Here is a 142,437-nt window from a genome sequence, read left to right on the forward strand (position 1 = left end):
GGGAAACCTGTTCTTTGGCTTCCCCATAATTACAGCGGCAGGTCCGCAGTGAAAAGATCAAGGGGGAGTGGGGGAAGCGTTAATTATGAACTTGTGACCGCGAACAGTTGGTGCATGTTGTAAGAGCTCTGGGCTCTCACACAAATGAGTTTACAAGCATGCACGCCCAAACTCCTCCAGGCGCACCAGTGCAATCAGACTTATAAATGCACAACTGGCATGCAGACACACAAATGCACAGCAGTTCACTCTTTGTGTTCTTCCCCGCCCCGCCCCGCCCCGCCCCCCAGGGGTCGGCAACGTGCCTGTACACGGACACAAGTGTCCGTCGTAAAAATGTCGAGGTCCGTGGCGTGGGGGGCGCTCACCTCGGATGGCTCGGCTCCCCCCGCAAGAGCTCCCCATCCCTGCTGTTGCTGGCGGAGGGGAGGCACGGCCAGGCACTCTGCAGGCACGCTGCCTCCGTCTGCTGCAGGTGCCACCCCCGCAGCTCCCATTGGCTGCGGTTCCCGGACCCGGCCAATGGGCTGGCAGCTGCGGAGTCAGCTCTCCGGGAAGTGGGACAGCGGCAGCATGCAGCCTGGCCGCACCTCGCCTCCGCCAGCATCGGCAGGGACGGGGAGCCGCCCGAGGTGCTAGGAGAAGGTGAAGAAGAAAGAGGTTCTTTCTAGCTGTTGGCATGGCAGGTCTCTGGAATGAAATGGGTCGCTACACAATTATCCACTTTTACCCACTGTCCCATGTTGGCAAGCTGTGTAGAACAAGGCCATCTCAGCGGGAGCACCAGGAGGCACTGAACCTGATGGGAGCCTAATCCCAGACACACAGGGTTAGAACCCCCATGGCCTCATCCCTTCAGGGTAGTAACCATGCTGCTCATCTCCTGCATCTGATCAGTGGGCAGGCCAGGACGCTGCCTCCTCCTCAGCCCCTTGTGTGCCCAAGGAGGCCCAGTGAGGCCCAGCAAGGCCCCGCTGTCAGCAGAGCATGGGGTGTGGGAAAGTGGAGCAGGAACTGCATTGTGGTCGGATGGTCTTGGTGAAGGTGCTTGGTGGTCCCTGAGAGACCAGGTTTCTGTTCTTGGCTCTGCCTCTGCCACTGATTTCCTGTGTGACCTTGGGCAAGGCCTCAGTTTCCCAGCTGTCCCACAGGGATAATAATAACCCATTGTGCAGGAATGAGGGCCATAAAGAAATATTTGGAAAGAGAAGGAAAGTCTGATGCTGAAAAGAGATTCGAAAGGTGAGGAAGAAGAATTTCTAGTCCCCTCCTCCCCCGACCCACCGCTGATCATCCATGCAGGGCCCAGGTGCAGCCTGGCCCATAGTTTTTATTAGTGAACTGCTACTGGTGTACAGATTACAGAACTTTGGTTTTCTGTAGATCCTGTAAAAAGTAGTTATTTTTAACAAGTATTCGGAATTCAAAAGCATTTCCTCCATATTTAAACAGTGTGTAAACAGCTTCTAATAAGTGCAAGCCCAACAAAATGCACCTAGGGTACCTTTTATTTTGTATGATGCTTTGGTACCAACCAAACCCATTGCACAGTTAGAGCAGGCTTTACTCTATCAATCTACCTCCCTACATATCCACACACACGTGGGATCCAGTTCTGAGTGCCAGCAACTTCAATTAAAGTTAGTTAGCCCAGTCCTGAAAGGTCCTGAGTATCTTGAACTCACATGGCAGTCACTGGCTCTTGAGGGCCCTCAGAAGCTCATAGCCGCTGCACAGGACCTTGCAGTATCAGGGCTTCCTTCTCTTTCCAAACTTCTCCCTTGGTACTTCTATGGAACTCAGTAACACAGCATTTGAGTGCAACATAAACAATTAATTTAGCCTCATGCAACCTTTGTGAGGTCTCCCGATGTCTGCCTATGCTAGCTGTGGTGGCGAGGTACATTTAAAACACTAAAGTAAGTTGAATTTATTATTATTCTTGTTATTGTTATTCTTCTTATTATTAGCGAGCTAGCTAGGTTACTTTTAGTGTGGAAAATTACATGCACTATTTTACGGGTTGAATGACTGAATGACACGACCCCCTGCCAATGTCTGTCTCTAAGTCCAGTAATTTTGTCAAGTGTCCGTCGCGCAACATGGTGACCCCTGCCTCCCTCCCCCCAGAGGGGTTTTTCTGTCCCTCTGATGGTGTGCTCAGAAAGGGGATGTCTGTTACAGAGCTTGCCCGGGACTGCATATCCCCCAGCAGTAGGGGGCTGCTTGTTTCTCTTCTGTCTGCCCGTGTGTAGATGTGGAAGGAGATAGTTTTGCGGGGGACTGGATGGTGGCTACTCATTTGAATTTGGCCCAGGTTGGTAGCACATGAGAGTTTTTACCATCTGATGTCTGTTTTTAGGGGCCTGTGTGAAATAAGGTGCTGTTCTCAGTTCCATTCTTAGTGAACTGAGCTGGTCTCTATGGGTATGTCTACATTAGAGCTGGAGGGGTAACTCCCAGCTTGAGCAGACTTAGGATATATCTACTTGAGTTGGAAATTACCTCTCCAGCTCCTACCCTACGTCACAAAGAACATCAGCACAATTGGCACTAACTTCTAGCACCTTTCTTGGCAACCTCAGCAGAGAGGTTACCGAGGGTGAACTAACTCTTACCTTAGATGTTCCTCCAGAGCATGTTTTAGGCAGAGCAAAGCAGGTAAATCCTGACTCTGTCAGTCTCCAGGGCCAGCTTTCACCGCATGAAACACACTCAAATCCCATTAGAAATGGCCAGTTTTATTTTATTTTATTTACTGCCTTGGGAATATGCTGGTTGGAGATCCCTAGCCAGATGGAAGTCTGGATCAAAGTCTGATATTGTCTGTTCAGTTCTTTATTGCTGGATTCTAAGAGCCCTGTTTGGTGCTCAGTATCTCTCAGCTCATCAGCACATGGGGTTGCCAGCCTCAGTATGTAACTATAATGCCATCTTGAATTTCTGGGGGTTAACTTATTATTAAAATGGGGGATAAACTAGTCCCTGACTCGAGCTTCCGGCATGCTAAACTGGGAAATGATGCTGGAGGATAAGATACTGCACATGCTAATGCAAAGCTAAGGCTATTGGGCCCTGATTCTACAAACACTGATCCATGGACTTAACTTGATACGAGTAGTTCCATTGAACTTAATGGGACAACTTGCCCGGTTAAAGTTAGGCACATTGTGATGACTTGTGACACACATGCTGTGCATCACCTTGCTGAATCAAGACCTTGTGTATTATGATGGATTTGAACAATTTGGCTAATCTGCTCACACAGGCTCAGAAATACAGAGAAAGTAGCTGTGGGACCAGAGCTCAAGGAGATGCACTTGACAAATGTTTTTTTAGGAGCCTTAGGACCGGCTGGGCTGGCAGGGAGAAGCTGTGATCAGAGGGAAAATGTTGAAAGTTCCTTCTGCCAGGACAGCAGATTCTCTAAGCAAATGGCCTTGTCCGTATGACACTTCTGTGGCAGGTGAGGAAAGCAGGAGTGATCGGGGAGGTAAGTGCTACAGGCAGACATTCAAACCACGCAGTAGAAGTAGCTCTGAATGGAACTGGCAAGAAGTGATGAAACCTCAAGTTCCAGGAGAGAGGAAACAAGCCACAAATCTTGTTTGTGGGGCCGCTGATCAGATAGGTCTCTCTGTACGTACTGGGTATGGGATCTAATAAAAAGAGCAGGGGACTGAACTAGTTCTATTCCTGGCTCTGTCATTGACTTGCTGTCTGACCTCATAAGTGATCCTTTCCCTGTCGCTCTTTCCCAGCTTCTGGCAGACAAAGGCTAGGGACACCATCCCTGCCCATCCTGGCTAATGGTGGACTTATCCTCCATGAATTTATCTAGTTCTTTTTTGAACCCTATTATAGTCTTGGTCTTCACAACATCATCTGGCAAGGAGTTCCACAGGTTGACTGTTTGTTGTGTGAAGAAATACTTCCTTTTGTTTGTTTTAAACCTGCTGCCTATTAATTTCATTTGGTGACCCTAGTACTTGTGTTATGAGAAAGAGTAAATAATACTCCCTTATTTACTGTCTCCACACCAATCATGATTTTATAGACCTCAACCATATCCCCCCTTAGTCGTCTTTTTTCCAAGCTGAAAAGTCCCAGTCTTATTAATCTCTCCTCATACGGAAGCCGTTCCATACCCCTAATAATTTTTGTTGCCTTTTTTCAAACTTTTCCAATTCCAATGTATCTTTTTTGAGATGGGGCAACTATATCTGCACGCAGTATTCAAGATGTGGGCGTACCATGGATTTATATAGAGGTAATATGATATTTTCTGTTTTATTATCCATCCCTTTCTTAATGATGCCCAACATTCTGTTCGTTGTTTTGACTGCCGCTGCACACTGAGTGAATGTTTTCAGAGAACGATCCACAATGACTCCAAGATCTCTTTCCTGAGTGGGAACAGCTAATTTAGATGTATAGCAGGGATTATGTTTTTTTCCAGTGTGCATGACTTTGCATTTATCAACATTGAATTTCATCTGCCATTTTGTTGCCGACTCACCTAGTTTTGAGGTATCCTTTTGTAACTCTTTGCAGCCTGCGTGGGACTTAACTATCTTGAGTAGTTTTATATCATCTGCAAATTTTGCCACCTCGCTGTTTACCCCTTTTTCCTTTTACCTCAGGCCTCTGTATGCCTCAGTTTCTCCATTTGTAAATTGAGAACAATGGTACTTACCTATTGTACCTCCTAAGGGTATTGTGTGGCTTAGTTCTTTAATGTGTGCAAAGTGCTTTGGGTTGCAGTGACAAAAGGTGCTTAAACAATGCAAATGAATTTCCTTCTTTGACAGGGTTATTGGCCTAGTGGAAGGGGGGAAGCAGTGGATGTGATATATCTCGATTTAGTATAGCTTTGGACACAGTCCCACATGACAGTCTCATAAGCAAACTAGGGAAATGTAGTCTAGATGAAATTACTATAACATGGGCCTGCAACTAATTGAATACCCATTCTTAAAGATAGGTTTCAGAGTAGCAGCCGTGTTAGTCTGTATTCGCAAAAAGAAAAGGAGTACTTGTGGCACCTTAGAGACTAACAAATTTATTTGAGCATAAGCTGAGCTGTAGCTCACGAAAGCTTATGCTCAAATAAATTGGTTAGTCTCTAAGGTGCCACAAGTACTCCTTTTCTTCATACTTAAAGAGTAGTTATCAATGGTTTGCTGTCAAACTGGGAGGGTGTATCTAGTTGGGTCCCGTGGGGGTCAGTCCTGGATCTGGTACTAGTCAATATTTTCAGGACTTATAAACATACTCTCCAGGCCATTATATGAAAATTGTGGCCGTCACCAAGCTAGGAGGGGTTGCAAGCACTTGGAGGACACGATTAAAATTCAAAACGCCCTTGACAAATTAGAGAATTGGTCTGAAATCAACCAGATGAAATTCAACAAAGACAAGTGCAAAGTATTACACTTAGGAAGGAAAAATCAAATGCACAACTACAAACTGGGGAATAACTAGGCTAGATGATACGGCTTGAAAGGATCTAGGCGTTCTAGTGGACCACAAACTGAATATGAGTCGTCACTGTGATGCAATTGTGAAAAAGGCTAATATCATTCTGGGGTCTAATAATAGGAGTGGTGTATGAAAGACACAGGAGGTAACTGTCCCACTCTACTCAGCACTGTTGAGGCCTCAGCTGAAGTATTGTGTCAGTTCTGATGACCCGCACTTTAGGAAAGATGTGGATAAATTTCAGAGTCCAGAGGAAAGCAACAAAAATGACAAGAGGTTTAGAAAACCTGACCTATGAGGAGAGGTTAAAAAACAAGGTCATGTTTAGTCTTGAGAAAAGAAGAGTGAGGGGGGGTCGTGATAACAGCCGTCAAATATGTTAAGGGCTGTTATGAAAAGAATAGTGATCAATTGTTCTCTGTGTTCCCTGAAAGTAGAACAAGAAGCAATGGGCTTAATCTGCAGCAAGGGACATTTAGGTTAAATGTTAGGAAAAACTTTCTCCCTACAAGGGCAGTTAAGCTCTGGAACAGGCTTCCGAGGAAGGTTGTGGAATCCCCGTCATTGGAGGTTTTTAAGAACAGGTTGGACAAACCCCGTCAGGGATGGTCTTGGTTTACATGGTTCTGCCTCAGCGCAGAGCGGGGAAATTGATGACCTCACAAGGTCCCTTCCTGTCCTACATTTCTTTGAAAGTGTTATATTTAATATATTGTTGGATAAGAGATATGCCTTCTTTATGCAGGGTTATGGCATGGACTAAGGGTACATAAAAGGAAAATTCTAGGATACACAATATACCAGTGCAATAGTTTTCTCTCCTTTTCACTGATGACCAGAGCCAAATCTTCTCATGTGCTCTGTCTCTTCCTTGAGTGCTGATAGGTGCACTTCTGGAAAACCATATACAGATGTGAATTCAGAGCCATTTAGCAACAGAGGGCCTCTCTTTTGCAATGTCTCTCTGAAACCTGGTAGCTAATTACATATGACGGTAAATATGTCAGGACCGAGACAGTTACAGACTGACCTAGTGGTCAGAGCAGGAGTGGTCAGGCCTAGTGGTCAGAGCCAGAGTTCACGCCAGGAATCAGAGTCCAAGAACGAGGGATCAAGCAAGAGTCAGGTCAGCTGCAGCAGCCACTCAAGAAGTCACTCAATTGCCCAGACAACTTCCCGTGCGTCCTTCTGGCTTACATAGTATGGTCAGTCCAATCGGTGCAGCTGGTCATCACCCCATCAAGATCCTCGTGGGAGGTGCCTCTGGGCAGGGTCACACTTCTGCTAACCCTTGAGCTGCCCAGTAGCAGCCAGCATGGAGGGCTGAGAACCCCCAGACTTGGGATTGGGGGCCCCTACGCCCTTACAAAAAGCAGTTCACATATTTAATGTGCCAGCTCCTTTCTAGAGTGTTGATTCTGTTGTCATGAGAGCAGGATTGTGTTGTTGTTGAAAGCTGTTGAGAAAGAAAGCAGCTAAAAAGGGCATCTGATTTCTGGACCCCATAAACCAATGTAGCATCATATATCAGCTCAAAGCCCTATCACCCCCCTTTGTCTCAGCATCTCTAGATTTCTATGGCAACAACACTAAAAAAAATATAGGTTGGAAATACCATATGTGGTCCCAACGATCTCTGTTGTTACTAATGGCGTCATATCACTTGTTGCTTATACATGGGCTTGGCAGAGTTCAGTCTTTATTTTTTAATAATTTTGATGCATAATATTGATGTTTATTTTTAAGCATTTTTTTTTTACTTTTTATGGATTTAAATGTTCGCATTTGTGCAACATTATGAGTTTTAAGCATTTTCTTCTGTTATCTATTTCAGTTTTTACAGTTGCAGGAACTTACAGTGGGGGGAGGGAAGGAGAAAATAATTATGCAATGACAATAGTTGTTGAGATTCAAAACATTAAAGCTACCTGAACGGCACCCCTGCCGCAGCTCCCCTAACACCAGCGTGACCACACGGTTTATACACATTGCGGTTGGACTCCAATAAGTTCTCAAGCAGGACTTTTCTTACTGTGCCTATCTGTAAATTTCTACTACTACTGATGGAAATATTTTTTGTCAATTCGCGTGTGTGCGGTGAAATCGATGCTTGTCGACATTTACCAATGAAAATCTAACCCTTCCAAGCCTACTTACACAGCACACAGGCGCTGATGGTTTGTCAGCCAGAGCGCCGCCCCGCCCCCGCGGCCCCATCTTGCTCTCATTGAAATAAACAGAAGTCCAGTGGCACAGAAGTCCAACTTTGACAAATCAGTGCTTTCAAGAACGACAGGCCCCAGGAAATATGGCTGTGATCGTAGTGTTGCCGTTTGGCTCAGACAAGTGAGTAGGCCTGAGGTCCAGTGATGAGGGGGGCCACATCAGATAGATAGAAGTTCTCGGGTAGAGAGTCTCTGACACCCTGCCAAACTAAGCAGTTTGGCCTGTGTCATTCCTGTGGATGTCTGAATGGCACCAGGGGTTAATAACCACCCACCTGAACCACCAATAAGCCTGAGCTGTCGGTAGTTTCTGCAACTGCTGAAAGCTAAGTCAGTGACGTGCCTGTGTACTCTGCCATAGCTAAGATGCTCCACTGGTCACTTCCAGCTCCTTTCCTTTTTTTTCTCATGGCACAAAAGCAGTTGCTGCTTTCAAAACACTCCAGTTGTCAGGAGGCAAAGTGAGGGTTTGAGTCTTCAGAGCCGCTGCAGGAAGTCACGGGCAGGCGCTCAGTGAGGCAGAACATAACATGATTCTGGAAATAGAAACGACAGCAGCCCTTGATCCACTAAGTTTGAGATTTACAGTGCGGACTCCTGCGAACCGATTCTCTCAGTAAAACCTTCACACTCCATCCGCAGGGCTCAACCATGTACAGGGTTATGCAAAATGATTGATTGCATATCTCCTCTATCTGCACCTCTCTGTAACTGCTCTCCCTGTTTCCCCCCACACTTGTCTCATCTCCTCTGTCTGCCGTGCGTGTGTGTGTGAGAGACAGAGAGAGAGCTGCCCATTCCCTTCTAGGTGAAACCTATTCAATCAAAAGTGGCTGCTTCTTGCAATTGCTCAGTTTCCTGTGCTGTTTCCATGGGAGGCAATAAATCAAAACAAATAAAAGCTGAATAACCTCAGCAGGATTCTGCCCCACCCGCCTGCATGGAATTGGCCTGATTTAAAGTCAATGGAAAGTCCCTTGGTTTACATCACCTTTTTGTGCATATTTATACATAACTGAAGCTTCTCCAAGGCCTCAGCTGTGGAGAAGCAGTCATTTGATAGACATAGGCTCTCAGTCATGAAAGGGGGAGATTGGACTCACAACAACAACAACAACAACAACAGTGCTGTAAAATCAATCCAGGAAAGGGCATTTCAGAAAAATCTCTTATGCCTTTGAGATTTTGTTTTAAATCCCAGTCCTGCAAGCTGCCCAGCTGGACTCTCTTATGCCTCTACAGAGCTGTACTGAAGGCAGTGGGGCCTGCATAGGTAGGTCTGCTCAAATGGATCATGTAGGATCGGGGCCTTGGTTTGTTATATTTGTATTGTGGCAGCACCTAGAGACCTCAGATGAGGGTCAAGGCCCCACTGGACTAGGTGCTGTATATAGAATAAAAGGACAATCCCCTCCCCTAAGAGCTTACAATCTATTCAGGGTCAGTGGTGTTTTGTTTTTGCATAAATGTGTTGGACACACGCATTTAGAACCACCCAGAGGCACATTTGAAATAAATCTAAATAATTAAATCAATATTTTAAATATGCAAAATGCACTGCACAATCTAGTAGGTTTTATGAAAAATACACAATGTTGTATAATGCACATTGTTGCTGAATCTTGCCCAGGAAGGGACGTTCTCCCTGAGCTTTCAGCAGAGGATGGGGTAGATGTGCTACCCTGTGTTCCCACTTACTTTAATCCCTGCCCAGAGCTGGCTGCATTTCAGTGACTGTGACGTGATCCTTGCCACATTCACTTGTCATTCTGTAAAGTGCTTGGAGGCTTGTGTATGTGACTATATAAATCAATTTGTTATGATATTAATGCATAAGCAGTTGTAATCCGGTGACAATTGCATAACCATCTTCTTTATGCAGTAACTCAATATAACCACTCCACTTCCTAACATACAGGTCCATGCCTGACTTTCTAATTTGGCATCCGAAATTATTCCCTTTCCTCCACTTAGGAGCTACAGACTCATACTAAGTGTTTCATTTGCATTGCTCAAGCAAATCCATTAGAGGGCTTCAAAACTTACAGCTGAAATAGACATTAACACTTTATGAGAGACAGGTAGGTGAAATAAACTGATAACACAATGATCTCTTTTATATTGTATTTGCTACCATCACTTCATGTCATCTTTAAATTTCATTTTTCTCTAATGGCACCCATTTTCAAGCAGGAATGCTTAGCTATTCGGACCTCAAAGTGATAGACTGTGAGTGACTTTCTTAAGATGTTAACAAAAGTGAGTATCACAATAAGTCAATGCAACAGTGCTCCAGCCCTGAACAGAGCTCAAAGATTTCCACAAACACATGCTGTATGGTGCAAAAGATAACTGAAAAGCCTTATATGGTACAGACCACACAGATTAATATAATACAGTATCTAGATGCTAATAAAATACGGTTTCTTGGCGGTATTAGTGGGAGTCATGAGGCCAGCTGTGAAACTTCATCACTGGGTGAAACTTTCTTGCCCTCCTTGCATAACACTGGTGCAGGCAATTTTAGGGACTGCAAGCCTTGATCTATAGAAATAAGAGACATAACAGCTGTACTTGTCTCTTTTTTTTAAGTATTAAAGCAGCTTAGTTATCAGATCCTCTTTAAGAGGGACAGTAAAAATACAAACAGGCAGACCCTGTTTTTGCTAAGTTCTCATATGGGAAAGATCTGTATCTCCGTTATTGAATGTAGGGACCATAGTGAAAGGACAAGAGGCTGCAGAGGCTGTAAAAGGAGGATTTGACTAAAATAACCACACGGTGCTCATTATCTATGATCTGTTATCTGTCTATGTGTGACTTTTAGGTCCTGATGTACGGAAGTCAATAGGAGCTGTGCACAGCCCTATACAGCACGAGAGCCTCATCCTACAAATATTTATTACCAGTCTTCAGGTGAAATCCTGCTCCACTGAAGTTAATCAGTTTTCCCACTGACTTTAATGGGGCTAGAATTTCACAAATAGGGTCAATTGCAAAACTCACTGAAGCCAATGAAAATGATCCCACTGAGTTCAATGAACTTTGGATCAGGTCGGTAGTGCTTGCCACCATGAATTGACCCAATGAAGTCATTGGGCCTGATTTTGATATCACGCTGGTGTAAATCAGGAGTAACTCCACCAAAGACAATGGATTTATACCAGTGTAAAGTGAAAGCGGTAAAGCTCAGTGGGTCATTCACAATCATCAGCACATCACCTGGTACTAACTGTTTGCAGGTCTGAGCCCTTAGTGGATTTCTGGGAGCAAGGGTTTCATTTCTTATTGTTTCTGCTGTACACACAGCTTAGTAAATTGCTGTGTACTGTCCCTCTCCAACAATGTATAAACCTGGCAGAGAGCGGTGAAAATTTAGAACACCCTTGAATCAAGGGAGCTCTCTGTTTGGTAGAAATTCCAGACCTCTGTGAGCAGTGTTATCAAGCTGAAAAGGAATAAAGAGGTGATGCACAATGTCAGGGTGCATCCGAAAATCAGAGCTGCGTGAGATATTGGGGATGTGTTTAGAATTTGAAAAACTGTAGCCCTTTGGAAAACATTTACATGTCTATATTCAGATATTATGCAGTTGAATGGGTACAAATTCTATAAAGCAAAGGCTCACCTTGTGTTAAAGGGACAAGATCAATTTAACGTTTGCCCACCAAATTTTGATTTTGTACAAACAAGCTTTTAGAAAACCTAAGTCCAGTAGAAATGTTCTTATGAATTAGGGGCAAAATAAAACTCCGAGGAAACTTAAAAAACAAACAAATCCTCAGTCCACTTACAGCCAGGTGGAGACTGGCTCCTTGACTGCCTGTGTATGAGAGCCATGACATTTTCTTGCAGGGTGTCCCTCAGACATGAGATTGCAGATTGAAGGTGCTTGAGTTGACTTGTACAATAGCCCCAACCCCAGACTTCCCCAGGGCTCAGCACAAGAGCAGGAGGCGACTTGCATGGAATCAGTTGCAGAAATTACGTGTAAGCTTGTATTTATTTTATTCACTTGATCTTATTTTTTCCTGAATTCTTTACAGACATTCAGGTGCCAATCGTGCAAACTGTCCTACACAGGCAGATTTCTGTATCCACACAGAGTCCTGCTGTGACTTCATCAGGGCTCTGTGCAGATGTAGAGCCCACTTACAGAGCAACTTGTGCAAGTGCAACTGAAAGGCCTTGTCTCCGCTGGAAAGGGCTTGCGGATATGGCGAATACCAGTATAGACAATAGACGCAGCTTATAGAGGCAAAATAATGTTTTTGCCAGTATAGCTTATGCCAGTTCCCCAAATGAAATAAGCTATAGTGGCAAAAGGCTTTTTTGCCTGTATAACTGTCTACACTTGCGCTTTTGCAAGTATATCAATGGTGTAAAAATCACACCTTTCAGTGACATTACTATTCCAGCAAAAGTTTCTAGTGTAGACCACGCCTTAGTGAATTGTTTTAACCTTTTTCTCCTTTTCTCTTTAAATGCCCCCAAATCTTTGTGTTTGTGTTAGTCAGGGTTTACTTCTGATCCTGCTAACCCTTGGACCATATCTACACTACAGCCTTCTCTCATATAATTACATCGGTCAGCGTGTGAAGAGGTATAGTCCCCAACCAACACACCTGTGACAGCTGACATCTCTAGTGTAGACAAAGTTATACCAGCAAAACTGAGCTTTTAGCAGTATAGCTTGTTTGGCTTGGGGTGGCTGGAATAAGCTACCCTGGTAAAAGCACGCTTTGCCAGTATGAACTGCAACAACTAGGCGCGTTTTGCCCATAAAGCATACTGATATTCCTAGAATGGCAAAGCACTCCAAGGATAGACTTGGCCTTACTCACTTGAGTAGTCCCACTGCAGTCGAGCGTGATTCCCCCCTCACCTTGACTGGGTTTTTAGTGGTGTAACTCCATTGCATTCAAGGGAGTTGCTACAATTTACACCAGTGTGAGATCAGAATAATGCCCGATATGGTCACTTGCATGAGTAAGGATTACTCATGCATTGCAGGAGCAGCTCTATAATGGGTAGTGGGTGTGTACAATGGGAAGAGTTGGTCTCTTTCCATAATAAACATTTGGCAAAGCTTGCTGACTTCTCAATTGTTGTCACTTTGGACTGTGACTACAATCCAACTGCCACCTCTACTGGGCAATCCTCACAGCAGAACTGGGTCAATCCCTCCTGCTAATCCACGTGCAGGAAAGAAAATTCAACTCCTGGTGCCACTTCAACCCATGCAGCAATGTTCTCTCCACTGCAAAGCACTAGAGGATAAAACACTCGTTGAAAATGAAAAACAATCGTTCCTCCGTATCCTCAGTCCCCGGTCTCCAGTGACCACAAAACATAGATGGACACTGGCAGATACAAACCACAGTCTAAACCCAGAGAGCTGCAACTCTGCCACCACTGTGACAGAGACATGGAAGCACAGAGATGCTTTCCCCTCCAGTGTCTGAAAGACGGGGTTTCCTGAGATTTCCTCAAATGATCAGGAGCCCTAAAAGCTGCCTCTTCAAAAAGAGACGAAGAAAACCAGTGCCTGACCCTGGGAGAAAGGAGAGAGGCCGAAGTCAGTATCACACCGCATAGCGGCTTGCCCTGGGATACAGAATGGACCGTGCCGACAAATGGACACAGGGAATCAAACCCGGGACTCAGCATTTGGCGCGCTCTTGGGCAGGTCAGACCCTCCTCCCCGCTGGACACCACGGGGGCCTGCCTTTTCCTTGCCCTTTGGCATCACTTGCCTAGCCTGTGGTGCCGACAAAGTCTCATTCAATATTGCAGGAAGGGAATGCCAACGCTGGGTAGCGCAGGGCCTGGGCCAGGTGAGCTGGATGGTGGGAGAGCCGGGAAAGACCCCCAGAGGATCTTGCCCAATAATATCCTTGGCTGGGAAGTGTCTGTTGGTGCTCGAATGCCAGGGAGGGGAAAAGTAAGTGTGTGTTGGGTAGAAAGGTGAGTGTCACAGAGAGGCAAAAGAGTGGGTGTGTCACGGTGAGCAGGGGGAAAGAGTGAGTGTGTCAGGATGAAGGGGAGGCAAGAGTGAGTGTGTTGGGGTGCGATGAAAGGAAAGAGTGAGTGTCAGAGTGAGTGAGTGTGTCAGGGTGAGCAGGGGAAGAGTGAGTGTGAGCAGGGGAAGAGTGAGTGTGAGCAGGGGAAGAGTGAGTGTGTTAGGGTGAGAGGGAAAGAAAGAGCGTTGGGGTAAGAAGGGGAAGAGTGAATGAGTGTCAGGGTGAGCGGGGGAAGAGTCAGTGAGTGTGTCAAGGAGAAGGAAATAGTGAGTGGGTCAGGGTGAGCAGGAGAGGAGTCAGTGAGTGTGTCAGGGTGAGCATGGGGAAGAATGTGTCAGGCTGAGCCGGAGAAGAGTGAGTGTGTCAGGGGGAAGGAAAGAGTGAGTGGGTCAGGGTGAGCACAGGGAAGAGTGGGTCAGGCTTAGCAGGGGAAGGAAAGAGTGAGTGTGTCCGGCTGAATGGGAGAAAAGTGAGTGAGGAGTGTGTCAGGGGGCAGGAAGAGTCAGTGAGTGTGTCAGGAGGCAGGAAGAGTCAGTATGTCCAGCTGAGTGGGAGAAGAGTGAGTGTGTTGGGGGGAGGCCGAGTCCGTGTGTCAGGGGGAAGAAGAGTGTGTCGGGGGGAGTGTGTCGGGGGGAGGAAGGGGGAAGTGAGTGTGTCAGGGGAGGAAGAGTCCGTGAGTGTGTCGGGGGAGGAAGGGGGGAGTGAGGAAGGGGGGAGTGTGTCAGGGAGAAGAAAGAGTGTGTCGGGGGAAGGAAGGAGTGAGTGTGTCGGGGGGAGGAAGAGTCGGTGAGTGTGTCAGGGGGAGGAAGGGGGGGTGCCAGGGGGGAGGAAGGGGTGAGTGTGTCGGGGGAGGAAGAGTCAGTGCGTGTGTCAGGGGGAGGAAGGGGTGAGTGTGTCGGGGAGGAAGAGTCAGTGAGTGTGTCAGGGGAGGAAGGGGGTGTGTCGGGGGGGAGGAAGGGGGGTGTGTCAGGGGGGAGGAAGGGGTGAGTGTGTCGGGGGGGAGGAAGGGGGGTGTGTCGGGGGGGAGGAAGGGGTGAGTGAGTGTGTCAGGGGGAGGAAGGAGGGTGTGTCAGGGGGAGGAAGGGGGGGTGCCAGGGGGGAGGAAGGGGTGAGTGAGTGTGTCAGGGGGAGGAAGGGGGGGTGCCAGGGGGGAGGAAGGGGGGGTGCCAGGGGGGAGGAAGGGGTGAGTGTGTCAGGGGGAGGAAGGGGGGTGTGTCGGGGGGGAGGAAGGGGGGTGTGTCGGGGGGGAGGAAGGGGTGAGTGAGTGTGTCGGGGGAGGAAGGGGTGAGTGAGTGTGTCGGGGGGAGGAAGGGGGGGTGCCAGGGGGGAGGAAGGGGGGGTGCCAGGGGGGAGGAAGGGGTGAGTGAGTGTGTCAGGGGGAGGAAGGGGGGTGTGTCAGGGGGGAGGAAGGGGGGTGTGTCGGGGGGGAGGAAGGGGTGAGTGAGTGTGTCAGGGGGAGGAAGGGGTGAGTGTGTCAGGGGAGGAAGAGTCAGTGAGTGTGTCGGGGGGAGGAAGGGGTGAGTGTGTCAGGCGGAGGAAGGGGGGGTGTCAGGGGGGAGGAAGGGGGGGTGTCAGGGGGGAGGAAGGGGGGGTGTCAGGGGGGAGGAAGGGGGGGTGCCGGGGGGAGGAAGGGGTGAGTGAGTGTGTCAGGGGGAGGAAGGGGGGTGTGTCGGGGGGAGGAAGGGGGGGTGTCGGGGGGGAGGAAGGGGTGAGTGAGTGTGTCAGGGGGAGGAAGGGGGGGTGTCAGGGGGAGGAAGGGGGGGTGTCGGGGGGGAGGAAGGGGTGAGTGAGTGTGTCAGGGGGAGGAAGGGGGGTGTGTCAGGGGGAGGAAGGGGGGGTGCCAGGGGGGAGGAAGGGGTGAGTGAGTGTGTCGGGGGGGAGGAAGGGGTGAGTGTGTCGGGGGGAGGAAGGGGGGTGCCAGGAGGGAGGAAGGGGTGAGTGAGTGTGTCAGGGGGAGGAAGGGGGGTGTGTCGGGGGGGAGGAAGGGGGGTGTGTCGGGGGGGAGAGGAAGGGGGGTGTGTCGGGGGGGAGGAAGGGGTGAGTGAGTGTGTCAGGGGGAGGAAGGGGGGTGTGTCAGGGGGGAGGAAGGGGTGAGTGTGTCGGGGGGAGGAAGGGGTGAGTGTGTCGGGGGGAGGAAGGAGGGTGTGTCAGGGGGAGGAAGGAGGGGTGCCAGGGGGGAGGAAGGGGTGAGTGAGTGTGTCAGGGGGAGGAAGGGGGGGTGCCAGGGGGGAGGAAGGGGGGGTGCCAGGGGGGAGGAAGGGGTGAGTGTGTCAGGGGGAGGAAGGGGGGTGTGTCGGGGGGGAGGAAGGGGGGGGTGTCGGGGGGGAGGAAGGGGTGAGTGTGTCGGGGGGGAGGAAGGGGTGAGTGAGTGTGTCAGGGGGAGGAAGGGGGGGTGCCAGGGGGGAGGAAGGGGTGAGTGTGTCGGGGGGAGGAAGGGGGGGTGCCAGGGGGGAGGAAGGGGTGAGTGAGTGTGTCAGGGGGAGGAAAGGGGGGTGCCAGGGGGGAGGAAGGGGGATGTGTCGGGGGGAGGAAGGGGGGTGCCAGGGGGAGGAAGGGGTGAGTGTGTCGGGGGGGAGGAAGGGGTGAGTGTGTCGGGGGGGAGGAAGGGGGGGTGTCAGGGGGAGGAAGGGGGGTGCCAGGGGGGAGGAAGGGGGGTGTGTCGGGGGGAGGAAGGGGTGAGTGTGTCGGGGGGAGGAAGGGGGGGTGTCAGGGGGGAGGAAGGGGGGGTGCCAGGGGGGAGGAAGGGGTGAGTGTGTCAGGGGGAGGAAGGGGGGGTGCCAGGGGGGAGGAAGGGGTGAGTGTGTCAGGGGGAGGAAGGGGGGTGCCAGGGGGGAGGAAGGAGGGTGTGTCAGGGGGAGGAAGGGGTGAGTGAGTGTGTCAGGGGGAGGAAGGGGTGAGTGTGTCGGGGGGGAGGAAGGGGTGAGTGAGTGTGTCAGGGGGAGGAAGGGGGGGTGCCAGGGGGGAGGAAGGGGTGAGTGTGTCGGGGGGAGGAAGGGGGGGTGCCAGGGGGGAGGAAGGGGTGAGTGAGTGTGTCAGGGGGAGGAAAGGGGGGTGCCAGGGGGGAGGAAGGGGGATGTGTCGGGGGGAGGAAGGGGGGTGCCAGGGGGAGGAAGGGGTGAGTGTGTCGGGGGGGAGGAAGGGGTGAGTGAGTGTGTCAGGGGGAGGAAGGGGGGGTGCCAGGGGGGAGGAAGGGGTGAGTGTGCCGGGGGAGGAAGGGGGGGTGCCAGGGGGGAGGAAGGGGTGAGTGAGTGTGTCAGGGGGAGGAAAGGGGGGTGCCAGGGGGGAGGAAGGGGGGTGTGTCGGGGGGAGGAAGGGGGGGTGCCAGGGGGAGGAAGGGGTGAGTGTGTCGGGGGGGAGGAAGGGGGGGTGCCAGGGGGGAGGAAGGGGGGAGTGTGTCGGGGGGAGGAAGGGGGGGTGTCAGGGGGGAGGAAGGGGGGGTGCCAGGGGGGAGGAAGGGGTGAGTGTGTCAGGGGGAGGAAGGGGTGAGTGTGTCAGGGGGAGGAAGGGGGGTGCCAGGGGGGAGGAAGGAGGGTGTGTCAGGGGGAGGAAGGGGTGAGTGAGTGTGTCAGGGGGAGGAAGGGGTGAGTGAGTGTGTCGGGGGGGAGGAAGGGGTGAGTGTGTCGGGGGGAGGAAGGGGGGGTGCCAGGGGGGAGGAAGGGGTGAGTGAGTGTGTCAGGGGGAGGAAAGGGGGGTGCCAGGGGGGAGGAAGGGGGGTGTGTCGGGGGGAGGAAGGGGGGGTGCCAGGGGGAGGAAGGGGGGGTGCCAGGGGGAGGAAGGGGTGAGTGTGTCGGGGGGGAGGAAAGGGTGAGTGTGTCGGGGGGAGGAAGGGGGGGTGTCAGGGGGAGGAAGGGGTGAGTGTGTCGGGGGGGAGGAAGGGGGGTGCCAGGGGGGAGGAAGGGGTGAGTGTGTCGGGGGGAGGAAGGGGGGGTGTCAGGGGGAGGAAGGGGTGAGTGAGTGTGTCAGGGGGAGGAAAGGGGGGTGCCAGGGGGGAGGAAGGGGGGTGCCAGGGGGGAGGAAGGGGTGAGTGAGTGTGTCAGGGGGAGGAAGGGGGGGTGCCAGGGGGGAGGAAGGGGTGGGTGAGTGTGTCAGGGGGAGGAAGGGGGGTGCCAGGGGGGAGGAAGGGGTGGGTGAGTGTGTCAGGGGGAGGAAGGGGGGGTGCCAGGGGGGAGGAAGGGGTGAGTGTGTCAGGGGGAGGAAAGGGGGGTGCCAGGGGGAGGAAGGGGTGAGTGTGTCGGGGGGGAGGAAGGGGTGAGTGTGTCGGGGGGGAGGAAGGGGTGGGTGAGTGTGTCAGGGGGAGGAAGGGGGGGTGCCAGGGGGGAGGAAGGGGTGAGTGTGTCAGGGGGAGGAAAGGGAGGTGCCAGGGGGGAGGAAGGGGGGTGTGTCAGGGGGAGGAAGGGGGTGTGTCAGGGGGAGGAAGGGGGGTGTGTCAGGGGGAGGAAGGGGGGGTGCCAGGGGGGAGGAAGGGGGGGTGTGTCAGGGGGGAGGAAGGGGTGGGTGAGTGTGTCAGGGGGAGGAAGGGGGGGTGCCAGGGGGGAGGAAGGGGTGGGTGAGTGTGTCAGGGGGAGGAAGGGGGGTGCCAGGGGGAGGAAGGGGTGAGTGTGTCGGGGGGGAGGAAGGGGGGTGCCAGGGGGGAGGAAGGGGTGAGTGTGTCGGGGGGAGGAAGGGGGGGTGCCAGGGGGGAGGAAGGGGTGAGTGAGTGTGTCAGGGGGAGGAAGGGGGGGTGCCAGGGGGGAGGAAGGGGTGGGTGAGTGTGTCAGGGGGAGGAAGGGGGGGTGCCAGGGGGGAGGAAGGGGTGGGTGAGTGTGTCAGGGGGAGGAAGGGGTGGGTGAGTGTGTCAGGGGGAGGAAGGGGGGGTGTCAGGGGGAGGAAGGGGTGAGTGAGTGTGTCAGGGGAGGAAGGGGGGGTGCCAGGGGGGAGGAAGGGGGGTGTGTCAGGGGGAGGAAGGGGTGGGTGAGTGTGTCAGGGGGAGGAAGGGGGGTGTCAGGGGGAGGAAAGGGGGGTGCCAGGGGGGAGGAAGGGGGGTGTGTCAGGGGGGAGGAAGGGGGGTGTGTCAGGGGGAGGAAAGGGGGGTGCCAGGGGGGAGGAAGGGGGGTGTGTCATGGGGAGGAAGGGGGGTGTGTCAGGGGGAGGAAGGGGGGGTGTCAGGGGGAGGAAGGGGTGAGTGAGTTTGTCAGGGGGAGGAAGGGGGGGTGCCAGGGGGAGGAAGGGGGGTGTCAGGGGGAGGAAAGGGGGGTGCCAGGGGGGAGGAAGGGGTGAGTGAGTGTGTCAGGGGGAGGAAGGGGGGTGTCAGGGGGAGGAAAGGGGGGTGCCAGGGGGGAGGAAGGGGGGGTGTCAGGGGGGAGGAAGGGGTGGGTGAGTGTGTCGGGGGAGGAAGGGGGGGTGTCAGGGGGAGGAAGGGGTGGGTGAGTGTGTCAGGGGGAGGAAGGGGGGGTGTCAGGGGGAGGAAGGGGTGGGTGAGTGTGTCAGGGGGAGGAAGGGGGGTGTGTCAGGGGGAGGAAGGGGTTGGTGAGTGTGTCAGGGGGAGGAAGGGGGGGTGCCAGGGGGAGGAAGGGGTTGGTGAGTGTGCCAGGGGGAGGAAGGGGGGGTGCCAGGGGGAGGAAGGGGTTGGTGAGTGTGCCAGGGGGGAGGAAGGGGGGGTGCCAGGGGGAGGAAGGGGTTGGTGAGTGTGTCAGGGGGAGGAAGGGGGGGTGCCAGGGGGAGGAAGGGGTTGGTGAGTGTGCCAGGGGGGAGGAAGGGGTTGGTGAGTGTGTCAGGGGGAGGAAAGGGGGGTGCCAGGGGGGAGGAAGGGGGGTGCCAGGGGGAGGAAGGGGTGGGTGAGTGTGTCAGGGGGAGGAAGGGGGGGTGCCAGGGGGGAGGAAGGGGTGAGTGTGTCAGGGGGAGGAAAGGGGGGTGCCAGGGGGGAGGAAGGGGGGTGTGTCAGGGGGAGGAAGGGGGTGTGTCAGGGGGAGGAAGGGGGGTGTGTCAGGGGGAGGAAGGGGTGGGTGAGTGTGTCAGGGGGAGGAAGGGGGGGTGCCAGGGGGAGGAAGGGGTGGGTGAGTGTGTCAGGGGGAGGAAGGGGGGTGCCAGGGGGAGGAAGGGGTGGGTGAGTGTGTCAGGGGGAGGAAGGGGGGGTGCCAGGGGGAGGAAGGGGTGGGTGAGTGTGTCAGGGGGAGGAAGGGGGGGTGCCAGGGGGAGGAAGGGGTGGGTGAGTGTGTCAGGGGGAGGAAGGGGGGGTGCCAGGGGGAGGAAGGGGTGAGTGAGTGTGTCAGGGGGAGGAAGGGGGGTGTCAGGGGGAGGAAAGGGGGGTGCCAGGGGGGAGGAAGGGGGGTGTGTCAGGGGGAGGAAGGGGGGTGTCAGGGGGAGGAAAGGGGGGTGCCAGGGGGGAGGAAGGGGGGTGTGTCAGGGGGAGGAAGGGGTGGGTGAGTGTGTCAGGGGGAGGAAGGGGGGTGCCAGGGGGGAGGAAGGGGGGTGTGTCAGGGGGAGGAAGGGGGGTGTCAGGGGGAGGAAAGGGGGGTGCCAGGGGGGAGGAAGGGGGGTGTGTCATGGGGAGGAAGGGGGGTGTGTCAGGGGGAGGAAGGGGTGAGTGAGTGTGTCAGGGGGAGGAAGGGGGGGTGCCAGGGGGAGGAAGGGGGGTGTCAGGGGGAGGAAAGGGGGGTGCCAGGGGGGAGGAAGGGGGGTGTGTCATGGGGAGGAAGGGGGGTGTGTCAGGGGGAGGAAGGGGTGAGTGAGTGTGTCAGGGGGAGGAAGGGGGGTGTCAGGGGGAGGAAAGGGGGGTGCCAGGGGGGAGGAAGGGGGGGTGCCAGGGGGGAGGAAGGAAAGCTCGCGGCGCGGGCCCGGGGGAGCGGAGCCCCGGCCGGCCAGGCGAGGCCGGGCCGGGCCGGGCGGGGCGGGGCGAGGCGAGCCCGGCCGATCCCCTCCCCCGGGCGGGGTGCGCGAACCGCCCCTTAAGGGCGGCGGGGGCCGCCCCTTGGCGGACGGGCCTGAGTTCGGGGCTGACTTCGCCGCGTCCCCGGCCGGCCGCGGAGGCGTAGCCCGGCCTCGAGGGTCCCCGGGCAGCATGGAGCCGAGCTGGCTGCTGGGGGGCGCAGCCCTGCTGCTGCTGCTGCTGCTGCCCGCGCTGCTGGCGCTCAGCCCCGCCGCCCGCTTCCAGCTCAAGATCGGCGTCTACTGCGTCCTGTGCCTGGCGGCCTCGGCGCTGGCCGTCCCGCTCTGCCTGCTGCGGCACGGCGGCCGCACCGTGCGCAACATGAGGCGAGTGCGGCGGGAGCGGGGGGGCCCCGGCCCCGCTCCGCCTCCGGCTGAGCCGGCTTGGGAAGCGCCCCCCGGTGGGGAGCCGGGCGGCCGAGCCCCCCGCGCAGCCTGTGGGGAAACTGGGGGGGGAGCGGGCGAACCTGCTGAGCGAGGGGGGCCTTGGCTGGGCCCTTCGGGTGCTGCTCGCTCGTGTGCCCCCCACCGGGGACCCGCCAGCTCCACTGACCCTGCTCTGGCCCTTGCGTGCCTGGGCTGGGGGGGCGCTCAGCGCTTTAAAGGGGGGCTTGTTTGCCAGCTGGGTGTGACGGGGCGGTCGCTGGGTCCTGGGGCCGCTTGTGAGCACGCCTCTGTGCCGCTCGGCCCTGCCGTTAGCCAGTGTGGAAAGGCTCCGCACCCCGAAACGAGTCTTGTGTTGTAACCCCAGCGTTGTCCTCGTGATAGCCCGGTTGGACTCGCCCTTCCTTCAGTGATGGCCCCATCCAGTAGTCATGGTGCTGCAATCTTTTGCTGTCAACGCAACAGCTAGGTCACAAATACTGTGTTGTGACAGCTCTGAATGACTTGAGTAATAGGAGGCTAAAACAGGTAACTGCTTTCTGTTGGCTTACAGGCCTTGGTAGCAGGCAACACTGGGAGGAGGAAGAGCTAGGATGTTAATGCCCCCCCCCACCCCCCAAAAACAACACACCTCCTTAGAGGCTTACAACCAAAGCACTGACGGCTTTTGTGGTTAGGTACTGTAAGCTATGGAACTGTGGCCCATTTACCACGAGTAGCTTGCCAAGGGATGTCAGGCCACAGGGTGCTGGCTCTCTTCCTTTCCAGTTGTTAACCTGCATTAGAACGTGCGATGGCTAAAAATACATTAAATACTTTCCTAACCTTGTTTGTCCCTGTATCCAGTTGCTGTTGCAGCCCCAAGGATTCATAGATACTAAGGTCAGAAGGGACCATTATGATCATCTAGTCCGACCTCCTGCACGGCGCAGGCCACAGATGTTAAAGCTATTGCAAATTGGCAGAGAGGTGACCTGTGTCCTTATGAAGGAGAGGTCTTCATGAAGTTTCTGTTAAGATGTGATCTGCCCCATAAACATCCTTGGGACTCTTTATTATTAGAATGTCCTCCTTTCTGCTTCTTAGGTGTGTAGTTTTGTTTTGAAGTGGGAGTGTGGATTTTCTATAGCTTTAATGCATTCAGTTGCTAGTTGGAGGACATGTATTAGTTGGACAGAGGTTTTTTAAATACTGTATGACTCAAGCAGTTTTAATCTGTTCAGTTTTTTATCCACCCCATTGCCTAGAGTCAAACACAGCAGGCTGAGGGGGTGATCTGTTAGATTGAGTAACTTGTCACTTACGCAATAATGCACCTGATTACTGAAATCGCCAGAGGAGGATGTGAAAGCTTGGAAGTCACTTAACATAAAAGAAAGGTAGTGAGCTGTGTTCGGGCCTAGGTAACCTGTTCCAGTTGGAGCCCTGATTTGTTTTGCCTCTGCTTAACAATCTGTCCCAACTCACATTTAGCTCAGATACTCCGCTTCCTTCTCCAGACCTGAAGAAGAGCTCTGTGTAACTCAAAAGCTTGTACTTTATTGGACCAACTTCTGTTGGTGGAAAAGATAAGACTTCTGTTTGCATTGCTACATTTAGAGGTTATGTTGCTCTGATTCTGACAATGTTCAGTCCTGGTTGGGGTGAGGATCTTCGGGAAATCGCTTAGTCACACAAGAACACTTTTTTTGAGAACACTTGGGACTTTCACAGCTGTAGTATCTTTTTGATCATGCTGGTTCTGGTACTCCTGAAAGTGGTGTTGTACAGAGTCCAGACAAGCTGAAGATAGCTGTAGAGTTTCCTGTCACTGTCCTGATTTACTTGGGAGATAGATCCCCTGACTAAACAAAAGTGTCTTTGCTTTTGCAAGGGGGAGACCGAGGGGGGGGGAGAGAAGCAGGGAGGGCAACTGAAAAGAGACACTCCATATTACCATTTCTTGTTACAGGCACATATGTGTCCTGACCACGTCCCAGAAATCTACAAATGTGAAAAATCCATTGTGGTAGCAGGGAGCTAAGGTGCAGGTGTGATGGATTTAGAGTGGGGTAGTAAATTATTTTTATTTTTTTTTCTCTGGACAAAAAAATAAGTACATATTTTTGAGGTCTGTTCAAAAGCGTCTGGCAGTCCAGATTTGGTGCTGGTTTGCCTATTGACGAACCCTGATTTAGAATGGCTGTGCAATAATTAATGAATACTGTATGTTGCCCAGGTTATTGGGATGCTTACTGTATGACTGTATTTGTTTAGTTTAATGGAGGGCTGGGGTGGGGAGAAAATGGCTCAAGACAGGCCACTGCTCGGCAGACACTTGAGAATTAGGAGATGATGCCAGGACAGGAAAGGGCCTCGGAATACAGGCCATCAGAAGAGTGGTGGCAGGTTTAAAAAGGAACACTATGGGCGATGGGGTGTATTTTGGCAAGTCAGACTGCGATGCAGGAACCTGCTAAGGTGTCTGTAGAAGCTAGGCCTGCCTAGGTTACCATCAGAGGATTCTTAGGTAAGATAGACATGCTGGTAGACTCTTTTTAACATCTAAATGCTTTGTTCCTACTGCAATATAAACAGTACTTGGTTTTAAGAAGGCTGTTTTGTCACTGTAGAATCTGTAGACTATTGGTCAGACGCCTTTGGAGTCCAGCCAAAAACGCAGTCAAACCTGCGGGATAAGAATGGCTGATAGGCCGGCCCCTAGGTAAGAGTTGGAGAACTGTGGCATTCCACCCCAGGAGAGGTAAAGGCGTGAGAGGTGCACTCAGACCAGCAAGTGTTCAGAGGTGCTGCTAGTCCTATAACTGACAGGACTGTATTGAACTGGAGCAGGACCATAAAGCCTTTCCCTCAACTGGGAAATGCTGTTGCTCACTCCATGCTGACGCCACTTGGCTGTATTGGGAGCCTTCCTGTCAAAGGGCTGCTGGCTTTTTAAACCATCCTTGGGATCCCTGCTCAGAGCAAAGTTAAACCTCTTTATTCCCCAGATATGTCCATCTACAGTTATAGCTGTCGCTTCTGAAAGTGGTGTGTCCCTTTGCTCTTGTCTGTATGTTGGAGCTTGGCTACCAGATTCTGCTTCTGTTCTCTCTACACACAGTGCACATGTGGCAGCTTCATGTTTATGTCCGCTGCCACGGTCCTCTTTCCCCATGCCTCCCCACTCCTCAAAAAGTAGTTTGAAACAGCAGTGATTATGGGTTAGTTCAGCATGAGGGTGCTTCTGCATTGGGGTCATATGAGGTTAATTATAATCTTGTGAGCAACCAAAGGAGTTTTCAGAGAGCAAACACGGATCTATCCTGACGCATAAAACGGTCAGCTTTGTCTGTTAACTCTCAAGTGTGTATCTGGAGGTGCTGTCTTTTGAATAAGATGTGAAAACACGGGGCTGACCGGTCGGTATCTAAGCGGCCCCTCTTCTGAAGTGTAGGGATGTTAACCTTTTCGAGTCCTAGCCAAATTCTAGTTGTGGTTTCACATCTGTAAATTCCTTGGATGGTTTCCATGGTCTGACATCCTTATTCATGTCCCATCTCTAATTGTAGCTGTGTGCTATTAAGCAGCTTCTGTGTACCACCCTGGAGGTAGCTATGTGTTAGTGGTAGGTGGAATGACATGCCCCTGGATAGTAAATAAAGATGGTCTGAGACAAGCGAGTGGTTTTTTTGTAGTCTCACTACAGTGCAATGGTAATAATCCTGTTGTGGAAGTTTAGTAGCTAGAGTGTGACTTCTATTGGTACATGATGTAATCTGGGATGCAGAAGCCAGAACTCTGTGTTGAGCTTGCATATGAGCAAAATGAGTTGATTCAGAATGGCTGTTTCCCTGCATGCTTCAAATCTATATTTTAAATGCAAAGGTGTAGCTGTCAAAACAGTGCCCTGGTACTGCTGTATACCTTTTTACAGCAGTGGCCTGCCATGGCCAGAGATAGGAATAGTCTACCTAGTTTTCCCTTGAGCTGCACGCAACAATCCCTGCATCTTTGTGTCCACCTCTTAAGCCATTCATAGTGCACAACAACAGATACTGATCTCTCAAAACTCAGGAACCGCACTGCATGTTACCTACTTGTATCTGACCTATCTATTGGCTGTTTACATATACAGCTGTCTCTTACAGAACACTAGTCTAACAGGAACCAGTATTATTGTGCTAAAGAATATTTCTGCAAAGTATATACAACATACTTCAGCTGAGGATACAGAAGGGCTTGTAGGAACCACCACAAAACTGAAAGACACCTCAGTCTATTGAGACTATACAACTGTCCTTTCAAAGCAGCCCGAAAGTGTGCTTGATGTAAAAGTACTTTTATAAAAGCAAAAACTTCTTCTCCTGGGCTCTTGCTGTTGATCTCGCTACCATGACCTCTCTTTAGATCTGGAGGAAGGAAGAAAAATCTAATTGTACTTCATTTGACCTCCGAGGCGGTGTTCTAATGTTGTCAAAGCAACCGCTGTACTTGAAAGGAAAGTCCTGCTACAATGAGATGTTTAAAATTTCCTTGGGTCATTCACTGAGAACTCTGAATCTTTCATCACTTTCCGATGTGTATATTTCTTGAGATCTTGCCTTCTGTGTGGACCATTGAGTCTTTCTGACAGATCAACAAAATAAAAATTCTGTTGCCTTGATAAAAAGTGTTCTGTAGCCGTGGGTAAAAAATATCGGCACGTTGGGGAAATTTTCTTTATGATATCATAGCGTTTGTAGTTGCAACACTTTGGTCTGAAGACTTTTTCACTTCAGAAAGAGAACAATATTCAAGGGCTTTCCCTTTTCCAACAAGCATTCTTTGGAGAGCTGACTGACTTGTCCTTGTTTGGCTCTGCTGGCTGTCTGTTTTTTAAATTAGTTCTCCCTATATCACCACCCAGACATCTCAACTACTCTGGTCTCCTTTCCCTTGCCTACGTGTGTGTGGGGGCGGGGGTGGTGGTAGGGAAGCAAAACTGCAGTAGAAGTGTGGTGGGAGAGTCAAGAGCCTGGATCCCTGGAGTGATAGGTTTGGCCCTCCTGCGTGAGGGGTGGGTCTGAAGGATTTTTCACCAGAGTGGGTGGGGAGTTGAGACCAGCAAGAATAGTGACTTGTGTAGAGGGACTGCAGGCAAGAGAGTGAGCAGAGGACTGACATGGCAGATGGGGGAAACTGAAGACAAGATTTTTAGAGTGGTAGCTATGTTAGTCTGTATCAGCAAAAATAACGAGGAGTCCTTGTGGCACCTTAGAGACTAACAGATTTATTTGGGCATCAGCTTTTGTGGGTTCGTCAGATGCAAGATGTAACTATTCCGATAACCAGGTACTGTACTTCCTCAAAATGAGTTTTTTGGGATGGGGAATGCAGTGACTCAATGCATGTAAAGGCATACAAATAAGCCACCGTCCTCCACTTCCTGGGATGTTGCCAGCATGGCCCTGCGTGCTGCAAAGGTTATACACAACTGACCTAACACAGTTCTGCAGTTACAAACGCCCCTGGGAAATGATCCAAGTAGAACTGTCTTTCATGGAATTAAAAGTCCAGTGGAAATGATTTCATTAAGATTCAGAGGGTTGTAGAACTGTCTCTATCTTGGTGTTAAACTAAACTGTGCCCCTTTAACTGTAAATGTGTGTTGTACCAGCATGCTGCTTGTGTAACGCAACCGCTGCACTAGCTGCCTACCTAGTGCTGCTCTGTGGTGGTCATGCATCCTGGCAGGCGTATGATGACTTGCTTTGCAGTCTATGAACTCTGAATGTATTGTGCCATGTTAGCAGGATCGTTCCCTCTGAGACATGCCAATGCCCCGGCCCTCTGATTGGATGAAAAGACTAAGCACAATGATGAGAATTACTATCCTGCACAAAGTATCACACTTTTTATAGATGTGGGGCATCAAGGTGCAGAGGCTCTCAGGGCCACAAAGGGTATGTCTGCACTGCAATTAAAAACCTGCAGCTGGCCTGCCGTAATGCTATGCCTCGAGGCAGCGCTGGTTCTGGGATCTCAATATTGGGGGGGGGGGGGCGGAAGGTAAGCTGGTATTTTGGTGCCCCTGGGTATTACAGTTAACCTTTCAGGAGTCCTGGGCCAATTACCACCCAGGGTGGCAGATAGTGCTGGGCCTGCCTAGAGGCAAACTGCCTTCTGAGGAAAGCTGGTGGTGGGGGCTCCTGGCTTTAACTTGTTGTGGTTAGAACAAAGGTCAAGTTATTTTAAAGTCCAGCTCCACTGTGTCGGGATTGCACATGCTGAATGAGAGACTTTCTGGCATAGCCGCTTCCTGGATTGTCTGTGAGCCAAGTCCCCTGCTGGGAGGGGGAGAGTATCCATGTTGCATCTCCTGTTTGGTACAGGTTTCAGAGTAGCAGCCGTGTTAGTCTGTATTCGCAAACAGAAAAGGAGGACTTGTGGCACCTTAGAGACTAACCAATTTATTTGAGCATAAGTTTTTGTGAGCTACAGCTCAATTCATCGGAAGTGAGCTGTAGCTCACGAAAGCTCATGCTCAAATAAATTGGTTAGTCTCTAAGGTGCCACAAGTCCTCCTTTTCTGTTTGGTACAGAATACACTATTGCTGTAGATAAGGGGCGGGGCTGGGCTGACCCTGCCTTTTCCAGGAAGGACAGGTGCCAGGCTTTACAGCAGAGCTGACGGTTAGTTTCGGGGGGGGTGTTTTGAGCACAGCTGAACTGCCTGTGACTCTGTGTGTGTGTGTACGTACTTGAAATAGTGTTGTGCCTCGGTATTTCTGTAAGCAGTTAGTGCCTAATTCAGCTTTGTGTTTCAGCTCTGATCCAGATGAATTGAAGTGTGAGCTGTGCACCTGCAGAAGCTCTGGATTCAAACTTTGAGTTATGGGACCCAAATGTTTGCTGGGTTAATTCCGTACCCAGGTGCCAGTGATTCCTGTACTGTTGTCTTCAGGTAGCATCACTGAAGTCAGTGCAGTTTATTCTCAGTCTATCTCCAAAGGTGGTAGGAAGGGTAGAGGGTGTGTGTGTGTGTGTGTGTGTACACCTGCACACACATCTGGGAGAGTGGGGGTCATGGTATGAGGAGTAAGTGTGTAGATTTTGGCTTTTAACCCTTAGCACTAGTCTCCGGGCATGTCACCTGGCTCCATTCTCTAGTCTCTGCACCTAGACTAGTGGATTAAGGTTTAACCTGCACTGATGAAAGTTGACTAAATGAATGATGCACACAGCTTAGAGATACCCATGGCAGGCTTTATGGCCTGGTACAGAGATCCTTGCCCCTGCCGCTGATTCAACTCCTGGCTCCATAACGTCAAACCCAACATGACCGAGAAGAGGTCACTGTGTGCCAACGTGAGGCTCAGATGTCACTCGTTACACACAGCCGATTGTGAAATCCCATTAAAGCTGCCAACATGTAGCCTGCCCCATTAGAACTTCAGAAGCATGAAATGCACCCTGCATTGACAATATATTCTGGTGCTGGGGGAGGGGGGTGCACTGCAGTTAGACACCCGCAGCTGGCCTGTGCCAGCTGACACAGGGCTCAGGCTGTGGGGATGTTTTAATTGTGGCATGGAAGGTCTACACCAGAACGTCTGGCTTGGGCTGCAGCCAGAGCTCTGGGACCCTCCCACCTCACAGGGTCCTAGATTCCAGGCACCAGCGTTAACACTGCAATTAAACAGCCCCAAAACGCAAGCGTTGTGAGTCTGAGTCAGCTGGCACAGGCCAACTGTGGGGGTTTTAGTTGCTGTGTAGACATGCCCTTGGAAATACATTCTTAGGTCTCTGATAACATGTTGGTTGATTAATTAGACTTAATGTTTTAGTTTAACAATCAAGTGTGGCTTGTTGAGGCTTGTGAAATCCAGTCTGGTGGTCAGGAAGCTCTCTCAGGTGAGGGCCTGTGACTTGTACGGAACGTAAGTGTCTCGTTTTAAAATAAGAACTTGGCCTCTGGCATGTAATGTTGAAAAGAACCTTACAAACATGAAGCGAGCACAGCTGAGCCAGTGTTGTTTACACACACAGAGCAGAGGCCCTGGAGTGACATCGGGGATCTGACAAAGCTGCAGCAGGTTGGCTGCTCTTTCTAACCCTGTGGGCAGCCATGAAAACTATCAGCTAGGTCAGTTTAGTACAGCTGCTACTCCGTAAGACTGAGCAGCAGTAGGGTCAGGAACTGGAGGAAGACAGACAGGATTTATCTGTACTACAGACTACAAAGCCTGGACAGTTTAGCTATGCCGGTAGAAACCCCTAGTTACCCCATCTGAGTAACCAGGGAGGTGAAGGAATGCCGTTTCCTCCTGTCCCCTGCGGACTCTCTCACTAGCATGAGGCTTATGACCTTTGTAATACTGTCCCCACATGTACTGGAGGAAATCCTAGCTGCAATGCCCCTCCTCTTGCCCAGTTAGTGTTGCTGAATGAGTCGGGCCCTGTGTGCTCTGGCTCTGCTCCAGATCAGTACTTCACCCTTTATGGTCTGAGCAGTTTCAGGACAACCCCCTCACATGTTGTGCAACCTGGACCTTCCTCTTACAACATCAAGCCACCCCCTCATTCTTGCCAGTATGTGCTCTTGGTTAATATGTAACCAGCTCCTCCTGCTGCTTTCTGCAGAGCCCTAGTTTCCTGAGCAGTGACCTCTCCTCTGGTTTGGTGAGGGAAGGAAGGTGGAGTTGGAAATTGGGTCATTCTCATGGCTAGGATACTGGTGATCCTTGTGCTGACTTAGTCACATTGACTCTCCTAACCCCACCACACAGTCCTTTTGACTTTGTGCCTGGAGTGAGACAAAATGGGCTAAACCTCTGCCTCTGATTCCTGCAAAGAACGAATTGGTGTGTGTGTTTGTGCATGCTAGTTCTGAGCAATTGCCAGTCTCCTGTTCGTTCCTCTTATAGTAAAATGATCTGTCAAGATGCAGACTTGAATGCAGCCTGGGTTGGTAATCACTGGAGGTTTCTATTTGAGTGTGTGGAGCACTGGCTCATTCGGACACCTTGAGAACCAGAAAAAAGGAAACCTACTTTATTTGTAGCTTCTCAGTGTGACAGGGTCAGGCCAGATAGCTACAGGAGAATTGTTTTTGTTTTGTTTTTTGGGGGTGGGGGTTTGGTTTTTTGCAGGAGCATTTTCTTTATTTACATATAGAAAATATTTTCCCGAAGCATCATTTACTTCAGAGGAATGAACCTAGATGAGTGGGTAGCACTGATACCAGGTCTGCGAGGTGTTTCACTGGCTTGTAAGTGATGGAAAACTCACCCAGGTAGTGGCCAATCATCTCGGGCTTGATTTCCACCTGGCAGATATAGTAGCCCCAGGTTAAGTAGGTTCTTTTTCCCTGGGTAAGGTAACAGGGAAGGTTCCAGAACTTTCTGGAAACAATTAAGGCAGACAGGCTGATTAGAACATCTGCAGCCAATCAAGAAGCTGCTAGAATCAATTAAGGCAGGCTAATCAGGGCACCTGGGTTTAAAAAGGAGCTCACTTCAGTTTGTGTGGCGCATGTGGGGAGCTGGGAGCAAGAGGCGCGGGGAGCTGAGAGTGAGAACGCGGACTGTTGGAGGACTGAGGAGTACAAGCATTATCAGACACCAGGAGGAAGGTCCTATGGTGAGGATAAAGAAAGTGTTGGGAGGAGGCCATGGGGAAGTAGCCCAGGTTGTTGTAGCTGTCACACAGCTGCTCCAGGAGGCACTCCAGACAGTTGCATTCCACAGGGCCCTGGGCTGGAACCTGGAGTCGAGACTAGGCCCAGGTTCCCCCAAACCTCCCAACTCCTGGTCAGACACAGGAGGAGCTGACCTGGACTGTGGGTTCACAAAAACGGCCAAACTGAGGGCTGCCGTGAATCTCCGAGGCGAGCAAATCCGCCAATAAGCACAAGACCCACCAAGGTAGAGGAGGAACTTTGTCACACCAGACAGGAGCCATTAGCTTCACCCTGGAGGCCAGTTGGTCTCCTGGAGGCCAGTCCATGGACTGTGATTCACTGAATTAAATGACAGGTTTCAGAGTAGCAGCCATGTTAGTCTGTATTCGCAAAAAGAAAAGGAGGACTTGTAGCACCTTGGAGACTAACCAATTTATTTGAGCATAAGCTTTCATGAGCTACAGCTCACTTCATCGGATGCATTCAGTGGAGCTGTAGCTCACGAAAGCTTATGCTCAAATAAATTGGTTGGTCTCCAAGGTGCCACAAGTCCTCCTTTTCTTTTTACTGAATTAAATTAATCTCATCTCAGTCCCCTTCTCTGTGGGTCCGTGTCCCTGGTGCAAGCCACTCCTGCAGCTGGAGGAAGTGGGGCTTTCTCACAAGTCTTGGCGTAGACACTGTGCGGGGTAGGCCACAGTCATCCGGACTGACCGGCCCTGCTGTGTTGGGATCAGTGCTATGCAGAGGTGCTCACGTTGCATTACCTGGGCTGTGTCTGGTAGATAGAGGACTTGAGTCTTCTAGCACCAGTCCTGCCGATATCCAGCCACGTCTGGTATTCTGCTGACCTGACTAGTTTGGGGAGTGAGTGCTGTCCTGTCAGTGACTCCCGCTGGCTCGCTCGGCATCTCTCTAGTAACCCTAAATCAATAGGATTTAGTAATGATCCAGGAGGGAAAAGTTGCCCTCTCCTGACCTTGCTTCTGTCTAGGAAAACCAATAGCTGCTGAGTCAGGCTAGTCAGACGCTTTGATCAACTTTGTTAATAGCAAATCGTTTTTTGACAAAATGAGGATCTTTGCAGAAAGCTGCTACTTTTCTCACTCTTGTTTTTTGTTTGGTCAGAAATGGCTTTGCCTGAATCTGGTGTTTTTACCAGTTGAACTCTTCCTGTGGGAAAACTTGAACATGTGAAAAATTGTCAATTTTCATCCATTTTCTGCAGGGGAAGAACCGGTCCTGACCAGCCCGAGTGCTGGCACGGAGCCCCATGTATTCTCCCTTGGGTGTGGGTGTTGTCCGCCTCTGGCATGCCACTCAGCTGGCTGTAAAAGCCCCAGTCCGTTCAGTCCAAACCAAAACTACTTGCAGAGTTCTCTCAAATTTAGTTGGGCTTTTGAGGAGACTGTACTGTCCTGAGCATGCAGGCTTGGGAAAAACTGAGTGGTCCCCTCCCAGAAGCCATGCTGTAATGAAGAGAATCCAGGTAGAGCAGGAGAAATGCTTGGAGTGTCCTAGTGGATAGAGGATGGGGACTTGGGAGAACTGGGTTCTATACCTGGCTCTGTCCCTCTTCTGCTGGGCTTGGGCCTCAGTTTCCCTATCTATAAAATAAGGATAACACTTACCTCCTTTAAAGTATTCTGAGGCCCACAGATGAAAAGTGCCATATAAGAGCTAGGTGGAGATGATAGGGAGGCGAGAAAACACTAACTTGTAGTATGGACAAGGGTGCTCGTGACCAACTGCAGGCATGCTGGCTTGTGTGGCTAAAACTCTGCTAGTAACCAGGGCAGCTGACCATGTCTGCCCCCCTAACCGAAGTCTAGCTTGGGACATGGGTGTGTGTGCCTATGTTTTGCTCCCTATGGAGGGTAGGAATCTCTAATAATGTTGATGATCTGCTTTAGCCAGCCTCTGTGCAGAGCTGGGAGGTAAAGCATCTGGGAGAATGCTGCTCTGTGTGAATGCCCCTGGACATGCTGGCTCACGCTGAAGTGCTGTGTGAGTTCAAATGCATTCAGCCACGGTAGGTGGGGAGGTGGGCGCAGCTGCACAAACAGTTGTGCTGGCAGAAGCTGCCGTGTGGGCGCAAATGAAACTGCAGCCTTTGCCCTGTCTGGCTACAGAATTGCTGCTCCCTGCCGATGGGGAGGTGGCAGCCAGCGGGAGCTTTGGAAATGGCCATCTCTTTTGCTGGGGGGCTTATTGGAGAGTGAAAATGCTCAACCCAGGCAGTCTCAAGCCTGGTGCAGGGGAGGTGGGGGGAACTTCAGTCTCGGCAAGCAGGGCTGTGCCTGGCTGTCCGGCATGTTCATGTGGAAAGGTGGGAGGAGCTGCTGCTGCCCGTGGTATGAGAAGGTCTGGTTAGGGTGCTCACTCCTTCTTCCCCCAAGCTGAGAGCCACTTTAACAAGACACCCCTCCCTCTCCTTCCCCTGCCAGCATTAGGGGAGCATGAAATACTCTGATTCCTCATTAACCTTCCCCAGGTTCCAGATGTGCTGTCACACCTTCATCTTCATCATCCTCCCCTGTAGGTGGCAGTAGCTATACACGCACACCTGAAACAGCCAGTATGCGCTGGTCAGCTGATCTCTGGGCCCCACACTCCAATTCTGAGCTCGGGGGACCCTGTCCCACCACTATGGCTTCTAAGCGCAGATCCAAACACACGCTCTTCTCTTATTAGATCAAGTCTTTTGTCTTAAACAGTGTGCGTGTTGCAGTGAGATTTTCTGGCACTTAAGCACAGAAAATAAAATCAGCTCGTGTTCAGGTGTTCTACACACACGCACCCCATCTCTCTTATCCCCTACATCTGCTGAGGGAGGCTGTTAGCTTCCAGCACACTCCCAGCATACGCGCTTGCTTCCTCTGCCTCTCCGATGGGGACACCTACTGGCTGCGCCATCCCCTGCCCCCCCATAGCTGTTAGCATGCAGGAGGTGAAGGGCTGAGCATTGGAGCAGTGAAATATGGGGTTTATCCAGAACAGCAGGCTCTTTGCATAGGTGCTAGAAATGTATGGGCAGCTTATCTCTGGTAGCTGCTGAATGCCCTGGCCCTGTGTCATTGCTCTGTTCGTCCCAGCCCTGTGGCATGCCGGGAAGAGGGATGGGAGGCTTGCAGTTGGAAGTTCTGGTTTTTAACTGTTAACCTTAATTTAAATGAAACTCTGGCTGGCACTTAATTCCATAAGGGCTCCACCCAGCTGTGTGGGTGGTAGGAGCAGCACCCTAATCTCTGCTTGCTGGCAGGAAGCTTGTGTGCATCCTTGTACAGGGTGGGGTCTTGGTTCTTGAGTCTGCACGAGTCATCCTGTCTCTGCTCCATGGAATTCCCTCAGCAAACAGCCAAACTCTCACTTTCTTTACTAGAAACTAATCCAGCTGTTTCCAGATTGCTGTAAATTGGCTCCCTTGGTTTCAGAAACAATGACTGCTTGTGCTGTAGGGCGCTGAGCCCAAAACTGAGTCACATCGTCAGTGCTCAGCCCAATGTCCTGCCACTGGGTGCTGAGCTCTCCTGAAAACATGGCTCCTGCCCAAAGAGCCCACAGCCTAAAGCAGTAGGCAAGACTGAGTGTGTTGGGGAAACCCAACAGTGGGGCTAGCATGGCCCATCTCCAACAGGTTCAGGAAACAACTTTTTCTGTTGCCAGAACTTCTGAAGCAGCTCTTCTTAGTGCAGCAATGGGGTCTGTGCGGCTGGACCCCAGTACCTGTGTGGGGAGCCCCATTGAAGCCAGTGGTGCTCCCTACAGATACAGAGCTCTCCTCTGAGTTCATTGCGGGATTGAACCCTTGCTTCTTTGTAAAGAATAACTGGCCAAGATGGCACTGAGAAGGATCCCAAGCTGCTCTGTGCCTTCCCGCAAAGCTCTTTGGAGTGAGCATCTCTCCAAATAAGTTGCATTAGGCAGATATCTCAAGTAGCATTACATAAGGGCTAATGTACCATGTCTAGTCATCTTGCATGCTGGAAGATGGCAGGTGGTGAATCTACTGACCTGGTTCCTGTAGTGGGCTGTTTCACTAGACAAAGCTTTCCCCCTGCAGATGGCAGTGTCTTACAATGATGGTGCAGATAGATGTGAAGAGAAATAAACAAATGACTTCCAGGGAGAGGTCTACAAAATCCTGTAGTTTGTGTGTTTGATCATTGAGCTCAGTAGAGAACTTGTTTGCCCTTTGTTTATATGGGCCTTTCAGTTATGTAGCTTGGACTGAGAAAGTCAAAGCAATTTCCCAGACTGGGGAAGAATGTCACACCTTTTTGGAGCACAGCAGGCCTGTGGCAGAGTGCTGGCGTCGGGGGGGCGAGCAAATGGTAGTTTGATTGACTAGCCTTGGCACTAAAGTGTCCTATGAGGGGTTCACTGCTTCTCTGCACACCTCTGATCTGGGAGGGCGACTGTTCTGCGGAGCAGTGTGCAGTACTGCACAGAGGAAGCTGGTCCAAAGGTACCCTTGTGTAAGACCTTGTGCGGGGAGGCTGTCGATGAGGGTGGGGTTATGTGACAACTGTTCTGGGACAGGAATTGAAGGACGTTACATCCTCCTGCCCCTCCTAATAAACTACAGGGCAAATTAGGCAGCTTCCAGCTCATGCAGGGATATCCCAGGACGTGTGAGAGCAGGTAAATGAGAGAGGTGCTGACACCTTTTTTGGTCCTTAGGCCTGTTCCTCTGCCTTAACAGATTCTTTCTCCTGCACTAGTGCTGCATCTTCCACACCGTAATGCAAACATTGTCGACTCCATGAGACCTGCTGCCCTGACTTCACTTCTCTTTTCTCTATGCAGAATCATCAAAAATATCGTCAAGAACTTCAAGTATATTTATGGCCTGAGGTTTGAGGCAACAGGTCTGGAGAACTTCCAGATCGAGGAGCCATGTGTCATCGTGTCAAATCATCAGAGCATCCTGGACATGATCGGTGAGTTGATTGGGTTGAGAAAGAAGCTGTCTCATTTGAAAGTGAACTGTTGGGTGCACCTAGCTTTGCTGTTGGGGAAATCCTGCGCTTGCCCCTGATTTGGGGAGTCTCCAAGCCTTGTAGTGGAAGAGGCTCCAGGAGACCTGTCTGTATGTCACACAGTGCATTGGTCAGTTCTGCCTACGGGAATTGCCATTTACGATGTTGAAAGCTACAGCAGTGTTTTGAGTGGGGAGATGCACAGTGTAATGGGGTATTGGGTGAGCAGTGTAATGGGGTATTGGGTGAGCAGTGTAATGGGGTATTGGGTGAGCAGGGAGGGGTATACTTGCGGTTGGGCTCTCTCCACAGAGCAGTGGAAGTGCTGAGCTCTGTAGCCTGGTAAGTAGTGATCTAGGTATTGCCAGACTGGATCAGACCCAAGGTCCATCTAGTCCAGTATCCAGTCCATGACAGTGATCACTGCTAGATGCTTCAGAGGCAGATGTAAGAACAGCAGTGGGATAATCAAACACAGGCACGCAAGAGGGACTCAGTGTGGCTTACAGCAGGGGTATGAGAGTCCTAGTTTGAATGGTCACTGACTGGCTTCGTGCCCCCTCGGGAGAAGAATATGGCTGCCCCCCCTTTTTCCTTCTGCCCATGCTCTCTAGTGATCCTCTGCAGGATACTTGTTACTACAGCTTGCTGAGGCTCTGAACAGGTTTAGCTGTACCACCCCAATTACTGACCCATGGCAGGCATGGGTCAAGTCTTAGCCTTCAGTTGAGTGGAAAGGTTCTTCTGCCCTTGCCCTGAAATAAAGGCCAAGGTCTCCCCATGGCTTAGGGCCTGTTACTTCATTCAGAATTTGAAGGCTGTCCTATTAGGAAGGTTGGCTTGCAGCCCTCTGTCCTGCAAAGACCGAAAAGGCCAGCCAGGCAGTGAGGTATGTGGAGTAACACCTGGAGGCCATACTTCCACTTTCTCCAGGTTGGGACAGTAATTGGATCCTGTGCATCATCCTTCCATGGGTAGATATGCCAGCTGGAATGCCTCTTGTTGCACTGTCTGGCTCGCTTGGGTACGTCCCAAAGGCTTGTTCATCTTAATAGATAACGTTAGCATGACAGGGGTAGTGAAAGGGTTTTAACAACAAACCACCAGAAAATAAGCTAATGGAGCCCTTCAAACGAGGGAGGAGACTCTGGTACACCTACTTTCTAGCTGCAACCTGTCTGGTGCCTCAGCAATTGAGACGACATTATTATTATTTATCCTAGTGCCTTAGCCTGTCATGGACCAGGAAGCCATTGTGCAGGTGCTGTACAAACACAACTAGAGTTTAGGATCACCTGTTTCTTCCAAAGGTGGTGGTGGTGTAACCCCATCTTGCAGACAGGGGAGTAAGCAGGGAGGGTCTAAGGCAAAGTGAGGAGTGATGGCAGAGTTGGGAATAAAACCGCAGTTTCCTCCATCGCAGCGCGTTGATCCAGCCATTGGCTCCTGCTGCCACCCTGTAAGTGCAAAACGTTAAAAAAAATTGCCTTTCTGGGCTGCAGCCCCTGTTAGAGAGGAAGAGGCTCCCCTAGCCATGGCAAGCACATGGGTCCCTTCTGCCATGCTCCTGCTGCAGAACCAAGGAAGCCCCTGAGGCAGAGCTGTTGAACAGGTGGTTATTTTACGTCTCCTTCCCTTCCCCTCCCCCCCCCACGCCCCTTTCTCGTTCCATCCTCTTATGACTACGTCTCTTCGGTGTCTAACGCCTGAAAGCTGCTGAAAGGCACGTGGTGGTTTGCGAGCTAGCAATGCTTTTGAATCGGCAAGGGATCATCTTTGCAAAGCTCTCTGGCTGCTGCTGCCCTTCCTGTACATGCAGCCTGTTGCACCCATTCACTTTGGGTGCTTGGCAGCAGGCCTGGGTTGGGTCACTCGTACACTGCCGATCTGGTTTGTGGGTGGAGAGAGAGGTTTTCTTGTTGTTGTCATGGCTTATTGTGGGTGGGCTTCTTACACTCTCTCCCTTCACCCTGGGCTTAGGGTTGATGGAAATCCTCCCAGATAACTGTGTTCAGATCGGCAAGAAGGAGCTGCTGTACATGGGCCCTGTGGGCCTGATAATGTACCTGGGTGGTGTCGTCTTCATCAACAGGAAGAGTACGAGCAATGCCAAGACCGTGATGGCCCAGGTTGCCCAGACCATGCTGGATGAGAACGTGAGTACAGTATATGCCAATAGGCTTTGTGAGTGCTGGGCACTGCTTGCATTTGTTACCAAGTAGAGGGCTGCATGTGCTGGAATATTAGTCAGACACTGAATTAAGGATGCGGGAGGGTGGGATACTATGAGAACTATTGTCTGACCTCTAGTACCTGGTGGCTAGTGTAAACTTCAAATGCCAGCCCTGGCTGTAGCTATATCCTGCAGCAAAATCTTCTGCGGGGGTTCCAAACAACTAGGAACAGAGGCATGCTATCTATGATCCGACAGAACCTCTCTAGAGAGGTTGTGGGTTAATTCTACAGCTAACTTTTGGTGTGCCAACAAATGGACTTCATGGTTTATCTCACTGTCTTACAGGTGAAAGTGTGGGTGTACCCGGAGGGCACGAGGAACGGGAATGGTGACTTGTTACCGTTCAAGAAAGGAGCTTTTCATCTCGCTATACAGGCACAGGTAATGCTGGTCAGCTTCTTTCACAGCCAAAGCACTATACGGGCCTTCCAGTGAAAGGTCTACCTATGGTGACCAGATACTGGCAACACAGGGCTCTTTAGCGGTCCAAAATGGGGGCATGATAAAAGACACCCTTTGAAGTGAACACTGTCTTCAGAGCACCCAAGATAGTAAGTTGCAGAGAGAAGCAGCTTTCTCACCGGGCTCCCAGAAGTATGGGAGCCTCCTTTGAAAATGGCACCTGAAACTTTTTCAGATAAATGGGTTGGTGGGGACTGCCCTCCTTGGTGCATGGGGAGGAGATGATGGCCAGCCAATACCATGGCGTAGCTAGCATTCTCCTCCAGGACAATCCCATGAAACGTGATCAAATTCTGGCTAACTTGGCTCCTTCTACTACTAGCTTGCATTATAGCTTCTAAAGTCATAGTTCTAAGTCACACATCTAGCCTGCAATAACTTGGGTTAGAACCCGCCTTTGTCAATTAGATCCCTCCTTTAGCCAATTGAATCACTTCCTCGGTGCTGCCTGCTCTACAGTGCATGGTGACCCGGCAGGTGCTGTGGTGTCTGCGTTGTTTAGCACACTGCAAGACGGGACTGATTGATTAGTGCCATATCTTGGAAGAAACCAAGATTTAAAATGTGCTTCGCTACATACAAATGCTGCATAACCGGGTTTAAGGACTTCTCCATGTTCCTGCAAGTACAAGAACTGGTGACTCGGCAGGTTCTGGAGAACAGCCCTGTACTGGGAGGTCTGGGGGATCAGCTTGTCCAACATTGCTGAAGGCTGCAACATTTCTTGAGTGATCCCACTGAAAGTGCAGAAGGTGCAGGTGCTGCCTCTTGGTGGCCCTCCCGCAGAGTACTCCTGTGGGGCAAGTCTTAAACTTGAAATGAAAGGCACCTTGGAGTAGCTATTAAATATGGCGAACTATGGTGGCTTTAAACCAGTGGCTCTCAACCCTTCCCGATGACTGTACTCCTTTCAGATGTCTGATTTGTCTTGCATACCCTCAAGTTTCACCTCACTTAAAAACCACTTGCTTAGTAAATCAGACATAAAAATACTTTCTCACTTTTTTACCATATAATTATAAAATCAATCAGAATATAAATATTGTACTTACATTTCAGTGGGTAGTACACAGAGCAGTGTAAACAAGTCATTGTCTGTATGAAAATTTAGTTTGTACTGACTTTGCTAGTGGTTTTTATGTAGCCTGTGGTAAAACTAGGCAAATCTCTAGATGAGTTGAGGTACCCCCCAGGGGTACCTGTACCCCTGGTTGAAAACCATGGCTTTAAACCCCTGCCTCTACCAGATCCATCAGACTTAATGGTGACTGAGCACAGGCTTCAGTGCACTAAACCTTAGGCTCTACATGCAGCAAAATGTATTTCCCCCTCAGCCCTAGATGAGCCAAACCATTGAAAAGCCTCTGGGATGGGTTTGCAGATCTATAGATAGGACAAGCAGTTGCTTCTGGGAGCATCGTTCCTCTTGTATATTTAAATTTATTTGTGCCAATGGCTACCTCCTTCCTGGGGATGAGTTACTATGAGGACGAGAGCCCCTACTGCAGGGTGTGATCTAGCAAGCACTGGGGCAAGGAGAGCATTGGATGCCCCATCTTGCAAGCCTGTCAGTGTGGGGCTCCTATAAGATTGAATACAACCTCAGGGGTAAAGAAATGAATGCAAGTCCTTAACACTGGAGTCTTTGTTAGTGCTTGTTCCTTTAAAGCAGCTTCTGGACTCCATTTCTATGGATATGGCTGCTCCTTCCTGTGCAGCCTGTGGCATTGTTTTATAGGGTCTTCAATGCCGTCTTTTTCTTAAAATGACAAGATCCTTGAGTGGCTAACAAGGGAGCACCCAGAACAGCTCCTTATGTTAATTGTTGTTGTTTTCTAGAATTGCTGAGTGGGTGGGGTAGAGTGACCAGATAGCAAGAGTAAAAAGATCAGGACAGGGGATCAGGGGGGTAATAGGTGCCTATATAAGAAAAAGCCCCCAAAATTGGGACTGTCCCTATAAAATTGGGACATCTGGTCACCCTAGGATGGGGTCTGGCCTACCACTGTGGAGCAGATGCTGCAGCGAAGGTGGGTTTAGGGGAATTTTGAGGACCTGGGAGGATTCCATTCTGCTGAATGGGGACCAATTGCAGTAAGCTAAAGGTCTCTCAGTAGATTCCAGTGTCGACCTCACCTCTAAGCCCTAAGGCCATGCCACAAGGATGTTGTCTCAAGCTAGCACCATACTGCAGTTCTACTATTAACTGGGGCCCAGCAGTGTAGCTTATTCTGTAACTCTATCCAGTAGCCACTTGACTGTCTCTCAGCGATATCTGCCAATACATGTGGACCTAACCCTAACACCCGGCTGGGGCAAGCCAGAGGTGAACTTCCCAATCTGAATTTTTTGCCAGATACTCAGCTGCTTGGAAGAGATGCATGATTTAGCTTGAGCAACTGTGTTCCCTGCCCACCCTCCCCAAATCTGTTAACTCTTCCCCTAAAAAGGCTTAAATATTTTAGGTGATGATGCCACAGAGGATAATTTAGACCAGATTTTTGGCCTAAATTATCCTAATTTGGATAGCCATCAGTTACTGCCTCGCCAGACAGTGCGAACAGTATGACTTGCATCTTAATATTGGAGTTTCCTTTAGCACATAGACAGGCCATGGGGAAATCCTTGAACTTGCGTGACTTGCAGGCAGCCTTGCTTCCCTGTCTTAATCCAAGAAATGGCTCTTGGCAGGTATCCTGCAGAAGCTGGACCTGAACCTAAAGAGACAAGAGTTTGGCCTAGATTTAGGCTGGTAGAGACTGGGAGGACAAAATCTTGGACTGCGTTAGTTCTCCTCTTCTTGGTCGTGCTGGTTTCCCACATTGGTGCTTTGGTCTTGCACCAGCTCTCTTGTATCCAAAACAGGCCCCCAAACAACAAACCTCAACCTCTCCAAAGCTTTGGGAGCACGTAGGCATGCATATCCTGGTTTAGACACACCAAACCTCCACAGTGTGACACAGGCTCCATAGCCAGACATGCTGTACTCTCAGCTCAAGCAGGTTTTTTTCTTCGCATATAAAGATCTCAAGCTCAGATACTACAGTGGTAGGTTCCAGGGAGAAACCATAAGACTTCTGCGCTTTGGGCAAATGAACTTCAGTCTTCTGGCTTAACCATTGCTGGCTTATGGAGGTGTCTCTGCAAGCCCTTCTTGGCTGCTGAACTGATCTGAACCTCCAAAACCAAAAATTGTTCCTGTCTCATTTGTGGAGGGCAGATTAACCACCAGTGAATGTTACTCTCTGCTGCACTAGAAACGAGGCATGTTTCAGAAGCTGTGCCGCTTGTGGGCTGAACATTTGGTGCTCTCTGAGACGTGCAGGTGTCTGATTTCTCGCCACTCCCAAAGCAGAATCCTTCAGTGGCCCCAGCCATTTGCTGACTGACCATCTGATCTTAAATCTCTGGGCTTTTTTTAAAGTTAAGTCCATGCTGGTGAAAGATGCAGCACTACAGCCCAGGGAAAGTATCCTTTTCGATCTCTAATGGGTGCGGTGCAGGCAGCAGCCATGCCAACCTAGAGCCGCTATCTCCCAGGAGAAACTTGTCTGCAGCCCTAGAAACCGAATACTTCCTGGGGCTTTATATGCTAGTTGCCACCCCTTCATTCTGAAATGGCGGCTGCTAAGCATCTGACAGCCCTGTATTTTGAATGCTTATGTATTCCTGTGTGTCATTGGGGTTTGGGAGGGAGCATATGATTCTAGTCAGCCATTCCTCAGGCCTTGTCAACCCTCCAAATGCTTTGCCAGGATAGCTAGGCTAACGCTACCCGCAGTGTAGACACAGTGAGGTGGCAGAAGGAGCTGTCTGCTGGTGTAGCTAAACCCCCTTCCTGAACAGCACTTCTGTGCTGACAGAAGTGCTCTTTTATTGACACAGCTGGGTCTACGCTGTACACTTTTGCCAGCATAGCTAAGTCGGCTGAGGGGGTGATACTTTTTTTCCTTTGCATGCTGCTAGCCAACATAGCCCAAAACTTTGTAGCATAGACTATGCTCCAGTGCACATGGCATCCATCCCGCTCTCTGTTGTGCATCCTGGGGAAACAGCCACAACTTATACAGGCTGTGGTCTGGATCGTTTAATTTCCAACTCTGTAGTGGTTGGTTAGAGGAGTTTATTAAACTGTAACATGGAAGGTTCTACAGCTGAAGATCAACTCCTGTCTGTCATCTAAAGTAGTTATCTTTTGTGACCATTGTACTGTGACCATTTTTCTCTTCACCCAATTCTTTCTTTCTTTTTTTTCTTTTTAAATGCAATTTAAATGGTCACCAGCACACTGGAAGCGGATATTGCTTGCAATGGTGCAGTGGCCTACTGAGCAGATACATGGAGGATTCTAGTTTCCCAGGCCACTACTTTGGAACTTTACGAAGTTCACTTGAAGCGGAGTAGCTAGGCAGTTTTCTTCCAGATTTCTTCAGGCTAGGAAGTCCTACCAGACTCTGAAAACCAAACACTGTACTGCTTGCTATCTCAGGTCTATTCTGTGTTTGTGGAGGGCATGATGTTTGTATGTAAACAAGCTTCAATATACCAGGAGCAGAAGGGACCATAACTGACAGTGAAGCAGAAAATATTGAGATTGTAGTTCTTAATCTATTTCCTGTATATTTGTCTCAACCTCCTTGATCTCTAATGGGCAGATCAAACCCAGTGTGGAGCCTGTGACTTGATTTAAGCCAATTGCAGCTAAAGACCACAAATCAATGTACAAATTAACCACCCAGTAACAAGTCATTAAAGATGGATTTCTAGAGACTGGGCTAAGGACAACATCTGACAAGGTGGCTGGCTTCATTTACATTCTCAGTAAGTTGCCAATGATAGATTAAAAATAGCTGCCTTTTCTTCTCCATCTTTCTCTGAGAGGCATTGCCTTGCTCATAAATGATTGCAAACAGTGATTCCTGTTCCTAAATGTTTAACCAGCGCTAGCTGGCCTGCTCCCTCTTGTGTGCTCAGAGGCATTTGCGGTGCATGTTCGAGCTGCTTTTCAACCTAGGGAGTTGCAGGGTTAAACGTGGCTGAGGAGGATGGTGGCTTGAGGAGGTTTTGAATTGGGAGAGTAACTTTGTGGCTAAAGCACTGGCCTGAGACCTCAGGTCAATTCCCAGCACTGCTGCAAGCTCCCTGTGACCTTAGGAAAATCACTTGGGCTCCACAAAGGTGTGGCAGTGTCTAATTTTCATTGATTTCAATGGGAGTTAAGCTCCTAATACCATTCTGAAGATCCAGGCCTTAATCTTTTACCCCATTTTACATATGGGAATGGAGAGAGTAACTGACTTCTACCCTTTGTTGGCTTTGGGGACTGTAGGCTCATCAGAGTTACAACTCTGCTCTGTATTTGTAGACAACCTAGCACAATGGGGGCTCAGTGTTGGTGGGTGCCATGCTATTGTAATACAAAAAACCTCTAACTTTCTGGTACTTTTCTCCTCCCCTTTCAAGGTTCCAGTTATTCCTGTGGTGTATTCCTCGTTCTCTTCATTTTACAATCCAGCCAAGAAGCTATTTACATCAGGTACTGTACTGCTTTGAACCCCTCTTATTTATGGGTGGACTCTGTATTTCTGGTCTCCCAGCAGAAGAAAAGCTGGGCTCAAGGCAGAGTTGTTGAGACATCTTTATTTGGGCATTCCTGTCGCAGTGGCTGTCCTCTTACTAAGTTGTGTTTGTTCAGTTTCTTGGAGTCTTCCAGAGCCAGATTGTCCAAGGCACTCAGTACCTATGATCAGGGCTAGATGGTTTGTGGTGGGTTGTTTGTTTTTTTTTTTCCCAGCAGAGCTCGTCTCAGATAGTGCTCAGTCAATTGAGCTCTCTTGACCATCTGGCCCTTAGGTGCCCAAGTAGGAGCTCAGCTCTTCTGAAAAGCAGCCTCCAAATCTCCTTCACTTAAACTGTTGCACCCTGACACCAGTGGTGAGAGTAGCATATGGGCAAGAGGGGGCAATGCTTGGTGCTGGGCCAGGATTGTTTCTATGTGCTGTGTTGGGCCAGCTGCTCTAAGATGCAAAGCAGGGTGCATTTAGGCACCTCTGGGGACCAGGGATCAAATTCTTGCATCTTACAAGCATCTTAAGCAGCTGCTAACCTTCCAAAGCCCCCCAGATTACTTGGCTCAACAGGCAGTCTCCCCTGGGAAGGGTGGGGAGGCCCAGGGATAGAATGTCAGGGGATGCTGTCGGTGGGTCAGTTTGCTCTGGCAGGATATCGTATGCCCGGTTCCTTTCAGCTCCTTGCTTCAATGAGCAAATCCAGTAAGGAGGCAGTGACCGCAGCAACTAGAAGCTTTTTAGGATAATCCTTGGGGAGAAAATCATCTGCTTCTGTCTCCTTGCTCTTTTCGCTCACCGCCAGGCCACTCCTGTCCCAGTGTCACTCATCTGGCATCTCAATTCTTCTCCCATTGTCTGCGGGTTTAGTAATCTCGCTGCTGGGCTTGTCCTCCAGACGTGATGAGCCTTGGGCTAGGGGGCTGTAAAATGGAGAGGACACTGACCTCCTTTTGAAAAAGCACTTTGAGATCTTTGGATGGAAAGTGCTATGTAAGAGCTAGGCTGTGGTCTTATTACCTAAAGAGGCAGCTCTGGACCTGTGGTAGAAATATCTCTACAGAAATTGGGGCGTAGGGAGAGGGGTAAGCACTCTGCTGCACTAGAGAATTGACTGAGGCGTGGTCCAGTTAACTCTCATCTGGCCCATACTTGCAGTAGATGATGGACAAAAAGAGAACGTGTGAACAAAGCACCTGACACTGTTGTGTTGTGCACAGTTGGCAATGTCCTAGGCTGTTGTAATCAGCAGATGCTTCCTGTGCTCCGGCCTGCTTCCCCAGCACGTGCAGGCTAGGTCACTGGGTTGGCTTTTTGGCTGACCTGTTATCTCAAGAATATCAAATGCACCTGGTCCTGTAAGAGACAGCACCTGAAGGGCTCCTGCTGCCTCCTAAACACTCTTGCAAGGTGAGGCTGGAGTTTCTTTAACTGATCACTCAGGAGCTTTTGGCGTCAAAGGAATGAATTGTAATTCTCTCCCCAAGGACTTCCTAAGTGTTGTCCTAGCTGGGTTCGGCAGCACCTGCTCTGCCTGACGGCTCTACCCAGTCCTTGTGACAGTAAAGGGCACCCTGAGAACTGAGTAACTAAGAACTTCTTTCAGAAGTAGCTATTGTTACTTTTCTTGAGTGGGTACTTAGCAGTCCTGTTGAGTCCTGTAAATGCCATTGCATGCCACAGTGGTTCCTGCTGCTTCAGAAGAGAATCTGGGGGGTATGTGGCTTGCTCTAGCAGGCTTGTTGCAACAGCAGGGTCTGTGGGTTTAATTATCCAAAAAAATCTTGCTCTGCACAGCAAAAACCACCACCAGAGAACTGTACTGCTGGGCAGCCATGGGGAGGGTTGCTGGCACTTCTTACAGTCTGGGGAAATCCAAACAGGATTGCATGGGTTCCAAATGAATGTGTGCCCCCATGGGTGGGAGGGTTAAGGGGGAAATATCACCTAGCCAAATCAAAAATGTGATGACTTCAACTCTGAGAGCCAAGTGGCCTGGCCTCAAGTGAAGCGCACCTTGGCTTGATTGTGGCTTTCAATGACCGGGACCTGAGCAGATTAGATAAGGCCAGAGGGTATGTAGCTCAATTGAGGAGCAGAAGTAGTTTACTTGCAGAAGCAAAGCTTTAAAGATTGAGTGGAAGTTTCTTGTTTCAGACCATGCTCTTACTGTGTATGTATTAACTTACCCCTATGATCCCACCAAATACCTCCAAGGATCTAAAGGTTCCCAGAGAGTAAGATCTTGTTCCAGGTGGTTCAATTCACTCCCTAGGGTGAGGCCTAAGACACACTTGGGTATTGAATGTAGAAATGCAAAACCCTGGGTGTCACAGGCCTTGTATGTTGCGTAACGTTGCTGCTCATGACACGACACAGGTCCAAGAAAATCTGCTCTGTTGAATGCTAATAGCCACTTGCTTGTGTATGTAAGTGGGTTATGCTGTCAGAATCCTTTCTAGAGAATCTTTGTTAGTAACAGCTACAAAAATTACCCTGCTTTCTAAAAAGTCACACCGGTGACCTTTTGCAATGGACTCTAATTGGAGGCTCTTACGGTCTCTGCCACTAGCCTGGTGGGGACAGGGAAAGGAGTTGCAAGTTCTGCCGGGTTAGTCTGTTTGCAGCATTTCCTGCAATAGGAAGCCATGAACGCTTGGAGTCTGAGTCTGCTGCCAGGAACTTGTACACAGCCTTATGACACAGATGAAAATGAACTATCCCCACTAATGGCTGTTACAGCTGATGTAATGGTGCACTTAAACTGTATCCTGGTAACTAGCACATGCGAGCTTTGCTATGCTGTCTGCTATGGCCATGTCTGCTGGGCTACCGGGAGTTGTGAAGTTGGGGATTATGACTGGTATCTTAGTCATAGGGAGGGTGGAGAATGGCCATCTAATGGCCAAATGCAGAACTTAAGTTCCTTCTCCTGTTCCTAGGTAAAATCCGGGTTGAAGTGCTCCAGCCAATTGAGACCAAGGGCCTGAAGGCTGAGGATGTCACGGACCTCACGGAGAGATGCTACTGCACCATGAGGGAGACCTTTTTCAGACTGTCTGGCATGGCAAATGAGGCGAACAGCTCAGGGCAGGGCCCTCAACAATAGTATTCCCAAATAGCAGGGACTGAAAGGACTTGTTTCAATTGCCAAAATATCCAGGGGGTTTCTCCCCGTCGTTTGCAGCAGGTTTGGACAAATCCTAAGCCTCTACTTAGGGTAACCTTAGTTGACAAACACCATTTGTTGGGCCAGTTCTACTGTTCGGTGAATCTCTTTGTGGGTTCGTTATCTCCCATGGGGAAGTGTATCCTGCACTCAGTTTCTCAAACACCCTACAAGTGCTAGTGAAGCGCTCCTGTCCTGATGCCCAGTGCAGTGACCATTCTGAACTCTTCTGCAAGCTCAGGCCACGCAGCTTGGACAGTAGGTGTTGCAGAACACCACGTTAAGGTCCTGGCATTGATGCTGTAAGCCTGACGCTTGCCAGAGCCAATCCACTGGATGCCAAAGACGGTGTTAGGTACATCTTTGCAGCCTCCCAAGGATTAAAACTTGCTTTCATCCTGTCCCTAGCTGTTGGTGCTTGAGGAGATGAGGGTGGGAGCAGTTATTCAGACAGCGCTCTTCATGCGGCTGCACTCCACTAGTACATTCCCAGTGCTTATGGGCAGAGACTGATGCCCTAGTGATAAGTCTTGCTCACAGCTGAAATTCAACTTCTAAGGTCTCTGCCCAGCACTCAGTTTCATTCTTTCTTGCCTCCGACACAATTTGGTTTTTGCTGAATCAACTGGTTGGGTTGTTGTTTAAAGACCCACTAAGCATCTGTGATTCTGCTCAGACAAAGATGGGAGACCAACCGCTCACCGCTTCCTGATGGAATGGCCAAGTCCTAGGACATAGCAGGGAACTGAAATGTCCAGGATTCTCTTACCAGAAGTCCTGGGGCAAGCTTTAGACAGATGTCAGTCCCTTATTTGCTCTCCAGACAGAGTGAATTCCCCACCAGTACTTCTAGCAATCTTGCAGCCTAAGGCTTTCTTTAGGTGGGCCTCTACACATGCTTCCTTTGGGCGCTGCTGGGCTAGGACAGATGTGCCTTATGGGGCCAGCTACTCTTGATGCTGTCCCTTAATGAAGTCAAGTTTCCATGTCCACTGAGTGGACAAGCTCCATGTGGACTTATTTAGGGGTGGGGCAGGAGGGGGAAATGTGGAGACCTAAAAAACCCAACCCAACCAAACCTGCTGTATAGTGTCTTAGTAGGTTTTATCCAAACACTTAGCCTGATGGCTGCCGTAAAGCAAACCTCTATGGGGATGCTATCTCTAAACAAAATCCCTGGGGTTTGTAAGTGATGCATGAACATGCCAAGAACTAAACTAAAAGATGAGAGAAACCCACAAAGAGACAGGGACTCGTCTCTGCTCATCCCCATTGTTTTGCATTACAGCCAGCATCCCTGACTTAATATTTAGTCTTTTACTCCACCTGATGGCTTGCTTTTAGCATAGTGCCAGGTATGATGGGCTGAGGGAAGGGTAGATCTGGCACTTCCTTGGTATTTGTTGCAACACTTTCAGTGCTCAAATGTGTGTTTTTTTTTTGTTTGTTTTTTGGTTTTTTTTTTTTAAATTGTTTTTAATCTAGGTTTTGTACCTAGATTCTTTGTTGCTGCTCTTGCTTCCTAAGGGCTATCCTCTGCTGTTTGACACATTGCACGTCTGAAGCATTGACCAAAAGACAGTGCCTGCCATACAAACATGTCTTGGAACATTCGCCTTACTAGGACTGTTCGTGTCAGTTGCAAAAGCCATGGTGTTGGAGATGTAAAATATGCTGGATGGGAGAGGGGTATGATGGCCCTGAACCAGTGTTTCCTTTGGTCTGAATTTACCAGCTGGGAAACAGTAGCTGGAGGGATTCCCGGAAACTGAGTTTCAGACTCTCCTCACCCAGCAGTAGAAATGTAGAGCCCGTCTCAAAGGGAGTAACAGCAGAGATGTTTATTGTCTCTGGGGGAGCAGGCCTTAGCCATGAAAACTCCCAGGGATTTGATGAGAGGCCTTGTCAGCTTGAGGCAACATTCCCACAAAGGCAGTGCATCTCTTCTTGTAAAGTAATCTTGTGCAATGTATCGTCCCCAAGCCTCCTGCTCAGTGGGTGGCAGTGGAGATGATGCTGTCTCAATCACTGAATTCCTGTTTTTTCTTCCTATAAAGGACACCAAATCTAATGCTTAAAAAGCACTAATGCAGAACTGGGAGAAACCAAATAGAGGATGCTGGGGGTAGGTAGCTCCACAGGGCTCAAAGCTGTAGCTAGAGCTGTGTTTACAAATGAATATTGGAGCATCAATCTGGTACAATCCAGATTTCAGAACTGAAAAGCAGGAGGGTTTTCTTCTTTTACTGGTTCTGTACTGAAATCAAAGCAGCACTTTTCCCCTTCCATAAGAACGGCAGACGACATGGCTATGTAGTTGAAGCAAACATCCAAGTTCTTGTGGAGATTTCATACCCTCCTGCCCAGCGGCTCCGGTCTGGAGTGAGCAGTTGGGATGGTAAGGTCATAACGGGTGGATATTTTTCTTTGGCCAATGATGACTCTGTATCAGATGTATAAATCTAAGTCTGTCTGTTTATGACGGAGGTGGGAAAAGAGCTTGAGCGTGTTCCATTCTTTTAGTTGTTTAAATGTATGTTTGATCAATGTACATTCTTATAAAGCAGTTATTTAAATAGAAAGTCTTGTGTGGGGTTTATTCGAACCCAGGTTGGGTTGAACTTATTGCCTGGAGGAGCTTTTCCTGGAGGTGGAGGAGTGTACCCAATATTGTCAGTTTCCCCTTTGGTATTTGAGAATCTGTTGCTACCCACACTTTTGCCCCCTGTGAGTGTGGTGAGGTAGTGGGTGAAGAGAGCTGTGTCTGGACCAAATCTGTAGGAGGTTCTGCCACTTCCACTCTCAAATGCATCGCTGTTAGTTTGGGCACAATACATGTCAAAGATTGCATGGCCGTAGGGATCACTGCAGAGATCCTGCCCTCATTACCAATTTTGTAGAAAATCTTTAGTGTTCTCGCAACCAAGCACTGAACAGCTTGGGTGAGGTTGGCCAAGTGAGCTTCCTGCTACTAATGAGCTGGACTGAATGACTCCTGCATAAGGAGTGCTTTTGTCCAAGCTTTGCAGGGAGGACTTGTTTAGACAGGGTAATGTGTGGAGCCCTACAGATCCAAATTTTGGATTTGCATCCACTCTGCCATCCACAACTGCAGAGATCTGTGGATATAAATCTAGTATCTGCAGACGAGTGGGGCTCTGTATGTGCTATATAGTAACATGCTGTATGGACATAGCTACAGAGCACTGGGTGCCTGCGTATTGCCTGGCATACAATCCTTTTCACCCAAGTGTGGCTGAGGCTCTGGGAACACAGCCTGGGCTCCCTTCCTCTTAACCCAAAGGTAAGTACCCTCTCCTCCCCATAAAAGCACCAGAAGGACAGATGAGCTGGTCTTGAGTAGCTTCCTTACCAGCCCTTCCCTTCTGCTCCCCTATTTCCCAGCAGCAGGCCCTCCACTAGGCTCAAGCAGAGCTGGTGACCACACTAAAGGGTTCCAGTAACTTCAGGCCTTCTAGGAGCCATGCTCCTATGTATGTGTGGAGGGGCTGGTCATATTCCCTAGGCAGCTGTTTGTACCCTCCACTTCCTGCTGGATCCCATTGCCCCCTTCAGGCAGTGAAGAAGAGAGATGCTACTGCAACCCTTCCCCATGGTTACCATGATGATGTTCCCCCTTCCAGAGGCAGGAGCTGGGGAGAGATGCAGACCTCTCTACCTGCAGCTTCCTACCTGGGTGTGTGCATTTAAATAAAGTTGCACCTTGGCTCCAAGCGAAAGGAAGCTGCTACCCTCCTCAGCCTGACTCTGCTTCAGCAGTAACTGTGCCCTTAAGCTTCCATGAGTGAAATCATGACCTAGGGTAGAATAACTGGCTTCCACTGGGCCTCCTTCATGGCTCAGCATCTTGACCCACCAATGACAAGCCCGTGCTCAAGAGCTGTACAGGCCATAACTTTAATACAAAAACTGCACCACCCTACACAGTGCTCGGCTAATAGACCTCAAGTCTCCAGCTGTTTATAAGTAGAAAAGCATTGTACCATAGAAGACTCATTAGTTTTCTAGAAACATTAGGACCCTTCCTCCAGCAGCCTTAAGATAACCATGTGAAGAGGCATGAGCACGGCAGGCTTTGCCCGCAGCAACCTGGCAATGTGCATCTGTTCCTACTTTAAATACAACTATTCTACCACTCCTAGTTCCAGTCTGAGCCAAGGCTGGTTTAGCTAGCAAAACTGGCTGGTTATCTTGACACATAGGCAAGCAAGTGTGCCAGGCTTCAGTGTGTAAATGATGCCAATTTTTAAGAAGCAAAGTGATTATCTCTCTCCTCTTGCCACGCCCTCTAGCATTTCCAATGGAGAATATATACTAGTTCTCTCAGGTTTTAGTGACCAGATTTGACTTGGTCCATTTTGAATCTGTGTGAATTTCAGGTATGTGTAAAAAGGAGGTGGTGGAAAAGCCAAGGAGCAGAATCCAGCCCTCCTGTATCTCTATCTGCTGCTCTAACAGTGAAGCAATGTGTGGTTTGGCAAAACTTTCCCCCTGGGTACTAGCAATAGCAAGGTCTGGCTATATAGGCTCTTAACAACGTAGACTTCTAAGCTAAACAAGCTGCGGCTTGCACAGATCATCTCATGCTGCGGTACCACACAATTAATTGTTGGCCCAGGATTTCACCTCACTCTCCGTCACAAACAAATCAAGCACCAAATGGTTTTGCTTTTAGCAAGTCTTGTGTGGCACTGGCTGATGCTGTGCCAGCTGGCCAAGCGCTTGGAAGAAAGTGTTATAACCCTGAGCATCTCATACAACTTTGCCATAGGGGCAAAAAATAAATCCAATTTAAAATCAGTCTCCAAGCAGCTCAATTCTTAGAAAAACACACTAGGGCCCTTCGTATCAAAATAAGCTCTTTATGCCTCCATCCCACATCGTCCTGAAGGCGTCGTGGCCTCTTTCGCCAGGCTGGGTCAAGAGGTGCTGAGACAGGAAATCCAGGGTTACAAATTCACTCTGCTCCCATAATGAAGTACTGCTTCTCTTGTTATTAGCGTTCGTTCTTACATGAACCTGAAACCAGACAATTCCAGAGCTAGCGTTAGTCTAGGGGCCGGTGATGGGGCTGGGGCCTGGTCTACACACTGATTTTGTTTTAGTATAACTTCCTGGGTGTGACTGGACTTTGTTTTAAATTGGGTGTAAAGCTTCACAAGCTCAGCCAATCTGAGGGTGTTTGTAACGGGGGTAACTTTTGACCAGCACAGCTGATCAAGTCCCAGATTTCAGGGAAGGTCCTAGGCATTTATGGGTAGAACCCTTACACAGTCAGTCTGGGAATGAATTTAAACCCAACCGTCTAGTAACATCAAATGCTAAACTATTAAACCATAGCAAAATAACGCTTCCAAACCACACAATGTTAGTTGAAGCTAGAGGATTTTAAGGGCCTTGTTATTTGGTCTTTTATCCACAAAGCATTTCACCATTTAACACATCTATTCCACTCCCTAGGGGGCTCAGATTTTTCAGGACACAGTAAAGTTAGGGGATCCAAAAGTCACTCTTATCTCAGTGCTGTAGGGTCACTAAGCTACAACAGGCCTCATTCTAAACCAAGAACAGCTGCATTTTTCTATTTGTGGCTGCTGATTGCTGCCCATGCAGCCAGCCAAGTACCCCGTACATAGAACAGTGGGGAAGAAAAGCTGTGCCTGCGAATGAAGCCTGCGGACACCACTTCTTAAAAACCTGGAGTCCTGCTGAGGATGGAAGGAAGGGAATTCCAGCTACCTTCCTAAGCCCTGTTCAGGGGCAGGTTCTGCACTATCAATACGCTTTAATTGAGTGTGATGGGTCTTAGTTTCCATCTTAATTTTTCAACATTCTTGTTTTCAAAGGGCAAAAACATCCAGCTGGCAGGATGTGACCTGGCACAAATTAGTGACAGGTGTGAACTGTAAGCAACATCACAAGGTCATGTGTCAATATTCCAGTTTACAGCACCACATTCCAGGGTCGTGCTGGTGATAAGAATGTGTACTTAAAAGACTGAGTGAGCCTATTTCAAAAAATGTCACTACAGAGCAGTAACTCTTGACATTTTCCCACAAACATATAAGGAGGTAACTTTTGACCAGCACAGCTGATCAAGTCCCAGATTTCAGGGAAGGTCCTAGGTGGTTTGTTGGTGTTTTTTTTAAAGCAAATAACAGAAAAAGTTTTGCCCCTTTATAATAGGAACCAGCTGGAAATTGACTTTGTCTTGTAGGGCCTGTGTTTTTACACACACACAAGCAACTCTATGGGAACTAGGTATATTGTAGGACTTCCTCCACCATTTAGAGGCAGAGTAACTAATCAGGAATTAAGCTGTATTGTTGCTGAGCACCAATTCCTGAGTGGACAAATGATTGGGTTTCTCCGCAAGTTTGATCAAAAGCATTTAATGGAAAACAAGGCTTTCAAATGCAAAAGTTGTAAACGGCTGGCAAATTACATACTAAAACAAAACACACTAAAATTGTAATGGGGAATAAAACATTATACTATCCCAAGCAGCAGTGCTCAACTGTGGGCTCTGTACACTGAAATTAATGCAGCTGTGTGAAAACACCAAACCTATACAAGGCTGCATGGTGAAATAAGTATCAACATAAAGCTTGCTGTTAATTTCCATGACCCACGTACTAGCTGGATAACTACAGCTGACATGAACATGGTGGTGGGAAATTAAGCCCCATGCCTGGTCATTATTCAGCTCGTTCTACTTTTTCAGAAGCGAAGGTTTTCATCAAATGCTTTTGTTCAAAGTTGTGTAGAACTTGCCTGTTCTAAACAGCACTGATTTGCTGCACTGCAGAAAAAAAATTTGTAGAATTTTAGGAGCAACTTCCCCCAGTGTTCCCTGTACTCATGATCTGAACTAGTTCTGTACTCACCAAACTTACTTGGACTGTTAACTTTTGTATTGTGTTTCACTAAGGAGTGAGTTCTGACACTGCACCCACAAACCCTAGAATCTGAGGCAGTTTCTGATGTAGATGCTTATGGCCCCTGAACAGCAGTGGCATAAAAACGAGCTGAGATAATATGTATCCTTGCCACCACGCAAAAACATGTGATCTCCATGCAGCTGTTTGTCATCTTTGGATGCTGCACTAATGGATCGGGTTCAGCACCCGCACAAACAGCTTTGAAATGAAACTGTGCCTGTTTGTAACCATCTTTTATTAATTACAAGCTGATGGGTTTGGAGTTGGCATGGAAGTAGATTAACTGTGGCATAGACATAACCGCTCCAGTTGGTCTGCACATGCGGGCTATGTCTGCCATTCTACTTCTTAGATCTGCTTTACAAGAGGGAAGCAGTCTGGCATTTGTACTTTAAATGGCCCATTTTTGGGGTGCATTCCTAAGGGGTAAATCAGAGCATGCCGCTGCTGCACCTGCTCCCCTCAAGTTAGTGATGTGGCTTTTTGAAGTGAGCTTGTCTAGATTGTCTAGAGCGACATTCCCAGAGCGTTCTACCAAAACGCAGGTGGTGATTACTCTTTAAAAACAAGGGCTTCTCATAGGCTGAGGAGGTGAAGCGCTACCCAGCGATTAGAACTCAGCAGCAGGACCCTGTCTGCCTTACAGTGTCACTGTAATAGGTGCAGGGGGAGAAGAGAACTCACCGGTGCAATCTCTAGCAATAACCAGAACCAAGGGCCTTCTCCTTGCTGAGCGCTGCCAAACTACCCTTGCTACTTACACGTCTCCAGTCGCTCCTCCAGGAAAGAGATCTGCTCACTCAGGGACTCAATTCTATCCAGCTGCCGCAGGGCGTAGAACAGCTGGCTGATGGGGTCGGTGCTGACATCATCCGCTGCTGATGGCATGAGGTTATGGAATGGAGCCAAGAGTAACTGGAGTTTCTTTTGAGAGCGAGAAAAAGAGAGGAGCTGTTAGTTTTCATCCCTCTCTGTTACACTATCAGACCCACCCAGCGTGACCTGCCAACAGCTGATACGGCCAGCGCGGCCATCTCCAGGGCTGGCAGAGCCGAGGGTTGGGGTAGTTGACTAGTGCTAAGAGGGCTCCTGGCGGGGAGAGTTGTTACAGTGTTCACTGCAAGCGGTGGGCGACGCAGCTGGGAATGCTAATACCAGAAGACAAGACTAGATTAGGTGGCGAAATTAAAAATAGAGCCGTTGAAGGGCAAAAATTCTGGATGTGAACAGCTGTGCAATGACGCGCTGGAGACAAATCTTCTGACTGTGAATTACAAGTGCATCAAAAAAAGGCTGAAGTACGAGCACCTGCGTCTCTGTCCGCGCTCGCTGACGGGAGCTCACCTGCTCCAGCACTTCCACCCGGCTCCTGAGGGTTTGCATTTCTTCCTTCATTTCACTGGAGGCGCCTGCCATGAGCAAAACACCACAGGAATTAATAAAATCCCTCAGAGTGAACTGTCCTCCTCAAATTCGGGCTGTGATGGTAGAGCAAGGGCGGCCACCTCTGAGGCACAAAAAACCCAGGAGCCCCTAAATGGGCAGAGTTGGCAGTGTGGACTGAGACCCCTGACGGATTTCCCAGCCATCCTGGGAAAACCTGGACAGGTGCCACTGGCAACCCTAGGCGGAGCAGCAGCCGAAGGGTTAACCCGGAGGTCTGCCGGAGTGAAGGAATGAGCTGGCTGTGCTCTGCCACCCCAAACGCCACCCTCTGACATGCTTGTTGAGACCAGGATGCTCCCTTCGCTGTTCATTGACCAGCTGCAGGAATGAAAACAAGCGACAGTTCCGGCTTCCCCCCTATCAATCTACGTACAAGCTAGACATCCCCGCCGAGAGTTTACCAGCAGCTAATCCAGGAACTTTGGCAAGCGGTTTGTGCAGTAATGACCAGCCAGGACACCAGTGCCTGATTGAAAACACACAACTGCCCTCAGTTGAGCCCCCGAGGAGGGCTGGTTCTTACTGAAGAACGTGGTTCTTTGCACTGTAGCAAATCACAAGGCATTGAAACACAGAAAGCTGTCCAAGCCCCAGCCTCTGACCCTAATCCTGATGGGCACATTACCCCACAAACTACAACCAGCCTTGGTTCTTCAGGCTGAGATCAGTTCATCTTTTTCCCCCTCACAGGGTAGCAAAGCATGGGTCCAAAATGTGTGTGTGATTCGGGGAGGGGGTGGGATTACCTTTGTTCTGAACAGGAAAGAGATGAATGTTTAGAATTATTGCCTGGCTGTAACTAATTGGGTGGAAACACAGGAGGTTACTCCAGGGCCAAAGGATATTAATTAAGAGAAGGCCGTCAGCCTCTGACACTTTTCCTTAGAGAGGCTCAGGTGCCAACGATATTTAGAAAGTGATTCATTTTCATTCCTTGGCTTTGGCAGCTTTTCAAAAGGCAGTTTGGGGTCTGGGATCCACAGGGCCCTAAAGCTGCACTCCTCTGGCAAAGCAGGAAGGGTCTGACGCCCGGCCCACAACAGTGGGCTGCAGCAAGGTACAATTAGCAATGGGATGCCCCATTGCCCCGTGCTAGCAATTGTCCTTGTGCATACGTGATTGAGCAGGGCCTTGCTTTCACTTAATGAGCTCGCTGGAGCCTGCTCCCCGTCCGCAAAGCCCAAACAAATAGCCACTGATGGTCTGCTGAACGGCGCAGGTGTTGCTAGGCTGGGCTGTGGTGTATGCATGGTCTGTCCTACCCTTCCATGGGCTTGGACGACAGCAACATGGGTTGGATCCACAGCAGAGGCGAGCCAGCCCAGCTTCATTGACTTCAGTGGGGCTGTATCTACCCAGTGTGAAGAGTAAAAGGGCACCTGCACCCTTCCTCGAGCACTGTCCGCCACGCTGCTGCTGTCCTCAGGGCTGGGCAGCTGGGGTAGCAAAGAATTTGCTCAAGAGGGTGGGACTCTATCCCGTTCAGCCCTCGGCCTCCTGCATAGGACTAGCGATAAAGCTGTGCCCCTTGTACCACGACAGAATTATTGACAAAGAAGACCTCAGTCGCGGAGGTCACGGCAGTCACAGATTCCATGACTTTACCGGACCTCCATGACCTCTTTGGCTTCAGCGCCCCTGCCCTGCAGCTGGAACCCGGACCGTGCGCTCCCCTGCCCCTGCCCTGGGGCTTCCTCCGGGGGCTGCGGTTGGGGCCATGTGCCCCATCCTCCAGCTTCCACTGGGGGGCCGGGGCCATGCGCCCCCCTCTTGGCTTCCCAGGGCTGTTGCGCCCCCTCCCCCCCTGTGGCTGAGGCTGTGCGCCTGCAGCTGGATCTGGGACTGTGTGCCCCTGCACCCCAGCTCCAGAGCCGGGGCTGTGCGCCCCATCCCCTATGCCTACTCCCCACCCCATGGTTGCAGCCGCTGGATCCAGGGCTGTGCGCCCACCTTCCCCCAGAGGCAGTAGGGTTCAGATGGTCCGTCCCTCCCATCCCTCCGGGACTCCAGCTCTCGTTCCTCCCCACCACCCAGCCCGAACGTCACAGACAGCTCACAGGGTCCCGTGAATTTTTGTTTGCTGCCCGTGACCCGTGCGTCACGTTTACCAAAACTAACCATGACCAAACCTGAGCCGTACTGCTAAACGTGCTGCAGTGATGCAGGAGGAGACGGCCACGATTGCCCCAAAGGCGGAAAGGTGCCCTGCCCCGGTAGCTCTGGAGAGGAGAAAGCCGAGAGGGCAGGCCCCGGGGGATCACGTCCACGACCACACGGGCCGGCGCAGCCCTTCCGCCCCGCGCTGCTCCCGTCTGTCGCCAGTGCTGGCCGCAGCGCATTATTACTCACGGTACGAGTTTGAAGTGTCACAGCGCGTACCAAAAGTAATAATGGGCCGGCACCAGCGTCGCCGCCACTCCCGTCCTCGTGGCGCTGGAGTCACGTGCAGAGAAGAGGTGACGGTGCGCTGACCCCATTGTCTCCACGCTGATCATGGCGTCTCAGGGGCTTTGGAAGCCAGCTACTGGCCAGACCGAAGTCCCACCAGCGAGGGGGCGGTCTCGCCCAGTACTCGGTTAAACCTCACCACGAGCCATTAGCCCCATTTTACGGCCGAGGCACGGAGTGGGCCGGCGACTGGCCCAGGTCACAGGTCAGCCTCGAACCCAGGAAGCCTAGCTTCCAGACCCCTGCTCTAGCTCCTAGAGACCCCCGCTGCCTCACACCCTTTGGTTAAGGCTATGCAATTAACATCCAGCCAAGCAGTAAAATGCCCAGGGACTAGCTCCGGCCCACGCAGGGGTGGCTGTTACCTGATCGATTGAGGGCGGGGAAGGCAGAGGCCTCTGTCTCAGTGGGCGGTGCCGAAGCATGGCATGATTTCCCATCGGCGGAGAGCCTGTGCCCAGCCTGACAGGCACAGCCATAGCTCCCACGCGTGTTGACACAATGCTGGCTGCAGCCGTGGTGCGGGCCAGCGCATTCATCCACATCTGAAAGTACAGAGGTTAAATTCACAGGGGCTCGGGTGAGCGCGGGCCATCAGGAAGCAGCCCTTGTGAAGACAGGGTGAGCACAGAGCGCGGCAGATTGACACCACCAAACAAGACATGGGCCCCTCACAAAGAGCGTACAGGGGACAGCTAAGACTTGAGAGCAGTCAGCCATCCCTTGTGAGACGGCTTCATCCAGGCTACAAGTTGGGGAGACCTGTGCGGTGACAGCAGGCTGGATTAGTTAGAGAGCACCTCCCAGGGTCTGTCCATACCCAGGCTGCCCCAGTAAAGAATCTCTTTTGCTATCAATGCAGCCAGCTCGGGTCTCTCTTCTAGCAGGAGCTAAATTTCATGGCCCTAATTCGCCACTGTGTTACTCCCATTTTTACGCCACTGATGCTGCACCAAGTAAAACGGGAGTAGCCCCGTGACGCATCAGGCCCAGTACGTCTAAAAAGGGCAAAAACAAAGCCCCTGATCTGAACGCTCCCTAATTCTGGAGCTGGATCCCACTTCCCCCCGATCGGGTGAGCACTGTTCACCGCTGGCTCTGGCTACGCACCAGGCCATCCCTGGTGAGGTGCTATTAGCCTTTCACGTGCATGTGTGTGAAGCCCAACAGCCTTGCCTCACACAGGGGCAGTTATTAAAGCCGTGCCCACAAAGTGAAATGAACATGACAGCTCCCCCCACGTGCCTGAGCAAGTCTGTTCTAGGCACCAGGAAAATCTCTTGAGCTGGGCTCCAAGCTGTCACTACAGCCTGCCAGTGAGTCGTGCCTACTCCACACACATGCTTTGGACTTACAAATGCGCCAGATCCTCAGCTGGGGGACGTTCGTGCCGCTTCACCGGCTTCAAGAGAGCTGATTTACACCTGTCAGGCCTCTGCCTCCTACCATGAACTGGACTTACTGGGCCTCTGATTTAGCCTGGGACGGGTTTTTACACCATTTGAATCCACAGTTACTCCTGCGTTACACTGTGGTAAGCGAGAGGAGACCCAGCTCCACTGCGGAGTGGGCTGCAAAATCACTGCCTGCACCACGAATAGATTTTATTGAGCTGCGCTGTACCTAGAACGGCAGCAACACCTTGCAGGCCTCCGGAGGTGTAACTCAGCAGCGCTCCCTTGCCGTCCCCAGAGCCAGGCCGATTCGCAGCAATTGTGGGACTAGCTCACGATTCTGGTGGGTCTCTGCTAAGGCTGAGCGACTCCCACCCACATGAGACATGGCCTGGCACACAGCTTGCCCGAGCGGTGCCCATGGAAAGGCTGCGACAGGACTGAATTCCTGGGCTGGGGCTGGGCAGGCCTGTGCCTGCTCCAGGTGTGTACCATGAAGCCCCCCCAAAATGAGGCTTCTCGAATAAAGTGAGCAGGAAAGGCCATTTAGGGAGAGATTCTCAAGTGGTGTAAAGCAGCCGAGCACCCCCCCCTCCCATCACGGGCGCGTCACCCATTTACCCCAGCTGAGGCTCTGGCCTGTTTGCTTTTCAATGGCATCCAGCCGCAGCACTCGCAGAAGGGGGAGGGAATGGAGGGAAGGCCTCCAGCGCATCTCCCACAGCTAGCACCCCCCCCACACACCCCCAATCCACCAAGCAACCCGAATGCCTTACCCCAATCTGCCAGCTACAAGCTAGCTTCTGCCTCCCTCTGCTGGGTCAACAGTGTTACACCATCCAAGCCCTCCCTGCTGGTCTGTGGGAGCTGTGGGCACGAAACAGCGCTTCCCCTCCCCACGCTGCCCCCAGACCTTTGCTGTCAGCGAGAAGTCCAGTGACCTGCCCAAAGTCACCCAGTGCCAGAGCCCAGATCCACAAGCCAGTCCTATCATCCCTCCCCCAGCGCTGCCCATGATCGACAATGCCCACGCCCCTGGGAAGGCAGCCCTTGTTCTAAATGACGGGGCTCACCCACGAGGAAGCAGGGAGCGTCTTTTGCACAAGCACCTGGCCTGACCATGGGTGAAGGCACAAGGACTAGGGCAGCACTAAGCTGCTGAAGATGCCTGATGGCCCATTACATGCGTCGGGTCCAGTGCTGATGCCTCGCGGAGGGGCTGACCAAAAGCATGGAATGGAGGCACCATGCAGCTGGTGTCACGGGTGGGGTAAGCGTGCTGGGTCCACCTTTGCAGGCAGGTCCGTGTAAAGACTCTCTGGCAGCTAACAGAGCATGGAGTTACTCTCTCAGCCCACAGCCTGGGACGTTGGTGGTGCATGGCTCAGGTTCACTCCCTGCTGAGAGCCAACAGAGGAAACCATGAGGCCTGGGTGCGCTTCACAGTGCCACTGGCCTATCCAGGAGATTCTTGGCAGCCACAGCAAATCACCGTCTACAGGTCACCTGCTATATTCCGCTGCCCCCCCCTCCCCCGCCCCGCTCCCATCGCCCTGGCAAAGGGAATCCCAGGGAAGATACAGAAATACAAAACAGGGAAACCAGAGCTGTTACCTGTCTGGCAGGATTTCCCCCTCCAGCCTGGGGGACAGGTGCATCTGTCTGGGGCTGAGCAGCTCCCTCCATTTTGACAGGGCACCCTGCAAATGGCTGTAAAACAGTAACGCACGGTCACCATATTGCCGAGGCAAATGTCCGGGCCTCCGCCACATGCAGCTCCCACCGTTGCGGATTCCTGTTGTCGGGGAGATTTTATTACACACTTGAGAACTCCTGTCCATGTCTTTGTGCCACCAGCAGAAGACAGGAGACTGTTAAAGGGGAGTGAAACCATGGGGCCGGATCCTCAGCAGCCGTCAATACCCATAGCTCCGTTAAGATCAGTGTCGCACGGCCCCTTGCCACCAGCTGAGGACCCCACCCCGTGAATGCCACAGCCTCCATGTGAATCAGATCTGTATTACGCTCAGCACGTCCAGTGAGGCTGACGGGCATTCTGCGTGAGACAAGCGGTAGAATACACCACCGTGACTCACAGAGGGCAAAGGCTGTGAACGCCCCGATCCCATGGGCCAGCAACGAGACGACGTGTGCAAATAGCTGCTCCCAGTGGATGTAAGAGGTTCGCAATCCGGCCCAGAGTTGGTCAGAGATCCCTGAGCAGATCAGAAAGGAGACATCAGCCCCAGAAACTCAGTATAGGGTGACCAGATGTCCCGCTTTTATAGGGACAGTCCTGATATTTGGGGCTTTTTCTTCTACCGTCTCCTTTTACCCCCCCCCCCCGTCCTGATTTTTCACACTTGTTGTCTGGTCAGCCTAACTCAGTATTTTCATACAGCCTTCTAATAACTCCGGGAGCTCATCAAATGAAGCAACAGATCTAGGACGGTGTCTTGAATGGCACTGAGGTGATGCCTGGAAAGCCTTTCCACTTGTGCAATAAACAGTCTTTCATTTGTAGCTTAACCCATTCCAGCCCTGGAAAGAGGAAGACATCTTTAGAGTCTGCGAAGGAAGTGGGGTGGGGGGGGTGAAGAGGGGGCCTGCAGCAGCTCTCAATCAGTGACAGGCTCTGGGAAGCGTTAGTATATCGCAGTCTGGTTTGATCTAGTAAGAGATCAGCCTCTGATGTGCTTGGCATTCCCTTTGCGCTGTTCATCACTATTTCCCCTGAAAAGCAGAGCTGTTCCATTACCGCTGATTTATGCGGAAAGGGTTTATTAATTTCTCCTCTGGTATACGCCAAGCTAATAAAGCGATATATGCACAAGGCAAGCAAAGCAAGGCTATAAATGAATGGCTAATTGAAACCGATTTGTTCTCACAGGCGGATGTTGGAAGGAAAAGTGCCTGCCTAGTACAAGAGCGAATTACACTAATTTCAGACAGATCTGGTAACAAGGGCAGTGACTGGATAGGCTTTTGAGGCACACAGAGGTTGTGATCAGAGAGGCGCTGAGAGCCCTCGGCAGGGTGTTAACAGCCCCTGTCTGCACTGTATTTCCTTTCCACCAGCTGCACTGTGTTTCCTTCTCACCAGCATTCTGTACTAGGAGATCCACGCCCATACTTTTCATTCAGAGATCTCAAAGCACAAACCCTTTTGCCAACATGGGGGTAGTAGGTACAATCCCTGTGTTACGGATGGGTGAGCTCAGGCTCCAAGAGGGTGTGATTGGCCCCTGCCAAGTCAATGGCAAAGTCAGGAACAAAATCCCCATCTCCGGACTCCCAGGTCGGTGCTCAAGCCAGGCTGTAGCTGTCCCTCTCAAGGCTATGGGACTGATTCTGCTCTTTTTTACACCAGTGTAGATCAGGCAGAAAGCCAATGACATCAATGAAAAAAGACAGGTGTAAAACCAGTGTAAGGGAGAGCAGGACCAAGGCACCAAAGGGGAGATGCTGCAATCTCATCACGATCCATATTCTTCTCTCTCTGCCACTCATTTACCTTTGCTGCATCCGACTGCGTGGGCATTTGCCCGTCTCCATCCGGGGCAGCACATATACATGGGCTGGGAAAACCTCCTGTAGGCCAGGCGATAGGCAACCTTGTATGTGGTTCTGCAATAAGGTTCAGGAAAGGAGTTAGGGACTGAGCCCATATGGGGTGCGGAGAAAGCCGACTGCTTCACCCTGGGGAGAGTCACAATCCTTCCCCTGCCTTGCTCCTAGGGTTAGGGAGTAAACCAGGTCATCCCTTTGCCACTTACTTCCCCTGTTGTGCCAGCCTGGCTCTGCCGACTCCCTATCCCTCCCTGCCCACATGCTCCCAGGAGTAGGGGCCAGGCCCGCACCCAAGATTCAAGTACTGCTGTCTTTCCCAACAGGGGTACCAGGGAATGGTCTTCCTCCCTTTAGTGTGCAGGGGTGATCGCTCCTTATACACCTCTGAACAAGCACCCCGGGGAGATGCTGTGTCTCTGGGCGAATCCTTGTCCTCAGCTTTCCCGGAGACTGTAATCCAACCCCGGAGCAGACTGGCTATGCCAGATGCCACCTGTCTGTCTGCAGCAATGGCGCCCGTCATTCCCTGAAGCAGGCTGCTCTCCTCACCTGTACGAACTGCAGAGCCAGTGTCCCTGGCACGTTGTGAGGTAGGGCTGGTAGACAGGCTGCACATGGGACTCCACATACGAAGCGGCTCTCTTCTGCATCTCTACAGAGCACACCCTGCGGCTAGACAGAAGGCATCGTGTCCCACACAAAGTGAAAGCGACAGGCATAAAGCAACAGGGAATCAGGCCCAAAGGCAGGTGTAGGAATGCAGGTAAGGAATGTGCTCTGAAAACCCCTCCATGGGGCCAAATCCAGCTCCGTCTATGCAACTGTACCCTCTTACTCCATGGCTGCATTTGGCCCTTGAGGGACCTGATTCTCAGCTAGTGTCAATGGCCCCATGCCTCCAATGGAGCTGTGCCAATTTCCACTAGCAGAGATTCTGGCCAAGAACCTCACAGAGGGTCAGTTAAGATGCAATTGCTAAGGCCCCCGTAATTCCTCATTTACTGGAGCAGAGTTATTGGGGTGCAGTTGGGAAGAGGAGCTGATAGGGGCTTCCAAAACTTAACATGAGTAAATCCCTTGAATATCAGCTCTATATCCTGCCCCACTGCAGCAGGCCTCACGCAACTGAGAGTTTATATTCTACACATATCTCGACGAGGTTCTACACCCGCAGGTTCGCTCCCTTCCCCCCTCAGAGCTGCAAAGCTACTCTACAGTTTGCATCCAGGCACCCTGGCTGGCCATCTCCAATCTCCCTGAAAACAATGCCACTCATTCCAATGTCGGGAACAGGTATCCGCAGGGAACGGGCTGCTGGGTGACTGCATGCAAGGTCTCAGAACAGAGGCCTACACAGGCTGCTGTAAAATTACCGTACAAAGGAGAGGAATCCAAATCCATTAGTGGGGGGAATCATTTTCCCCTGAACAGCAGATTAAAGGGGACATGTCAACGCTGTAAGAAAAATCATTTATTTTTTAGCTGGCCTTTGATTTGTTTTCGTTCCGAGACCGTGACAGCACTGAAAAAACAACACCTAGGTGATGACAAAAATCAACAGCAAGGACCAGATTCTGTTCAGTGTGGTAAAATCCCTTCCACTAAGTAGCTCTAAATTTGCACCGGGGTTGCTGAGATCAGGACCTTCTCCCCCCCCCCCCCCACACACACACACACACACAATGTAAAAGGTTCATGAAATTCACATCCAAAGAGTTCTTGGTTAAAGATTTTTGCACCCTTTTGCCAGCTTGTGAGGTTCTGTTCAGCTGGATGTTGTCTGGCACAGATCTTAGCCTCTGGAGTAGAAGCCCATTAAGAAACTCGATTATTTGTGGCAGCTTCCCAGACAAATTAGAAACTTGAACTAAAGTGCTGAAAATTAACACTGATACCAGATGCCTTCCATTAACTCAGGATAACTCATTTCATCCTGCTGGATTAATGGTATGAAAGAGGCAGTTTTGCTGACATTATTATAAAGATCTATCTACTCTGGCTGTGTGTATGTATATCAGCAGCCAGCCTTGTGTGTGTGTGTGTGTGCGTGTGTGTGTGTGCGTGTGTGTGCGCACAAGACAGAGAGATTCAGCTTGTGGACTTCCTTACTACAGGACTGCAAAAGATTCAATACTGTAGCAATGGGCTGGGTCATTCACTGTAAAACCATACGAGACAGGTCAGAACTACAAAACTGGGGTCCAGATATCAATATTTCCAAAGTTAGTGGGAAATGAGTTAACTCGGGGAGGAGGGGAGTCAAATCCAGACTTCCCTAAATTTTAAGATGGCAGTCAGGGGGAAGTTTTGCTTTGGAGCTGGGATGCTGTTTTGACCCATTAGAGAGCTGAGGGCTCGTTGCCCAGCTTATATCCAAATCTGAATTTCCCCCCAGTTCAAAGTGTTTCGATCCAGGGGTTTGGTTCAAACCCATCTCTAATAACAATATTAACAGCAGTTATGCATGATCAGATAGGGGACATCAAATCCCATGCTTCAAGGCACAAACTGATTGCACGGTGGTCAGGAAGGAATTGTTCCACCATCTACAGCATTGCTGAGTTAGGGGTATGAGATGTTGCCCTAGTTTGATGCCTCTCATATTGGCTGCTCCTTGTGGCAGGATATTGAACGTGGTGAACCAGTCATTTGTGTGTGCGTGCATATATACATGTGTACGGGCTGGGGGGTGCATCTGGAATGTGTAAGTGTGTGTGAATGCATGTGGGTGGGTATGTTGGTAGTGTGTTTGCACTTATGCTTGAAGGGGGTGTTATGCATGCAGGAGTGTGCACTAAAGACACAATAAGAAATCTTTAGCTGGGTGTGCTCTATTTAGCTTTTTGACTCCCCAAGTCAAGTGACAAAGATACTCTCTTTGTATATGCTGCATGGACCTAGACCAATAAGCTTGAATGTATTTGGATGGCTTTCTGCTTTATGGACGCAGCAAACAAACACCACAAACGCTTGCTAACACCTACACTACCCAAGAAGCATCTTCAAGGTTGTCTCTTGCCTGTCCCCACACCTAGAAAGAGGCTCATTCATGTGCAGCAGACTGGCTGAACTTGGCCTTTCATGTCTCCTTGAGCCTGGCCCCCTGAAAGGCCAATCCTTATTGTGGCTTGCAGAGAAGTCCAGCGGTATGCATGCGGCAAGCCAGACTTCTGAAGGATGGACAAAGAAGAGGCTTACCCTGACTGGGCAAAACGCTCAGTGCTGGTCACACCAAGGATTAAGACAAATCCCGTGAGGAGGCAGCTGATTCTCTGCATTTCCTGTCCTCTGCTGGCTCTTTCTTTCCTGCTGTGCGATATTGTGTGGCATGAAGGGGTGTCACTCTTCAGTGGAAAGCACTGGCTCTTACTGCATGTCTCTCTTCAGTGGGGAATCCTGGAACCAAAAGAATAATGACCTTACCAAGCAGCGTCCTTTCTGGGACGGTGACATTTCAATAGCCCCCTTTGGCCCTATCGAAAAAGACAGCACAGGGGAGCAAGGTGTTTTGCTGCTTTCACTCCAAGGGACTAGGAATTTCCCTGCTGTGCGCTAGCAAAGCAATGCGGGATATGCTCTTACAATGATACAGTGGGAGCTAAGTAGGTTTTAAAAGTGAAGCAGCAAAAACAATAATTTCATGGTGTTGTTTCTGGCTTGGGACTCATGCCATCTGAGTTCAATACCCAGCTCAGCCAAAATCTCCCTGTGTGACCTGGGGCAAATCACTTTAGGTGCCCCATCTGGCACTGGGGATAAAAATATTTCCTTTGTCTCGTTCGACCCTAAGCATTTTGGGGCAGGGACTGGCATTTCTTATTTGTCTGTACAGCCTCTAGCACGGCCTCGTTGTTACTGCACGATTAGTAACATTAGGATAGCAGTCCCCCTGATGGGTTTTAAAATAAACAAACATCACTAATGCCGGCCACCCACTGCTCACAAGTAACCCTACAACGACAACGGAGCATGTGCAGCCCAGCCCTCACGAGCGAGTCGCCCTGTAATAACAAACCAGTATGTCCGGCCAACGCTCACAACCAACCCTACAATAACAAAGCACCCATGCAGCCTGCAGCTCCCAAGTCACTCTGCACTGACAACCCAGCATGTTCAGCAGCCTTCCGATACCAAACCATTGTGCATGTACCAGCAAGGATAAGAAAAGAAGGTAACAGAGCTGAGCCTGAAGGGTGTTCCATGTAAAAGTGCTTAAAAAAATTAGAGAGGGTTATTGTTATTTCGCATCTGATTCACATTAAGTACTTCTGGGTCAAAACTTCTGCTGGCATAAAAACCCACATCGCTCCAATGAAGCCAGTGAAATTACGCTGATCTTCACCCTCTGAAAATCTGGCCTCACAAGTTTCTAAACCCACAAGTTTAAGAAGCTTTTCTTTTTCGAGGAATAGAGTAAATGGCTTGTTGAGCTGTGGCATATTTCAGAATGATACTAGTGCCAGACAGGGAGGCCAGTACAAAGGTCTGCAATATATATGGCATCACAAAGCCGCACATGTCTCACTAAATGAAATAGTGAAATCAGGTCTCATTCCCTCTTAAACACAAGGGCTCATTCCTCTCCAGGGCTTTAGAAGGCTGAATCTTTTCTCTGCAAAGCCAATACTAACCAAGTTGGGAACAAAGAGGCATTGATTCTGCTTGCAGAAGGCAAATACATAAGGCAGCGTTCTAGCGGGTCAATAATGATATCTAATTTAAACAATCCATTGACCTCCAGGTGATGGAAGTTAAAGGGAGAAAAACAACAAATCAAATACATGACAATGAAAGAGGGTCAGCCTTTCTGACTGTACCCTCTGAAACAAATCACTTTTATTGGGAGACACAAGCTTAATAAGAAACAACCCCATGGAAATGCGATATCACATTGATATAGTGAAAAGCTTGTTAAAGGGGAAATCAAGGCTGGAAATAGAGTTGGAATGATCCAGGCTCGTGTCATGGCACTTCTTTAGAAGAATTTCCAGCTCTCCAGCTGGTATAGCTCCACTGAAACCCGGTGCAACGCCAACTGAGCATCTGGTTCAAAGCAGAGCAAGGTGGCCACATGGCTAATAATGGTGATGGGACACAAACCAACTCCTCATGGATTGGATCCTATGTCCAGAGGTACCGTGGAAGAGGTCAGAAGCAGCGAGGAAGGTCTGGAGCAGAGGGGAAAGTGAGGTCCAGATCAGAGGAGCAAGAGCTATAGAAAAGATAACACAGGCCCTCGCTTCAAACACTCTTGCTCAAGGTACGGCTGGATTAGGTCATCTACAGCCAATGAGGGGACCCATATTAGCAGGCAGGTTGTATCCTTGAAGAGGACAAATGCAGTGATGCCCAGGCACGGGATTGGGCCCCTAGAGAACATGAGGGAAACGGCCCACAGAAGCAATTGAGAAAGAGACGGATGGCTTGAAGCTGGTTAAAAACCTGAGCTCAGTTTCACCCCTGACAGTTCCGTGGACTAGATCCATGCATTTGAAGGCCAGAAAGGACTTTACAGTCACCTGGCCCCAAAACAGCACCGCAGACTCCATCAGAAGGCTGACAAGCAAACCTCCCTCTTCTTGTAAAGGCACAGAGGCTGCCATCACATCACCCTATTTGGTCTGATTAATCCTAAATAGTTTGTATTTAGGATCATTGATAGCGTTGGCTGCTTCCCATGCGCCCCCTCGTGGCCGGGGCGGGGGGGGGGGGAAGGCACGTGCAGTGCCCTGGCTCTGTTTTCCCCTTCTCCAGGGCTCCTTAAACAATCACCATTCCAAAGAAAATTAACACATTCCCCACCTGGGAGCTGAATGTATGTGTTCACTCCTTAAGCACATTCTGACCCAAACCCAGTACAGTTCAATGGCTTCCCAGGAACCAAACTTGCTCCCAACAGCAGCTTCTTCAAGCCAGCTGCAGCTCCTTCATCTTCTGTTGCCCAAGGAATCCCCCCACTTCACTGCAGCCCCCTGCTGCTCTTTATAGGGAATTACTTGATCTCATTCAGGTGGGGCTCATCCTGTATTCAGGGCTGGCTTAGCCCTAGGCTCTCCAGCCCATGGGGCAAGCCACCCCGTTACTGGTGCCAAATCACCACCAAGTTGTTTTGTTGCCCCTTTTGGGTGGGGGGAAGGAAAGGGGCCAAAAATCTTTTCCACCATGGGTGACAAAACACCTGCTCAGATGCTGCACAGAGCTTGCGCTGGCTGCCTACGCCAAATTCACCCTCTAGTTAGTAATTTGTGGTGCTGGCCTCCACAAGGAATCAAGCTTAGGTTCATTTACAGAAATAAGAACGTCAACCACCAATGGAAAGGAAAGAAAACCCTTTTGCACACCTCAGCGCACAGGGAGACATCTTAGGAGGGTCATCAGACCACCCAAGCCGTTCTAATTCCCTCCAACCTCACCTAGGCTAGAGCAGGGTGCAAATTCTCAGTGAAATCATAATCCTCCATGCCAATGGTATTTCTTCAACGAGACTGAATTCCGTGTTCGAAATCAAACCCCGAAGATCATCTCGACCGAACTCCACTGATGGAGGTAGGAGTTTTGCCTGCGTGGGGGTGGCAAAGAGGCCTGGGTCCAGAAGGACAATTTGTTTTGTTCTGTTTTTAAAAATCAAAGACTCTAAAACAGGATTGTTTTGCCCCTCACCCGTCAGACTGTATCTCCGCCTCCACAGTGTTTTAAAATCAGGGTTGTTCAACGTCAGCTCAAGATCCAATCTTGATCAAATTAGAGCTGTTCTACACATTTTAATGCACATAGGAAGCCAGGACCCCTGAGAGCTGCAGAAGACGCCTAATGCTTGTTTGTCAAATTGTAATTTAGCGCTGTCTTTTCTCTGATCTCTTTTCTAAAATGATTGGCAGCGATAACAATGCTTTTCCTGTTTATGTCCCAGAAAAATCTGTGTGTGACGAGAACAAAACCCCAACACAATACATTTTTGCACACTCTCTCTAATCTCAACAGTGCCTCATGTTTTATAATGTAAAGTACGTTGCTCTGTTCATATAAAGCTACTGTATGTAGCTCTATGCTCCTGAAATGCTAGGAAGCACCAAAGCCTTGTAATATGAGCGCCTGTAGCCAAATATGATTCCAGTGGTTGCATCTGACTTCTATCCAAAAATATACGCTAAAACTCCTGCCCTCAGAGCTGGTCCCTAAACTACTGCGGGAGCCAACAGAAAACATTATCACATGTTGTGTGTCAGCTGTCCTACTTTCGCCAGCTCTGTAGCTGAAACCCAAGAACCGGCTAACGTCTATTATTGAATCATTGTGTCGGGGACTATTTTCTAAGTGGCGCAGGAGGGTTCAGCCCCCCCCAGCTCACATTCACCTCCGGGCGTGAAAACATTCCTGAAGGATCCATTCTGACATTCGTCATGTGGGACTTCTGGGAGTCATGTTCCCATCACGGGAGTGCCCCGATCCTACCTGGAGATGTGTAATTCAAACTCTTCGGGACTTGAGCAAGAGACAGAGCAACTTTCTCAGGGACCCCCAAACTACTCATGGCAATTCTTCCTCCAGTCTGCCAGGACAGGTGCTGGGGCTCATTAGTATTCCACAGGCCTCTGCAGTAGGGTACTGTGCAGCTGAAATGTCATATTCAGTAAGCATATTAGGACAAGATCCTGCAGTCAGTGATGCTAAAGAGAGAAGGGGTGGATGGGGATGGGGGGGGGGTGGATGGGGATGGATAGATAGATAGATAGAGGGTCTGGATGGGGATAGATGGATGTGGTGGATGGGGATAGATAGATAGATAGATAAGATTAGAAAGAAGGGGTGGATGGGGTTAGATAGATGGATAGACAGATAGATAGACAAAAATTTCAGATGAGCCCCAGCTCAGATCCAAACTTTGCCAAACTTTGGGGTGTCCGGTTAAGAATTTGAACAAATCTTTTTCTAAATTAGCCATTTTTTTAAAATAGAGATGACTCTAACATCTGCCCTTGTGGCACACAGGGAAGACGTGTCTCCTTCTGCAAGCGCTACAGGATTCTGCTAAGATTGTCAACCCTGAAGGTCAGTCACCCACTTAAGACAACTGTCAACAGCCATCAACTTCCTGAACGAGGGAGTTGTCCATCTCGCTGCCTCCCCTCCTTTGGGCATTTCAGTCTCAGAGCCGCTAGAGGGGGCCCTTTCCTAAGGGTCAAACAGACCCCTGGAGCTATTCCGAGCTCCCCTGCAAAAGACAAGGCAACTGTTGCCGGCGTGGGCGCGCGCTGCGGACCCAGTGACCCAGGGTAACCCTGCTAGGGGGGACCCCATGTTAGGGGCTCCATCAGGGCAGGCCAAGTCACCAGCTCAGTTTCTTTCCGGCTGATCCAGCCACGCGTCTGGGATGACTGGGTGCAGGGGCATCTGTGATGCCGGCGCAGGTCCTGATGCCACTACCTTTGCATCTCTGCAAACCCGCCCCCCACCACCACCTGGCCCCTATGCTCGCCCCTTTCGGGTCTGCTCCTGCCGCTTTGGGTACCCCTCCTGCCGAAGCGCGTCAAGATTTTGCAAATAACCCAGTGCATCCATTCCCTCCCAACCACCATCGCTGCCTTTTTGCAAGGAGGAGGCTTCCCCCACAAAGTTAGACCCAGCAGACACAGCGCGTGCAAAGAAATCCGAATTGCAAAGCAAGCAGGGGGGGGGGGGGGCAGAGACCTCAACGCACGTGAGTCGAAACTTTGCAGCCCCCTGGTCAGAGCGGTTTGCAAACCCGGGGCTCAGCCACGAAGTTACAATCTCCAATTTCCAGCCTACTTACTTTCCCTGCCGCTCCGAGGAAGGCGAATTTGCAGAGAGGGAGAGAGCGCGAACTCCCGGAGCTCGCCTGCCCCACAGTAGCTGCGCACACGCAGGAGCCCCAGCCCCCAGCTTTTGCCTCCCTGTCGGACCAGCCCGCAGTCTGTAGCCCCTTTGCATGTCCTTCCCCCCGGGGCTCTGCCGCGTCCCTCGCCTCTTAATCCAATGAGCTCGTGGAAAGGATCAGAGCCGAGCCCTGCACCGCGGGAGTGAAACCCACAAAGCATTTCGGGGGAGAATCCACGTTGCACCAAGGAAGACCCAGCCTCCCCTTCCCCCTGCGGCTGGAAACACCCCCTACCAGGGGGGGTCCACCTGCAGCCTCTCCCGACCCCCCCCCCCCAGGGGAGGGGGAAATCCTCCCTCGCCTTTGCACCTGCGCCTAATGGTCACCTCCGGGGTTACCTCTCTAGGTAGTCTCAGCAGGGGTCCGGAATCCGGATCGTGCCCTGGGGGTGACTGCTTACCCATCACAGCGGGGCAGGGCCGTGCAAAGAGGAGCAGGGTGAAGGGGGAATCCCAGCGGGGTGCGTGTTCCGCGGCTGCCCCCCCCCCCACACGCGTGGTACCCTGAACTGGTTTCTAAAATCACCCCCTTCCCAGGGAAGCAACGTGCGCTCCGATCCAGCCAGCGCACCCCTCGCTGCGGATTGCACAAGGGGGTGGCGAATGAGACTGAATTCTGGGCTCGTGAGTGCTTCCTGGCTCCTCTGTCAACGATCAGCCCTGTCTAGGGTCCCCTCAACCCAGCTGCTAGCCAGCCTGCCAATGCCAAGCTCTACAGCACACCCAGCCGCCTTGCACGGACACGGGCGTGAGGGTGGCTCGAGGATTAGGTCTCCAGCATGCCACGGAGTGTCCAAACCTAAACTGCTCACCTGCCTGTCGTGCTCGCTAGGGGGCGCCAAGCAAACCACCCATCTCAAAGCCAATCGCAATTTGAAAGCTCTGGGGGTTAGTTGCCTTGGGTGGTTTAAATTGCCTTCTGTTCTGTTTCCTTGGGTGGGTTAAATTGCTCTCCATCCAACTCGACCGAGTTGCCTGGTGTGTAGACTGCTGCTTCCCCAGAGAGAAGAGTTCATCCCGTGGTGGGGTGGGGCTTTTTCGGGTTAACATGTTCCCCCGCAGAATGCAAAACTAAACCATGTGTTTGTCACATGTGTTCTCAATGCACTTTAGAGCAATGTTTGCTCCCTACTTCATGGAAATAGCAGGGCGGGGTGTTTTTGTTTGTTTTGTTTTGTGGGGGGTGTTAATTCTGCCTTTTATTTCCAAGTGGTCCCAATTATGTCATTGTGATTAAAGGGTTGGGTTGTGAGTGTTTGTTTTTTTTTCAAACCTCTCTTTCCAGAGGTTGATAACTCAGTTCAGTGTAGGCTGAGACTCAGTGCACAAGGGATTAGGCTCAGAAGCCAATTTGTTTCTCTTCGCAAAACTTTGGAAAACTCTTTCTAGTGGTTTTTGAGGTACCCAAAAGCAGCAGTGAAGGTCTGGATGTCTCAGGTGCATGACCGAGGAATGCCATTATTAATCGGAGTGGCTTGTACACTAAGAATGAGTTAAAGGGAATTTGAATTCTGGTCTGAGAGTCAGTGAAATAGCCTTCAGAACTCTCCAAATTACCAACACATCTCAGGGTACGTCTACAGGACAGCCAGGGCTGCGGCCACTGACAGTGCCGCTCTAGTGCCCTAGTGTCGGAAGGGCTTGTTCCACCTACACGGTTGATCCATCTCTACGAGACGTAGTAACTAAGTCGACGCTAGAATTCTTCCTTCAACTTAGGCATGTCTACAAAGAGTCAACTTAACAGTGTCGCACAAGGCGCGACATTTCTCACAGCCCTGAGCCAGGTAGCTAGGTCGATCTAATTTTTACCTATAAATCTGACCTAACAAATCCTATGACACTCCAAGAACCAGGCATCAAAGCTCAAGGGCAGAGGGCCCAGTTCTAGTGAAGACAGGGGTGCTCAGCAGTTCGCAGGATCAGCTCCTTACACATGACGTTACACAACAGAATAAGATAAAAGCCTAAATGCTAGGGCCCAAATGTGTCCCTGGTGCATTTTCATTTCCTCTAACCCAGTTTCACTACAAGGAACACATCAAGCCTAATGGCCCAGCTGTCCACAGACTTCCTCACTTTGCATGTTATTTTGTTAGACGTGTTGGTCAATTATCAAAGACAATTGTTCAGTCCCTTTGTGCAAACCAGGATTTGCTTTGTTTCTATCTTTCCTCATAAGGAATTAGAGCAAAGTCGCGCTATTGTTCCTAAAACAACTTAGCGCAGTCTCCTGCCACCTGGCCGTCCACAGAATTTCCCCCAAAGCCAGCAGGAGCCTGGTGTGTGAAGGAAGGTCAGGATATGGTCCACATGGGAATATTTGTTACCCTCTGGCTTGGGTTGGGGTTTTTTTTTTAGCACATGGACATTTAGGGGAAATAGACAACAGCAGCTCAGAAATTGCTGGCACGTCTACTGTCTGGGAGTTGTGCAGGCTGCTGATTTAAGCCCAGCTGCCCCCTGCCCACAGTCACACCAGCTGAAGGTTGGAGCTAGAGGCTGATTCTCCGCTGCTGTGCATTCATTGACACCCGTGCCAAGTGAGCGTGAAACACAACGAGCCAGATCCTCAGCTGGCGCCCTCGCTTCATCAGCCGAGGCACTCGCCCCGCCGTTGTGGCTTGAGAGCACGTTATCCCCCCTTTGGCCTGGTGTAAATGACATGGAGCAGGGGCGTGGAGAATGAGGTGCCCTGCGTGTGATGGGACGGAGCGAGCACATGAGAGGAGTCCGGATCCCCACAAGCAAAGGTGATAAGCAACCCCACCAAAGGAAAAGGTGATTGGCTCTGATTGAAAAGGCAGCTCCCCTTTGTGTGGCATCTTGCATTATGTAAGCACGAAACGGGAATTGTTTTATTCCTCCGTCTGGATCCATCTACCCCTGGGGAATTATTTAAACTCATTTAATCTCGTAAACTCAACGCACAGACAGCCCTTCCCGAGAGCCTCACAGGGACAGTAATAACCTTAATGCACAGTCTATTATTGCAGCTCGACTGCCTGGGGGAAATGAACAGTGCCCGCTATGGAACTCTGCTTCCAAAGATATTTCTATTAGCCAAGTGAAAAGCTTGTCCATAAAGGTGTTGGATTTCATTTCACTGCTGTGTCACTCACCTGATCTGTTGAAATCAGTCATTTGTCATGAACGGAGGATGCTTCCTTTAAACGGCACCATGATTTCTTACTGTCGGAACAAATAAAACCACGGTTATGCACGGCCATTCTCCTGACGTATGATTTCCTTGATTCAGATCTTGATCATTCTGGGCCTGCTTTTGGATTCCTTGTGCACCCAGCTCTCCCTCCGGACTATCTGGGTGGGGCAGCAGGAGTACAGGATCAGGCCCAATCTCAATGCACACTTTTAGCGAATATTTATAATGGAACCACACTACAAAAATGCAACCATGTGTTGGTGGCGAAGGGATGGAAAGAAGTGACTGGCGCTGTTGTAGGACAGCGTCCGTCCTTGGGATGGTACATTTTCTTTCTGTGCAACGCAAGTCCTGGAGGACACATTTTCTCTGTGGGGTTTGCATGAGCAGGATCCTTTACACTGGTAGAAATTGGGGGTATCCCCACCAAAGTCAGTGGAGTGCCACTGGTTTAAACCTGGCACCAGAGGAAAATCAGGTCCTGTGTGACTTTAGATTGTCCCAAAGTCCAGTTATAAAATAGGCAGGAAAATGAACATGTTGATTCAAAAGAACTCCAGGTGGGACCATCTAACTCAGAGCTGGTATTCATCCCCCAAGCACTATGTTATGCTGTATCCAAGTCATTCCAAAGCAATGTGTGAGGCTGAATTAGGTGCTTAATTCCCATCTTCCTTAAGCTCCTTTGAAAATCCCAGTTTTAAAGCATCAGTACACAGCCCCAAGCAGTGTGTTATCCCATCCCCAGGGCTCGTCTGCATGGAGGAATAGCCCGGAATAGCCATTCTACACTAGCTCTCCATGTGTATGCTCTTATTCTGCACTGCCTTTGGGCAGTTTAGCGTAACCCCCTTTGGAAACAAAAAGCCCTCCCCTCCCCCCCCCCCGAGTGGAATAAGAGTACACCCTAGTTTATTTCACAATAGCTTCCCCATGCAGCATGTTATGCCATTCTCAGTGGCCCACCCCTAGGAATATGCTATGTCATCCGCAAAGCGAGTGTTATCCCACCCCTAATACTCATCCTTGAGCAATGTTATACATACTCAGTGCCCATCCCTAAGCACTATGTTATACCAGCCACAGTACTTTCAGACGTGTTCAAAATCTGCCAACAAACACAGAAACACAACTCCATGGACAAATATTTCAGTTGTCTTTGAATTCCTAGGGCGGAATTCTATCAACATGCACAATGAATCCTCATCTCATCCCTTGGAGGGAGGTCAGCGATATTATCCCTGCTCTACTGATGGGGAAATGGAGGCAGAGCGGTTATGTGTCTCACTAAAGGCCACAGGAAAAGTTAGTGTCAGAGCTAGGCATAGAATTCAGGAATTGCTGGTGCCCTGGCCTGTGCTCAACCCACTACACTACACCACTCTTTGCCAAACTGCATCTGAATTTAAGGTGAAACATTTGACTGGAAAATTTGGGGCCCAATCCTGTAAAGTTCCAAGCACCCTCAGCCTCAAGTCAATGAGTAGTAGCAGGTGCTCAGCTTTGCAGGATTATTCCTTAGTTATGTAACAGAAGTGTAAAATCATACTCAGATACCAATGTGTGAATGAGAGTGGATTAATTCACACCTAACTGCATTCACGGCACACAGCGTTTAGCTTCATATCTAATAACAACACACAAGGTAGGAATAAATACACCATAATTCAAGCTCTCTGTTATCTTATTGCTTAATTATTTCTGAAGTGCATTGCAGCAATTTATAATTTTGCAATTATTTTAATTGCTAAAATGTTTGAATTTTTGCTCCTTTTTCTAGGACAAATCTTTAATCAGGCAAACTCTCACTGACATCAGTGTCACCTAGGGCAGGACTGAAGATAAACTGATAAAAGTCTATTTGATCCCCTGTCTGTGGAGAAGCATTCAGTGCCCAGGACTGTAATATTCATTTCACCGGGCCAACGCCCAGATCTTCAAAGTTATTTAAATACCACTGAGTATCTGGGCACAAATCCTCAACTGGTGTAAACTGGGATCTCTCCCGTAATTTAAATGGAGCTGTGGTAATTTACACCACTGAAAATCTGTCCTATTGCTCTGTTAATGCTATAGAATTTCTGAAAAGAATGTTCATGTCTTTTAGTTCTTGAGTTTAAGTCTATCTGAATTTGATACCATCCCTAAACTGATAGTCTGGATGATTCACCCACGGTGCACCCCGTCAGACATTAAAAGTGGACTCCTGCTATGTCTAATATTATTGTTTGGCTCAAGACCAAGAAGGAAACATTCCTGCATCATCTCTTCTTATTTGTAAAAAAGTTGAAATCTGTCTGCCAATGCAGAGTCTTAGAACGGCAACGCTGCTTTCCCCACAGACTAAAATGTTAATTATTCCACACTCCAAATGCTTTACAGCATCAGTTCTAAATTAAAAGCCAGGTTAAATTTTAAGGGTAAAATTCTTCTATCACACCCTCATCCTCATGTCACCTGCAGTGCAGATTCTTCCAGCATGTGCTGCAATATGCTAGGCACACTGCTTCACATAAACCCCCTGACGTCAGCAGAGCTGACATGAGATCCTAGGCACTGAAGGCTGAGTGTAGGATAAAGATAGGATCCTGGATCCCTTGCACACCCAGTTCCCAGTGACATCAGAGTTTTGGGTGTGCAGCAAATGCTGCAGTAGGGCCCTGAGGGAGGACTACAGGCTTTGGCTCTAGGTCCACAAGGGACTTGTGGCTCTGAAAGAAAATGGTGCCCTGTATATATGAAAAATGGATAGGAATGACTAACAGAGGGGACACAATAGGAGACGCAGTACTAAAGCCCTGATTCAGGAAACTATCCCTATTCAGGAAGGCATGAACATAAGAGAATACGAACAGCCACACTGGAGTCAGACCGATGGTCCATGTAGCCCAGTGTCCTGTCTTCCGGCAGTGGCCAGTGCCAGGTCTTTCAGAGGGAATGAACAGAACACGGCAATTTATCAAATGATCCATCCCCGATCATCTAGTCCCAACAAAGTCAATGGGACTTAAACATGTGCTTAAGTGCTTTCCTGAACTGTGGCCTTAGAGGCAGTAAAGGGCAGGATAGATAGATAGATAGATAGATAGATAGATAGATAGATAGATAGATAGATAGATAGATAGATAGATAGATAAGCAAATTCTTAAAACATATTTGCAACAATTTTGCTACAAAATCAGGACTGACCCAGTAGCTGTTCTACACAATGACCTCTCCTGGACTGCAGTGGGGGGTTTGCATGCAGCATAGCTCCAGGAACAGATACCTAAAGTAACAAATGATTCTTTAGTGCTTCTTTTTTAAGATACCAAGCATTTCATTTTTTAGGGAAAACCTTTCCAATTGGAATGCTTGGAAGACTTTTAAAGGGGTCTTTTAAATTAAGGAAACAGAGGAGCAACCCCTATTTCACAAAGTTTGCTAAGAAAAAAGACTGCCCACCATTCTGTTCTCTACTGCACTTGCTGTGGACCAGACTCTGATCTCAGTTACACGGTGTAAATCCAGAGTAGCTCCACTGAAGTCAGTGCAACTTAAAGCAAGTGAAATTGAGATAAGAACCTGGCCCATAGCCTTTAGCCTGTGAGCTCACCTATCGCCCGGTGCTGTGGGCACCTCTGATGCAAAGTCAACAGTCATTATTCAGGCAAATAGGTAAATGTTTTGCTGGTGTAAAGACAAACACTGAGTGAGGACCTCAGGACTGGCCTCTTATAATTAAATACTATGGCAATAATTCACTGCAGTCTAATTTTCTCCACCATAAAGAAAATGTATGAGCAACATTAATATTATTATTTAGCCAGGTTTTTTATATATTATTACTTATGCTTGCATATTATTTGCACAACATTTAGATGAGACAGTGATGGTCACTGTATAAAAGTCAAGAGAGAGAAACTTACAAAACATGGGTCTCTATTGCACCTGGATCAATCAAGAGTCACGCCATTAACTTCAGTGGAATTACACTAGTGTAAAATGGGCATAAGTCAGGAGAGAAATCAGCCCCCATGTTTTTTCCTGTACATTCACCCAGCAAATTACTCCCTAAGGAAATATACTGCCCTCATTCCATTGTGGGAATCAAGCTGAGTTGCATGCATGGATTAAATTGGTCCTTAAATCACACCTCTGCCAACAAATAGTTGCTTCAAGAAGAAATCATTTTAAAATAGATCATTTTTCTCTTATGATCCTTTGATTCTAAGAGACCGTTTCTGGTTCGAAAGTGATTGCACATAAGCATGGACCAAAGTAGAGCTTTTCTAGCTTATTGGCTTTACAAGAAGCAGACCAGCGAGGAATACTGGAATTCCCATTACTGTAGGGTGGGTATTGTAGTGGGAGAGGAGGGCAGAGAGAGATTGAATATGGGAACATTTTAATTTCTCCAGTTTGTTTTTTCTGCCATCCGTTCTCTCCCCTCCCCTCATTCCCTTTTTTTTTGTTCTTTTGTGTCTATTTTGAAGGCACACATTAAATCTCCCCCCTTATGCTCCGAATTGACTTACTGTCACATTGCCCATGTATATTGATTGAGACTTAGATTTATTTTGCTGCAATTTGTAAATCTACTGCCCCTCCACAAAATCCATATTATAAAGAAATATGTCAAAATGAGCAAGCTTTGAGATTCAATTTCTCTTCATTAGCTGTGGGGGAACCCACTGGAGTTGGGTCTCAGATATTACTGAGGGGTGCAAATTCAGATACCAGAATTAGACTGTGGGTCACAGGGAACAATGTTTAAAAAGTCAAACAAATATACACACTAGTTACAGTCAGCGTTTTCTTACCCCACTGCTAATTCCGCTGTGATCCACAGTAGATCCAGATTTAATGATGGGGGACGGGGTCTGAGTCCAGCCACTACATCTGTGTCGCTGTCTCATGCAATCAGCTTCCCAGGGCCAATGAAGAGAGCGTCAGAAGCTTGCCCATCAGCTCATCACCTACAATTCCTTGTTCTTTTATTCTTTGCTTAGTGAATTAATCCAATTACCATGACAAAATCGTCTTTTCACTCAGAAAAAAAATGCCCAATGAAAAAGCATTCCCTAACATTTTACTTCTGTATATCTTCTATCTCCAGTGCCAGCCACCTTTTGAGTATCACAATAACTGACACCCAAAGTACCCTCCAAACTAAGGACAAAAGACAGACCGCCCACCCACATTGTGTTCTGCCCTGGATTGCGGGCAGTATATGGCTACACACACACACTGTAGAGATGTAACATCACCTACCCCTGAAATGCAGCCCCCTCTGGGGTGAAATGTGACAGCTCTTTAACAGCACACAGAACTCCTCAGGTCAGTTCAGGGAATCAGGGCAGAAAGTATGGAAATCACCCAGCTATATAGCAGTAACTTCAGACGATCTTTGACTTCTTGCTTGCCAGAATCAGATAATTCTCAGCAAATAGAAGCACACTAAATATCCAGGATATGCTGCCCCTATTTGAGATTTCTGGGACGTTCCCAGCCCCTAGGGATCATTCTGCGCTGTATTTTGCCTAATGACTTTTTTAGCATTGGTAATCGAAAACAACTGGATCTGATTAGTAATAAGCTTTGCATTAGAGCTCTTTGAATCATTGTTATGAGGGTGATGAGGGAGGAGAAAGGGTTGCATATTTGCACTGTAGAGCTATGGACCAACATGCATGTATCATATGCAGTACCAATAGCAATCTTAATCATTGTACCAATATGGGGCAGAGGGGAAAGTGAAAGAAAGTAACTTTATGGAAACCAATGAGCTCTACCTGTATAGTTCTTGTCACTGTCTCTGTTTGCTCCCACAGCCTTAAAACCCAGACTTTGACCTGTACATGGACAGTACATAAATTAAACTTATATTTGACCTCCATCACTCCTCTTTTCAAGACAAACAGCTTGAGAGATGGTGAAGTGAAATTAAAAATTTGCACGAAGGGCTGGATTCTGCCCTCAGCAATGCTGAAGACAAAGGAATTCCTCCGGATTTACCCCAGTGTAACGGAGAGCGGAGTTGGCCCTATGTGAGCACACTGGGCTCATCTCAAAAGAAGCCAATAGTTGCTTTAAAAAACTGCTTTGCTGTAAGGGTCATTACTTTTTTTATTTATTGAGCCAGACCCTGAGGTTCTCAGTTCCTTTCTCTGGTCTCATGTTCTCTGATGTTCAAAGCCGTGTTGAAGCCACTGGAGAGAGACCTCAGGAACTGGCCTGTTGCTACTGGGATAAAGTAGGCTCTGATTGGCATCTCTTTTAACCCTCATGTGCTGGCTTTCCTACCCATCCCCAGCACCTGCAGCCCTTGGGCACTATGCCCACTCTGGCATACAGTACCTGCTATGTCCTCTCCTCCTCTCTGTGCCCCTCTGCAGCAGCCATGGGAAATGGGCCACCTTCTTCTGCTCCAAGCAACTCTCCACAACCCAGCCTCCACCTCCTCTGCTGTTTGCCGCTGCTGCATGGCCAAAGCCTCTCCTCCCCAGCTGGCTGCATCTGCTCCTCTCCTGTGCCTCCCTGGCGTGGCTGGTCACTGGTGCTGCAGGCAGGCAGGAGGTCCCTTTAGAGGTGGAAGGGAGGCTTTTTATGCTTTTCTTCCTGTATAAATCAGGATTGGAATGGACAATCCCAGACAGGACTTCCTGTGTGTGTTGCTCGCTGATAACGAGCTCAGAGAACAGAACAAACACAGCGGACAGCTCACAGCAGGCCGAGAGAAGGACAGGGCCTAGGGACAAGGCAGAGCTAGCAGCCCTCGTGGGCTCCCCCGTGACACCCCAGTCATAGCGAGGGGGGGGCTAAGAGCCTCTCTAGGCCACTTCCAAGCCGTGTGGTGCTGGGACCCACAGACTTACAGAACACGGACAGCCCCAAGTGGCTGCACTGAGAGCCCCTCTCTGGAGCTCCCCAAGCTACTCTGAGGGTCACCCTCAGACCGGGCAGATAGATGGGGGGAGCTTTTCAGAGACACTGGCATGTCTTAGCTTTTAGCAATGAGCCTGGCTGCCCCTCCGGCTCTGTGTTAAACCCAGACCCGCTGCCTACAAAACAAGGTCCCGTCACACGGCTTTGGGATTGGCGCTGGGGGGAGAGCTGGGCACCACTTGTGTGCCGAGTGGAACTGACCCCCCCGCCCTCCATCCCGGAGCACACCCCGATGCTTTCCATGGACATTCTGGCTGCACTCAGGCCAAGATCAAGTGGGACTCTTTCTAGAAGTGTTAAACCCCGCCCGGAACACAGCATCCCTTTCACTCCCACCGCACTGAGATATTTAAACACACGGGCTCTCAAGTGGCTGATGGGTGAAGAAAACCTACCCACCCCTAAACTCCTGGTGAGCCAGAAAACCCTGGCCAAGCCACAACTGCGTTGGACAGAAGATAATGAGCCTTTCCTATCTGCTTCATCAGTTGGAACTCATCCCAAAACAGCAGTGACTGAAAGCCAGTAGCATCTGCTGGCTGTCCGGCAGCCTACACAAAATGAGTCTCAGTCAAGTTCCCAAGGGGGAGGCATGCATGTCCCCAGCTGGTGGCCTGCTGGAAGTCAATGCTCTCACATGGCCTCTCCAGATTTAGTTCAGGGCACGCTGGTGGGAGAAGCTTGCACAGTCTATGCTGTACCTGGATTTGGATTAATATCTAATTATATCTATTATTAATTACTGCATCTATTCATATCTAAGTATGGAATTATACATCACAATCATTAAGGGGTTTTTTTAAATTCTCACAATAACCCCTGCAAGGTAGAGACGTGTTAATCCCATTTTACAGATGGGGAACTGAGCTACAGGGTAGAATAACAGGTTTCAGAGTAGCAGCCATGTTAGTCTGTATTCGCAAAAAGAAAAGGAGGCCTTGTGGCACCTTAGAGACTAACCAATTTATTTGAGCATAAGCTTTCGTGAGCTACAGCTCACTTCATCGGATGCATTCCTGAAGTGAGCTGTAGCTCACGAAAGCTTATGCTTAAATAAATTGGTTAGTCTCTAAGGTGCCACAAGTCCTCCTGTTCTTTTAGGGTAGAATAAGTGACTTGTCCCAGATCACACAGGAAGTCTATAGTCAAGCTGGGAACTGAACCTCACAGGTCATCCTTCCTCCCTTAGCATTTAGTCTAGAGATCGCCATCTGGCACTTTAGCATCCGCTCTACATTCATGGGGAAACAGAAGAAGAAAACATTGGGATGCATAATATTACAGCCCATCAGAACATGGGAATTTTTTCCCCAGGCCAACCCACCGATATTTTCATCCATAGTTTGTCAGGATTTCAAAATTCTCCACAATCAAAGTTTAACTACCACGGCTGGTACAACTGCCAGCCGTAGCCGGTCAAAGATTGGGGGCGGGGTAGAAATTCACGTATTTTCCCCTTTTTAAAAACATTGACATTCACAGTTTGGATTAAAAGAAATGACGTTTTGAAAACCATGCTATGCCTTGTAAGATATTTGAAACTGTTGCTCATTTTACCTAATCCACCTGCAAGGAAAGAATCCGAAAACACAGCACATGTCTTTACAGCTGCGCTGCCTCCCTTTCTCTGTGCTGGTAGGGGTGAGATCTTCACTTACACCTGTGCTCATTTACACCTTGATTCAGTCACACACATAAGCATGTCCAGACACCCCCATTCAGCGCAGCATTTAGTCATGTGAACAGGCTCATTGAAATCACAGCAACTATGCGCATGTCTAAAGTTAGGTGCATACTTCAGTGTTTTAAGGCCTTGAGATAGCAAAACACTTTAGCATGTGCTTAACTTTAAGCACACAAGTGTCCCCATCCCTATTTGGCAAAGCACTTAAGCGTGAACTTAACCTTAGCTGAATCAGCTGACAGTTTATTTCCCGGATTTACTTATTTTCCTTAGTGGGAGCCTTTTCAATGTTATTTTTACTACCATCATTTTAATTTGATATTTTTAAAAATATGTCATTTCAAACTGTGTACAATTCATTATTATTATTAGCATTGTTTTCCAAAGCATTTATCTGTCACCCATCACCATGGTATCTGGGTGCCTATTGGGTAGTGCATGTTGTCCTGAATAGTGTATTTAGGGCCTTTTCCAAAGTCCATTGAAATCCCTGGAATGACTTCCATTGACCTGCGTGGCCTTTGGATCAGGCTAAGGCAGATGCATTATACACTGAAAGCAATACAGAATTGTAACTAACCAGAGCTGGGAGGACAGCATAATGTCAGATCAGAGACCCCGCACACTGGGAAATTCAGATCCAGAGTTCATCTAATGCTCTATAACGTGCAGTCATGGATTCAGTTCTGCAAGGTGCTGAGTACTCATGTGAAGTGCTGAGCAATCTCATGTCCCAAGATCCCCAGGTCACCAAACTCAAACCCCGCCCCCCCCACCCCCCGGAGTTTTGGGAAAGATCCGATCCAGACTCAGCTCCAGCAACTACCTCTAGCTCTAACCCATCCTTTCCCATGTCTCCTCGCTTACTCACAGCAATAGGTCACAGTCCATTGTTGAGAGCCTATCAGCCACCCACCCAGCAACAGATCACAGGGAGACAAGTGGAGAACTCTTTTTCTGACCTCTTCGTTCAAGCCAGCGGGAATGAAAATGTGATGTGTGGAAAACATTTCCTGTTTACTGAAATGTACCGTTCACGTTAACTGGTGAGGCAGGAAATGGTCACAAGAGGCCACAACATTGTGTATTTTTAAATTTGAAATAATGACACTTCATCTCCAAGAGATTTGTTATCCTTTTGTGGAGGTCAGGACTTTTGGTAAAAACGGTCTGGGGGGGGTGTATGCGCGTGTGGGTGTGTACACATTCAAAGTGCGATATTGACTTGTAGATAGTCCTGCAATCCGTGTGTGTGGGTGTGTGCACATTCAAAGTGCTGTATTGATTGTAGATAGTCCTGCAATCCGTGTGTGTGTGTCTCTGTGGGTGCATTTGAAGTGGTGGGTGGGTGTGTACATTCACAGTGCTGTGTTGACTGGAGCTACTCAGGACTGCAGTCCGCGTGTGTGTACAGTGCCGGGCTGAGCTGCTGCTTGGGAGGTGCTCCTTGGTTTGAAGGGAGGCGCATGCTATACCTGCAAGAAGGGGCAGCCCGGTGCAAGCTGAGCGAATGGCGGGGCAGAGAAGGTCCCCTGTTGGAGGTGCTCAGGCTAGGGCACTTGTGGGAAATAACGAGTGCTGAAGAAAATGAAGACAACAAAGAAGCAGGGCTTCCTAGCCCATGGGAAGGACAATGAGCAAAATGCTGTGGGCCAAACTCTGCCATTTCATCTGTCTTGAGCAGGGCATACGGCGCTTAGAAGATAAACCTTTAGGATCGTTTAGCCTGCTCTCCTCAGGCACCCCACCCCTTGTTTGGGCAGTTTGGCCCCCGGGGCACATTCAGGGGCAGTCCTTACACCCTGCACCCAAAGGTTTCCATGTGGCCCTCTAGGAAGTCCACTAGGCATTGGCATGGAGATCAAATCTATCAGCTCAGCACTCATATACTATGCTGATGGGCACGACAGAAAAACCCTAAAAGAGAGAGAGAGAGAGAAGCCAGGACATTTGTTTTCCTTGCCCCTGTGGCTGTGTTCTATCTCAGCGACATTCCACGGTCCTGATCCTTTGTCTCTGGTGGCAGTTGAAGTAGAAGAACCACTAGCTAATTTGTTCTGTTATTGTCCCACTACAGGAGATCCATTTGCTCATAAATGTTTATTCCCCCTAACTCCAAAGTCTCATCTCTTTTTCAGAGAAGCTGAATTCTGCCTGGTTTGAACTTTTAGTTTTTGGAAACTATGGGCACGAATGCAGCTGGTCCCCAGTAGGATACGCTTGCCGCAATATTCTGTTTGCTCGCATTTTAATCAACAACCTGAATGATTTTCTGGGAGAATATTATTCCATGAAAAGGTGTGACATTTTAATTAACGTCTGCAATGTCGTATTAAAAGAAGCAGGGAGCAAACTAAAGCAGATGGCAAAAGCACCATTGCATGCCATGGAGCTTTAATTTACAAGATTTCCACTCTTGCAACTCCTTTTATGCCACTTGTCCTTGCTCCTCTCACATTTGTTTTAGGCACCTGTGTAGGGCCACATCCTCAATTGGTGTAAAGCAGAATAGTTCCATTCGCTTCAGTAGCGCTATGCTGACTTACACCAGCTGAGGATCTGGCTTCTGATTCTTTAGCATTGAGCTTTGCTACGTTTACAGAAACCTTGCCAGTGAATTAAACAGTAGCTAGGGTGCAATGTAAATCCTTTGCAGGCTTCTATGGCAACACGTTGAATTTGGGAGGATTAGCTAGTGATTGGGCTTGGGCCTTGGTTTCCTGCGTTCTAGTTCGGTGACTTCTTGTGTGATCTTGGGAAAGGTATTTAATCTTCGTGCCTCCATTTTCTCATCCAGGGATAATAAAACCTACAGTACAATCACAGGGGTGTTGTGATGCTTAACCAAGTGAAGTCTATAAAGCTTTTTTTAGATTAACGCATGAAATGTGCTACATAAAGGTGACTCCTTTTATTCCAGATGACATGGAACCCCACTGGCTTTCTTTCCCTTGTTAAAAAGAGAAATCAGATACTTACCTGAGCTGGAAAAGGTGGCTGGAAATGGGATTTTAAACCTGAAACGCTTTGGGGACCCTGGGAAAAAACAAAATCTTTCCGCGCTGGGCTTCCATGGCACCTGGCTAGCGGCTCTCATCCTTTCATGCCTCATTGATTTGCTGGGGGGACACACCTGTCAGCCAGCAGCACAGCAGGTGTTCATCACCTAGGAGCGCCTGGAGTGAACAGAAAACACTGACATGAATGCTGGGCTCCAATATGCCCATGTTGCTCCCATTGAATTCATAGCCACATGTGCACATCCAAGAACCTGGGCCCAGTGCATCACACAAAACTTCACCCCTAGAGTACATCCTGTTTCTGATACATGCTACTTGCCCTGAGTTGAACTGCAGCTATTCTTATCTTTGTCTTTTCTTTAATAGGATTCTCACAGTGGATATAGCCTGGGATGCACTGGTGGGTTATGATTAAAGCCACCTCTAGGATTTCGATGCACACCGCTCAATAATTGCACAGGGGAATCCCAGCTGTCCCAGAGCCATTCCTTCTGACAATCACAGTGGAACAAACAAGGCAGGAGTCTTGAGAGTCCATCTGAGAATCCATCCCAGATTTTACAGTGAACCTAGCACATGCTAGACCCGAACTTTGGGAGTTTAGGGAGTGCTGGGTAACTACCCATGCGGAGCAGACATGGTTAACAGAGCGCTTTGAGGAAAGGAGCTACCATGGTGAACCTGGTGCCCCACAGTACAGCTGGTCAAAAAATGGGGGCAAGGGGAAGCCTGGCAAAAATGAAAGTTTGGACAAAATGTTTGGACAAAAATGAAAAAGATTTTGCCAACTTTTCTCGTCAGAAGTTTGGGGGCTTTCATAGAAAATCTGAAAACTGTGGGGTGAAAAAAAGCAACCAGCAATTGGCTTTGAAAACAAAAAGAGTAATTGACATCAGACATTTCCCATGGCAATTTGTTTTCATGAAACAGCCATGTTTTGTTAAGAAAACAACGAAATAACATCAAACAAAATGAAACAACAAACAAAAAATATTTCAGTGAAGAATTTCAGCCAGGTCTGAACAACATTTCCCAGCTTTTCTCAGCAGGAAACCACACAATGCACTCGGGTACTAAGGTGATGGGGAATGGAGGACATGTCAATTAATCTGTCTAATCTATCTGTCTGAGGGATTTATAACATGGCCAAGAGCGTCAAAATGGCTAATGATTTGGGTTGCCTCAGCCTGTGGGTGTCCCAAGTCAGGGCACAGGAGGTATTTCACACTGGGAACCAAACAACTGGAAGGACCAGAAGGAGAAGTCACTTTTGGACTATTTGGCTGCATGTCATTGGTGTTTGTGATGGGGGTTTTTTAATGATCTTATTTTAAAGAGCCGATCTCAAACAAACTTTTTAAAAATAAACATTCTGGAAAGTCTGTTCATGTCAAGTCTTTCCCATATTGTTTCAACTTGCCTGATTCTTGTTATCAATTCATAGTTCCCAGGAGGTGCTTCCGAGCTGTCTGAAGATATGAATTAGAAAGGGTTTCTAAGTTCCAAGATCAAAGCTGCACCTTTACATACTAAAGGAAATAGCTAGAAATATCAGATTTTACCCCATCTCATTCAGAATTCAAGTTTAGCACTTCTTGGGGCAGGAACCATCTCTCATCTCTGCTTGTACAGCACCTAGCAAAATGGAGCCCTGACCCCTAACTGGGCCATCTAGCTGCTAGCAGAATATAAATAAAGAAAGGATTCATTAATAGTCTGATCCAGCTGCACTGAAATCAGTGCGAATCCTTCCATTTGGATCAAGCCTTTTATTGCTACATCTCCTAATTTAACACCATGAGCTAATCATTATTGATTTATTATTTAAAACATTCAACTCCCTGGGCCCAGTCTCACATTGGAAGTGATAAGGGTTTTGACCAACGGCAGCCTGAGGATCTGATCCCACCAATGCTGACTTGCATGAGCAGTCCTTGTGTGAGTAAATGGCCCCATTGACTTTAGCGGAATGACTTGCTCAGGTAAGGACTACTTGGGTAGCTAAGAGTTCACAGAGCCTGGATTTAAGGCCCCTATTCAGGAAAATATCTCTGTTGTGGAAACACTTGAGCACGTGCTTAAAATTAGATATGTGCTCATGTGCTGTCTCGAAAAGGGAGGGACTGGAGCACATGCTAAATGGCTTTTCTGAATCAGGACCCAGGCGAGAACGATATGCCGTGGAAAGTGCTCGACTGCATTCTCCCTGCTGCCACACCACAATGGAAATTGTACAGCAGCATTCTCTGCACTGACAATGACGCTCCATAGAGCCAGCCTCTGTGTAGCTAATGTATTAAGTTCAAGGTGGCTGTTGCCGAATCAGACCCCCACGTGCTATTAACCTTGCCTCTTGCTTCTGGTATGTTGCTGATCTCAAATGAGAGTTCCAGGGAAACCAGATACAAGAGAGAGGGAAGGCTACCGAAGAGCTTTGCAAAGTAATGTCTTTCTCGCAGGCTGGGAAATCTGGGTGTAGCGGGGTGACTACCCCTCTCCTCCCCTGAAGGGGTTAAAGCAGCCCTGCAGAGGGCTGTGAATGGGAAAAGCAGGCTCATTGGGAAAGCAGCCACAGCTGGGGCCAGCTTAATCAGGGTCCAGCTGGCCCTTATAAGAGGGCTGGGGGCCAGAAGCAAAGACAGATACTCTCTCTACCTTTCTAGAGAGAGAAGGACCTGGCTGCCTGGGAGCTGAGAAGGGTATCTAAGGTGGAGCAGGGCTGGGGAAGGGCAGAGGATGCTGGGGAGCTCCAGCCTAGCAAAGCCCCAGGCTGCAGGCCTAGTGAAACTCCTATGAAAGGGTCCTGGGGCAGCCCAGAGATAGGCAGAGGCAGCTGGTCCAACCCCCCTTGCTGATGGTGAGTGGCTATTACAGATAGCAGTCTGCCCTAAGGAGCAGGGGCTAGATGATGACCAGCAGTAGCCCCTTAGGTAAGGTGGGGATAGAGGGTTGGGGGTTCCCCTGAGTGGGGATACCCAGACTGTGGGTTGCTGCGGTGGGCAGCACCCCTGGGTAAAGGGCACCAGGGTCCTGGAGGGACATGGGGGACAGCGGTGGGCGAGACACCGGCCTGCAGAGGACGCTCCTGGCCGGAAGAGGTAATTCCCAGGATGACCAACAGGAGGCGCCACGCCCATGAGTCACTGCCCCATGACACTGGGTCTAGCAACAAACACAGAGTAGGAAAGCGGGGGCAGAGTAAGTTATCAGAGAAACAGTGGCTGAGATCTTTGAATGCTGCCTAGGAGATTCAGATCCCTAATTCCCATTCATTTTAGCAGGAAGTAGGTGCCGCAATCCGTCTGGCAGCATAGAAATAATCATCCTTTATTTGAACTTTCTAATATCATGCATTCTCCAAAATGTCTGTAAGATGGAAACAAATGTCATGAATGTAACAAATGACGCAACACTGATGATTCAGCTGATATGCATTTGATGAAGTGGCTGGGAAGGGAATGAACTCATCTTCAAACTATATTCTCGGTGATCAACCCTTGGTATTCTTATTTGTAGAGTGATAGGGCCTGGGATGGAAAAGAGAAAATCCGTGGCAGTAATTTCACAGCCGCTCTTGAGCCAAGCTGACTCAATAAAAGTTTCCTGGTGGTTTTCTTTATCTTCTCTTTGGTGTGGGATAATGGTTCATGTTTGTCTTGCCAGAAAGAGTTTTCCCTTATCTCAAAGATATCTCCCTTGTTGGGGCTGAGGTGCCACAAGTCCTCCTTTTCTTTTTGTGAATACAGACTAACACGGCTGCTCCTCTGAAACCAGAGAAAGGAAAGAAATGGAAGGTGGGGCAAATCACATTTGTGGTTTCAGATGTTTCTCTTTGTACGGCTGGGCACTAATGGGCTGTGTTCAGAAGAGGCATGATACACACCAAGGTAAATAGCTTTTTTTCAGGGCTTAGCAACTTGTAGGATTGGGCTCTGAAGACCTAACCTAGTTCTCATCTTTCACTGAAGCCTATGATAAAAAGGACTACCGAAGCCTGAACAAGAACCTGAGTATTTTGTCCCAAATTATTTACATTGGTTGAAGATAGGGCAGTGTGTGTGCATTATACATCTATTCTTTGAATGTAAAAAGATTAGATCCTTGAATTTACCTTCACCTGATCAAAAACCCAGAGAGGTAAAACTCTCATTGACGTCAGCGGGCTTTGGATAAGGTCTGTAGTGAGGAACTCTTACATTATAAAAACATACATAAATCCAGTCATTAATTTCATGCAGTTAGTTTCACCTATCTTTCATTTCCATTAGAAGGTTCTGTATAAACAGTTAACCATGACTTCCATAATCACCCCACTAATGTTTTTGGAAGCAAATAGACCTTAATGTTTGTCTCTTTCTTTTTTTTTCATTTCCCCTTAGTTTTATATCAGCACAGGATATGTCAACAGATCATTACCTAATGGCTGATATCTGCTGCATGCTGTCTTGAATTACATGCATCATCATTCTTCCTTTTTTTTTTTTTTTTTAGTAACCACTTGCCAACAAAGTGTAACTCCTAAAAGCCGAGCTCCTCTTTCAGCAAATAAATAAAATATACGTGTGGAATGTTCTATAGTAAATGACATTAAATGATCAAATGAGTATAAATAAATCCCAGACACTTCCTACACTGTGTGAATGCAGCAAAGAAACATTCCCCCGGCCCCCCTGCCCCCCCCCCCCGTTTCCAACCTTAATGATCTGCTTGTCTGGTGTCTGAACATTTTTAGAAGTAAATCAAGTTTAAATGTTTAAAAATCAGCGTGTTGCCATTGCTTCTCATATAGGGAACCTGATGATTATGCAGGTTAATGAAAGCTGCCTTCTGCCGTTGACTCCAATGACTTAAAATCCCTTCAAGATTGGGCCTCTATGTAGCACTGTGAGGTATGGCTCCAAAAAGGAGATAGGTCATCGAAAAAGGGTACAGAGAATGAAATTCATCCCTGTGCAGCAAAAAGCCTATGCACCATTTAAGTTCTACACCAGCCCATAGGACAAGTTGGATGAGTAAATGGGACTTAAATGATACATAGGGATTACTCACCATAGGGCTGAAGTAGGCCTTAAGTGGTACTTTTGTGTTGGCTCTCCGCACAGAAGTGGATTTGACCCCATATGAAGAGACCTTACAATAAGAAGGCAAGTATTTTCCCCACCTCCTCGAATGGCACAAGACGGGATTAGAATCCTAGAGGCTATTTCTGTGCGACACGTCCCTCAATCTCAGCAGTGATAGCATGCACATCACTGAGCATCCGATTCCAAATATCTTAATAAAGATATAGAAAAACTGCAAAAGAAAAGACAAATTCGGAAGCATAGAAGAAAGGAATAAACACCATGGGTAGACAGAGGCTTGATATTCGATAATGATGTAGTCACAATAAGTCAATGAGAAACGCTTTGCAGGATGAGATCTATTATTGATTAATAGAACAGTACTGAGCAATGAAGAGTTTTCCTTATTGAAAACCTTGTCGCAGTGAAAAATATACTCTAAGGACCTAACTCTGATCTTGGTTGCACAGGTGTAAATCCAGATTAACTTTCCTTCTGGAGCAGTCTATAGAATTTAATAGACACTAAACCAGTAGGGTTCTATAGAAATGAACTAGAGAGCTATAGATATTATTCAAAAACCTATAGAATTGAATGGAGCATGATCTTTTTCTATAGAATTATTAAAGCCACCTGTAGTGTGGAATAGAGAATTATACCCCTGTCAGCAAATTCTCTCCATTGCTTTAAAGACTCTATACAAAAGAGGTTCTCTGTCTTTCACAGAATATCATGGTCAGAAGGGACCTCAGAAAATCATGTAATCCAACCCCCTGTTCAAAGCAGGGCCAATCCCCAATTTTTGCCCCAGATCCCTAAATGGCCCCCTCAAGGATTGAACTCACAACCCTGGGTTTAGCAGGCCAATGCTCAAACCGCTGAGCTCTACATTCCTGCCTTTCCTTCTGCCTTGATTGGATTTACCCCAATGTAGCAGAGAAGCAGAATTCAGTCCCAAAAGTCATGCAATGAATGCAGAAGTCCAAACTTAGGAAATAGGAAGAACAACAAAAAAGAACTGTTGATGGGGTTTTTCTTTGAAATTTGACGTGAATCAAAATGGCCACAGCCATGTATTTTGTTGAAGCACTTATCTCAGCCAAAGGAAGAGGAAATTCCCAAGAATGTGTGTTCGTTAAAAATATTAACTAGATCTAATGATTATTTTTGGTAGCTAAAACTTCCTGGGCGGAGGGTTTTCTGCATGCACTGGGCTTTACCGAATATTTCAGTGCAAGTTTAATAAATACCCATTATGCTCAACTCACTACACAGTTTACAATGCAATGGATAAAGGGTGGAGATGTGTTTCTCTTTCTTTTGTATTGTAAGCCCCTGGTAAAGTGCACGGAGTTGCACTGAATTAGCGTTTGGTTATTTTCTCGTATCCTCAAATAAAGGATGCTGGTTCACACAGTCCGAAATCTCTGTTTCCTCTCTGGCAGGAAACAGGAAGTGAATGCAAGGGGGAGATTTGGAGTTTGCTCCTAAGAACAATTAAACTCTCCTCCAGAGGGGAAAGGGATCTGCGTCAAAAGGAATTCACCTTTTTTTGGAAGGGAAGAGAGACTGACCTTTAGTTTAAAAGCCGGGAAGAATAAAAAGCCGAGGCATTTAGAGCTGCCTGCACAAATAGAGTCATAAAGGCCTTTTCCTGATGTAATGATTCCAGAAGCCACAAGTGACTTTGTTCAAGTGGTTCATACTGGCTGGAGTGGTGGGTCCTTACTGAAAACGCCCTGACTTGCTATTCCAGGTGAAGGGTGTCGCCCAGACCAGCCGACTATCCCTGTTTCGGAGGGACAGTCCCTGTTTTTTTAGCAAAATATTTCCCATTTGTTACTGCAGCCCTTCCAAAAGTTTTCCTGGCCCAAGGCACTTCAACGACTTTAGAGAGCTGTCCTTATCTTCCTTCCCAAATATCCCTATTGATAGCTCTCCAGTGCTGGCAGATAGGACTTCAGTACAACCTGCCCCCGAGACAAGAATTAACAGTGGAACAGCCAAAGCTGCTCTCTTTAAAGTTAATGACAAAACTCTCACTGAACTCCCTCAGTGCAGGATTGTGCCCTATAGCCCTGATCCACCCCCCAATGAAATTAATAAGAGTGTTTCTATCGACTTCACTGGCTGTTGAAGGGAGCCCTTAATTAGCAAATGGGGTCCATTTTAAGAGACATATATATGTTGGGTCAAGTTCTTATTCATTTTGTGCCCATACCTTACTCAGGCTTAAATACAGTCTGGAAATCATCAAAATACAACATCCAGACCAAACTCAGGATTTATCAGAGCTGCATACTTCCAACACTACTTTATAGTGCAGAATGCTGGGGACTGACAAAGTATGATACGACCAAATAGTCTTCATTCCATACAACCTGCCTCCAAAAAATCCTCTATCCTTTGGCCCAGAACAATCTCAAACCAAGACGTATTCACACAGTACAGCCAAGAGGATCTGAGCACCATCATTGCCAGGATGCATTGGAGATGGATTGGCCATGTGCTTCGGATGGACACTGAGTCCATCACCAGAACAGCAATCAAATGGACACGTGAAGGCAAGCGAAAACCAGGCCACCTGAAAACAACACAGCGAAGAGCTGTGGAAGCCGAGCTGAAAAATCTTGGGCACAGCTAGGGAACCATTGAAAGACTTGCCAGAAATAGACAGGTGTGGAGGAGCTTCGTTGCTACCCTAAACACCAGAGGCGTAATGGGTACTAATGAACTAACTTACTTACTCAGGCCAGGTTCCCATTGGAGATGAAGCCAATGGAAGTTCTGACCGGGTACGAATGGAGAGCCTGAGGCTGCGGGTACCAAGCACCCTGAATTCCCACTAAAGTCAATGCTGTGCCGCACCGGGCAGGATAAGCCCTTGTAACATGACTTCAGATCTTGGCCCAATGTAACTAAACACAAGGAAATCGCACGTTTCACCTCCTTCTGGTGTCTTTTTCCTGGAGATCTCAAAGCACTTCACAAGTATTAATTAGACTTCACAATGGCCCCCTGAGGTAGGGGCTGTTAAACTCCCTGTACAGATGGGACCACTGAGGCACTGGTGAAATAGTCAAGACTAGAACCCAAGAGTCCTGACTCCTGGCTACCGGCTCTAATTACTGGACACTTTGGGTCAGATCCTCAGCTGGAGTAACTCAGCAGCGCTCCATTGGCTACCATGGGGCCATGCCACAGTTCTCACCGGCTGAGGACCCGCTGCCTTAAACTGATGTTCCAGTTTTCAGCTCCTTTTTGGCTGCTGCAGCTAGAGCATCATTTTCCCTGTCACACTTGCCACACGTGTTGTAGGTAATTTATAGGGGATGGTTGATTGAGGGCCTTTGGGATGTTGCAAGAATCATTCTTCCCACATATTTAAACAAGCTAGTCCCGAGCAGGTTTCCTCTCCTCCAAGCAAAATATTTGTTCAGCCCATGAAACCACAGCTGGGCAATGTCAGCAGTGAATGTTGGTGAATGTCAGTGGAAGGAACAGAAACTAATTAGACAAAAGGGGCGAGATTCCTCCCTGGGAGAACTCTGCTGAAATCCATGCAGGCACACCAGGAAATTTAATTTGGCCCAATAAGTAAATCCATAATTTTTTTGCTCCCTTCCTACATGAACAGGCTTCACTCAGGCAGGCAGTCCCATTGATCGCTATGAGCAGCAGAACCAGCTTCTTAGTGCCCAATCCCTTTCCAGTTGAACTCACTGAGATCAGAATTCGGCCCTATGACTACACTGATTTATTCTGTGTGATCTGCACTGGCTACCTAGCAAATACCAGGTTTTAAGGTTCTGGGGACAAGTGCTGGACTCACTGAAGTCGTCGGGCATTGGCATAGGTTTTGGATCCTGGTCTTTGTCTCTCAAGCCCTAAATAGGCTAGGGCCTTGCAACATGAAGATACACCCTTGTGAGCTAGCTGCATTTGAGAGGGAAGCTAAGGCTGGTGGGACCCAGATTCAAACTCTGAGGGAGAAGGTCCACACAGTGCTCAGCAATGGGGTCTTGGCCAAGGCATTCACAGCCAAGGCAACTGGACTGAGCCTAAGCTTTGCTACTTGTCGGCAGCACTGCTCTTTTTCTGCAGACCTTCTCTCCCGTATCTGCCCGGAAGGACCGCCCAAGCTGTGGACTCTCGGGAATGTACCTCCTAGGTCTGATTCCTCCTGCATGACAGCTTACATCTGCCCATGGGCTGGGAGAGCGAATGCCTGCCATCTCTTAAACTAATGATTGCTACTTTGGGGTACGTGTAATCGGTGGGCAAATACGACAGAGAGGAGCATTTTCAAAAAGTACATCAATGAAAACCTGGGTGAGGGAATATCTTCTATTGGATCAACTGGTGTGGTGAGAGAGACCAAACCCAGAGCTCTGGGTAAAGATGGTCCAACCAAAGGTATTACCTCACCCACCTTGTCTCGCTAATATCCCGAGACTGACTCAGCTGCAACAACACTGCATAGAATAAAAAAACCCTACCAGGGAAATCCGCTCCCGATGCTAAAACTGCCATCCTCCAACCACATCTTGGCAGGCATTCACATTCCTTGTCCTGAGGACCAGGATTCAATTGGCATGCAGCTGGAGTCGCATCACCATCCGTCCAGCACTTGGAAACACGCAACCATAGATCATAGAGGAGCTTAGTGAAAGATGTAATTGTTTGTGAATGGAGTGGGCATCACCTTTGTCAAAATTATGTGTCATCTGAGCCTTGTGCTGGACAAAGGTGCATCTGGAAGTGGCCTCTATTGTTATTAGTCACCGTATATCAGGAAATGGTGTCATTCTCTATGGCTGCTCTGTCTTCTGCGGTTTCATTGCCCGTGTTAACCTCTAGGCTGCTCGGAATTTACATCTTTTACCTTATTAGCTGATTAATTTCACACAAGGCCTAACGAATGTAGCCAATCAACCTACAGCAACAAGACAGAATTTATTAGAGTTCAAGGGAGAAATTCTTGCTCCCTTGAGGACAATGGCAAAACTCCCATTGACTTCAATGGGGCCAGGATTTCTCCCCTTATGTATTAAGCTGTCTCTTTAACATATTAAGCCCTGAGGTCACTGAGGATAACGAGACTATGTATATAAGTATAGTTTCCACACTTGAGTAATAATGTTCAGGATCAGGCTCAACTGTGTTCCATTCATATTTCTGGGTTATCTGAAATCCTGGTCAGCCTGGCATTAAACTCTCCAAACTCTCACCTAGTCATTCAGACTACAGAGCTTCACAATGAACTTGGCCCACTGTAAGAGAATGCACAAATAGCCTATCAGGAATGCAGCCTGTGGCCTGAAGGGCTAGAGCAAAAAGGGAAAGACAGCGAGACGGATAAAGAGAGAGAGAGTTGGTGGACTATGCTGAGAAAGAGCTAATTGGCTGACACGTCCATGGAGAAAACACACACCTGAAAAATGAGCGCAGTCACCTGGGTGAAATTCTATCATGGGATTCTCTCCCATCATCTGAGATAGAGCTTTTGACGATGTAAACAGCTAAATAAGAGGAGCCTGGGTTTCCTCCCCACTTTGGATTGTGGCTATTTACATTGTGTACCACAGTGGTTTTCAACCTGTGGACCACAGACCCTTGGAGGTCCAAAGGTTATGTCTCAGGGGTCCATGAAAGGTTGTTGTTACCATAAAACAGTGGTTTTCAACCTAAGATCTGTGGACCCCTGGGGTCTGCAGACTACATCTAAAATTTCCAAAGGGGTCCGCACCTCCATTCAAAATTTTTTAGGGCTCCACTAATGAAAAAAGGTTGAAAACCACTGGTGTAACATAACACTCAGCAAACAGTTCTTTGAAGGGCAAGGAATTGGCTTTGTTCTGGCTAGAAGGCAGAATGCTCCATAGCATGGATATCCAGTATATATTTTATCTTCCACAAAGGAGTGGGGAGTCACAGCACTGGACTTGTGAATCTGGGTTCCCTTCCCAACCCTGCTACAGACTTAGTTCAATTACCTCAGACATGTCACTTAAACCCTCTGCGCCTCGGTTTTCCCTCCATAAAGTGGGGCTAATACCTATATCCTAAGAGAGACCAAATTTCTTACTGCTCCTAAAGCGCTCTGAGATGCTTGGAAGGAAGATGCTGTAGGAGGGCTCTGTGATGAGCTCAGGGAGGTTGTACTGTACACAGGGGGCTGGCAGAAGAAGGGGTGGAGGTGACTGTGTGAAGATGACAAGCAGCTGGACAAGGCAGGGGCTATTAGCAAAGCAAGGGGCAACATGGGTCCGCCTGACAAGCACGGATGTCAATATGGTCCAGAGAGCTCCATAGGTTTCTTTCAGCACGGAGGTCCTGCTCATTTGATACTCAGTCCTTACTCAGGCTTTCACTGAAATCAATGGGATTTAGCTAGGAGAAGGACTGGGAGAAAACAGGGGAAAGAAAGGACCTCAAGAGTTAGACTTTGATCTACCTTTGCAAGTGCCATCTATATGCATTAAACGCTTGCACTGAGAGGAGAGCGTAAGGGGAAGCAGACATGCTAGAAGCAGATACAGCTTTTAGTGCGTTCCATGGCCAGTCTGAAGATGTGAAGGTTTTCTCTCCACTGCTATAGGATCTTTCTTACTCAATGAAACGCAATGGAACCTGTGCCAGCCAAAGAGATTGCTGGAAGGCCGGGGCCAATATTTATTGGCAGAAAGAAAAATAACCCTTTAGCCTCTTTATTCATAAAATGCAACATCCTTTAACGAATCAGACTCTTGTGAAAAGCTGCTCTCTCACTGGCTGAAGGGCACAATGGGTCTGTTCTCTAAGCCAATGAGGACTTTGAAGGTCAGTAAAGGCACAGTGAGTTAATGTCATAGACAAAGTGATAACATCTATACCAGTGGGTTGATGGAATAGAGACCAACTCATTGGGCCAGAACATTGTCACATGACCAGTGCCTCCTGTTTTGGAAATAAACATTTTCAGTTTCGACACATTTATTTTCCATAAATGCATCAAGTTTTCTCTCAGATTTTGGGGAGGGTAGCGGCAGGAGACCATTATCTCCAGAGCAAGAGCCGTACCTCAAACCCAGCACGATTGCTGCTATAGCCCTATGCCCACAGCTGCTGAACGCCCTGCAGTCCTAGGACTGTTCTCTAACAGATTATGTATGACGAAAATCACTGGAATACAGTGGAACAGATTAAATATGTATTTCATCTTATTGTTTTTCTTCGTTTTGTTTTTATTTTTCTATTCTCAGACCTAACACAGCTAGCAACACACCCTAGAGCTAGCTCAGTGGCAAGTGTATTTTGGCAAGGACACATTTCATGACACTGTTTTGAGAGCCAGCATTTGGATTTGCTTGTCCCTTTGTGCCTGCTGCAGGTTGTTGTGAGAACAATTCGCTCTGGGAGTCACTGTGCACGGAGCTGAGCAGCCCTTTGCACGCAAGTGATTTTGTGCAGGGGATAACAGCACACTGGCTTGGTGTTCAGGGAGATGACATTCATTTCCCAACTGGCATTGTTTATAGCCTGCCAGGGAATATGGCAGAGAAACAACATGCTTGTCAGGAGCTATTTTCAAGAAGAAACACTGGGAAAGAATGTGCGAAAGATAAGAAAATGCATTTTTGCAGCATCTGGGAGGCCCTTGTGCAAAAGGATAAAGACAAAGAACGAGAAAGCTCTTTATTTGTGACAAATTTTCCAGGCTGGGCAGCCAAACAGGACATCCTGCTTCAGTTCTCCTTCCTCTCCTTAATTAGCATTGTGTTCAGGACACCACCATTACTGTTGGCTCAGCATTTCCATTACGAAGTCCTGTTTTCAAGAGAGTTTAGGAACTGGGCCCTAGAAAATTTGCTGTCAACATAACACTGCTCAGCCCAGGGTTGTCTCTCTCTTTCTCTTTTCCAGAGAAAAACAAAAGCACTTTAAGGTGCGGTTGACATGATCATCATGCAAAACGGATGCTAGTGTAATGTTTGGTGAATGTTTACATTGTCCTGTACTTACAAACAAAGAAGAGTCTGAAACCCTAGATCAATACTCCTCTGAACTTTGGGAAAGTTTAGGTTCAGCTCCAAATTGTTGATCCTGGGCTCAACTCAACTGGAGATGTCTTAATTCTCATCTGAAATGTCCCAGACATTTAAATCTGTAACGTTGATTTAAAATTTGGAGGGCTACGTTTTTCAAAAGCGACCACTGATTCTGGATGCCTCCATTTTCAGGTGACCAACGTGAAATGCCTTAAATGATGATTTTCCGTGGGTGAGTGCTCAGCCCTATCTGATAATCAGGCCCATCTTTAAAGGGTCTCAAGTTGGGCCCTGTAAAACTGAGGCACTCAAAATCTCTAGTCACTTTAAAAAATGTAGCCCACAGGATCGTAGTACAAGAGCTGCATTTTCAGCAGCATTCTTCACACCTGAAATTAAATTCAGTCCAGATTCTCAGATATCCCACATTAAGGTGGGCTCCAAATTTCTCAGTGGGAAAGCATCAGGCTAGCTTGTTGATTGTTACATATTTTTAACCCAACTTCTTAGTCCCTGTTGTTTTCCTTCTCTGACAGAGCTCAGAGTTTAGAGTATTTCAATTATTTTCTAAGCACGTTTTAAGGGTTTCCACCTTTTTTGCTCTTTCTCACGCATGCAGGAAAAACAGCTACAAATGATATATCATAAAAATGCTGTTTACAATAACAAACCAAGTTATATAGGGGTGGAGGCGGTGTGAGGGGATTGTAAAACTAGATAAAGGAACCAGAAATCCCACACAGGCCGGGGGGGTGCGGGGGGCGAACTACACAATGCTAATGGCAGTGCTGGCAAATGGTTTGGCTATCGAATGGCTTGTAAAAATGGACTTTTGACCATACCCGACTGAAGCCTAACAAACGTGGGGAAAGGTGGATTGCTACAAAGCACAATCTGACTGAATGTTGAAAATCCTCCTGTAAGAAACCCAACTCAGATCAAATGTAGCTTGATGGGTTTAACACACCAAATGAAACCACCTCGCTTTAGGTCCTTCAGCGTCAGGTCCTGTAGAGAGAGAGGTACATTCTAGTGACCTGCGCAGCAGACAGGAATTCTTCAGTTCTAATCCCCTGGCTAACACAGTCCGCTCTGTGGCACTAAGCAGGGCAAGTTACCTCTCTGTGATGAAAGTACCAACCTCGTAGTAGTACTGAGATAATTGATTAATGAGTGAAATTCAGCCAATGAAGTTGATTAAAGAACAAAGTATTATTAGTGTAGAGGAAGCATTTCTACAACGTAGAAAGGCGGGTGGTCTGATTGAGCGTATCTTTGTGTTTCTTCCATACCTACCACCAGAGAGAAAATAGTGTCACTCTAGAAGGTGCAGATGTCGCTGCTGGTATTTGCAGAGCCGTAACCCTGGAAGAAGATACAAAGGTGCAATTCAGCAGAGGACAGCCCCAGGCCCGAACTGAAGACAGAGGCAAGCTGAATGTCCTTTCAGTCCTTTCAGCACAGAACTGGCACTTCCAGGCCAATGATTCAACGATCCTGTCTGCCCTGTAGAAATGCTGTGTTGGGGGACCCATCATACACAGCCATCCCCAACCACATTTAAAGCCTGGCATGGTCTTGCAGAGCAGATGGGGCAAACAAGTTCCTATAGCATGCCTCAGCCGTGGGCTTTGCAGGGGTGTAGCACAAACAGTTGAACTATGATTCAGCTCCCATCTATGCTGCAAATTCAAGATTAAATCATACCGGGGGATGGCTGTGTTGAATCAGGTGCGCTGGTGTGGGTCTTTCTCCAGTGTATATGGAGCCGACAGTACACAGAGCATATGTTAAAAAAAGTGTATCGGTAGGCAGAGAACCTTCATTAATAAAAACTATTTGAAACATTCCAGTGCGGAACCATCAGCCCTGACAAATTCTGCCAGACTTCAGCCTCCCCACCCGCACCACGGCACCTCTCCTTAAACAATGGCCTTTATTTACATTAGACCTCTCGGCTGTTTCCAGAATCCTGAGCTGAGTGCTACTATTTTGAGAGCCTCCTGTGCCATTAGCTATTGCCACTGGGGACTTCCACATGCTGGAAGAGTTGTTAACAGCATGAGAGGTTCTTGTCCTGGGGTCCTTTACACAAGCCCTCTAGAGACGTGCAACCTCTGAGCAAATGTAGCAGGGACTATGAGTGTGAGGCTTGAATTAAAATGAAATGACGGGTAAGCAAATGAATTCCCCCTTCTCAGTAAATCAGCAGTCTTATTTGTTTATCACCAGCTCTAACTGCAGTTGGGTCTTACTATTTATTATCATTGCTAGATTATGAGCTGTGACGAGATCGAGAAAGGCAGCTCAACACATCAGACACTAGGATTTTGCATACTCCAGAGTAGAAGATTTAGATACCTAGTTTCCAAGACATTTAGTTTTAATGGGATGTGGTCAAAATCCCTTAGGCAGCTTTCATGGAAGGAAAACCACAGCCCAGGTCCAGCCTGGCCAGCAGCAGCAGCATGAAGTTCCCCGACATCATGCCATACCAGGGTACTGCCAGTCTAACCTAGCGATCCAAAGGGGTTTTCAGTCTCAGCAACCATTCAGTCCTAACGGGGAACCAATTCGTGCTAATCGGGGCTGTGATGTGGATGATTATCAATGGGGAACTGGAGTGAGACCATGAAGTTCATTTTATATAGGGCACCAAATAGCCTTCAGGTGGGGATGACTTTCGTGTGCTACTGACCTGGGCAGCACTGGGACCAGTGACTCAGAAGCAAAAGGGCCTGGGGCCTGGTAAACACCCTTATTACGTTGTATACCACACTGGGCGAGCCGTGACGATGCCCAGAGAGAGGCAGGTATCGTGTAACCCTGCACCACTGGCACTAGCTTTGTCCGTTAATGACTTTTAATTAACACCAGTCATTTCACAGCTTGCACTGAGTTATTTAAAAACCCACAGCCCAGTAAAGCTGACCCTGACCCTGTTGGGACCGTGGACATAACCAGTACAAGCGCCTCCCCAGGGATAACAGAGCTTCTAGCTCTGCTGAGAGCTATCGGCATTATAAATGCATTTGCACCGCCATTTGGCTATGGAGCTGCTCCTTGGGCTGGGCTCCACCACCCCTCAGTAGCTCTCCAGGTGGTGCTGTCAGACGATTGCTCAGGCAACCCCCATTAGCAGCAGGTTCATGGGGTCGACTCCCTCACTCTCGCGTATGGTAAACCACAGTTCTAATGTTAAGTCAAGGCAGGAAGAGACCAGGCGGAGATGAGTGTTTCCTGCTTCTCTGGAGTGAAACAGAAAAGAGCAGTCAGTCAACAGTCCCCCAAGTGCAATGGCAAGATAACTTCAGATACAGCAGGCATCACTTCCGCCTTTTGTCCCTGGCTTTTTTCAGGCCTTCCTGACGAGGAGCGTTCCGTCTCTGAAGGAATGTTGTTTCCACCAGCAGGCAAGCTGTTCATTCAACTCCCAGCAGCCACCTTGTCTGTGCTTTTCTTTTCACTTGGGGCGAGCACACGCATGCGGGCATGCATGTCCTTTACAATCCATTGTTGATGTCACTGCCTGGTCTCATGGATCCTTTGCTCAGGGCTCCAGGGCACATTAAACAGACTAAACCATGCGAGGCAATTTGGTGGGAGGCGATTTCATGGGAGATTTACCATCAGTTGATTTGCCATTTAGCAGGGTGCTGGACAAGTGACCTGTGACACTTAAAACTGGGTAAAAACGGCATGGCCTTTCCATTCCTGACCTTCGTTGTTACACATTTCCAAGGTGAAGGACAGTTAGTCGTGACTCTCACGGGATCCCTTAAGGGAATAGCCCCACTCAGAAAAATGTGGGAGAAATTTAGCATAGATGATGCTGTGTCCCATTCACGGCTGTTCCCAGACTGGCTCTGCAACAGGGCAGATCCGTGTGAGGGCTGCAGGTGCTCCAGCGGCCCAGACTGTGCCCATCCCAATAAATAGTTCAGAGAGAGGCACCCACAGACAAAAAAGCCTTCTACTGACCCACAGGACAGGGACAGCACTTGGTACCTACCATGCAAACACTCAGCCCTGTCACCGCCCACCCCACCCGCTACACACACACCCCACCAACGTGCGTGGGCCTGCCTCCGGCTGTGAAGACAACACCCGTGTCCACTCCATAGCCCAGGCCTCTCAGCGAAAACACACTTAGTGCTCCCTTTGCTGGTGGGTTTTGTGATGTGGCGACGGAGGCCACTCATTCATTTCACACAGGCCACCAAGCAGCCATCAGATGGTGCCAATTTGAGTCAGCGGGGAGCTCTCCCAGGAGGTGGATCTGTGGCTCCGTCTGCTACAGATTTGACAGGAGTGCCCGGAGGTTCCGATTAAAGATACCACTAAGTGCAACCACCACTGCCTCGCCGCTCCCCCAAATAAAACGATGTGAATGCAGCACTGCCGCAGGGATTTAACATGCACCAGGGGCAGGAGATTCTAAAATTATCTGTCCCTGAAAGCATCCTCCTTGTCAATTGCATAGAACTTTGTGACAGGATTTAGGGTGCTCTGAGTTCTTTTGATACTTCCCGGAAAGTAGATGCAATTCAGTATTTGTTGATGCAAGAAGGACCATGCCCCTTATTTCTTATGTACCCAGCAGTCACCACTCTCTAGAGGATGGGATAGGTGTAAATCAAGCATCTTCTATCTAGAGGACACTGAAAACCAAATGTAACGGAAGCTGTCCAGCCATTATGCTAGGGGATAGACTGGATCATCAGAGGGGTCTCTAGAAGTCTTCGCAAAGCCACATGCTTCTATGGAAATCCCTTTTTCAGCCCCAGTCCTGTCATAGCCCATTATATGGGAGGCAGCCCAGTTTAGAGGAGAAGCACTGAGCTAGTCGTTAGACTATTTGGGTTCTGTGCCTCGCAGTCTCTTTGCAACTGACCTCTCTGCACCTCAGTTTCCCAGTTTGATAACAACGCTTCTCTGCATTTTAAAGTGCTTCCAGATCTAGAGCGGGGGAGCACGCTGTTCGTATTGTATTACTTGGTGCTCTGACTGATTTCACGGACTCCAGTGTCAATCAGGCATAAAGCTCTGTCTACACTACAAGTGCGGGGTGTGGTTCCCCGGCTGGCGTACCCAGACTCCCACTAGGTCTCACTGAGTTAGCATCAATAGAAATAGCAGGGCGGCCATGGTAATACAGATAGCGGCAGCGGAAACATGGCTGAGCTGTGCCTCCTTGTGCTACCCTGACTATACTGCTAGTTATGCTTGTGCTAGCCCAAGGAGACAGCGCACATGCTTGTCCGGTAGTCCCACACACCCGCTAGTGGGGTAGACATAGCCGTAGCCAATGGAGTTACAGCCAATGTAAGTCAGTCCAGACTCTGGCCCCGGCGAGGAGCTGTGTTCTCCACAAGTCGAATTTCCCCACGCCTTTGAAAGCAGACAGCATTTCCACCTCCTACATTAGCTTTTTCCAGGTTCCTGTTCCAAACAGGCTGCTAGGTGTTGTCCACCTACATTTAATGGCCCTGTTGTGAGCTATTTTGGATCCAAATTATCCTGAGACGTCTCTTTTATTGAAGTAATGAACTAAATAAATGCCACTTCCTCTTTAGATGAAAGAGAACAATTAACAGTTAATATCTCGGCACAGGAGGGTTGAATTCCCATTAACCCCATCGACCTTGATAGTCACGAGGCACACGCCCTGGCTGTCACATCTTTGGGAGTGAGCGGAGCTGGTCTCATATTAAAGGGTGTGATCGATGAGTCTGGAATCCAATGGTGAGAGCAGGAAGCTTGGCCTCCCTGTAGGAGGCTGGGACACAGTTTCAAAAGTGGCCTCCCCTTTTGAGTTCCTCAGTTTTGGGGGCTGATTTTCAGAGGTGCTGAGCACCCACTATTCCATTTGAAGACAGTGGAAGCCACGGGTTGCTTTGCACCTTGACAATTGAGCCCATACGGTGTCTAAAGGTGTGTACCCCAAATTAGAAGCTGCTAGCCTCTCTCTACCTCTTTGTTCCTTCCTCTGTACAATGGGATAGTGCTTCCCGATGTCAGGATTGTTAGGAGGCTGTGTTAATCCGTGCATGGAAAGGTGTCTGAGCGCCTCAGATGGGAGATGCTAAAATATTTATTTGTTATGACCAAACTATATGCTGAAGAAAAATTATGTTTCAAAGAGTTTGGATTGTTCTCAAAAGACTGGGATCAGAAAGACCTCAGCTGTGATTTGCTCCTCATAGACAGCAACGCGCCTGACCCTAAATCCTGGCAGGATGAATGTGTGGTTTAAGGCACTGGATTGGAACTATGGGGGATCTGAATTCATATCCTGGCTCTGCCACCACTCCCTGTATGCCCTTGGGTGAGTCAATTAATCCCTCTGTGCTTCAGTTCCCCTTATGTAAAATGGGCATAATGACACTTTCTGGCTCTGACTTTTCCTCCAACTTGTTTACTTAGAGCCAGACTTCTGAAGGGGTTTAGGTGCCTCACCATCCCCTTGAAATCAATGGGCATTCGGCACCTAAATACCTTAAAAAATCTGGCCCTTCGATCACAAATGCCATACGTGGGTTGGGGAAGGAATTTCCCCCAGATCAGATTAGCAGTGGCCTTGGGGGGTTTTCACCTTCCTTTGCAGCGTGCAGTGGGGGTCACTTGCCAGGATTATCTGAATCTATCGCAGGCAATCATTTCCCTGCCATTGCAGGGGTCTCAGGCCCGGTGCCCCTCAGTCCCTCATCTTCTCTGCCCGCGGCACATCATGGGCTAGTCTCCTGTGGGCTGTGATACTTGGGTCTCGTTTCCATTGTTGGGTTCAGCGTGAGGGTGCTGGGTGCTGGTGGTGGCCTGTGATATACAGGAGATCAACCTAGATGCTTTAGTGGTTCCTTCTGGCCTGAAACTCTACGACGCTTGATGGACTCTGAGGCAGTGACCGTGTCCAGTGCTTGGCCCAATGGTCTCTGGTCTCAGCTGGCACCACCAGGCTCTGCACAGGGCAAATAATAATTGTAAACAACCCTGAGCTTTGGTTTGGTTCAGAAGCAAAACTGGATTTATGGCCCAGATTTTACACCCGGTCCCTATGAGGCAAGGCCTGTCGCCAAAGATCCCTGAATTAGAAAGCATCACAGGGGAGATTAAGAGACCACTAGAGCATTTCACATCTTTAGGAGAGCTGCAGAGGGAAATTAAGGGCCTGATCCTGCCAGATGCAGAGCTGTATGTGGGGGCGGAGGGTTCCTGCCATCTTGCACCTTGCAGAATTGGGCCCTAGAAAAGGGCAGCATCAATATTCCCAAAGAGCAATCCAGAATATTAGTCTTTTATATTGTTCTCCCCGGACTCCCCTGTAAGGACAGAAAGTCTGAATATTTTAGAATGGCATTTCCATCCTGGGGTCCTTTGTTAGCAATTATCGTCCCCTCTGGTCCGATCTAATTTCCAGTAAGAAATCACTACTTAGAGATAACCGCCCCTTTGGATGAAGTTTAATGGCGGACGTGTGTGCGCACGTCTGTCATCTCCGTACATTCTTTCCCCCTTTCGGCTCTCCTGGCCTTTTTGTTCTGACATAGACCCTGCCACACTATACTGCTGCTGGGCCGCATCTCTCAACTGCAGGGACCACCAGGTGATGGATCTTTGTTGTAACACGACCTCTTTCTACCATTCAAAATGTTTATCATAAATAGGGGGCCCAGGCCTGTCGCAGACAGATTCTTGTATACACAGCCCCCAGCCCACACATGGGAGCATCGCTGCATGAGCTGCCCTGGCTAAGCTTTTCCATTAGAAAAGCGTTTCTCGCAGCAGCTTACAACTCAGCCATAAATATTTGCAGATTTCCTAGGCGAGATCTTAGCCTGAGAACAATTTTTGTTTGAAACAATCTTACTCTGGATGTTTACTTTTAATCCTCCCATCAGTTAAAAATGCCTTCATTCTAAATGTAATAATAATAGTAAATCCCTGATGGCTCCCTTTGTTGGGTTTTTTTTAAGGACTATGGAAATCAAAGGCCAAAAACGGTGGTTTGACTCATGCTGTCCCAGCAGTTCAAACAAAGCCTGACTCGGCTCTTCGCCTTGAGCTACGCTGGGGACTTTGCCAATGATTTCACAGGTTGCCAGCGCTAACCGGGAATCTGAGTATTGTCTGGTTGTTTTCAGGCAGCTAGGCCCAAAACAAAGCCCTGGACTTCCAACTTGACAGCCTGGGACCATCTCTGCTCTCAGTGCTATTTGTAATGGAGTTTTGGGGCCAGATCTTCAGTGGGTGTCGACTGCGGGGGATCTGCCCTGCGGGTGTGTGATACGAACAATGGAAACACCTCTGCAGTCTCTGCGGCTATCTTTATTGCATGTTTGCATTCTGTTCCCAGGTAGGAGACACCCATCGATATCAGTGGATGCTCAGCATGAGGAAAGAGAGCAGGATGCACATAGCTGCAGTGCAGAGGAGAAGCTGGTTCTAGAAGAGGTCCCCTGCTGTACTCCCCCACCAGACACACACACACACACACTGCAATTTGCACATTTCCACTGCATTGAAACTCACTGCATGAAACGTGATGGTTTCCATTGGACAAATAGGCCTTTCCATAGAATTCAGGGCTGCTCAGATTCAGGTCTGGGGTCAGGCCCATCTCCGGCTTCCGGAGCTCCACACAAACATTGTTCTTCAGTGTTGGTCATGTGAGTTAGCACACACCTCAGATCCCAACATGACACTGAGTCTAAGGCACATGCCCATGAGTTCAACGCAGCCTGTAAAGCAGAGTGAGTTTACTCAGTGCTTTTGGGTGAGGGTCTGAGATGCAACTGTAAAGAACTGAGAGCCCATGGCTTTGTTACAGCACCATCTCACAGCTCTAAGGGTCTGACTCTCAGCCCATTGAAGTCAGCGTCTTTGCATTGACTCAGGAGCTTTGAATCGCTCCCTCGGGGAGGTAGCCCAGACTTTCCTTCCCCTTTGTTGCAGAGAGAGGGCCAAGTTCTGGGTGATGTAGAAGGCAGAGCCCCTGGCAACAACTTAGCTCCCCTCATGCATGGGTTAAGCGGGTGTAAGGGAGCATGAGGGTATGGCTCAGCCCTGCAGCACAGCCACGGCCTGCCTGGGCCAGCTGATTTGGGATAGTGGGGATCAGGCTGCGGGGCTACAAATTGCAGCATAGACATTTGGGCTCAGGCTGGAACCCGAGCCCTCAGACCCCACAACGCGGGAGGATCTCAGAGCCCAGGCTCCAGCCTGAGTCCAAATGCCTACACTACAGCAGCCCCGCAGCCCAACCCTTGCGAGCCTCAGTCAATTGACCTGGGCTCTGAGACTCATGCCTCAGTTTTCTATAGCCGTGTAGACGTACCCTGAGAGTCCCAAGTACACCACCTGATGCATCACCTCTGAGCCTGGCTCAAGGACCTGACTCTTGGCTAAGCAGCTTGTACTGTAGGTTTTCCCTCTCTGTGTGTAAAGCAGCTCCCTCTGCCCCCCGCTAGGTGAGGAGTAACTCATCTGCCTGACCCTGACAGCCAGGCTGCCGGAGGGAGGGAGCTGGCCAGCCCGAAAGGAAAAGGATATCACGCTTCTCGGAGCTGCAGCCGTTTGGAGGCTACAAAGGGCCGTGGGTCGGAATGTTATCCAATCTCTCGGAGCAGACATTTCCGGCTGCACTTTTATTCTGCTTCATTAATAAATCACTAATCCCGCCTGCCTGTGGCTGGCCTTGGAGAGGAAAGAGGAACCTGTGCGAGTGTGGATGAGAGCGTGTGTGCGTTACAACCAGCTCCACACAGAGAAACAAAACCCTTGGTGCTTCTTCCTAGAAAGGGGTTTACAGGTGTTTGAGACCCGTCCTCATGCCAGTAACTCTGACTGGCTCACGACATAGCAGATCTTTACTCATAGACCATGGCAAACCCTTTACTCATAGACCATGGCAATCCTCGGAACAAGTGAGAATCTGCAGGCAATAAAGATCCCTTCTGAGTGCCCTTCTCTAGTGGCTCCCTTTTTATCCCTCCATCAGATAACCCGCCAGGCTGTGACACGTGGCGAGCTTCCTCACAGCGGTGTCCTACCAAAAAATTCACAGGCTTGCCAGTTGTCAGGTGTGGCCCAGCAGGTTGCAGCCCTCCCCCTCCTCTGCTTTGACGAACGGAGGAGAAGGAGGAGCACTGATTAGGGACGGTTCATGCTGCACTCACTCGTCAAGGCTGTGTCAGCATTTCTAGGTGGAAGCCTCAGGATCAGGACGCGTCTAGCTCAGCCATGAAGGAGTCACAGCGGCAGGAGCCCTGGCGTCACAGAGGCCTGGGTCAGGAAGCTCATTTTGTTTCCAGCGAACACACTCACAGTCAGTTTTGACACAACGGGTGCTTCAGGAACCACAAAGACGCAGGCTGGGCAGCGATTGAAGGGCTGGATTGCAGGATGCACTTAGGGAAAGGGAAAGGGACATTAGCACCAGAAAGAGCTGATGATGTAATAAAGAAATTACAACAGTAGCTGATACCCACAAGAGATGGGATTAACCCCAAGGGGTTCAAGGCGTTACAAACTCCCAAACAACTTTTGGAATCTGCAGAACTAGTTTGCTTTGGAAACTATTTTTCCCTGTAATTTACACCTATCTCCCCCACCCCTTCACACCCCAGTCCCAGCACACACACCCCTCTCCTGGACAATTCACGAACAACGACAGCCAACACAAAGATGTTCTTCTTGCTCAAGTGCAGCTTATGCATAGACAGGACAGAAGAGCTGCCAGCGATCCCTCACAAGCTGGCTGCCCTGTATGCAGGATACAGCACAGACGGAAAGGAGCCCATTTACTCTGAAACAAATGCTCTCCCCGGATTCCAATACTGATTCCTACCAGATGAATGAGCTAAGCGTGGCCCTAATGCCATGGTGTAGCAGGAGTGGGAATGTAAAGGTGGCTTTAAGTCTCTTTTGTCCCCAGTCCAGGGCTCATCCAATGTATGCTGGTCCATCTGCATTCCATTCCCTATAACACGGATATGCTTCTGAGGGTGACGGATACAAGATATGGCCTTCTCTAAGTAATTATAAAAACTGGTCCTACCAGATCTGAGTTGCCACTTTCTGCAGTTACAGTAAGATTAAACATATTATGTTTGCTGGAGAATAATTTACAGAAGCCACTCAATTCTGACCTGGCTGTGCTTCAACACGTTTAGCTCACGTAAGGCATACAGTTTTCCTAAACTCCCTATGAAATTTTATAGTTGAGTGTTCTTCTTTTTTGTAAGTTCACATCATACAGCCCTTTACTCCCACATGTTGTGGGTTTATGAATACTAGTTGATTCAAGATGCAGGCTGAAAATTTCAAGTCTTGAAAAATCCCCACGGTTCCATTTGGATATGCTGTTCTCCTTATTTCTTGGGCTAGCTTGCAGTGTGCAGATAAACAGCTGCCATGTCATACCCCAGAGGGGTTTGCATTTCATTGGTGAGTGAAATGAGAGCTCTCTTGCCTACCTTTCAGGGGGGTAGAGATGTTGATTTAATTGAATTCATATTTATAAAATCCCTTGAGAGCTTCAGATGAAAGGCATGAGAGAGTTAAGCCCTGAGTTTTTCAAGCCCTGCATTATTCAAATGTAGGGCTGGAAAGGACCTTGAGAAGTTTTCTAGTCCAGCCCCTTGTGCTGAGGTAGGATCAAGTAAACACAGACCATCCTCGAGCGATTTTTGTCTAACCTGTTCTTAAAGCCTTCAATAATGGGGATTCCACAACCTCCCTTGGGAACCTATTCCAGTACTTAACTGTCCTTATAGCTATGAAGATTTTCCTAATATCTAACCTAAATCTCCCTTGCTGCTGATTAAGCTCATTACTTCTGGTCCTGCCTTCAGTAGCCATGGAGAATAGTTGATCACTTCCCCCTTTCTAACAGCCCTGAGCATATTTGAAGACTGTTCTCAGGTCTTTCCTCAACCTTTTTTGTCAAGACTAAACATGTCCAGTTTTTTGTAACCTTCCCTCATAGGTCAGGTTTTCGAAGCCTTTTATCACTTTTGTTTCTCTCCTCTGGCCTCCCTAATTTGTCCACATCTTTTTCTAAAGGGTAGCTCCCAAAACTGGACACATTATTCCAGTTTAGGCCTCACCAGTGCTGAGAAGAGCGGGACAGTTACTGCCAGTGTCTTACATAGAACACTCCTGTTGGTACACCCCAGAATGATATTAACCTTTTTCACAACTGCATCACATTGTTGACCCATACGCAATTTGTGATCCACTATCACCCCCAGATCCTTTTCAGTTGTTTTTCCCCATTTTGTAGTTGTGCATTTGATTTTTCCATCCTAAGTATAGTACTTTGCATTTGTCTTTATTGAATTTCATTGTGTTGATTTCAGACCAATTCTCCAATTTGTCAAGGTTGTTTTGAATTCTAATCCTGTCCTCCAAAGTGCTTGCAACCCCTCCCAGCTTGGAGCCATCTGCAAGTTTTATAAGCATAGTCTCCATTCCAGTATCCAGTCATTAATGAAAATGTTGAATAGTGCCAGGTCCAGGACAGACCCCCATGGGACCCCACTGGAAACCTCATCCCAGGTGACAGCAAACCTCTGATAACCTTTGAGTACAACCATTATTTATTATTAGAGCTGGTTGAAAAAAATTCAAGAAAACTTTTTTTCCATCAGAGAAATGTGAGAGGGCGCAAGAGCCACCTCAGTGTAGCCTGCTGGTTAAGAAATTTTATTCAAAAGAGGGACTTGACCCAGGATATACCCTCTCTCCTCGGAGGACCCTAAGTACCAGGCCATTCTGGGCTGGGTAGGCTAGTCTCTCTGTCCTGTATTTTTCATAAATATTTTCAAAAGGTCTCCACTTCATTCGGCACTAGAACCAAAACATTCCGTAACCTTGGCATTTTTTTGCAAAACAAGATCGTTGCTTTCTGGCCAGCCCTATTTCTTATGCCCCTTGCCAGAAGGCCACCTCCTGCTTAGGAGCTCCACAGGAGCCTAGCTTCACATGGATTTCTGAAGTCCTTCAGGTTACATGCTAAATTGCTCATTAGCAAAGTTCTGCTTAGCTGCGAGTTTAGGAGCTCTGCCAAACTGAAGCTCCTGAGTGCCCCCCGCCCCCCACTTCACAAAGGTTTCAGATGCCCACTTTAGTAGTGGGATGCCTCTGGTGTCCGAGTGAATGCTGCAAACCTGAAGGGAACAGATACAACCTCCTGGGTGGAAGGAAGCTCCCTCTAGGAGCTCAGGGAGAATTGAAATCATCTTTCTTCTGCTTACTCTGAGCAGCGCTGGATGGAGATGCCCCCACGTTGGCGCCCATCTGCACCTAATTGAGCATCAGCGGCCGCAAATGCCCAGCAGTAAATGAGTCTCATTGCCCCCCCACCCCTGTTACTGTCCTCGTTCCCTTCAAACCCAGACTTCCCCGTGCCGCGAGCAGCTCAACGTGGCATGGCCCAGCCCCGGGTGGGAAGCTGTTCTCTGCTGTTTGCTCAGAGGGTGCCTTCCCTGCCTCAGCTGCCTTTCATCAGGGGGTAGCCATGTTAGTCTGTATCCACAAAAACAACATGGAGTCCGGTGGCACCTTAAAGACTAGCAGGTTTATCTGGGCATAAGCTTTCGTGGGTAAAAACCCCACTTCTTCAGCTGCCTTTATATGAAAGCAAACTGAAAGCAAACAGTCTGAGTCTCTGCAGGACCCTTCACCCCACCCCTAAACAACGCAAGCAGCATCCAAACCTCACTGTTTCTTTGGGAAAACAAACCTAGTTTGGAGAAGGGCCGCTTCAGAGTGAACCGCAGAGCGAAGCGAGTTTTTTCGGGGTGTTGGCTGCGCTTTCCAGCCTCAGGCGAGGTCTGATACAAACCGGAATGTGCCTGCAGCTGGGCTGACGGTTAGATGGGAGCAGCCAGCGACTCGCCAGACCCCAGCCCAGGGGCTCGGTCAGAAACTGCTTCTTTACTCCTTTCCAGCCAAGGATCTCCCAGCACTTGGGCGATTAATTCGCCACCTTCCTAGCCAGGGGGTGAGGTGCTATTATCCCCCTTGCAAGTGGATGCTCACTTGCAAGTGGAAAGAGAAGTGGATGCTCAGAGAGGCCAGGTGATTTTTGCTCAAGCACGCACAGTGGGCCAGGAGCAGAGCTGGGAAAAAAAGTCAGGAGTTCTGACTCCCAGGCCCCTGCTCTAACTGGGGTGCCTTTGACAGTCCTCATTCACTTCCCCCCCCCCCACCCCTTCATGGGAAAATGAAAGAACAAAGGATCCTGCGCAGCTAACCGTGGAAAGAGACACCCGAGCAAATCTCCCCTTGCACAATCGCAGCTGTGCAGGGCTCACGCCCACTTTACAATGCTGCCCTGGGCTCTGCTCAGGTCCCCAGCATTAGAAGAGGGCAGAGGAGATGCATTTTTTGGTCCGTCTTGGATATGAAATAATAAAGAGATCACTTCTCATTTTAAATATCACAATCCACAGCTTTAGCCACTAAACCGGATATTCTTATTCCTTTCCCCACCCGTTTCTATCTAACTACATCCGGTTATCTTATACCCCCAAGTAGCCTCACTTTTATCTCTCTAGGTGCACCCCCGTCGCCATTGTTAATGTATTTAACCTGGCAACATCCCTGTGAGACAGGGCAGGCCTACTGTTCATATGGAGAATTGAGAGGCTGACCATGATCACACAAGATGGTCCATGGCAGAGGAGGGATGGAACCCAGGTCACCCATGGCCCATGCTAGCCCTCCACCCAGTACTGAGGAGCTGAGTCCCTCCTGCCTTCTTGCAGTTGGGTTCCCAGAGCATTGCAGCAGTGGCAAGCTCCAGGTTAGTAATGCAGGGGTGAATCAGGCCCTTAAACTACAAAACCAGCCCACTAGTTTAATGCGGTTCCAATGCAGCCCCTTGGAGCAAATCAGTGAATCGGGGTGGAATTTCCAGCTTGGAAATCCGGCACCCGTATACATTTGCAGGAAGAGATCCTAGAGCTAACACTGCCCTCTGAGTCTGTCTGCCGTGGTGTATCTTTACTGTGTAAACACTGGTAAAACGGCACAGCGGGATCACTTACAGATGTTTCTACACAGATAACATAAGGGAGTCCCTCTGGACCTGAGGCATGTTCAACTGTTAGTCTAATGTGTCAGCAGGATTGATGCGGGGAGGGCGGGCGGGGGGGAACTGGAGCTAGTGCCCAAAAGCTCTTTCTGATCCACTAGTAAAGCATCTGAACCTTTGCACTTTAAAATATCACCTTGAAAATTACAAACAGAGCTGCAAAGAAACAAATAAACCCCTAATCGGACATCAAATTTAGCTGACTAAATTACAGCAGTGACTATCTCTGGGTTTCAGGGAGAGGTGTGAAATGGGTTGGTGTCCTACGAAGGAAGGTGGTATGTTTGCTAACAGTTTGCTCTGTCCAGTAAACCCCTTCCCCTGAGTTTGTGGGGAGCGGCGGAATCATGATTCATACTGTTAGAAGGGATCCTAAGGGTCATCCAGTCTAACCCTGGTCTTGCGTGATCTTGGTCAGTCTCTCTGTGCCTCAGTTTCCCCACCGTTTGAACTTTGGTACTTTGATGGCACGTTTGTAACTGCGACTTTGTAAGATGCTGGAGCAAAGTCAGCCCCACAAACCGAACTCCACTGAGTTACCCCAAGAATCAGCATCGCCCGTCATTTCTTGCTGTGTCATGCCCTGACCTAGAAAATGTGCTATGGGGAACAATCCTGCCCTGAGTGATGAGTCTGCCTCATGGGGGTGTAGTGAAGCTAAAGACATTAACGCCTGTGATGGGGGAGTGCCTGGAGAGAGAAGGGTGGGGATAGATGGGGTTATGCGATATAAGGGTGTCTTTAGGCCGCTTTTCTAGAGTGTCCAAGGACCAGATCCTTAGCTGGTGTAAATCAGCATAGTTCTGGGTCAATTTACATCAGCTGGCCCTATCATGCAATGATCATCTCTTTCATACAGCAGCTTTGGCCTCGGAGAGGCTTGGCACTTAGGGGAAGTTTGGGGAACGTTTTGAAGCCATTTTTTTAAATTTCAAAAGCCACTTGGTTCCCTCCCCACTTCCTCCCATCCGTCCCTGTTCAAACAACTGACTTTGCTCATGGCCCTTGCCCACCGTTCGCTCCCTCCGATCCCCATCCAGCTGGCCAGCCTGAACGTAACCTCAGCGCTCAGTGTCCTGCTGCCCTGCGTGTTTTGTAGCTGTTTACACCCAGGAAGAGCAAGTGTGCAAAGCCACCCAGTCACTTTGCACTGGGTGTAAATGACGACACACAGTGCAGGCCAGCTGTGAATTTCTCCAGCCTCTTGTAGCTGATTGAGCTGAAGCTGGATTTGACCTGCTAAAAGTAGAGTGCGGGTTGGGGTCCTGCAGGCCGCGTTTCCCATCATGCTTCATCAGCCACATCTCTCCCAGCTGAGTCACCATATCACAGCACGCAGCTCAGCAACCAAAGCCCAATACGAAGTGTGCCTGGGGTATACAGATGCACTGGACACTAAGCTGTGCTGATTTCTGGAACAGACGAGATCGAGAACCACAGCAGCCTCGCCCAGGCTCTGGGTCCCTGCTTTAAGCTGTGCATGACGTGACGGTGCCCCAGCCCAGGCCTACTTTGTAAAAAGCCGTAACGTTAGCTTGGTAATAAAACAAATCCCTGCAATCGACTCCATTTCCTGTTTTCCCGTTAAAAAGGGACGGTGCTTAACCAGAGCCCTTGACCCTGGTGAGACAATGTTAGAGAGGATGTGATGGAAATACACACACACAAAGGCACATTCCTAAGCTGGGCTAGGTGGCAGGAACGTATACCAGAGGCTGCCGATTTATTTGTACATCTGCCTAGACACAATAGCCTTGCCATGCCTTAAGCCCAGGCGTAGCTGCCAGTTTCCTCTGAAGAAAGGCAAGGAGCGTCTGAGAGGGCCAGGCAGAGAAGCAGAACAATGGAAAGGAAAATCTAAGCTGCCACTGTGATTTAAATTGCATTGGTTTTCCAGAATCGCAGGATCTTTCCATTCACTTGCTTAATGCAAGTTGGATTCCTCCAGGACTACTTTTGATCCCAAAGAGTCTGATATAAAACCTGATCCCAAAGCTCCTAGAAACACAGTAGAAGTCTCCCATTGTTTTCAACGGGATTTGGATCAGGCCCCTCTTTCTTACAAGCACCTGTACCTTTGTGCAAGACAACCCTGGCAGAAGTGGGGCTGCCCCATTGATCGCTCCAGTCCTTGCTCAAAGGAATTTGCAGTCGCACATGTGATTACCCCACCATAAACACCAACCAGGCTTGCAAAACTTCACCACAAAATATACCAGCGCCGGGTCCAAGATGCTACACAATGATCTTGTTCATGGTGGTGACAATATTCAACTTGCCCATCAAAACAAATACAGCAGTCCCGGGCATGTGGACAAGGCAAAGTTTGCACTGCTGAGCTCATACTATCTGGTTCCAGCATGGGAGCAGACAGCATCAGAGAAGATGACTGCAGCGAGGCTAAGCAAAACCAGGGGATTAGATGAGAGAGAGGGAAAAATGTGGGTGCACAGAGGTAATGGAAGCTGCTGCTGAATATAGGATCGTATGTGTGTGTTAATTTGCCTTCCAGTTTGCTAATTGCATTGCCTGAAATCCTGGGTCTATTTCTTGGGTCCAGCCCTATTGTGTGTGTCACCTGAGAGCAGGCTCCTTCCATGAACTGTCCATGAGCTAGCAAGAGCCCTGGAGAACATCCCCATCCAAGATCCTTGCACTGGCCACGTGCAGCCAGGCCTCCCCTTGTTGCCAGACCCCACCAGTTTTCCCCAGGGGCTAGGAAAGGGGAGTGTCCTCTTAATTGAGAGGGTGAGGAGCTGGCTTCAGGGGAAGGGTTGTGATAACAATACCTAGCACTTTCCATAGATTTCAAAGCACACAGAGAAGGGAAGTGACTTGGCCCAAGGTCATGCTGCAGCACATTCAGTCCAAGTGAAGTCTTCCCACTAGGAAAGCAGGACAGCCGATGCTCCCATATATAGGTCTGCTCTCCTCTGTAGAGGGTAGAGTTACAAGACTGGCTCCCTTATTAAAGGGCCAGGCCTTATACCTTTTGGATCACCTTGACCTTCTCGCCAGCAGATGGAGACATTTCTGACCTCACCTTTCCTCCTCCACACTACAGCACTGCCTAGGGGATACCTCGGGATTATCTACTTCCCTATCAAATAAACGGAGAGATGCCAAAGCGCTGCGTTGGCGATATCCTTGTCTGTATTGCCCTTTTTGTCATGGTACCCACACCTACAGAGCTCATGCTGATGGAAGGATGACAGCATTTGCTTGCTGGGTTTATTTCCTTTGCATCTTTTCTCTCCACAATGGTAAAAGCTTATGTATTTTTAGTTTCTTTTTTTTTTTTATGCTTGATAACTAAATCCAGCAGTGCTGCACCTGGTCAGCTAGATGTGGGGGATGAAGAGAGAGGAGAAAGAAATCACTGCTAGAAAATGGTGGTCTAAATGGAAACAAACGAAAAGTCAAGGCTGCTTCATGAAACCCACCATCAGCTGAGTGAAAACCACCACTCAGAGTTTATATTGTGTCTGGACTTTAATTATCGGGTCTCCTGGTTCTCTCTCTTAACAGCAGACGTGAGACAGAAATAAAGATCAAGGGAAATAGCAGAGGATCTCCGGGAAATATTTTGACACAGAGAATCCTACTCGAACATTTGAAAATCACACCAGGAAGTCTGAAGAGCCTGTACTGGGAATTTCAGAGTAACAGCTGTGTTAGTCTGTATTCGCAAAAAGAAAAGGAGTACCTGTGGCACCTTAGAGACTAACCAATTCAGGTCTTTGCAGAGAACAAAAGAAATGGAGGAAACATCAGCTGGTGGATTTGCATTGGCAGCAGTAATGGGTGTATCTCCAAGGCAGAGATGGGCCCCTCACAGCAGAGCAGAAACAGGGCTTTGTTATGAAATATATGGGGGGGGCGGTTAACTAAGTCTGCTGGACACAACTAGACCCTCTGGTTCTCACTGTCTTTCTATGTCCCAGACCAACTTACATGGTCTGTGCTGATAAGAGACTGGACTGGACTGGGAGTCAGGAGACCTGGGTTCTATTCCTAGCTCTGACCCTGGGCAAGCCGCTTCAGCTTTCTGTGCATCAGTTTCCCCAGATGTAAAAATGGTGATGTTGGTACTTACCCTTCCTCCTTCGTGAGTGCTTGGAGAGCTAGGGATGAAAAGAGCTAGGCCTTATTCTAAAGCCACCACATGGTAGGCTTGATTCTCCTCCCACTAACACCACTGTCTTTCCATTTGCATCACTGCAAATATTCCTGATTTACACCAGTGTAAATGAGAGACGAATCAGGCCTAGGCTCTTCTCAAGTCCTGGCCTGGAGTCAGCAGTCCTGGAAGGGACTTGCTGACCACACTACAGGCCCAAACAGTAGGGTGACCACCCACCCCAAACTGAGTGGGGCCATCCCGAAATGCAGAGGTCAAGTCCCAGTCCCAGGCTGAATGACTGTGTGGAGCGCCAGACCCTCCACCTCCCCTGGGCAGTGTGCCTTGGGTAGTGGGGATACGGGCCAGGGGATGCTTTTGGGCACCCCACCCAGGACAGGTGGAGGGTCCAAGGCTCTTCACAGCTGCCCAGGCTCCCTGGGCAGCTCTGACCACTGCCTGTCTCTGGCTTCCAGCCTGGCCAGGGGGCGGGGTCTTGAGGAGAAGCAGGGGCGGGGCCACCGAAGGGGGCAGGGCTCCTGCAGGTGTTCCGGTTTTGCATTTTGAAAAGTCAGTCACCCTACCAAACCGATGCCCCGAAGCCACCTTCCCGGCCCTGTCTGGAAAGCGGAAGCAAAAATGCCGAGCTCAACAATCTCAGAGCTTCCAGAAGCGGTTCTGATTGGGGGCAGCTCCTGGCAGAGCTGCCGGGAGTTACAGGCACTACTTCCCTCTGGGAATGGGATTCTCCAGAGTTCAGCATGGCCCTGCAGCACCTACAAAGAGGAAGGACCCCAAATCCAGGGTCCACCGCCAGACCTTGGTGGAGCAGTGAGTAAAGGGCGTGGATTCCTACACAAGGACCTGCCCAGCTTCTTGAGCCAGAAAGAGCAGCTCCGAAATCTGCCACGAGCACTGAACCCTGGCAGGTGGCGCTTTTGAAGGGCTGCTAATGAAGAAACCTCCCTCCCCTGCAAACGGCTCACTTGGTCCCATGGCAGGTGAAGCCTTTGAGAGAGCAGAAGGGAGGAGGGGGAGGCCGCCCTGGGCCTTTGCTGTCTCCACCCTCTCAAGCTAAGGAATAGGAAGGCAATGGAGGGATCCCCCCTTTGGTGCCACCTAAGGCAACGGATACTCTACTAGGAGAGCCACCAGGCTTAGCAAATTGAGTGACCGAGGGATGAGAACAGTGGGGTGCCTTTAAAAGCAATGGGGGGTGAGAGGGAGATCCACCTTCTTCTGTACTTCCCCCCTCCCTCCATCTTCTCATTTTTACAGTTCAGTTGCTCCTTGAAAGCCTGCCAGGGAACAATGGCACAGCGAGAGCCTCGCTGCATTCCTGTCAGAGAGCGGGGCGCTTCCATTCAGCTGCCTGGTGCGGCATCCACAAGGCACATTCCAGTGGCGCCCTCGAGAGCATAGAGACTCTGAAGAGGCAGATAATTAAGCCTTTTTCCACGGTGGGTAATTTCAAAGTGCCCCTGTCTTGTTACTTGGCGGAAAGCCGAGTTCAGCCGCTTGGCCTCCCAGCGCGCCGGCGAGCCCCCAGCAGGCCCGTCGCCCTCCCGGACAACACGAGCCGGTCCAGGAGGCCCAGCTATTCCCACCGCTGTTGCACAGAATAGAATGCAGGAGTCACGGCCGGAGAACGTGGGGAGCCACAGGCAGTGAGAACGAGTCATCTCCTGACCTCCTAGAGTCAGGAAATCAGGGCAAGGCCTGGAACGTGCAAGGCAATACTCTCTAGGCCGAATCCACTGGGAAATAGAGGGTTAGATGGTGACTTGAACTATGCACACACCTAGGGAGGAAAAACCTCCCTTTCACCTCACCCTTAGGTCCAGGTGCATAGGAGCAATGGGGCCACTTGCCAACTTACACCATCTCTGGAGTTTCTGGGCAGGGAGTTGGTGGAAATCATGCAGGGACTGAGTTGCACCCTCTCTTCTCATTGACACATGGCGGGTGCACAATCTGGTGCTGATACAGCCAACAATAACCCATGCCAAGGGGAAGAATGAGCAGGCATTCTGCCTCAGTGGGGTATCTCAGATACTTTTGCATCCTGAGGCTACTGCTGGGGTGGGGTGGGAGCTTACACCCCCCTGCTCAGGGCAGCACCTAAGGTCAAAATTAAAGCTGGGGGGGAGGATTTTCTGATCGAATGTTTTTCCATCGGAAAATGCCCACTTGTCAAAACTGAGAAGTTTCCCAGAAACATGTCGCCTTTGATGAAAATGCATTTAGAGACAAAACGTAAGAGAAGCGTTTTGATAAGTGGGTTGGTTTTGACCTTTTTGTAATTGTGACATTTCAATTTTCTGTTTCAAAACAAATTTGTGTTTACATTTTTTTAAATTCTATATTATAAAATGTACTATAGAGTGGGAAAAAGTTTAAATAGGAACAAAACATTGCCACTTTGTCAAAACAAATGTTTAAATCAATCCAAAATGAATATTTTTTTTAGAATTTTGGTTCACAGGAAATTTTGAATTTTTTTTTTCATTTTCATTCCATTGTGGAGCAAAAGAAATTTCAAAAAATCACAAAATTGCCCCTGAAACTCAAAGTCCAATTCTTGCCATGCTGTGGTCAGAATCCAGCCCTTCCTGTACATCCTAGCCAAATTGTGCACCGAAACCTGGTTACAAAATACCCCAGCACACCTGACAGCAAATAACAGTGAACTAGCTCCCCTAATCCTCTGTCCATTGTTAACATCAACACAAATAATTAATCTATTCTTTGATATTGAGGTTCTTAGACCATGCCCATCACTCTGGTATCTGGGCACCTGAAGGTTCATGCTTAACACTAGAGCTGGCCAAAGCATGACAAGTCCTTTCCGCAAGTTTTCAAAATTTGTTTTTGTTCCACATTGCAATGAAACACACACCTTTTGAATGTTGTCCTGACATGCAATTGGATCAAAACGTGACGTTTTGGCTTTAAAAGATCAGGTTTTCAATTCCGGTCTCTCTGATCAGAAGTGGCCAGACAACCCTCCAGTTGAAAACCTCATTGAAATCGATGTGTCTCCATAAAACATTTTGGCTTTGACAAAAAAAATCATATTTTGATGAAAATGCGTTTCATCGAAAATCTTCTGACCTGCTCAACTTGATACCGTTCCTTCATGAATTGCAAAGTGCTTTGCAAAGGCAGGTCAGCAGCATTGCTGCCAAGATGAGCTAAAAGTCTCCCTCTCCAAAAACAGCCCTACTACGGGACCCACTTACAACACATTTAACCTCTCAACCGGTTAGACTTACAAGGCTTTAGCTTGATTACACGACAGGTTGGAGACAGCTAGGCCTCATTGAAACTCAACTTTTCAATGTGCTGTAACTGGACCCCGGGTAAGTTATTTTTATAGTGCAGAGAGGCCCCCAGTGTTGGGTTTTCAAAAACACTCCGCACCCATTGAGACACCCAGACGAGAGGCCAGGTTCTCAGAGCTGCTCCACCCACTGGGTATACAGCCCTTTGGGAAATCTATCATTTATTTAGGTGCCTACTTGGAAGCCGAGTTCTTGAAAATCCATCCTCATTGGTGGGTGCTGAGCACTTGCCAACCTGGTGCTCAGTGACTTGCCCACAAGTCTCCTGACCCAGCATTCCGTGTGCTACCAGTTACAGCCACTGCCTCCCGTGGGCTCGGACACAGTCAAATAACATTCCCCCCTCTGCTCATTTTTAAACTGGGATCCAGCGAGGATCAGCAGGGGAAAGGAAGGGAATCCCTAGAGAAAGTGTCTTCTCAGGAGATTCCAGGTCAGGCCTGCAGACTTAAGAGATGCCAATATAACCTGATTTCCAAACATTTTGCTCCCTGCCTTTTGCCCCTCAAATCCCTGCCGGAATGATCCATCCCAAGATTATTTAGGGGAGCTGATTAAAGGCCCGGTTAAAGGTGCAGAAACCCAACCTCATGCCATTCCCAGCGTACTCCAGAAGCAAGGAGTATAAGCTGTTTGAGGCAAGTGCTGTCTTTTTTAATACAGGTGTGTGCAGTGCCTGCAATAATGGGGCCCAGTCCCAGACTGGGGTCTTGAGGCACTCTTGTGATGCAAATAATTAAGAATATTTTGCATTTCTATAGCGCCTTCCATCAGAGCATCTCAAAGCGCTTTGTAAGCACTAAACGAGTTAATCTTCACAACCCCCCTGGTGAGCTAGGTCAGTATGGTTATCATCAGCCTCCTTATCAGATGAGGAGATTGAAGGAAAAGAGGATAAGTGACTTGCTCACGGTCACGTAGTAAGTCGGTGGCTAGCCAAGAAATGGACCCCGCTCTCCTGGTTCCCAAGACCACACTCCCCACTCAGATCAAACCAGAGCCAGTTTGGTTTCTTTATGATTTTTTAAAACTTTTTTACAGCCAAGCACAATGCAGTGGCACAGTCCAGCAGAAATACAAATCCTATCTTTATTCAGAACAGGTCCAAATACAACAGAATGGGAATCTATCAAGAGATAGACTAATGAAAGAAACAAAGCAGTCACTGGTAAACATAGGAAACAGTTTAATGTCTTGTCACATGGCCGATGTCTGTTAAAATAACTACTGGACATGCCAGGATCGCCCTGGCACCTCAGGAAAGACATCATAACACCATCCAGCTCTCATTTTAAAAGGACAGTTCCTACGCCTTTTCCTTGTGAACAGCCTTGCAAACAAACTGATGTAAGTTGATCATAGAATCATAGAATATCAGGGTTGGAAGGGACCTCAGGAAGTCATCTAGTCCAACCCCTTGCTCAAAGCAGGACCGATCCCCGACTAAATCATCCCAGCCAGGGCTTTGTCAAGCCTGACCTTAAAAACTTCTAAGGAAGGAGATTCCACCACCTCCCTATGTAACGCATTCCAGTGTTTCACCACCCTCCTAGTGAAAAAGTTTTTCCTAATATCCAACCTAAATCTCCCCCACTGCAACTTGAGACCATTACTCCTTGTTCTGTCATCAGCTACCACTGAGAACAGTCTAGAGCCATCCTCTTTGGAACCCCCTTTCAGGTAGTTGAAAGCAGCTATCAAATCCCCCCTCATTCTTCTCTTCTGAAGACTAAACATCCCCAGTTCCCTCAGCCTCTCCTCATAAGTCATGTGTTCCAGTCCCCTAATCATTTTTGTTGCCCTCCGCTGGACTCTTTCCAATTTTTCCACATCCTTCTTGTAGTGTGGGGCCCAAAACTGGACACAGTACTCCAGATGAGGCCTCACCAATGTCGAATAGAGGGGAACGATCACGTCCCTCGATCTGCTGGTAATGCCCCTACTTATACATCCCAAAATGCCATTGGCCTTCTTGGCAACAAGGGCACACTGTTGACTCATGTTGACTCACTGTTGACTGATGACTAGGGCTGAAAGAAACAGGCCAGGTTCTACTTCTGACGCACAAAACTGGGAGGGATTTTCCCCCATCATACACACATGCTTTATTTAAAATTGATCTGTTTGAGATCTAATTACCCCCTCCCCTGGCCCGGTGTATGGGAGGAGGAGCATGGTGGGCAATAATCAGTTACCATTGTCTCTCATACACAAATTGTTATGTTATCCTGGTCCAAAACCGCAAAGGCTGGTTCTGCAATGTCTTTTACTCTTCTTAGCCCTGTAGGAGCCATTACAGCCATAAGAGAATGAGTTGGATTCTGGGACAGCTGAGTTCTGCTTTGCCTTCTCAGCTCTCCCTTGCTGCCATGGTCATTTAAGGGAGCGGTTCATTGCATTCTTCAGCAATGTAATTTTGTGTCATGGTTCACCTAGTCTCTGCCAAGTAATTCCCTTTGCCTTGATGGAGTTTCAAGTGACCTGCCAGTGCATATCGACTGGATGTTGTTAAATCTTGCATTTAAGTTGCATCTTGTTCATAGTGGGATCTCAGAGCAGGCCACTGAGTGGCGATACTGGCTGGCTCAGCGACATGGAACAGTGTCCAGCAAGGAAATGGAATTAGACAAAAGAGATACTTCAAAAAAATAGTTCTGTTTCATCATGTTGATGATTTCAGAGCAGCATGGAAAGAAAATGCCCCATATTTTTAAAAAACTTTGCATTTCATGATGGGCTCTCTGGATTGACGATGCTGCACTGCCTTCTGTTTTCTGGGTACTGTGCCTTTTAACTTTTAAGGACTCTCCCTGCAGGTAGAATTCCACAGCCATTTTGTTCATAGAGAAAACACACACTGCGATCTCCTTCACACGGACTTTACTTTTGTCCTTTCTTGTTGTTGTCCTTAACCCAAAACAATTTAGGCTGATTGCATATGGAAAACATAAAAACACAGGATTTAAAGAAGGTCTCCTTAAGATCAGTTCAAAGCCAATAGGGCTGCTATACTGAGATAACGCCGAAGTAGCTCCACTGAAGGGAATGCAATGGAGATCCAAATTCAGCCCAGAGGAGACAGCATGGTCTAATGGTTAGGGCACTGAACTGTGTCAGGAAGCCTAAGGTCTATTCCCATCTATTCACTGTCGCTCTCTTGCCCATCCCAACCTTTGTATATTTAGACTGTAAGCTCTTTGGGGCAGGAACTGCCTCTCTCTGTATGTTTGGATCATGCCTCTAGGCGCTACAATGATACAAATTATAAATAGTATGTCTTGCCCGCCAGGTCTAGAAACACCTCCTCTTGCAGACAAGTGGTGCTTTTCCAGCACAGCTGCAGCCCCCTCTGGGAATGGTGTCTGGGGATACGCAAAGAGAATCAGCAAATTGATGCGAGCGTGCACTGAAAGATATATAAGCAGAGGAAACAGATGGGAAAGGCCTTGTCATTAGGTTTATTATTTTGTTTAGAGCACTAAAACATGACTAGCAGTTGCACACAAATGGGTTTAAAATGATACCTTCACAACTGGTGCTTTCTGAGAGCTTGGACAAACTCCCCCAAAAGGCAGTTCTGCATCTTTTGGGGGAGCGGGGTCTGACCTTTGTTCTAAAGGAGGTTTCAGGCCTGAGCATCCAGGGAGATTTTGACAAGAGTCATCAGAATAATCTGTTAGCAAGAAGAAAAGCACTTACTGTAACTGGGGTATATATTGCTTCACTCACTATAGGTCTGGACTTGGAAAGTACAGAGTGAATGTCAGCTCAACACAAAATCAACAGGAGTTCAGGGTGCTGGGCCCCTTGCAGGATGGAGCTAAATTTGCTCTCCCTAGAGTAACCGTGGTCTTGAGAAGGTGCATTTGTGATCTTAAATGCCTAGGAGCAGATCAGCACCCAGCTTGCAAAACGGCCTTCTCTGCAGCTATGGATTTCACCAAAAAAATGGCAATCACTATTCATGGTAAGGGTCAGGCATTGACTCTCCAACTGAAGGGCAAAATTCTGCTCTCAGACCTGCATGCCAGATCTCAGTTCCACCTTCGCTTGTGATGCCTGGGTTTCATATTGGTGTTAATTAGAGATGAGATTGAGCCAGAGCCCCAGCACCAAACACCGAGAAACATTCGTGAAGCTCAGGTCTGGACCCAGATCCACATGCAGACTTTCTATCAACCCAAACAATGAAATCTACAGATGGAAGGCAGAATTCAGAGCTGGAATCTGCCATGCTGATCTGAGAGCAGAACTTTGCCCCAGATGTCTGCAGGTTTCTAGCAGGAGGAGAGGTAAAAGTATATTGTAAACCTCCCCCACCCCAAAAAAAGTTTGCACAGGCCTGAGTTTAGGAGCCGTGGTGTTGTCAGGGATGTGAAAATGTCTGACACTCTGCCTCAGCCTTTGATGGTCACAAGGACACTGTAGACATGACTGGGCATGGGTGAAATGAGAACCAACCCAAACCCATGTCCAAGCCAGAACCAGCAACTAATTCAGAACTTTTCAGATTATGGGTCAGATGATGTCAATCAACACAGCTCAATGGAACAACACCTGTTGGCACCTGGGGAGGATTGGGCCCTGTACATTTATTTCAGCATACACAAGTCACAATATTGTGATCCAGATCAAAGAGCTGAATTTCCCCCAGAGTTCAGGGAAGATAGAACCAAAGCCCCAGAGCCTATCAGTCTACACACCTGTGTATCTCTAATGTGCTCACCACCATGATACGTAAGAACTGCCCCTTGCAAGGTGGTGAGCACTCCTGCGGCATGCTGAGTGCTCTGAAATCCCATCCAGGTCAGTGGAACTGGTGGATGCTCAGCGCCACACCAGACTGAGCCCTACATGAATCTGAGCAGGGCTTGAGTCCATCTTGTTTTAAAATTATTTTTTCATGTACCTCTGCTATAACCTGAGACCAAAATACCACAAGGATAGCTGGGGCTGCATGATGTTCTCTCTGTCCTCCATATAAAGTACTTCGCTGACCCCTGTTACCGGGTATCTGAGCACCTCACAATTTTTAATGTCGTTCCCCCTCACCACACCCCTGTGAGGTGGGTCAGTGCTGTTTTCCCCATTGCACCGCAGGGGAACTGAGGCACAGGGAGTCTGGGTGACTTTCTCAAGGTCACACAGGATGAGCGAAGACCTGAACTCAGGTCTCCTAATCTGGCGCCCTATCCACTGGGCTTCCTCTCAGTGTTCTGGGAAGCAGGGAGGCAAGGGGATCTCTCAGTAAGCCTGTTCTTGTGCTATCACCTATCCCAGGGTTGGAAACCCAAGTCATGTTTGGAATCAGCATCCACATTTTTGAGAGCTGCTCTGAACTGACTCCAGACCTCTGGGCCTCCTGCAGTTTGCCTGTCTGGGATGTGCTGTAACACCCAAAAAAGATACAATGGTTTGTCAACGTGATGAGATATTGTAGGTCTAAGAACAATGCTTTCTGGTTGAGTTAGATCCAGTGGATCCACTTTCCCAGCACTGACCAGGGGCTTGGGATCCCCAGATCAGCAGCACCTCTTGGTTTAGTTGATTGCCTTCATTGTCTTCTCCAGACATTTCTTTCTTTGGACCTTTCTGGGCAAGTGCAATTAATACCTAAAATCACGAAAATGAAGGACTGAGACTTGGGCGTAACTAAATTGCCAGTTGGGCCTTGCAAAATGAGGGCCAAACCTGACCAACAGCTCCCTCTGCTGTTCTCCTGGCAGATCTTCCTGAGCATTGCTCCAAAGCCTGCTCCGGTCGAGAGCGGCATTCAGCTCAGCTGAGTCCAGCAAAGCCGCTCGGTTTGTCACCTCGTCCAGATTAGAACACAAGCCTCCAAAGGTCTGACAGGCTAACGGATTGGACCCTACACATTGTATGGGAGTGTAATAGCTCACGTCTCAAGAACAAAGCGAGAGCTGATTAGATTCCAAAGACGTTTGTACCCAGCGGAGTCCACGCTAAACCATGTCGGTTCTGCTGTTGCATCAGACACATAGATAAATACAGAGCCAGGCTTTCTAATGGATGTGTGATAAAGACACAATCCTGCCTGTGGAAAGAATATATTTCTGGAAGGTAACATATCATGTAGAGCACTCCTGCTAATGAGCTGGACCTATTCAACGGATACTTACAAAAGATCCTAAATCTATTGGATAATCCAAGTAAAGACCCTCCAGTCACACTTTCTATTAAGGGGGCATTTGTAATTGGTTTCAGGTTAATAGCGGATTACTATGCACCGGAAGCACGTTTCAGACATAAGCCATGTGTGTTGTAGATGGTTGTGAACGCATTAACCTAGTGTCCTGGTAGAGGCTATAACAATCTAGAACAGTTGATTAGCCATTTATTTAGCCATCTGCGAATCATTTCATAACAGTTTATAAAGTATTATGAATGTGCCTTTAATGTGAAGCATACCTTGTCCTCCTTTTAAAACGTGGCTCCAGTCTGACTGTGTACAATAAGGATTCAAACCCAGTGCACACTCTGCTGCTGGTACTTGTCCCGGCTATTGCATGGGTATTTTATTGGCAATATGATACTACGAGCGCTGTATATACTGTGACAAACTTCCTCCTCTACCCTGGTGGTCTTGCGCTTATTGGCGGATTTGCTCGCCTCGGAGATTCATGGCAGCCCTCAGTTTGGCCATTTTCGAGAACCCACCGTCCAGGTCAACTCCTCCTGTGTCTGACCAGGAGTTGGGAGGTTTGGGGGGAACCCAGGCCTGGTCTCGACTCCAGGTTCCAGCCCAGGGCCCTGTGGAATGCAGCTGTCTCGAGTGCCTCCTGGAACAGCTGAGCGACAGCTACAGCTCCCTGGGCTACTTCCCCATGGCCTCCTCCCAACACCTTCTTTATCCTCGCCATAGGACCTTCCTCTTGGTGTCTGATAATGCTTGTACTCCTCAGTCCTCCAGCAGTACGCGTTCTCACTCTCAGCTCTTAGTGCCTCTTGCTCTCAGCTCCTCACATGCACACCACAAACTGAAGTGAGCTCCTTTTTAAACCCAGGTGTCCTGATTAGCCTGCCTTAATTGTTTCCAGAAAGTTCCTGATTGTTCTGGAACCTTCCCTGTTACCTTACCCGGGGAAAAGGGACCTATTTAACCTGGGGCTAATATATCTGCCATTTATCACTCTCCTGTAGCCATCTGACCTGACCCTGTCACAAAACATAGAACATTGCGCTCTAAAACCAGAGGGCTGGATTCTGATGTTGAGTTATGTCAGTGGGAGTTATGTCAGTTATGTGACCCAGGGAGCAAGGTGCTAGTCCATGGAACGGTACCAGCATTATACACTGGTAGACTGTCTTCCAAGACAGGGTGGAGGAATATTTGCAAGGATGTACGTGTGTGTGAAAGCTGCTGTCCTTGTTGTACCTGTTTTCTGGCTCAGGAGAAGACTTGAGACTCCAGTGCTATCCCTTGTGCACCTTTCCCCAGCAGTCTGGTCACCCTTGGAGAGAGAAAGGAAAATATTGGTGCAAAAGCCAACAGTTGAAAACCCCCTTTTCAATAAACCCGGACACCTACCCGCATGGAAAGATGGTGAGGACTCATGTGCTGAAGTGTGTGTATTAGTGCAGCCGGACAGAGCAGAAAACCACGCAACCATGGGCCCAAAGCAACATCCTTTATTTTCTTCCTTGTCTATCCATTTAATCTATCACCCAAGAGCCGGAGACGTTTCTGATCAAACTCAGCCACTACAAGAGTAGCTGCCTGGGGGAAGCTTTCTATTCCCACATAGAAGACAGCAGCAGACACAACAGAGAATGTGGAGGGGTGGTTTGTAGACTTGTTCATATCCTGCCAGCATCAGCGGTTTTTGTCAAGCACTGACTTCTCACAGCACTTTCAAGCCCAGTTCAGGGTCAGAAAGGTGAATAGGGGCAGCTCCAATTTGCAGACATTTGTGTGAACATTTTCTGTCCGAATGTGGCTCATGCAGAGGATGAACCAAGAGGGCCTGGTGAAGATAGCGTGGCAACAGACGGTGGTAAGAAAGAGACCCCAAGGAAAGCCAAGGAAGAAATGGCAGGATTGCACCAAAGAAGATAAGCAGGTGGACCTTCACGCTGCCTCCGACAAAGATGGCGGACGCTTGCATGACGACCCGACCTGTGACGATGAGATAAGGGGAAGAAGGAGATGTGGTTCATGCAGCCCAGGCTTACTTTGGGGTTTGGATTTGAATGGAACCAGACTCACCTTAAATTTTGGAGGAAGCCACTGAACTCCATCTGGTTTCACGAAGCAATGACACAGCAGCAGGTTGCGCTAGCCCTGTAAGGCAAGCTACCGGCCCAGTTGCCACTTCAGCCCAGAGCCCAGGCATTCTGGAGGCCGTAGTCCCCAGAGGGGCTGAGGGAACTGTAGGGTCTTGCTAGACATGCTGGGAAGGATAGTGGGGGACATAAGAGGCAGCCTTCCCTCAGAAGAAGGAGAGTGCCCAAGAGAAAGGGGCTCTGGGAGAGGGGAAAGTTAGCTGAATGTGTGGTTTCTTTGTGAACCCCCAAGATACCTTGGTTCTGGGCTGGAACAGGGCTGTGTCGGGTTTGTCGCCTGCTTTAAGGGACCAGCACACCCTGTAGCCGGCACATTCACCATGTCTGCAATATTTTTAGACCAAGCTGTAAAGTGGCCCAGTTGACTTGAAATCCCCCATCTCAGACTGCATTGTGAAAAGGAAACGACGTAACAATAATACCTCAGAGTTAACTTGAAGATCTTAACACACTTTATAAAGGTGAGTAACTATTACCCTCTTTCTACGTCGATGAAGATGTTGAGACACAGAGAGATGCAGAGACAGGACTAGAACTCAGGTGTCCTTGAGCCTCCTCCCCTGAATAGCAGAGCATGTTGCAGGTATGAGAATCCAGCACAACACTACATCTGCTGGGATGGGGGGGCAGTTCTAGCTCCCCAAAACTGCCATTGCACGTTCTCTTCCTATCAGACTGCTTAATAAACTTCCGAAAATGGGCTGCCACCCGGCACAAATATTTTCAGAAAATAGTTCTCTAAACCAAAGAAACCAAAGGAAATTACATTGGGCTTGTGGCTCACGTTCCACATGGCCACCAGCCTATCTGGAAACCCAGACAGAACAAAAGTGAAGGGAAACAGCTTGGTAAAACTCTAACCAGTTTGGGTAGGGGCTGTACACAGCACCTAGCATAAGGGGGCCCTGATCCTTGGTTGGTAGCCTCTGAGCACTGTTGCAATACAAATAATAATAAAGAGAACACTCCCATTGACTCCGGACAGAAATATGGAGCTCGGCTTTTTGTGCCGGTATCGGTGATGCTGGGACATAACGCGCGAGGCCTTGCATGGGCAAATAACGTTCCATGGGATGCTATCATGGGCTCACAGCTGGGAAGAGCCAGAGTGTCAACAAACAGCCTGCTGTTTATAAAGTGGCGGGGTTAGAGAACAGGACCACAGAACGCCAGCTTCTTTCCAAAGCTTTAAGTGACCCGTGTAATTATCTCCTCACCCTCTGACCTGATCTTGCCTCACACACCTTTGAAAGTCTAAGGAAATAAATGACTCCTGCGTGTTTGATTTATTTCTGGCTCTGTGGCACGGATGGGAGGTGTTTCAGGGCTAGGATCGCTGGCGAGTTGGACTGACCTACGGTGTCACCTAAGCCAGGGAGATTCCTTTCCTTTGAAGCAGAAAGCACTTGAAATGGGAGGAATTCTGGAGCCTTCTCCAAACACACTTAATCAATTCAGTTTATCACAGGAACAACATCATCATCAAAACAGGGTAAATGCAACTAGGGTCCCCCTTAGGACCAGTGCATGTCTGGGAGAAGGAGCCTGATCTGCATAACGGCTGCCAACGGGAGTTTAACCAGCAACGGCAGCAGTCGCTGCTTCAGGTCCTACTCAGGCATTTCCTCTGGACAGCAGAAGAGCTCTGAAATAGGTAGGCAAAGAAAGGGCCACACTTTAAAAACAACAACTGTCTATTGCACCCACCACTTCATGCCAGAAATCAACTGCAGGTGGAGAATTGCTGGGGCACTTGACTGCAAGCTCAAATGCTAGCCTTTAGGGGGTGCATTTTCAGAATGGAAGGGGCTTCCTTTTTGCAGGGATACCTCTGCACCCAGAAAATGCACCTGCAAGTTGGCAAACGTGGTTGAATTGTGGCATAAAAATCTCAGTACTTGTTCTTCTACCCTCCTGCCTGTGGATGCTAGTTGTAGTTAAAGTAGCATGTCCCGCGATTTGCACCAGTCAAGTGTGGGTGGGAAAAGGAAGGTACACATTTTAGGCCAGCGGGACCTCAGAAACTTACACTTACCCTCTCGCTACACCTACCCTCTCAAGCAGCAGCAACCAGATCTACAGGCATTACAACTATCTCTAAACATCAGAGCAGGGGAAATGAATGGGCCTAGCAAAATATTTGTAATTAATTAAAGGGTTGTTTTTTTAAAAAATCACAAGTATCATAATAAACTTGATCATCTTAGCCAAATAATTAACTAAGGGATGGTGCTGATAGTAGGAACATGCCCTGTTCTGTTCATTCCCATGAAGCACTGGGCATTGGTCACTGTGAGAAGACTGGATACTGGGCTAGATGGACCATTGATCTGAGCCAGGATGGCTGTTTTTAAGTTCTTATGACTATCCCAGGCACATCTCTCAAAGGCTGTAGTGTCCATCTGGGGAAAAGACAGGAGCAGTGCTGATCTGATGATAGCAGATGGTGCTGGTGAGAAGGGCCGTCAAAAAGAGTAGGAGATCAACAGACAAGCTCACATGGTTTATTCATCCAGTCACCAAAGAATAAGGGCCAGATCCTCAGCTGGGATAAATCGCCAAGTCTTCATTGAATTCTGTGGAGCTACATTAAGTGTCACCAGCTGAGGATTTAGACGTTGGATGCTCATAAACAGGATCAGGAGGGGGAAAGGAGAAGTCTCTGGGTCTACCTTCACGGCAGAGTTAGCTCAAGCTACCCCATTGAGTAGAGCAGCCACCCTGCAAAGTGACACTCCAGTGGCTGTGTCCACACTGGTGCTGGGCTCACTCCTGTGTGGCACCCGGCTTCTGGGGGCATCACCCAGGGCTCCTAGCGTGGCTTTAAGCTGAGCCGCTCTGTGAATTCTTTCCCAATGAATTGTGGGAGAATTTGTTTATCCTTTCTGTGAGTTCTAGGTGGGCGTTGGAGGACCATTGGCACTTCAGTGGCGCTAGCTTGTGTCCACACTAGGGCAGCTGCTGAGTTGAGCTAAATCCAGCTTTGGCCTGTATCCCCTCTCAGCCCCGCCAGCTTCAGATAAAAGCTCCTCACTAGAGTGACGGGGTATTGTGTGTGGATGGGACGGGAGTCAGAGGCAACACTCGAGTTAACTTCGCAGTGAAGACAAGGGCAATGATGCAGATGCAGATTCTATGATTCTATGTTGCACTTTGCAAGAATACAAGATATGAGAATAACCAAAGGGAGGAATGAAAAGCTCCTTACGATGCCAGTGAGGAAAGAAACCAATCAAATCATGAACTTAGAGCAGAAATTAGTCCTGCTTTCGGTGATCCTGAATCGATGGAGTTTTTAATAAAAATGGCTTTGACCAAAAAAACACCTTTTATTTTGGTCAATTTTTTTCCAGTTTTTAGATGAAAAACCAAATAACTCCAGGTAACTTAAAAAAAAAAACGAAAAAAAAAAAACATTTTCAGTTAAAAAAAAACAGGGTTTTTTGTTTACATTTTTTTGTCATGAGAAATTTTTAAAACTGAAAAAAATTAACAATTTCCCATGAAAATACTTGATCTTCTCCCACCAGCTGTCATGGAGCGATGCCAGTATCAAACCGGCCAGAGTGAAAGAAAGTCAGGAAGAAGGGAAGAAACCAGGCTGGCAGGCAGTGTCATCTAGTGGCTAGGGCATTGTAATGGGATTCTGAAAACTTGAGCGGGGGTCTATTCCTGACTCTGCCACTGGTTTGCTGGGTGACCTTGGGAAAGTCATTTCACCTCACTGTGCCTCGGTTTCCCCATCTGTACAATGGGGCTGATGGTACTGAACTCCTTTGTAAAGTGCTATACGAGAGCTAGGTGTTGTTATTATTGAATGACAGCACCTGAATTGTCTGCAATGTTCCCTGCCTGTTTGTCACACAGCCTTTGAAGTGGGAAGGCCCTGCTCAGGTACATGCCAATGGATGTTAACTGGTTATATACATTACAGTGAAACGTTGGCTGGGTTAGCGCCCTATAGCACTGCTGGCTCACGCGGGCCCGAAGGGTATTTCGCCGTGTGGTGTTAATGCAGCAGTTTGGTTTGATTTTGTAATCTCTCTCTCTCCCTCCAAAGATAAACCACGGTGGGGGACTGCCGTGTAGCATGCAGCAAGCCTGAAATGCCTTCCAGATGTTACAAGGCAGCACAGCCAGATCTCTCCTACTGCCAGATTAATCAAATCACCTCGGAGTCGCTGGCTCTAAAAGACTTAGTCTCTTTGCACTCTTCGAGCTGGGGAGTGTGACTTATTTCTGACTTAAGGGAAAGACTCAAGACCCTACTAGCCTCAGTGTCCATCATGCTTACACTCAATGAAGGGGCTGATCCTAGAAGCTGATGAGTGCTCTCAGCTCCAGCTGGAGCCAAATGGGGGTGGCGGACCTTGCAGAATTGGGCGCAGTGGCCGCAAGACTCATCGTAACAAAGGAAATGGGGAAACAAAAGTTTCACTTCCCCCGAGCTCTGTCACTAAGGCCATTCTAAAGATTTGGTCTTTTCTGTGTTGGTATAATGGGGCCCTCATATCAGCTGGGGCTTTGGACACTTACCATAATGTTTACTACTAATAACTTAAGCTTAGTGGACTCCCTTCCCCTGCTGCTGGATGGTTCCTCCTCGATATTAGTGCATCTATTTATTTTCTGTACCTTTTCCTAGAGAGTGTTTCAGGGCAGTGTGGTAATGGATCAATCTCAGCAAGTTAGTGAGGGAGGCATCTCAAAGTCCCCTCTACATGAAATGCAGACTCCAGCCTAGAGTTGAAGAACGGTGAACACCATCGGTTGGTGTGAAAGAGAAGCTATGCACGTATGCTGCCCTGCTCCTAGAAAGGGGTGAATTTCACCCCTGTGCTGGAGCCATCACAGGGTTGATGCAGTACTTATGGGGCTCATCAACTCTTAAGAGTCTGGACCATCCGGAGTCAGATGGAAACGAGAGTCTCAGACCTATGGCTGTGAAGGGTTCTGTCATGTGCCTGCCACTTGCCAAGCTGACAGGTCAGCAGGACGGACAGGATCTCCTGCTGAGATTCCCCATGAGAACACAAGGCCCTTTGAATGCTGCTGGCTGGCTGGACTTTACATGGCACCATCAGTGCCATCTGGGGGCAAAAACACAACCTTGTCCAAGGCTAAAATTAGAGCTGCCTTTTCTTGCACAGATTGGCGGTGCTCCAGGTGAGGATGGATTGCTTTGGCTTTGCAAAGTCAGACCAAAGTCCCACAGCAAAACCCACAAGGACAGGAGAGAAGAGAGTGCTTTGGGTGATCTTTACAAATAACTGTTCATATTTCTAAATACAGATCAATAAAGCCAGCCTCTGCTCCATTTGTCTGTGCAGAGGGCAGCAGCTTCTGCGGCTACGTCTACACTACGAGCTGGGGGAGTGGTTCCCTGGCTCGTGTGCTCTCTCATTGAGCTCAGGAGCAGAAATAGCCACGTAGCCACAGTGGCCAGGTAATGGCAGCATGGCTGAGCCAGGCCGAGTACCTAAGCCAGTGGGTACGTACTCGGTACAGCTCAGCCGTGATTCTACCTGTGCTATACGGCTATTTACACGCACACTAGCCCGATGAGAGCAAGAGCGAGTGTGAACGTAAGCAGGAGAATCACACCCCGAGCTCGCAGTGTAGATGTAGTCTAAGATGCTGCATTAAGGAGTTAACTATGCTCAATTTGAAATTAAAGGGCAGCAGGAGGCAGAGTGGGTTGAAAAAAATGTGATGAATTTTCCCCCCCATCGAAGTACTGTTGCATTCAGATCAAAACGTTTCATGGAAATGTATCGCTTTTGATGACAGTTTTGTTGGGACGGCATCTCACATCCGGGCACTAATAGGGTTAAAGCTTCACAGTGTCTGTAACTATGTCCACCAAGCTGAGTTACGGGTAGGGGAGAAGAATTGGAGAAATACCCTTCCAGCTCTTTTCAAAGGGGATTTAGTTCTGGTGAACTAACAGCCCTGGCACAAATTAGCGCTTGACAAGCCCCTGGCTGATTCCCTTTGTGGTGAGGAACCCTCAGGCAGCATCGAGCTGCTCTGGCAGCTGGGTGCTATTCTGAAAGGTCGCTGGTGTACGTAATACAGCAAGGTTCCTCTGTTCCTTGAAGGCACTTATAGAGTTCCCGATAGCATCTTAGCACCTCAGAATCTTAGGTATTTAGCTTCTCAGACCGCCCCCCGTGAGGCAGGGCTGTGCTATTAACCCCATTGTACAGATGGGGACCTGAGGTACAGAGACACCAAATAACTCACCCAAGGTCACATAGGCAATTTGTGGCAGAGCAGGAATTAAACCTAAGCCTCTGGCTATCCCCCCAACCACTGCACCAGCCTTCTCCTCTCCCTCAGTCTCTCACAGCTGCATCGACACTGCAATCCTGGCTGTTTCTCCTGATCAGTCCAAGCTGCTGACCTTCACTGATAACCTTGGAAATGCCCCCTGCTCTCTGCCTGGGGCCTGGAGAGAGGAAGAGCCGGGGCGGAGAGAGGTGTGAATGGGAAAGAAGTTGACTTTTAACCCCCCCGCCACAATTCACTTTCCTTCTAATAGGCACCGAGCGAGAGTCCAGCACCAGACAATTTCCTTCTCCCCAACACTCATTCATCTTATTTCTGCTGCCTGGATTCAGCCTTGGAGAGACACCCGTTAGCTGTGGTTACCCCAGCAGCCTCTGTCCACCAACAGCACCCAGACACAACAGGGATGGGTGTGCTGGTCAGGGAAGTAGAAAGACCCCCCCTGCCTCTGAACGACAGAAGAAAGCTGTCAAACAGACCCGCTTGTGTGGCACGTGTTCAATCTAGCGATGGCTATGGAGGTACAGCCGCCAACCAAAGCCTGGCCTACACCAGGAAATGAGGTCGGTATAACTATGTCACTCGGAGTGTGAAAAATCCACCCCCTGAGCAGTGCAGTTAAACCGCCCCGACCCCCAGTGTAGACAGCGTCAGACTGATGGGAGAATTCTCCTGTCCTCCTAGCTACAGCCTCTTGGGGAGGAGGCGTACCTACACCGACGACAGCCTTGCACCAGGGTTGGCCCGGCCCGGCCCACCACACTGCATCAGTAGCCTTCCATGTGAATATAGGGGCTAAAATCCACCCTTGTGAGCTAGCTGCTGCTGACCCCCGGCGCTCCCAGCCAGGTGCTAAGTGTGGCCAGTGATGCCACTGTGGCTGAGCTGGTGTTGCCAGCCACGGGCAGGACCGGCTCCAGGCACCAGCAAAGCCATCACGTGCGTGGGGCGGCACAATTCCCGGGGCGGCGTTCCGGCCCCCTTTTTTTTTCTTCTTCTTCTTTTTTTGCTTGGGCAGTTGCGCTCTCGGAGCTTGGGGCAGCAAAAAACCTCGAGCCGGCCCTGGCCACTGCTCCGGTTGGAAAATGGAGACGGATCTGTTCCTGTTTCTTCTCCAACACCTTTTGGACCGGGCTTTCCCAGCCAGCTTTGGTCTCGTTATCGGGCTCGCTGTGGGGAATTCCACAGCCACGGTTATGCTGGTGAGACGAAATGGTCCCTTCTGGCCTTGACATCCATGGCTATTGATGCAAAAATGACGGAAGCCAGGGCCCTGGGTCTCCGGGCAAGCTGCCCAGTTTGGGGGAGGGGGGCTCCAGCTGTAGAAGCTCAGCCTCTGATCAGAAGCTCTGTCTCCCCAGGTCCCAGGACAGAGGACGGCATGGGAGGCGTTATCTGGGAAACGTCTCTGCACTCTGTCACTGCCCCGACAAAGAAGACCCACAATACTGATGAAGCAGCTAATGCTGCCCTTATCGGAGCCGCTGCTGGGGCCCTGATGATAAAAAGGCCATCAAGGAGGGAGGCAAAAATCCATCTCTAAACAACAGAGCACTCAGGGCCCGCCACAGCCAGGGACAACGCTCTTCCTGGGGGTCAGCGTTAATTTCTCTGGGGCGTGCAGCTTCCGAGCTCCGTAGTGACACCTGCTGGAACAGGCCAGCACATGCCCCAGATGCCTATGAAGTTAATTTCCCCAGATGAGAAGCTTGTCTCTCTCCCCAAGAAAAGTTGGTGCAATCAACGATATTACCTAACCCACCTTGTGTCACCAAAATCCTGGGAGCGACCTGGCTACAACAACACTGCACCCAAGACTGAAACAGACACTTGTCCGTGGAATCAGCTGCAGTGTTTGCCCAGGTACCTAGTCTCTCTCTCCCTCTCCGCGTTTCCAAGTGGTGCACATTAGAGTCTCATCACAGGGGATCGGCTGCTAAAGCAGGGGACACAAAGTGCATTGTCCTAATTGCAGAAGGAGGAGGTTTCCCAAACCTCACTTCCACTCCCACTTTTGTGTTGCTGAGCGCTGAGAGCTGTTCCCCTTCTTTGCATTCTCCCTCCTCTTTCCCCCCTCCTTTCTTCTGCCTGGGCAGAACTCCAGAACCATCGCAGGGAAATTCAGACACGACTGACTTCCCATAATCAGGACTGGCCTTAGGGTTAGGCCATGTGGGCAACCACCCAGGGCGCCCTACTCAGGGGGGGTGTCGTCCGAGTGCTGCAAGCTGGTGGGCCTGGGCTGCTGGAGTGGCGGTGAGTGTGGGTGAGCCCGGGGTTGGAGCCCCTGGCCAGCTGGGCAGGCAATGCAGGCAGCAGGGCTCATCCCTGCCGAGCCAGCGGGCCAGCCCCTGGTCTCCCCTTCCCGTGGGCACTGGCAGTGGCTATGCACTCGCTCTCCTCCTGCTAGGTGGTCAAGGGGTGTATAGCCAGGGGAACCCCTGGGCACAGACACTCCTCCCTGTGCAGCCCGGCCGCTGTTCTCAAACTCAAAGAAAGGGTGCCAAAATACAAGTTTGCCCACGGTGCCATTTTCCCTGATGCCGGCCCCACCCGTACCCTATGTGGCACTGGAAGTATAAGCCCCGTGGGCTGGAGATGCCACTGCAAATAGATGTCAGCTTCCAACCTTCCTTTCTTAGGCAGATTCTCTGCAACAGGTCCAGAGGAGAGCAAGCAGCAGGTTGTTAATTAGATGAAAATAAAGATTCAGAGTTGTACTTAGAACTGCAGGGTGCCTTGAAAGAGATGGGAAGAACAAAGACCAGGACAGAGACAGAATTTTGCTCGTATTTTTTTCCTGTGGGTGAATTTAAGGGGCAGGGAAATGAGAGGCTAATTGCATTGTGCAAGAGCCAACCACATGGCAGATGAGTGCCGGGACCCCATGCATCTGTGACACCAGCCCTGGGTTTCTCCTGAGCACACCCGACAATCATGCTGGATGGTCTGATAGTTTGATAGAGGTGCCTAAGTAAGCCCGTCCTATGCTCAGCCAATGAGAGCTGCTCTGATGATGCAATGATTTGAGCTGGTGTTTCATTGGTTGAGCGAGTTGCCACTCCGTACCTTGCGAGTGGACTTTCTCTGGTGCTATCTAGAATTGGAACTGGTTGCTTTTCACTTTGCTCATGCCAGTCCGTTCAGCTAAGCTTTCTTCCAAGGCACGTATTTTCCTGATTCCTCTCTGGACTCGCTCTGTTTTACTCCAAGCACAACAACTTTGTGATGTGACTTAACATCCGCCATTGGGCTCACCAAACTCGCGTGCACCTGGGACCTAAGCCAGAGTTTGAAACCTAGTTTGTTGTATTAACCCTTGGAAAGAGAGAGACTTTCCAGGGTACCCATCATAAAGGCTTTCAGAGCCTCTGAGTAGGAAGGAACCGGTGACGTGACCAGTACATCACATCCATGGTATTGTCAATCTGAAAGGAAGACATTCTCCTGAACAAGTTGCTCTGGTACCCAGATAATAGAGAGCTGCCCATGCAGGTCGGCACAGCTGTGTGCCCATCATCTTGACAGAAAACCACCCGCTATGGGAGTGATCATTAAGGCAATAGCAAGCGTTTTAGGCCTTATCGCTACCATCTGTGTTCTGTCAACGGCTTTCCTCCTCTCCCTTTATGGCTATAGTGACGTGTAGAGTTAATCCTCGCCATCTGTAGTGCATATTACAATGCCTGCAGCCCAGCCAAGAGTCATAGGCAGCAAGCTCTCCCGCCTCTCTCATGCCGCCGTGAAGGATACACTGCTGGACTGGAGCTGCAATGCCCAAGCAGTAGCTTCCAGCCTTCCCAAGGCTGTTGCTGCCTATTTCCAGCTGATGGAGGAGAGCTAGGCAAAGTGTAGATCCATTCAGACCCCTTAGGAAGGGCCCCATCTCTTAAGGGCAACCCTTGAGAGCTCCGTCTTAGAAGAAACTATTATTCATCATGCCTCATCTTTATATTCCCCTGGAGGCATTTTAATCAACCGATTTCATTAGGAACAGAAAGGGGCTCAACTTACCGCCTAATTTCCTGTTCCAGCTCATTGGAGAGAGACGTTTTTAGAGCTGGGGGAGATCTGTGGCAAAGTGTGTGGGGAGAGGGGGGTGTCTTGTCAGTTTACACTGTAAACCATTTGGGTGCATTATGTGTCTATAAGCACCTAGCACAATAGGACTTTCATCCTGGTTGGGGCCTCTGGGTGCTACACAGTAAATATAATAATAGATCAGATCTTGAACTGATTCCTGTTTTTATTCATTCCCATCACCAGAGCCCTTTACCTTTATTATATTCAGTAGCCAAGGCCCCTAACATTAATAATGGCAGCCAGCACACAGAGAGTAAGAAAGGTGCCCAGACCATGATACTTTGCTCTCTTCTATTTTGTTCCCTCTGGTAACCCCAATGCCCTCTGCACATGTGGGTTTCACAGCTCCCCTGCGAGGGGGCTAAGCATCATTGTCCCCATTTTACAGATGGGCAACCCGAGGGACAGGGAGATGAGGTGATTTGCCGATGTTACCTTAATGATCACTCCTGGCTCCCAGTCCATTGCTATAACCACTAGATATCACTACAGTAGAGTCCCCTGTGCCCCTGGGGTATGATGCTGTCACACACCATTGGGTTAGGTGCAGGTTGAAGCGGGATGGAAAAGCAGGGGGTGGGGTGAGCCCCAATCCAGCTCTGCTCCACATATGCTCTCACCTTCCAACATGGCCCATCTGGGCCTTTGGCCTGGAAGTTTGCTCTGGTGCCGTTCCTGTGGTGTGGAGCCAGGGCTCCAGGGCACTCAGTCCAGCATCTTTCACCACTCGGGGAATTGGGGGCTGAATTCCACCTTCCCCGGGGACGAGGCAGCCACGTCACTTGCGCTGTTCCCTCCTCTAGCTGCTGTCCGTAGTGCCCAGCTCCGAACGGCCAAGATTGTCTCAGGCCTGGCCACACACTGGGTATGGAAGAATTCAGAGCAGGGGCCTGGGGCTCATTTAATCCATTCCTGGTGCTCATGCTAGGGATGGGACAGCGAGGTTAAGGTGGCTTTCAGCCACCTTTGCCCTCCCTGTATTCCGGAGCTGGTAGGGGGCAGGGGCTGTCTGGCCCCTGGGGTACGTTAGAGCAGCCTCCTTAACTGTCGAGATGGTCCCTGCCTGCACTGAGTGAATCTGACCCTGCAAACTGGGTTCTACCATTAGTCTCCTCCTGGGCGCGGAAGGACCAAAGCGAGATGGGCCCTGCAGTCTCCGTGAGTGGCCCCCCGTCCAGATGGTGAAGGTGGAGTCGGACACGCTGCATCACAAGAGACCCAGGAGCTTGGCTCGCAGGCCACACCTAGGATGGAAGGTGCTTAAGAAGAATGGGGACGATGGCCCAATGGTCCGTGTGCTATGCTGGGAATGACAAGACATGGGTGCAATGTCCTGGTCCATCACAGACTTCCTGTGTGACCTTAGGCAAGTCACTTAGCGTCCCTGTGCCTCAGTTCCCCCATCTATAAAATGGTGATGCTAACACTGCCCTACCTCACAGGGTTGTTAGGAGACAATCAGATGGGACAGGAGCTTTACAGGTACTTATGACAGAGTCGAAGAACCTGCAGTTCCCT

At 49.1% G+C, this 142,437-nt stretch overlaps 2 protein-coding genes across 10 annotated transcripts; one reads left to right on the plus strand and one right to left on the minus strand.

Moving 5' to 3' along the window:
* The first annotated feature begins 20,657 nt into the window (after window positions 1–20,657).
* Window positions 20,658–49,657, plus strand: AGPAT2 (1-acylglycerol-3-phosphate O-acyltransferase 2). Of its 2 annotated transcripts, none has more exons than XM_084650467.1 (6): window positions 20,658–20,959; window positions 35,469–35,602; window positions 37,622–37,797; window positions 38,163–38,258; window positions 43,803–43,875; window positions 46,849–49,657. In XM_084650467.1, exons 1-6 carry the CDS (start codon window positions 20,766–20,768, stop codon window positions 47,013–47,015), a joined length of 840 nt encoding a protein of 279 aa, XP_084506593.1. In that variant the 5' UTR covers window positions 20,658–20,765; the 3' UTR covers window positions 47,016–49,657. The 2 variants fall into 2 exon arrangements, with proteins under 2 accessions (XP_084506593.1, XP_084506594.1); XM_084650468.1 differs by lacking the exon at window positions 20,658–20,959 and adding an exon at window positions 26,260–26,329.
* Window positions 49,658–51,942: 2,285 nt separating this feature from the next.
* On the minus strand, window positions 51,943–81,529 carry EGFL7 (EGF like domain multiple 7). Of its 8 annotated transcripts, none has more exons than XM_084650462.1 (11): window positions 81,293–81,529; window positions 74,913–74,982; window positions 70,348–70,508; window positions 66,094–66,291; window positions 63,445–63,567; window positions 62,840–62,952; window positions 60,940–61,035; window positions 58,297–58,476; window positions 55,346–55,446; window positions 54,799–54,961; window positions 51,943–52,115 (listed from the first exon to the last, which is right to left on the minus strand). In XM_084650462.1, the coding sequence occupies exons 4-11, from the start codon at window positions 66,171–66,173 to the stop codon at window positions 52,093–52,095; spliced, it is 879 nt and encodes a 292-aa protein (XP_084506588.1). In that variant the 5' UTR covers window positions 66,174–66,291; window positions 70,348–70,508; window positions 74,913–74,982; window positions 81,293–81,529; the 3' UTR covers window positions 51,943–52,092. The 8 variants fall into 8 exon arrangements, with proteins under 8 accessions (XP_084506588.1, XP_084506586.1, XP_084506585.1 ...); XM_084650460.1 differs by lacking the exon at window positions 70,348–70,508 and adding an exon at window positions 78,143–78,221; XM_084650459.1 differs by lacking the exon at window positions 70,348–70,508.
* Between the last annotated feature and the right edge of the window lie 60,908 nt (window positions 81,530–142,437).

Source organism: Lepidochelys olivacea (genome assembly GCF_965140295.1).
Source record: "Lepidochelys olivacea isolate rLepOli2 genome assembly, chromosome: 16".
In the NCBI taxonomy this organism is placed as follows: Eukaryota; Metazoa; Chordata; order Testudines; family Cheloniidae; genus Lepidochelys; species Lepidochelys olivacea.

Bases quoted from the DNA above. Each gene is read 5' to 3' on its own strand.
- AGPAT2 (XM_084650467.1), top strand. From the start codon at position 20,766: ATGGAGCCGAGCTGGCTGCTGGGGGGCGCAGCCCTGCTGCTGCTGCTG. The intron at 35,603-37,621 runs GTGAGTTGATTG...CCCTGGGCTTAG, and splicing joins GAGCATCCTGGACATGATCG to GGTTGATGGAAATCCTCCCA. The intron at 43,876-46,848 runs GTACTGTACTGC...TCCTGTTCCTAG, and splicing joins CAAGAAGCTATTTACATCAG to GTAAAATCCGGGTTGAAGTG.
- EGFL7 (XM_084650459.1), bottom strand. From the start codon at position 66,173: ATGCAGAGAATCAGCTGCCTCCTCACGGGATTTGTCTTAATCCTTGGT. The intron at 63,568-66,093 runs GTAAGCCTCTTC...CCTTCTGTCTAG, and splicing joins GAGCGTTTTGCCCAGTCAGG to CCGCAGGGTGTGCTCTGTAG. The intron at 52,116-54,798 runs GTAAGTAGCAAG...GTCTGGTTTCAG, and splicing joins GGAGGAGCGACTGGAGACGT to GTTCATGTAAGAACGAACGC.